The sequence below is a fragment of the Cottoperca gobio genome, chromosome 19 (assembly GCF_900634415.1).
Source record: "Cottoperca gobio chromosome 19, fCotGob3.1, whole genome shotgun sequence".
NCBI lineage: Eukaryota > Metazoa > Chordata > Actinopteri > Perciformes > Bovichtidae > Cottoperca > Cottoperca gobio.
The window spans coordinates 6,788,867-6,933,045 of record NC_041373.1 but is presented as its reverse complement, the minus strand read 5'-3'; the positions used below and the strand labels follow the sequence as shown (position 1 = coordinate 6,933,045).

The window sequence follows — 144,179 nt, the reverse complement described above, 5'->3', positions numbered from 1 at the left end:
CAATCATAAATGTCATATTTACATTGATTTCCTACATGTTTCTTCACCATTTAAGGTCGGACTAGCGCTCTTTTAATTGCGTCATCTTGTTGCGCCCTCTTCCTCTGCATTGTGTTTTCGACTGGACAATTTGCACCACCTACTGCTTACCTCAATGAACAACTCTTAAAAATTGCATAACGGTAAAGGCTGGAAACAGAACAGTAAAAGCTCATATAAATGATGTAATATAAATTCTCAGCTGTGAAATTAGTTTAAAGAATATGATAAATTACGATTATTTTTTGTTTAACCTTAACAAAATATTAAGGTAGCCCAGTGACGTGCGGTTCATGGCTGGGGAGGCACTCACTCTTTCAGAGTCAGATTTACAAATATATGAAACCAACTGAGAAGCTTATTCACCATTTTCTTGGCAGCATGAACATTGACTACTGGTTATTTTTCATATCTCATATCAGCATTCTTTATACACACACAGGTAAGGGACATATTTGGCCAAAAAAGAACGTTACATTTATAGCGGCTCAGAGAGGTACATGTATTGGGCTCACGTGCGCCCTCTTCGGTGCGGCAGAGTACTGTCTGCCTCACCTGGTGTCTTCTCACTGTGGCTTTATGTCACATCAGCAAGACTAAATATGTTACACACATACATTACATACATTAACTAGACTATGGAAAGTCACGACGCACAATAAAAGTGTCTGTAAACATTATATTGGCGACATACAGAGAGATAGCAACAGGCACGCGCCAAATGCATGCGCTCAACCTAGTTTGCGAGGGAATGCGCAATCCGAGGGGAGGCTCAGCTCGTCGCTGCTGCAGCTCTCCCTGTATCTGAACACATGATACGCAAATTCAGCGATTTCTACTATAAAAATGATCAAAATGATTGGAATCATACAGAAAATGCAGTTATTGCACAGACCAGTGAACAAATATACATTTATATTTTATTATTAGTTTTTTTACTTTTCATGATGACGGGGGAGGCTGCACGTCCCTGAGTTAGCCTATACTCGTCACTTAAGTTTTTAAATCAAATCACAATGTTGAGTATAAACTGGGCTACAGTGAAGCCATGACAATAACTCATTCAGAAAGCTCTTCTGCGAAATGACATTTTTTCTCCGTAATTATGTTTGCTGCACAAATACAGACTAAGGAAGGGCTTGTTTATGGGTGTTCCAATAGCAAACTTAACTCTACTGTGAAATCTGATTTTAATCTTATAGCTTGTTTTAAATGTCTCCTCAATTGTTTAAACATTATTTTTGTTATTAATCGCGTCTTAACATAATATTGTTAAGCTTGCTGAAACTACCTCGCCAATTGTGCGACATTGTTAGTTTTGAAAAGGTGCCATATTGTTTTTTCCAAATATTTAGGCTAATGTATTAGATTATTTATATAACGTCTATTATTATTTAATGAGCCATTTCAATGAACAAACAGTTATACAAGTACCGAGCAGTGTGTGTGTGTGTGTGTGTGTGTGTGTGTGTGTGTGTGTGTGTGTGTGTGTGTGTGTGAGTGAAACTTTGTGTTTTTGTTGGCGTCCGGCCTCTGCTCTCTGCCAGAACAACCACACACTTAATCTCTCACTCTTCTTCTGCTCACACTCTCCTTTCTTCTTCTTTTTTTTGTGTCTGCCTTGAATGCCAGCCCCTTCATCAAAGGCAAGAATGTCTCGGAGCCCTATGTAAAAGAAGCCTCATGCTCTTCAACAGCGCACAAACAAACAGGAGTTCTTGTGGTTATAGTCACTTTCTTGGCCCAAAGTCATAAAATTGCTTCTTTACTAATCAATGATTTTATTGTTTCTCGTCATGTTTACGTCTTCACTGAGGTCAAGCTTAGGGTGAAGCTTTTGATCGGCTTTTTTTATGATGAGCTCTGTTCTTGCATTTTGGCCAGCAAGTGTGCAAGTAAGGAACGCAGACAATCTTTGAAACAGTTTGTCATTTCACTCCAAGCAATGACATAGCCGACAACCAAAGCAGGATTCAAAACACAATAAATCAATGCAGATTTCATTGGGATTACGATAAGAGGGAGAGAGAAAAAAAAACAAAGCTTGATTCTCAGGCCCAGTGAGTTATGGACTGTATGGTTTCACAAAGAGCAGCGGCCTCGTTCCTGAATCTGTATAAATGATCATCTGGAAAATTAGGACTACATGAGTCTATAAGGTATCGGTCAAGGCTGTGAGCACCATATGTTCTCAAGCGATGCTGAATAGCGGCGGAGTTACGACCCGAGTCAAAATGTAAAGAAGTGTTCTTTTGACATGACGCAGCTGCAACAGATTCACAAAACAGACAAACACCTGTTAATATCTTCCGCCGGCCAGCGGAGGCTTTTCATTGCACAAAAATAGCAATAAAGGGATTCACAGCCTTGCAAAATCATGACACATGTCAAGCTGACATCTGAGTATCTGAAACATGATTGAGCCATAATTTCTTTACAGCCAGCAGAGGCTGTATAGAGGCTGTGCAGACTGTGTTCAGGCACCTTCTGCTGCTTTTCTGCAGATCCATGTGGGCTTTGTTGTGCTTCCATCTGTGTGATGGATTTGGGTACAGTACTCTATAGTGGTGATACATGCTGATCTCGCCAGGATAGAGAATATAACACTGTGAGGTAAACATTCTTTTTTTCCGAGATTTTGGTGACGAAATAGCAACAAATTTAGATCAGGGAGGTTCAAAACGTGGTGTGTTCCCAGCCGATGTTTCTTTTTCCATCTTATCTCTGCTTTTCCATCTATGAGCAATGGGTTATATGAGGGCCAGCAAACAGGGATCAGAAGCGCCGATCTTTCCAAACACTGCAAAACCAAACAAACACATCATAGCAGCAAAATAGTTTTTAATATGAGGACTCATTATATCTACAAACATCAAAATAAGAGCAATACTTTTCTCCATCAAAACAACTGTCTTAAATCCCATGAAATTCATACAAAAACAAAGCGGGTTGTGGAGAGTAAACATCAGATGTGAAGATCTTATCAGAGTACAGGACATAGTATAGTATGTTCAATACAACTGCAAACCACAAAGTATATACTATGTTTGGGACATGTATTCAATCTCAATTTTCTCCCGCTATGTTCCTCAACCTCACTAGTAGCTCCAATATGATCAACCCATATTTGACTCCTCTATTTCTCTGCATGATTACATAAACAGACAGCAATATAAGCACCCTAACACACACAGGAAATACAGGGCATCCGTTTGACAACTAATGGCCCTTAATTGTGTGCTAATAGTGAAAGCAATGCATGTTTAGGGGAAAGGAGGAGCACAGCGGGAGGGGGAAAAGGAAAATAAACAACGGCAATAGGAAGGGGAAAAGGGCAATTTGAACCAAAAAAATATTAATGTAATCAAGGTGAATTAGTAGGTTTGGGATAACATTCCTGTGGCGCGGTGTGTTTATTTTGCAACCAAATAATGGAAAGTAGGTAGAGTAGAAGGCAAGGGCATACCTAGACTCACCTACCAAACTGCCTGAAAGGCCACTATTTACTTTAGCTTCCCCTTTTATGTTTGTTGGAGCTAAACTGTAGATTATGTATGATATAATATGACAAGAAAATCCAAATGCATAACCTAGGGTGGGAAACACCCTAGGTTATGCATTTTGATTTTCTTGATTTTCTTTTCAAACCTAGGTTGACTGCTCTGGGGAGGCGGTTGGGTGTTTGGGGGGGTTGTTTCTGGGCGTGCTCTGGAAAATAACACTATGTTCATTCAGCCTAACCCAATGAAACATTCTACCAACACACCAAATTCCTTTCTTAAATTTAACACTTTAAAGTTTATTTAGCGTTTCTTAAATTTTGATCAGTTAATTTCCCCAAATATTTATCTGTAACTTTTCCAAAACCAAATGAACCACTCTTTACATCGGCATACATTCGATCCACCGCACAGCACTTATTTAAAAATAAAGCTCTCTTTTAAGCGATCGCCTGTTACTCCCATTATTTCCATTATCTAAAAAAGTGGCGAAGAACACCAGAATCAAATGGCAGGAGTTGAGTTTTCATTAGAACAAAAATGATGACTGATCTGTTAACTTCATGCCAAATGAATCCGCTCACACGAGGCTAAATTACCAGTAAGTAAGCAAAGTTACCATATGAGCAGTTGCTGACAAACAATGCAAAATTAATACAGCAGAAAAACGGCATATGCCGGTTTGCGGCTTAGAAAACAATTGTTTTGTCTTTTTTTCTTAATCGTGATTCTAAAATGAATTAAATTGTTATTTTTCAAAATATCATATCAGGGCGTAGTGTCAGGACAAACAGTAGATACACTTCATTGAGACTTGTTTAGTTACTCTGACATCTCATTCAAATTCAATAGCGTAGACTAGAGGATGGTGATCTAGCTGTCACGATGGACTGTGAGCACATCGATTACATTCATAATTTTATGTAAGTACAGTTTGGTTGACAGTATTAAAGGTGTGTGTGGGTGTGGTCTCAGTCAGCTTTATTTCTCCCCTGTTAGCAGCAGCTGAGTGATGCGCAGCGGGGAGGGAGGACTCACACATAACGCACACTTCCCCCCTCCTCAATTACATATGCACTTCTGCGCACACGTGCAAACTCACCAGTGACTCCTGTTTATTGAGTCGGATGTTAAATTGTTCTCCAGCGAGGAGCGCAGAGGTTCCCAAGTGTTGAAACATAGTGTGAAACATATCCAAACACACATCCAAGTTTGCTCTGGAGACGGTCCTATAAGAGCTTGACCAGGCCACATCACAATCCTTTCTTTAGTTCATTTCAAACTTATTCTTTTCCAAGAACTACAACCATCTGTGCACTGTGTGATGTGAAAAAAAGGCCCGCTAAAGTTCTCTATGAAATTCAGTGGATTTATATTTGTACAGAAGTCCAAAAGGCACCTGTGCGGCAGTTTTGTCCGTTTCCTAAATACTGACATATATTTATTCTGTCTTTAACATGGCTGGGTTCTGTAAATACACTTAGTTATCTTTATCTGTGGAAATACATGATTGACGAGCTGGATTTGAGCAGAAAATCTTCTTTTCTCTGTAGATAGGAGTGAAGGTGCTTCAGGTTAGAAGACTGAACATCAAGTGGAGTACGTAGTCACACAGCTCCCACTTGTGGTTAGGCAGAATACATTCCTCCCTGTGCAGATTGCAACCACTGTTTCCCCTCACCACAACACAATCCACAACAAATGACAGTGATCTAACAAAATCACAATGGCCATTACTCTTTGTAAATCGGGACAGCCTAACTCAAGAGGGAGCTCATTTGGGGAAATAAAGCTTCATAAATGTTTCACAATGTGGCCTTTCCAGTCGACAGGGGCTCGTTGTCGAACAGCATAAACAAATATGACGTAACTGGACTGGTGTAAAGCACAAAAGTAACTCGTTTATGAATAATGAGTGGTCATGGTCTCGGTGGGTTTGCCGTTAATTGGAGACAGATGTGGGAGAGAAAGCAACTCATGGGTGGCGTTATCTGGGTCAACCTCACATGGGGAGAGGCAAGCAAATGCAAACAGAGGGATCCTCTCCGCATCGCGTGACCTTGTCCTGGTGGCCGCCGACTCGCTGTGTTTCACTATGGCTGCTCCGATTGACAACAACACAGAATATTAGCTTAAAGAACACACCAAGGTCAAGACTGAGACTATATATAGACAGTTCTTTTGAGTAAAACTCTTTAGAAATGTATACATTAATAAATTGTACCTCAATCTATGGTGTGCACTGTTAATTTATGAAGTCTTTTTATTAAGGCAATATACAATCTGAAGTGGTTTCACTGTTCATTACTGTACAGGGAAAGTCAGCTCATGAGTGCCAAGAAAGAAGGACAAATACACTAAATGGTGCAGTAAAACATTTTTAAAGATGCACAGTATTTTGTGCACGGCTAATGTTAATAAATACTAAACCACTATGACGAGAAAAGAATGAAAAATGTTGTAACTTTGCACTTGACCGCCCTCCATTCTATACAGATACATGCCATACCATAAAACAGCTCTGCGTATCCTCTGGACATCTTTTATGGAGGAAGAAATAGTAATAAATAGGCTAAATAAAATAGGCCATTACAAGTTCACACTTATGATGAAACCATACCATCATAAATAATAAGGACTTTGTTTTTCTAAGATTGTTTAATATCCTGGCCAGCCATCATTGACGCACTAATAAAGCTTCACCATGACTCGTACTCTGATTATTTTCTGAATAAGACACAATGTTGTACTAACAATAGCTTTTAATATGCAACCACCTGCCGAGCAGATGTAGGTGTGGTTAATGACTGTGTAGGGTGAGTGTAGACAGATGGAATGATAATGATAGGTGATAAATGATATCTGTACACAATTAACCTTTGTGCATTATATTACCACCTCGCCTGCGTTGGTTAGACTCTCTGAATGTTACAGCATGACTTCATGTTCTCACAATGTGGTGTGCGTCATCACAAGAGAGCCTATCTTGTCTGCTTTGAACCGTGTATGGAACAATTTGTGTTGGACATTATTCACAAGAAGAAATGACTTGAAAACCACTTTGTAGTAAAGTTAGAACTCTGAATGGAAATATTGGAGTGCTGTGTACATGTGTGGCGATTAAAAAGTTGATTAGATTTGAATCCTCCACATCGCATTTGCATTCAGATTTATTCAGTGTTTCCCCAACAAAATATCTTATTCACCTAAAGTGAGAATATGTAACTGTCACACTGTCTCCTCTCCTGTAATTCACTGAGGGCGGGGCTATCTTTGGGAGCAAATAAGAATCATTCATATTTTGAGCTTGTGAAATGATGTTACCAAATATGTTCACAGTCAGCCAGTATATCACCTTATGTGTGCATATTGAAAAAAGATTGCAGGCATGCATCTGAATGTTTTGCAGCTGTAGACATATTTTGTGCATGTGTAAAACAGTTATGTTCACAAGAAAATACATTTGAACATGTGTAAAAAGGTTTTGTAGTTGTATAAATCATTTGCACATGTATAAAATGTTTTTGTAGCTGTAGACATATTTTGTGCATGTGTGAAACAGTTTTGCAGCTGTAGAAATATTTGTGTATGTGTTATTAAAATGTTGTACACAAATATATTCAACAGTGAGGTTTAACAAAGTCTAAGTTTTAAGCACAAATTTTGAACGGTGCTCACTACTCGGCCCTGGCAGCTCTGGTTTTTGTTCCCGTAGTTCCAGGGTAAGACTACCTGGTCCAAACAAGCCGAGGGGAAACATCGTTATAGGGATGTGACGATACCAGAAATGTAGTTCACGATTCCACAATTCTCGATACCAAGTTAAACAGCTCATAATTCTCTACTCTCTATTTTATACTGCTGTGAAAACATCTTTCAAACAACTGTATTTATTCAAGTTTGTCGCCGAAAATGTAATTTTACAAGACTACATTTTTACTGAATTGAGCATGAATGCACCATAGTGCAACTCTATCTATCTTTGTTGTTCACAAAGTAGCGTTATCAGGGGGGAAATAGGGTTGCATCCCCTGGACACGTCGCTAGTAAGTTTACTGCATCCAATTTCTATCGTCCCCAGGACGGCTTTAGTCTCAAGATGATAGGTGATGGTACTACTGTAGCTGCGATACTGTAGTAAAATGTGTACGGTCAAATTTTCAGAATTTTATTCCCAAAAAGTTCCAAGCTCCATTCATACTGCAAAGTTTCTCAAATAGTGATGCAGGATTACCTCTGCCAGTTTCAATTACAGTCAGCGCAAGGTTTCAGCGTCCAGCTGCGGAACAAGGGTCGGAGATCCGCTGTAGAGCTCATTTCATTTGGCCGGAAACAATTGTCAGTTGCTTTTCCTTTTTCCGTTTGCTCTCCCCTTTGCTTGAAATGCTTTTTTGGAAAACAATTCACAGGTCACTGATCATGGGGTCAGTAAAAGAAGCATTAAATGATTCTATTGGCATGGACAGCATGTCAACAGGAGTTTGGCAGAACAAGAAGCCTCGGCGCAATTCATGCTCAACCTATGAATCTACATACCCCAGGCTCCGCGGTGCACCTGACCTGCAGGAGTTTGAGGCGGAGGAGGAGAAGGAGGTCTAGGTTTAACTACTCATTTTTTCTCTTTTTGACATCCAGCCATCACTCTCGCTCCCTGCAGGGAGTAGAGAGGTCACATTGAATCCTTTATTCTGGCTCAAGTTTAGCAACACGCAGTTCTGGCCTCCAGAAGAACTCCTTCTCTCTTTGGCACATGTTAAGGCGCTCTATCATCTCTCTCATTCTTATACTCTCTCATGCTCTCTCGTCCCCATTCTCTCCTGTCAGATCTGTCTTCACAGGGGCCTGTAAAATTACCTGGCAAGAACAACTCAAAGCACTGGACAGGACCAATGTCCCCAGTGTCCCACAAACTTTTACAATCTTTTTTTGTTTCATTAAAATGAAAAGAGTTCACTGAAAAGGGGTCCACTTTTTGTGCCAAAGGGTCAATTATTACTGAAGTTGCTGTAAAGTTGCAAGTTGATTCAATATAAGTTTATCCAATTCCAAACCTTTCTTAACAATGGGTATTAAATTTAATTAACCAAACATGTTGAAGCCATTGTGGCCAAATGTGTGTTCATTTTTATTTCCTGTTCTTGGAAAAATAAGGTTTGTACGGTTGGGTAATTGTTTCCACCGTGTTCCCTGTGAAGACACAACAGGATGATAAACAGGGCCTTCATAAAAGACGTTGATGTTATTAGCGTAATGAATCTAACCGCCTGCCAATGTTAATATTCTGTTGCCTTTTTTAAGCTTATTTCAAAGAACAAAGTCAATTCCCACGTACACTTATCTCTGCATTGATTTATTAAAAAGGAGTTGACATTTCTCTCAAGACATTAACGATCATAAAGTGACACAGTGCTTAAATACAGCTCATAAGTGCATGATAGTCCCCAGTTGTGTTGGAGGTGTGTCCATGATCACAACACACACACACACACACACACACACACACACACACACACACACACACACACACACACACACACACACAAGCACACAAGCAAGAAAACCACCCACTCAAAGATTCCCTCAGGTTTCAGGAACATAACATCCATAAATGAACACACATTCAAAATCCACTACTAAAAAGCATTTTTTCAGATGGCATACTCATATAAGATGCAACCCAGCATATGTACGGCACACAGATACAAATGTCTGTCCCATAACTTCATATTCATCCATGCAAACATATAAAACCTGTATAAACCAAAAACACATCCACGGGAGGAAAGGAGGGGGGACAACAGGACAACATTATTATTCATTTAGAGTTGTGTCTCTGTCCCCCTGATGAATGCTCGTCCCATATTCACTCTCTTTTTGGTCTCTAACAATCCTGAGGGGAATATCTGCTTTTTTAGCTGCTAAATGTTCTCCAGCTAGTCTCTAACTGTGTGTGTGTGTGTGTGTGTGTGTCTGCTGTTTGGTGCTGTGATGTTAAGGGCTCGTTTACTGAAAAACTGCTGCCTGCTGTGGCCGAAAATGGCATTGTGAACTCTGGTGATGATTCTCTGTAAGTTCATCACTACAAGAGGCACCTTTCACATGTGCACATTGTTATTATAAAATATATCTTATAGCCATGTTAAGCAGCATATTTGATATTTTTATTTCTGGTTTAAATCCTCAATCTGACAGTTTAATTGTATCTGCTGGATCTAAGCAACTGCGTACTACTGTATGTAAGAGCATGGGACCAAACATCTTTAACAGCTTCTAATGCTGTATAAAGAAATGCTAATGGTTAAATTATCTCTCTGCCGTCACACACACTGTGTTCAAGGCTCTCACTTAAAAATGATCCTACAATGATGCAGAACAAAGTTAAACTGCAGTATTCTATCACAATACTGTATTTCATCACCAGATCTTTTATTTTAAGTCAGCCATTGTCAATATATTAAAAGAAAACACCATATTGTACTGAGTGAGAGCAAAGCCCAGGATGCTCTCCCACATATCACTGAAGCTCCTTCAACATAAGGTAGAGGGCAGTGTTGTATCAAACAGGCCTTAAGCAGCTTCAGATTTGTATAAGTGTGACTACAGAATTAGCCATATAGATATATACATTTTGAATATTGTCCATAGATGCTGGTGAATAGGACCACACGGAGAAAGCAGGTTGGCTATGGAACTGGAGTTATGAATGTGTTGTAAATCTGCAACACATGATCTGAAATGTTAGTTTAAGGGGATGTGAAAGTGTATCGTTAAGTGTAACATTGAGAGAAAACATTTCCATGTATTTGTCAGGGTTATAAGGTAAGTGTATACAGTTCAATGCTGATTAACTAAACAAACTCAAAGCATCATTTCAGGCATTTCAACTGGCGAGGTTATCGGACTTGAAGTACAGTATGAACAGTGACTACAGACAATCTGTTGCAGTTCTCTCTTTTTACTTGACTGCATGTTCAAAGATGAGATTCCCCTGGTGGCTTGCCTGCTTTCTCCCTCTAAATAACAGCAACACAGAAGGGAGTGACGAGCTATGATTTTAGCAGAAACTATAAACATATCAGAACATTTTAATGTCCCATTCATTCATCAGTTTGAAATGTGGCAACATTAGCTTATTCTTTTATTGTACACATACACTATGAAGCTAGCACTTTGTAAGCGTGAGGTTTTATTTAAGAGGCATCATTACAATGTCATAAAACGTACAAGTGTTTTTGCATTGTAAAATTCTCACATTTCTGCTGTAAAATTGATTTAAGAGACCTTCATGTCATTAAGTAACATTTTGAACGGCATGCTCAATGGTGAGTTGAAGAAACAAAAACAGTGAAGATGATTACCGCTAATGTCTTTGGCAGTCAGTCGCTGTAACAAGCAATGTACGCAGCGTCATATTTCCACAGTCTTGTTTGGCAGTTGTCTCTCATTTCGTGGTTGCAAAACATCGCAGAGAGCCCTCGAGGGAGGCAACGATTGGATTGGATATATGAGAGAGCCACCCAGGCTTCACCATCACATTATACAACACTCAGCGAGCAACGTCTGGTTCAGCTCAAGTCAAAGTGAAAGTGATGGGGACCCGGAGGGATGTTGTATGAAGGAGTAGGGCTGGTGGTGGCGGTGGTGTTGGTGGTGGTGGTGGTGGTGGTGGTGGTAGTAGAGGGGGGTTGATTGTGGTTAAAGCGTGGCCATGGGAAGAAGAACATAAAAACATCTTGGAGAGAAAAATAAATAAAATTCTATCTACACAGGTGATGAGCAAACTGAGCAGGACAGGATGATGATTTTTGAAATCCTCAAACTTTGATGTATGACACATGGACACACATCATTTGCAACAAACATGCACTCAAACAAAAATAAGAGTTGGTAACTCGCACATAAGTGACGGAAGAAGTATTAAGTAAAAGTAGCAACCATAAATGTAAAAATACTCCATTACAAGTGAATGTGCTGCATGTAAAGTGAATAATGTAATGTGAACATTTGATCTACATACACTGAAGTATTATCAGCTAAATATATCAAAAGTAAATGTACTCGTTATGTAGAATCTCCTTTTTCAGAGTTACATTTGTATGAAATATATTACTAACACTGGGAGTATTATTAAGGAGTATAGCTTTGAAATAGTGGTGTGTCAATCAATGGTCAATCAGTCTGTGATGATATGAACATGTTGAACATTTATGAACAGGATTCTGAGTTTAATCATAAACAATCAAGTGACAATTTGAAGTTGTTGATTTTAATGTTTTGATGAATTTAATCTGATGTCATTTATACTGAAGAGCACAGTTCGTTATATACACCAATTTGATTTGCCATATTGTGACAGGCCGAGCCTATATTGGGAATGATCATGATTTCCCATTCCTAACGTATGAACACGTGAGCAGATACTTAATGTTGGACTTGGTGAAGGTGGAACTATATCACGTGTTGCTAATCCTTAACAATGATATTTTAGACAACAATGTACTTCCAGCTTTGTAGCAGCAGTTTGTGCTTTGCACTTTCCTGTGTTGACATGACAATGCCCTCCTGCACAAAGCCAGGTCTATAAAGAAAAGGCTTTCTCAGTTTGGTTTGGAAGAACTTCCCTGGCCTGCACAGTGCCAGACATTACTATCACATATGCGTGTAATGTGTGGATTTCTATACTTTTATCCATAAAATGTTATAAATTCATCATTTGTGTTTTTAAGTCAAATCTTAATCTGCAAATTACTAGTAGCTTGAACTGTCAAATGATTGTAGTAAAGTAAAAAGTACAATATTGTCTCTTAAATGTAAAGTAGAGGTAAAAGTTGAGGTAAATGTACTTTCCACTCACATGCACTGTATGCAAGAAACACACACTCTACTTATCCAAAGAGGTACTGTCGGGACACGCTCACACATTACACAACACCGCCGGATCAGGGTACACACCTTCATCATCCTCCTCATTTCCACCCTGTCAAATTATCAGTGTGTTCTTAGGAGAGGGAGTAGTGTCGGGACGATGTTGGAGAGCTTGATTGAAGGACTTCCGAGAATTCTCTGGCTTTGTTGTGCAGCTTCCCCGGCGCAGCAGCCGGAGGTAATGGCTTTAGCAGGGGCAGGTACACAAAGCTCCAGTGGCCACAAACCGGAGCTGGACAAACTTTACTGTTGACATCTGGAATTTCTTTCCTCCCCTTCCCTTTTTTTTATTTTCTTGCTCCTCTTCTTCCTTTTTTCCCTTCTTTGATTGAGGGCTGACTCACTCGGTACAATATCCATCATCGTAAAAGCGTCAGCCAGCTAAATATAGACATTTGTTTTCTTGTGCCTTTTCTGGCACTGCATATTTTACCACATATGATCTCATGCCCTCCTCTGCTGTTGGCTTGACCGCACGCTGAACTCCTATAGGGTTCACTTTCATATGTACACACAGGGTAATTATCATAATGGAGGGTGTCACTGGTAATTACTCTCACGTCGTAGATACTCTGTGTCTTATCATACCTTCGCCTGCTGTGGCTCTGACAGGGCAGTGCATTAACCCTAACATTACTCTGACTGAAACCCCAAAAATGTTGTGCTCACACATCGTCATTATGGAGTGGATAATGCCAGTGGAAATCTATAACATGCTTTGGCTTGTGATCATAATTCACTACTTAAATCCATATTTAGAAACTGATGGTATTTCTTTTTAGCTGAAATCATGTAGACGCGTGTCCTTGCTGGAATGAAGTCTTACGTCAGGCCTTTTTGTCCTATTGTTTGTTGTCTTTCTCATGTTTCTTCGCACCCTTCACTATATACTGTATATATTCAAAAACACTTTCCTCAAACTACCAGTGAGAAGACGAGGAGCCTCCAGCTATATTAAACACGTTGAGGCTGTAGTCAAAGGTTATCTGAGTAATGTTCAAGGCTATAACTACTACAGATTGGATGTAAAGGGTTTTCAGTTAGTTGGTTGAAAGCAGTTAGTAAGTGTATCCTTGACTTGAATCTGTAAGTTAGAAGCAATGTAACAAATACTATAACTTGAGACATTATTTCTCACATAATTTGCAAGTTTTATTGTTGGTGTTGGTTGATTATTATAATCAAATGCTGCCCATAAAACTTTAAACTGGTTATCATTAATCACTTGAGGTGAGTTATAACTGCATAGTATTGAAGAGCATGATACTGTAAATTCATACTTCTGTTGTGTTTTTAAAATATGTTTTGTGCCTGGCATCCCGGAGGCCATGGGGTTTAGGATTCTGATGATGTAATCACAACGTCCCTGGTTTGAATCCAGAACTTGTCGCATGTCATCCCTCCTCTTTCCCCTCATTTCCTTTCTCCTCTATACTATTTGCGATTCAAATAAAGACTGTAAAATTAGATTCAAATAAAGGCTGCCACCTGAAAACACTTATAATCACTAACATTTCTTAATGAGCTTCGTCACCAAGACAGCAAATCCATCATAACTTCTGTTTTAAACTAAATCCATCTACCTGAAAAGGCAAATGTGGAACAGTTATTTATTGGTGCCTTTCTTCCGGTAAATATGAATAATACAGAAAAAGTCTTACCATATGTATGCAACGCACTAATAATGCAAATAATGTATGTGTCCATTCACAGACGGAGACCAACACAAGGAGAAACATGCAAACACACACAAAACCCAGAGACAGCCATATACACATATAACACAGACCTGCACATGCACAGTACTTAACCTGCAGTGTCAATCATTTCAACGCACATACGCACACAGTCACATACAATACTGTACACACATGAACAAAAACTCCTCAGGAAGGGAAACAGGATGCTGCAGTTCAGACAGGACTCCCCCTCTGTTGTCCTCCTGCTTCCCTCCTTTTACAGGAATCACATGAGGAAAGATTAAAAATATATATATAAACACAAATCACAACATCTCAACCTGGTAAAGTACATCACTGCCGCTAAAGGTAAAGGATGTGCAGGGAAATGATGTATGTGTGGCTGTCTGTACACCCATTATGTTCATGTTCCTTCTCCTTTTTTTTGTTTTATGTCTTAGGAGTTTTTTGTGTGTGTGTGTGTGTGTGTGTGTGTTTGCGTTGCATACATGTATGAAAATGTTCTTTTATATGCTTTATGTCAGGGATAAAGGGTGTAGTATAGAGCTGCAACGACAAAATAATGAAATCGATAAATTAGATTTTCAAAATAGTTGGCCACTAATTTATTTAGAGTGATAGAAAGTTGGAAAGAATGAAAGAAAGAAGGCATCAAGAAAAAACATCATTTGAAACATAATGGAGAAAACTGAAAATCATTCAGAGTATGGGCATCGCAGCAAGGTAAGTTACTACACATCTTAATTAATTAAACAAGTGTTGAACCCATGTTTTGCGTTTTGAAGTGAGGAATCGTTTATCTTATAGCTCTGGAGTTTGCTCGTGATCTAGCTTGAATGTTCTATTAAGTCCAATTTACTTCAACATTGCATGACAAGTGTATTTAACTAGCTGGCTAACGTCAGTGGTAGAGCAGAGGCAGTATAGCTAAAGGTAGTCTAGCATGATCATTGGCGTGTAGTTCACTCCTCTCCTTTCCTCCGCTCTGACTCTGACTGTAGGTGTCTGTGTGTGTGTGTGTGTGTGTGTGTGTGTGTGTGTGTGTGTGTGTGTGTGTGTGTGTGTGTGTGTGTGTGTGTGTGTGTGTGTGGGAGCGAAACAGGGAACGTGAACGCGATCGACCTTTTGGGCACCCCTGGTTTAGACCATATTTCTTATATACTGTATTTCCATACTTGGCCTTTGGGTTACTTGCCTTCACTGAAACTATGATTAACTAAAGCAAGAGGGAATATGTTTAGTTTTATGTAAATTGTGCCATTATGTATACTCATACTGTCTTTTTAATTTCAGAAAAAAAAAACTCGCCATGAGTGGCTACTTGATGGGGAATAATGCACCATTGCACCAAGTGTCCTAAACATGCTGCATTTAATTTAAAAAAACAATCAACAATCTTTTGCACATGTTGTATTGCACACATTTGGGTCTGTTATTTGTGTTAATATCCGTTTGTAATAACATTTATTTCCCCCCCCCACCCACACATTGATCATAGTTGTTAGTTGCAGTCTTAGTGTTGTGTGTTTGTGCACACGTGTTCTTGCCGTCGTCATCCTTGCGTGTGAACAGCGCTATTTCCCTGCACAGCTACAACTCTTAACATTGAGCATTTGGGAAATGGTGCCCCTGTGCCTTGGGAGAGTAAACCCCAAAGAGTCTGTACAGTGATTGAGGAAATGTTTGGCCCAGTGAGTTTGCTCCCTTTTGAGGTGTTTGTTGGCCAAGGCTGAACCTGACAACCCTCCAGAGAGCGCACTCAGTAGGCCTCTTCAAAGAGCCCCAGCTCCCAAAGCAGGAAGTCCAGCCCTGTGCTGCTTGGAAACAAGATGAGGCAGACAGGAAGGAAGGTAATCCATGAACACGCAATAGTGCTACTGTCCACACACACACACACACACACACACACACACACACACACACACACACACACACACACACACACACACACACACACACAGGCATATCCGATCAGTCCCTCCTGACACCCACAAAAAACATTGGTATTCCTTGGACCCCACAGACATTTAGCTTGATTTATCTTGTGTTTTGCGCCGTTAAATAGCCAAGGTGATCACCAGCAGCTCGGAGTAGAGGATTCTGGTTTCCTGTAGTGCAGCCTTTTGCATGTGTGCGTGCAAATACTCTTAAAAGATCGGAGCTGAAAGCAACTTCGCCGCAATAGCAGCACACAGCCATGTGGCCAGATTCTTACCTTCTAAAATAACCAGAAATTCGAATGGAATTTGGTATGCACTATCAAACATGATGGATGGAAGGTTACTGTTTGGAGCCGGATTGATTTATTTGTCTCTGGCAAAAGTACAAAAGCACATCAGCTGCACATTATTGGCAGCCAGTGAATGTATCTGATTGTTCTTCATGGCAGTTATGCTGCATCCTGCTGCTAAGCTGTTGCACACAACACCTACCTTTCAGAGAAGATTGATGACTAGCATTTTATGGTTGAATAAGACAAACAACCAGGATTTAAGGTTATAAACTTGCTTCTGTATTGAATACATTTATATGGAAATTATGAAAGCCACTAATCCAATCATTGTCTGACAGTTTGTCCTTAAGGAGATGAACTGACTCTTCAGTGAGTGAAGATTTGGGCTTATTTCAGCTGTTCCAACTGAAAACCACTAGAGAGCAGTCTTCAATTGATTTTCCATGAATGAAGTATTAGCTCATACTGTGGCCCGCAGCTGAGCGAGAATGTGGCTGGAACTAAAGTCAGATGTTGTTGCCAATGAAATCAGTAGCCTGGCTTCCACAGTGAGACCCAGCCTGGCCCTGCTGATATTATACCGTATGCGGTAATATTGTGGCAGCAGGGAAATTACTTTTTGTGGTGTCGGTGTGACCCGTGTCTGTGAGGTTAAGATTAGCTGTTTTCATTGTTGTAACCTGACTCAACATGGAAGCTGGAGAACTATAATATAAGACAAGACAACATTTTTGGGGTCAGAATTGAGAAATTTCACTTCATTCAGTGCAGTATAAAAAGTACAATTTAGTCTTAAAACCACCACATTTAGTCTGAGTTCACTCTCAATCCAAGTATTTCTCATGTGTATTTAATTTGAAACAGTTAATACCCAGCTATGTATAAAAATCAGATTATTTTTTTATTATCTTAGTGTACTACTAATTCATACTTTGCATTAACTCAGGTGAAAGCTTCACTAGCGGATAGTATCTATCTATCTTTCACTCACAATCGGTTTTACTTATGCATTTTATTTTAATTTCACTAAAATAAAACAGGGCTCAGTATGTTTCACATCTTTTCCCAAAGGTTAAGACAAAAAATGGGGTAAAAATGTGTCTCTCAAAGCCCGAGTGGCACTTTAAACAACGGTGGATTGAATCATTCTTCCCCATATACATTTGCATAGCACCGACTAAATGTGGCTATAATCAATGTTTTTATATTCACAATGGATCACACGATGTGATTGGCGTTGCTCTTGGTGATGACCCCACAGAGAATCATCACACAACTCAGCAGCTTCTCTCATATCTATGCAAAGTTTTAGTGTCTTTCAGCTCGTGGTTTTCATTTTACGGCCACTGTTACTGTTTCGGTCCACTCGCTTCTCTAACAGGTGATATTGTCATGTTGTGTTTACAGCTAGTTTCTACGTCTAAAGTGGCTAAAAAGTCAGTTATTGCAGGTTCTTCACATGAAGTGAGCCATGAGAGTGAAACACATTGCATTTCTTAGACCTCCATGCTCTCGTCTAGTGTTTACTTTTAAGAATCATCCAGAGCCCAGAATTTCAGAGAGCGATATTGTGGCATAAACTGGCTTTAACCTTTATAGGATAGACTGAAAATCGAACTGTGGAAAATTGGTAAACAACTTGACAATGGAAGATGATTAGAGGCCAAAGCCTTAGAGAGCTATAATATTCCCTCACAATAGCAAGAAACTGTTGCCAACACGTGATTCCAATCATATGTGATCATATATGATTATTAGCACCTGTGAGTGCCCCCCCTCCCTTCCAACCTCCCACGCACACACGCACACACATAAATGCTGTAATACTAGCATACGATATGTTTTTATGCACAATCTGCAGATATTTTGCAGATAATATCCCGAGTATTGGTACGAAATTGGAGGAAAAAAAATTGTTCATATGATGGATCGGTCAGTCAGTCAGACATCCGGAGATTTTATATTAATATCTGAGCCAAGTCTTTGCAACAGAACCATTAGTAAAAATGCTGAGAGCTGCAGGCTTTGCATTGCTTTAGAGAATGCTCATTATTTGTTTTTTATTTCCACCATTTGTTAATAATTAACACCAATTTCATTAGCTGGCTTGTCCAACATGTCACCTGACTTTTTCAAGCAGAGGACGTAAATGCTATTCTACTTTTATTTTGACAAGTTTTCACAGTGCTGGCAGCATGCTTCTCTTTTGGCTAAGCAGCCTCAAAACCCAGTCCATTTGTCAGACCAGCATTCCATCACTTCACCAACATCACTAATGACTTTAGGTTACACTGTTGGCAAACAAAAAAATGAAAAAACACACCCTCCATTTCACCCACATCTCTCGATGCCTGAAGCTGTTTATACAGTCTGTTGTGCGTTATAAATTGTTATTGCAACAGGTTGGGCATGAATAACCACTTCCAGCTAGTCCTCACTGTTCCTTGTTTACACTAGACCTCATGAAAGACGGTTTATAGAGAAAATAAGTATTATGGGTCACTTAAACATTACACATTTCATTGTACAATATAATTAGACATTGTAAATGATAGTTATATATTTATAATAAGACATTCTGTTGCTGAAATACACATTTACTTTGCAGACTTAAGCTTTTACTTGCCAAACCTACAATGAGCTCATAAAATATGATGCAATGAGTACAAACCATAGACTGTATAAAATATAGACGTAGTATCCGTGCCGCTTGGTATAAACTAGCCAACACTTGTAGACCATCTACAACATTGAGATGTTGAGGGTGTGAGAAACTATGAAAGGAACTGCTCCTGAGAAGGAGTACTTTGATATGTTTGTATGTAAATGCTTGTTCTTTAACAGCCAATGATTTAATGCCATGGCTTAACTGTTTGTTAAGTATCATTTATCTTCTAAGACTCTAGTAAAGGAGCTCAATGGTACTTGTTCATGCTCTGGTTGCACAGAAGCTGCTCTGATTTGATTCTTGGCTGCACCAGCCGGAGTGAAGGAAACCAGTAGTCCTGTTTATTGGCTCCTATCTGTCTGTCAGTTGGGCAGCAGATACTATCTCAGTGGCACTGATGGGTACACAAATGTGGAGTGAATTATCCAAACATGAGGCTACAAAGACCCTAGAAGGATTTCACTGAATCTTAGAAATCAAAATTAGCTTATTATGTTGCTACAAGTTAGATAAGCCTCTTTGCTTCAACTTCATTTACTCTATTCCCTCTTTTTCCCATCCCTCCTTCTCATATTCGTCCCCCGCTCCTCCCCAGGACAGTAGCACAGATAAGGTCCCACAGTCCAGTAAGACCCAGGTGAATGTGGGGTCACAGGGGGTCACGCTGTCAAACAAAAGAGACTGATGGAGGGCCCTAATCCTGCCACTGTCATGAAGATGGATCAGATGAAAACACACAACCTCACACACACATTCATTCACAAATATATTTGGAAGCCTGAATACATGCACATATAACAACAGAGAAACAGTTTTTTACAAAACGTGTGCACATATATACACTCTCTTATTCAATGTTTCTTTCTCATACTCTGGCTTTCTCTCACACACACAAACACACACACACTTACACACAGATGGTGCTAGACTGACAGAAACAGGTTGTCGGCAGGGTGAGGGGAGATGTGACTCATGTCCAGCTCATTTATCTGCAGTCCGTGGTGTGTATGACTGAGTGAGAGTTCACACACTCCTGAATTTGCAGAAAGTTACGAGAATGGAGTCAATGATAGAATTACCTGAGTGAACGTACTGTCCTGTTAGGAGAACTGTTTTCCGTCATTAACAGAACTCTGTTGAAGGAACTAAATGCCAGGGCTGGGTACAAGGCACAGTGCAGAGACAATAAAAAGGTCCGTGAGCGATTGTTGCTGGATAGCATGTTAGTTCTCCTGGCAGCTACAGTAGTTTACCAACTAGCCCAACAAGACGTCACTATGCCTCAAGAGCCAAATATTTAGCGAAATCCATAATTATTTTTCTGTGCCTTTACCCTTTAATAATCTCCAAAAACTTTCTTTCATTCACAGAAATACACATTATCTCTTTTAGTGAGACACACACTCTCACTGACGTATATATTTACTGCACGCGGACACACACACACACACACACACACTTTCTCTCTTTCTAATTTATACTGACACACAGATGGCCCCTGCTATGACCACAAATGCAGTGTAACCTCTGCTCCCTGCGGTGCAGCCAGAGCTCAGACTGCCAGTAAAAGCGAGGGATGCTTCATGGCTCAACAATTCGCTGGGTAAATGGAAAGGGTTTGGTGTGTGACCTCAAACACTCTGCTCTTTGACTCTCTTTCTCTATTTGACTTTCTCTGTTTTCTTTCATTTCGTCCACTCCTAATTTTTTAGGCTTTCACTTGATCTGAATTTTCTCTTTGCTTCTTTTCTTTCTTTCATTCACTTTCTGGGCAGTGGATGTTCAGGTTTTTGTTTCAATTATTTCTCTCTAATCTCTAGTTTTTTTTCCTCGTCACATTTTCTTGAATGATTTTTTGGAAACTGAATGCAGTGTGCGCAAAAAGGGGTCCGATTATTTTTGAAGCATCCAAAGAGCGATAGGGACATTTTGGCTCCTTTATTAGCCCATTTTTCTTTTTCTTTCTTTCTAGCTTTGAAAAAGTCATCAGCAGAGGTACAAAACTTGTTCTCTTTTTTTCTAAGTTTCACTCTTCACTCTTTTTCCCCTTCTTTCTTCTCTAACCCTATCTCCAAATCTTGCCTTCTCGCTTTCTGTCTCCTCTCAATGGAGGTCCGATCCGTCTCCCCTCCTGTCTGAGAGGTCAGGAGCAAAGTGAGGACACATGAGGAAGGCTAACCTCAGCTCACAAATATGAGCCGTATGAAGAATAACTGTGCATTTCTGTAGTGTGGTTCAGTGTGTGGTTCAGTGGGTTTATTGGGTAACAGATACACTGACATTGAGTCCAAATTTTGGTTTAGCCAAAAAGGTTTTAATGGTATTAGAGACATTACTTCATAAGGAAGTGGCTTCTATCCTGAGTAGCCTGCACAGATTAAAAATCAGTGATCAGAAAATGTAATAATCACATCTCTGTCCGTCCAAATGTGGTTCATCTACATGCGATAGCCGCCACACACAATTGCTACTGCTGCTTAATATATCAGACGTAATTAGAAGGAAGGGCTCCACACAGACTATACAAAAAGAAATAGCACAATCCCTCAGGCACAGTGTTTGCTAAGAGAAAATATTAGCTTGTGTTTCTGAAATATGGCTCTGAAATTTCATATTGTGTTACACTAAAGTGAGAAAACCTCAAGAGGTGTGAGAGCCTGCGTAGCCAATATCAAATCCAGTCCCTCTATCACCTCAAAGTTAAAGAAAGTACAGCCAGGTGGATTTGGGTGTGTAGCATTAATGTGCATACACACACAGTCATAAAAAACAGGGAAAGAAAAAAATACTTTTGAGATTGGAGAGGACAGGCGGGGATCAGGGGTGCCGAGGGAAAGGGTTAGGGTTAACTTCCCTCTAAAAGGTGTCAAAAAAGGAACTAAATTGGGTGTCAGAAAGCGCTAAGGAGCTGAAATAAGTCGGGGTCCCCAACTCTCATGTGGGTGGGTGCTCGCTTTATATTTTACAGACAATGTCCCTTTAAAAAGCCCCACGTCTGGAAAGCCCATTAGATGTGCATATAAAATTTCCCCCGTGATTAATAGTTGATGAGGCAGGGTTGGTTGGAGGGTACTACCAACATGTGGCCGGCAGGGCTCCTCCTCTGCAATCTCACGTTACACTCCATAAACTTGCCACTCTTTCCCACCTATATGTTTAAAAAGGAGGAGGGTTCACTTGTCAAGAATGCCTTAGAAGAGTTGTGAAAACAGCCAGCCCGAGAAGGGGAGTCATGCAGTTGCGGATGCAGCTCTCCCGCCGAGCCACAAGCCAGTCAGATCAGTCAGGGAGAGAGGGTGTTTGAGAGCAAGACAGAGGGAAAGTGTGTGAGTGTGTGTCAGGACCCGAGGCTCCAAAGGAAGTCACACACACTCCCAGAGAGAGAGGGAAGCACGCTGTCACAGGAAGGCGTCTATCCTCACGCGTTTTCGGCTGTGGAAGAATCTACAGCCTCTGACAGAAGTGAGTATTCCTGCGGTGGATGCAGTGAGAAGATGATGTGCATTTAGCCAGCTGAAGTGGATGTTTCTCAAGACTGACAGAGATTAAGATTTCCAGTCCTAATTTATATTCTGCGGGGGATTTCCAACTCCTCCACAAGGAAAAGACTTTCAATAAGACATTAATCAAGATTTTGTGTAGTGTTTTTGCATCACCATGGATCAGCCCGGCAGCAGCTGCATGCGGAGCGCACATCCCAGCAGCCCAATCTGGGGTTGCATGAGGAACCCTCACTCAGGGGTCCCAGGGGCCAATCTGCAGTCGCCCTACCAGCAGGCCCCTTTCTCCCTCCACCAGAAGCCTGACTTCCTGGCCTACACAGACTTCTCCAGCTCCTGCCTGGTGCCAACCGCGCCGCACGCAGCATACCCCCGCGATGACAGACTGTACCAAGAGAGCCAGGGGGGTTACCAGAGAGCAGACTGGCAGTTCAACCCCTGTGAGACGCGGGTGAGAGCGCCCGAGGCCTGCCCGGCCATCGTCGCACCTGTAGCAGTAGGTGGAAGTGGAGGGCATGAGCTGGACAGTGTGGGGGGAGACAGGCTTCCAGGGGCCTTGCCCGGGTGCCTGGATGGAGAATACTCACCCCAGAGCGTGGCGTCGGCCGACTCTGACAAGAAAAGTTCCAATAAGAGGAAGAGAGACGTCACAGGTGAGTCATTGAGATAGATGGGAGTCAGCTGGGTTTTATAGGGAAAGAAGAACTTCCAAAAACTAATCACGGGAAGCTTAGAAAGGAAAACATAGAGTAATAAAATGCACATTTGGGAGGGTTAAAAATGATAGTGCACATTCCTCTTCCTTTCCCCTGCACCCTGGTGTATATGGTCGTGGAGATCCAATGGAAAGATGAGGAGGAAACGTGAAGATGTGCCAGGGAAGCAGCAAAGAATTGTTAGTAATCCCATGATCCCAAACCTTTTTCGCCAAACCACTACACACAAATGTAAAAGAACATGCCATTGTTGCTCCATTTGAAATGTAGCAAATGGTGAGTATGTCAAGGTTAAGAATTTCTTCCCCGCCCTGTATCACAGCTGGCAGTCACACAAATGCTCTCTATTTCCTCAACAAATCAGTCTTAAAGTAGCACTCTCACCAGGTCGCTATGTGAAAGGTGAGTAGGTGACAAGACTTTTGTGTTCAAGACACACACTTAAAGTAGCAGTTGCATCCTCTTATTGTTCAAAAGGCTGAAATGATTAATGGGACATGTGAACGTTTCATTGCACTCCTGTATCCGTTGGAAATAGACCATTGTTTAATAACAGCATGGCCACTTTCAAAACGATGGTAAAAAATGACATCAGGCTTCTGTGGGGGGGGGGGGGAATAGTTTAAGGCATCACAGGTGCGTCACACTGTTTTTATTGTTATTTATTATACATTGAAGTATTATAAATGATTAAGTCTCAAAGGTTTATTATATTAGGACACAATCGTGCTGTAGTTTTGTGTGAATCAGGAATGTATTGAACTTCCTCAAACACCAGTGAGCTAAACTATATCTTCATATCACACGCTAGATCCAGCAGTTCCCTCTGCAAAAAGACCCCAGAGTATCCTTATTTATCCATATATATTCTTAAAGTTGTGTTGTAAGCATTTAAACAGTATCATTGAATGCTTCTGGATTATAGTGCAATTTATTCCCCCGATCATATTTCACAGTTGCTAAAAGGAAGCAAAAGAAACCGATATCCATGACGAACTAATTCTTAAAGTTTCACACGTAACATTTACAACGAGCGCGACAGACTTGAGTAAATGTTTATATTTAAACTGAATCTAAAAGGTGTAAAACTTTTTAATGTGCAGAATGACCGAATGAAAATAAAACCAGCGTCCAACACATCTGGAACGTTCACATTTCATCTGGGAAAAACTGAAGAAATATTTCAGCTGCTTTACTTTGTTTCCATCACAAAGATGGTGATTTATGCAGTGAGACTGGCATTTGCACCTCTACACCTAGTAGTAATAATAAGAAAGAAAAGTTAACAGTAAATACTAGACATTTGCACTTTGGTGAAATACATGTAGCCTCTAGTAAAACCTTTTGTACATATTTGAAATGAGATCTGGCTATAGGGTGGCTATAGGTAATATTCATTTTAATCCACTTACTATTTGAGTGGAGTTTTCTCCATCATACAGTAACACTTCAGATATTGGGCTCCGTTGTGATTATCTTTTTTTGTCAAAACGTAACAAACCATATCTGATTATAGAGAGCATGAATAATTATTTGGAAGAACTACATGACCAATGTCTGCAACAGCCTAATTAAAGGGGGAGGTGGGGGAGTATGGACCCCCTCCCTTTCTTACCTTATTGTAACCTCCACTCACTACACTGAAAACATGCCAGACCACGTCTGGTAAAATCACTTTGCCTGTGAGCCCACTTTTTACATTCTTATCCATTGACATTTTCCTGTCGTTAAGCCGTAACACAATCTCCCACTGAGTGCATGCAACATGTCTGACCACTACATCAGTTCTTGGTTTCAGAAAAGAGCCATTCAGTCTTGTATTGACTAGCTGGTAGAAGAGCATATATTAGGAAAATGCCCTGAAGGCTTTCACATTACAGACAGAGCTGCTATACAGTCTGCTTGTGTCTGTGTATTTATACAGATATGGAAATGTGGTGCTCTTGAAGTGCTTCCAAAACTTTAAACTCCAAGTGGTATCTGATATGACTTTAATCCAAAGTTTGACTAATAACTATGTCTATAACACAGCACAATATGTAGCAGGAACATTGATATATTCAAGCTACTTTAAGCAAAGCTAACATTATTATTATTATTATTATTATTATTAATAATAATAATAATAATTATAATAATAATATTATGATTATTATAATAATATTATTATATTTAATTGGCTAAATATGTATCTATAAATAAAAGTTCTGTTTCACTATATAATCAAACAGTAACACTTCATTTACACGGTCTACTTAACATTAGTAGAATATAAACACTAAAATAATAAAATGTTTATAACGGTCGATAATGAATATAGCAAATATAAGGACTTTATTTTTAATTCTAATTATTTTGATACATACATTTTTAAGTGTTTATTAATGTATTTGTCACTAATTACATCCGTATAACAGTACAACATAGCTGCATGATTACACATGAACAAATCCTAGCAATATATTAAAAAAAAGATTTAATAACTGTTTGTACAAATCATTCACAGGTGGGTTTAAAAGTGTTAATAAATGTGTTCAAAACTCTTATATAATTGATGTTTTCTAGAATACAAATCCCATTTATAGACATTAATAAATACTTAAAGATATCCTCCTCTGCTTACAAATACATTTAAATGTAATGCTTATGAATGATAAATAAGGAGGTTTATCAATAAAACTTAACTCATTTTGAAATCCTGGCTCCTACTTTTCACACAAACTGTGCGATCAGTCACGCGTGTAATTTCCACCTGGGGTTTTTGATTTAAAACAAACCCGTAGTTACAGCTTTAATTCAGTCCTAATGAAGACAAACTACTTTTGCACCATCCACCCAAAAAGGCACCAAATGCTGTTAGTCTTTGGGACCCTGCTGGGTGCAGAAGCCTTCTCCCTGCAAGTTTACGGTCTCTGGCTGTGCAGGATATTTATTGGGGGCCTGTTTAGTGGGAACCAGTATGTGCCCTGCCAGGTGTTCAGTCTAACGAAACCTGCTTGACACAGCTCCAGACCAGACCTGACGCAGCCAGGCAGCGTCGGCACACTCAGGGCAGCGCGTCATTAATGACACTTAAACAACAATAAGACGTTTTTTTTGGCATTACACACTGGTTCGCCAGCACACACATCAGGCGTTTGCACACATAAGCACACATGTGCCCAGTCACATCTGGCCCAGGTACAGCAGTCCATTTCCCATTCTGGCCCAATTCTCTGGCAACCACCGAGCAAAACTTCTCACTTTGACAAATTAGGACCGTTTTCTAGAGATTACATCAGCTGCGAGTGTCGCTACCAATGCACAATTATTACCCAAAATTCTTTCCCTTTAATGCACAAGAGAGGTTTTCACTGAAAGTTGAATCAACCAGCTTTCATTTATATTTATCCTGGTAAATGAGCTTTAAAATTTGACGATTTCCTAGGAAATATGAAAGCAGGGAAATCTATAAATTTTAGCAATAAACTGCGACTTTTGTCTTATGAGAGCTTGGATAATCTCTGAAACTGATGTCGGCGTGTAGTTCAAACCACATTTACTGGTCGACCCTTACAACTGACCGCCACATTCATAGAGATATCTCGGGCTTTGTCCTGATGTATTTGCTGTCATGTTGAGATGAGTTAATGTGAATCTCCCCCCAGAGTGCTCCGGAGGGAAATCTCCTGACACACACACGCACACATACACACACACACACACACACACACACGTAACAGTCAGACCTGGACACATCCGCACCTTTGTTCTTTTGTTAGAGGCTTTAACGATGTTCCGCTGCATTCCTCTTCTAACTCAGTCCCTCTGTGGCTGGTTTGGTGGGCCCTGCCCTGTGCCGATTTGCTCTCCTTGCTCTCACACACACACACACCATGAATGAATGATCAACTGCCTGAATTTGTACTTAAATGTGTAAACAAAAAATAAAAGGCAAAAGGCACGCTTGCACACTCACAGAAATATGCACTCTTACTCACTGCACACACGCTGCAGGTGAACAGGGCTCATAAGCTCAGGTCAGGGTGGTCTTTTTTTAAAGTGCTGGTTTTGGTGTTTACTATATGAGGGGCCTCCCACTAAAGGGTCTTTGGAGTTGGGGTTTGTTGGTTGGAAAGGTCCTTAAGGTCTGTTTAATAGTCAACGAGAGGCTGGTCACAAAATGACTGGAGAGCTAATTCAAATCAGATTAGCTGTGAATTAAATGAAAACAGAAGGGTGTGTTGGTCAAGTGGTAGAATCACCATGTGAGACAATCTGGGTCTCTAACCCCTTTAGAGAGAGAATAGAAGAGAACTTGTTAACTAGTATGAAAATGTACCATATCTACCTTTTTGAGAAAAGTACGTGAAACATATTAAAACGTTCCTCTAAAATAACGATAGCAATATTTTCCATTTGTCAGCATACGTGATCCACAGACCACCTCACACTGCATTGTTTTTTCTGTTCCCCTCCAGATATCCAGGATTCCAGTTTTAAGGTGGACTCCAGCTGCAAGGCCCGGAAAGAGCGCACAGCGTTCACAAAGGAGCAGCTGAGGGAGCTGGAAGCCGAGTTCACCCACCACAACTACCTGACCAGGCTCCGTCGCTACGAGATCGCCGTCAACCTGGACCTCACAGAGAGACAGGTACGCACTTATGAAATAAATATAATAATTATATTAATATCACTCCATGGTATTCATAAGTCAAATATATTAAATATGAAAGAAGTTTGTTTTTGGTTTACATTTCTTATTATAAGTATCAACGTTACTCACTTCTATAAAATATCATCTCTGATTTTGACATTTCATTTAATACAAGAATTGTCTGAATCACCCTAAAAAAATACAAAAACTTGTGGAAAGGTTTGTTACAAATACAAAAAGATATGGAAAGATATTTGCATGTAGAAGTACATATTTAAGTGCAGAATGATCAGATACCAGTTACTTGTTTTATCATAGTTTTCCTTTGGTCCAATTCCCAAAAGGTTTTAACCCAAAAAAATAGAAAAATAAAACACCTAAATAACTGAAATGGTTTTATTTCCAGGAACATAAAATACATAAATGTAAAAATAAATAAATCTTCCAACCAGGTTATCATCACTTGCTTAAAGTGGACGGTATCCACAGTATTCTAAATGTCTCTCCTTCCACTATATAATAAGAATCTAAATGCATACACATAGATGCATTTAAATTATAATGAAGCGTTTTTTTCCACAATATTTTTCATCCTGTGGTCGTAGCAGAATGACATGCAGCTTTAAAGAGTGGGCGGCAGCTCCAGACTGGATGAAATCGGGCGAACATGTGTCGATGCTGCTGGATGAAACCCCAGTCTGCCTGTCAGGCCCCAGTGTCCCAGCTCCTCCTAATGAGGCCACGGTGCCACAGTGACCACACATACTGCCGTCTGCTCCCTAAATCTATTTCCCAGACCTCTGGAACACACACACTTGGACGCACAGACAGACATACACACTCACACAGCCGGGTTCCATCTTCACTCGGAGCTCCCACTGCAACTCGTCGGCTTTTTCCAGCTCATCCTACATGCTTTGGCGTTTCGCCGTCCTTTCAATCACCCTCGATGAGCAGAAACGCTCGGAGACGAGGAGGCTGCAGCATGTGGGAACAGATTAATTCGAATCCCAGAGTTGCGGGAGGGGAGGGGTGCTGAGTGGGATGTGCCCAGGCCACCTGAAACTTCCTTGACATCTTAAAATTTGCATTTAGAGTTTAGTGTCGATGGATTTTGACATCATTTCAAGGTTGTATAAACTTAAAAGATAATGTTGGAAATATTCTTTATTGTTCCTTCATCAAAAGACCAAAACCAACAACATCCTACTAACAACCTGTTTCTGTAAAGACCGATGGATCTTATTCCTCTTTGCCACAGAGCTCCATTGAAAATATAAAAAAAACAGCTCGGCACACTTGAGTGACATGTTCCTTCACCATCTTTTTAATGAAACTATATATAAGTGACCCATTGTTAATGAACTCTTTATTAACAAATACACTGAATGCCACAGACAGATTTCGTTGGATTTGTTTTTTGGGAATTTGTTCACGATAAAAACAAAATAGAAGTATAGCACAGGCACCAGATTTAATCTGACATCGTATCGAATTAATGGATCATATTTATTTGGACAGGCTTGTCTGGGTGTCGTAAACTGCAGTTCAGGCAATCATACAATCTTGAGTGAATGTTCTCAATCACGGACTTAACAAGGTTTCTTCTGCCGTATTTCCCCTGTAATTTCAGGAAGTGTGTGTTTCTGCTGCTATTCTTGGCCGGACGGTTGAAGCATGATATCATTGTCATTTCAGAACAGTGCAATGATACAGATGAGCACTATCCACACTGTAAACTCACATCCTGTGTAGGCTGACATCCTGATAGTTGACTCTTTTGACCCACTGTCTATACGATACTCTGTGTCTGCCTTTGCCGCGATTTCTGAGCCAGAACAGAAAGCTTTGTACTGACAATTCATGCTCCTTGCAAGGCCAACGCAAACTGAGCCAGTTTTTATTCTGCGCTCGGAGCTTTGTGGGGGATTATTTGTCTATTTTTCTGCTGACCATGTTGTAAATTTTGCTAAAAATGGCAAAACAGAGAAAAGACACAGTGATCCTGTTACAGTTCAAAACCCATTCTGCACTGTGTCTGTGTGAGTTATCAAGTGTAGATACTTATTGTTTTCACTCCTTCATTTGTAGTATAAATTGTTGTATACTAGTAGGGCTCAAAATTATTATTATTTTTAATTTATTTAATAATTTGACAATTATGTTTCAATTAATCGCTTAATGTTCTGGTCTATAATTACAGACATACACGTAGTATCATTACTTAATCACATTATATATTAGTCCGGTGTACATATACTGTACCTTACTGATCACATCCAACTGCTCTCACTTTTGCCTTGTAATCCCTATCTTTAATTGTTCTTGTATATATTATATTTTTAATTCTATTATTTTAGTTTTGTTTACCTTTAATTATTACATGTATTTATTTTTGTCTTTGTGCTGCAGCAACAACAACCCAATTAAAATCCTCTGGGATCAATAAAGTGCTTTTTTATCTTGTAAAATGTCAGAAAAAAGTGGGGGGGGGGGGGGGTCAAGTTTTTTCAGAATCCAAAGTGATGTCTTTAAATTGCTTGTTTTGTCTGACCAACAGTCCCAAACCCAAATATTTATATTTTAGAAGCTAGAACCAGCAGACTTTTGGCATTTGTGCTTAAAATGTGCTTAAAATATTTACAATTATTACATTAGATTATTATTAGATACATTTTCTGTTGATCCACCGATCGATTAATCATCTACAACATTAATCTTACATCTTGAAAAGGAGAACACCTCAAGAGACATTTACCTCAACAATGTTGTCCGTGTATGCTGATGACATTAAGACCGTTAAACACAATTCTTTATCAAACATTAAGAACACACTTTTAATTCAATGCATATTCTAATGAAGCATTTTCTTTATTTCAGGTGAAAGTGTGGTTTCAGAACAGGAGGATGAAGTGGAAGAGGGTGAAGGGGGGACAGTCGTCCTCGCCCAACGACCAGGAAAATGACGACATAGACTCGGCGGCCTCGCCCAGCTCTGACTGAACAAAGGGGACGGCATTATGAAAAAGGAGATGACACAGAGAGACTGGGGGTCAACTGGACACCAATGCAGCACAATGCAACCGTCACTCATTTCTTTGGAAAGCTGCAGGAATCAAACAAGACTCTTATTAATTCCCAGGAAGAAATCACAGAGCATCTACTTTGCTGTTGTAAATAGTTGATTTATGTCCATAATGAACTGCATTTTGATACACTATTGATAAATTCTCTTGTTGCATTGACTGTTTAAATATTAGAGATGATACTTATGGTCATTGTAGATCAGTGACAAAGTCGAGACGGAAGCTTTAAGGCCATGACATGTCGGACTGTGATGTGATTGTGTTTGAGAGCATCGCCTTTGGTTCCAATAATGTAATCATGGCCTTTGACGCTTGACTACAACCACCTGGGAAAACTCAGACTGCACAAGTGTTGCCAAGCCATAAGTGCCTCAGAATCAGAACTTCTTTTTTTTTCATTTTGTCAGTTTCTTTTTTCCTACAATATAGGTTGTTTTTTTTGTTTTAAATCTGTCCAGCTTTTTTTTTTACTATTCTTTTTTTATACATGTTGAATGTTATTGATAAAACACAGATGTTGCTTTTTTCTGCAAATAAATCATCTGTTTCAAAATGGGAAATATATCTTGATAACTTCTTCTACCAGCAACAATTGAGTTGTGATTGAACAATAAGTATCTATATTCTTATCTGATGGTTTCATTACGTGTAGATGTTTTGGTCAGATAATACAATTGCTAAGAAAATAATAACTGAGGAGAAGTTTGCTCACATTCACTTGTGATGTTGGCAGTTGGCATCAAAGGTAATACATTGTGTGTGTGTGTGTGTGTGTGTGTGTGTGTGTGTGTGTGTGTGTGTGTATTTTAGAATGCTGCACGCATGACGGACATTAAAGCTGCACTAATCAATATCTTTATATGAAAGACTGTAATGTGAAAGAGGTTACTCGTAGTGAGAAACCCACAGAGTTACCACCAAATTGCAGTTCCGCAAAGCATTTTAGTGTCTTTCAGCTCAATGTTATGTTTTTCTGCGACCTGCACCTTTAATGTTTTGGTTCAGTCTCAGCTGTACAGTACACGCTCAGTACCAAACAGCAGGCCGACAATGTTAGCGACTGTCTGTTGAGCATTTAACATCTTAGAGTGCCAGATATTTCCCTCAGGAGTTGGTGAAGACCAAAACAGAGCTAAACGGGGGGGGGCATTAACATTAACATGAACATGAACATAATGTTATGCTGAATAAAGAAATGGCACTTCTGTCTAGTTAGAATGGAATAGTAAATGTAGAAAAGTGTTTTTGGCTTGCATTTGTAAAAAGGGTAAATTAAAACACATCCATATATTGAAATACTATAAAATATATATTGAAATACTTTTCCATAAAAACAATGGAACCTACTTTAAAAGGACCACCAGGTTCTCAGTGGTGAGTACTGAATCAAGGTTAAATAAATAGATACAAAATGCTGTGTGCTGAGGGAGAAAGCTGGCTTCAAAAATGTCTGCCCTTACTTCAAAAGGCTAAAAGCATGTATGTGTGTGCACCTCAGGGGCATCGGTTACATTGTCCCAGGTCACACACTTCAGTGAAATCTTCCTGTCTGGGGGTCGCAGCGACAAAATCTTTTCAGGAGGGATTATGCAGCTCTAATGTGTAATATGGGTGCTCAGTGAGAGCCCCTGCGACAGAGCAAGCTTTACACAAAATCCCTTCCGATGATGCCATGATTATCTTCATTTATATCTCACATGGAGGTCGGATATCCCTGAGGTCAGATCGGAATCAGCTCTCATCAACGCCCAACTAGATCCTGTCTGTAGCACCATAATCCTTAAGAATGTTTTCATAATGGCAAGTGGTCTCCTGCAGAACCACGTAGATCACTCCTGATTGGTCTGAAGTGACCTGACAAGCACTGACAGAGCTATAAGTGTGTGTGTGTGTGTGTGTGTGTGTGTTTGAATAGGAGCATTCATTTTTGCACACCATCACTGTCATTCCAGTCAACTCACAAAGGGCCATTAACCTGACAAGGTGGAGTCGGGCTCCAAAAGCTAAAGTATTTGGCCCCCGCACACTATTTTCAACGGAAGCATCTGGATGGGGCCAATTTGATCTCAACCTGAGTGGAACCTAGACAAACCCACGCACGGGGCCCCCAGGACCAAAAGAAGAAGAATAATAAAAAAAAAAAAAGTTTGCTGGCTGACCACTTGCGTATGATGGAAAAGGGAAATAATAGGTGGGTATGGGTGAAAAGACGGCTTCTCAAGTACAGGATGTTGTTGTAGCAGGTAGCCAGTCATCCAATTTCCTGCTTCCCAAAGAAAACAAGAGCTCGAGCATAGGAGTCCCCAGACTTACAATGGTGGGCCTATGCTCAGACTCCGGCCAACCAAACAAAGCCTTCAGAGGTTACTGCCCTTTCTGCTGGTCTGCAGGGACCGGAGTTGGCGGGAGGATGGGATGGTTGTTCCACGCACACACTCATAGTTGGGGTCAAGTGTTACTGTACGTCTGACCTCTCTGGGCCCCTGCTGCAGCTGCTGGAGGTGGAATAACTCCAAGTCGGTCCTGTGCCCGTTTCCCCCCTCGCTCAGCCTCTATTAGGGTCTATTATTGTATTAGTGGTAATAGTAGTCCAAATAAACCATGTCCAACTGTAATGATAGTATTAATATCAGCAGTGTAAACTAATGAAACTGGAATGTTGTTCTTCCACCATAGAGGTTCCTTTTAAAGGCACACGGGTGGCCAAATTTATGGATTAGATTTAATTGGTGGTATTGTGATTGTGGGATGTTCGACCATGCCAAAACACCCAAGAGAGTGTAGGTTTCCCTTTCACTTTTCTTACCCCACCAATAGCTGTGAACACCTCGTTCTATTTTTATTGATTTAGCCTGAGTGTTCATATAGCGGTTTTTTTTTCTGAGTGGCAGCGTCTCTTTTCCGTTGTTCCCAATGAGGAGAGAGCGTTTGCAGCCACATGTGGCCGCCTAGAGAAAAAAGCGTTGCAGCAAGGCTTCACTCCGACTTTCTTGTGCACCGCCGCTCTGAACGCTTCTCGTTTAAAAATCTCTAAACTTTTCTGCCAGAAGAAAAAAAACGGTATACATTGACTTAGAAATAGAAGTATAACTTGAGGTTAAACACATTTTTGTGGCAGCCACCAAAAATAAGGATGCAATCCCAGTAATATCTCCCAAACTGTAATTATAAAAGCAGATTCAGCTGCAGGAAACATTCTTGAAATAACTCCTCCTCTGTGAATACAACCTTCTCTGTGGGCAAAGAGCAATAACAAAACATTTGTCAAACTTGGAAGCAGGCGGTAACTTCACCCTCAGCACTCAACAGGAATATTCTGTATAACTTGCTTTTAGCATACGGAAGGTATTGCCACTAAAAACACAGATTACCAGAGAATTCCACCAAATGCTCAATATAGGCAAGCAGGCTCTCGTCACGTCACCGGCACAACGCTAGAAATGCTGCATTTGTGGACATTGCATGAGCAGCTGTGCTTCACCGTTTCCATTTTTAAAACATTTCCAGTTGTGAATCATTCATCTGGATAGTATTAATGATGTAGGCCTACAGTTGACAAAGCCTTCCCAAACTACTCTAGCTGACACCACAGTCTATATATATACATATACATTCATTTCACAATATATAATCCCACATCACCAAATGCACCCTTAGCACAAAAGGTTAAGTGAGTTTTACTTGCAATGTAGTATTTTTTACATATTTGTAGTCACAGTAACTTACAGTAGGAACACTCATTGTACATGTGCAACAGTTTTATATACATACATTAATGGAATATCAGTGTTTAAAGGCTTCTGTATAAGAACTACAGTAAGTTTATAGGACACTCAAGTCAAAAAGATGTGCTTGTCATAAAAAAAAAAGCAAATATGAAAGTATTTTGTCACTTTAGTTTTTTAATTTCCAACTTTTTCTAAACAGGGTTCATCATGCTTTTAATGATCGGTGCAACATCCATTAACCTGTTATGGTGGATAACAGGATAGTGTGCTCTATTTCTTTATATTTTAATGAAACTGCACCATGAAAAGTTAACGGAGCACTTTGTATTTGCATCTCTGATCAATGCATTGGAGTTAAGATTGTGAAAGTTTGACATAAAATGGGACTTTTGATGTCGATGAACAAAAAGCAGTTAAGTGGACATCCCAGCTATTGCAAGTTATTTGCTCCTTTATCAGAATGTGAGTGCATCACTTAAGCTTATACAGCTTTTACAATTTTAATTGCAACGTACTTTTATGAGTTTACTCCACAGTTTTATAAGTATTCAAACCTTAGTTTGTGCATCTTTCCTTTAAGAAGATTTTATTTCATTTTGACAAAAGATTATAAATTGACAGAACCTTTTGTACTTTTGAACTTGAAAAAATGCATCTAAATAAGTTGCTTCTAAAGTTGTGTTCCTCAACTTTTTTGTTTTCAGAGTTTGTTGAGTGAAAGAAAAAGTGAAGTGGTGACCTGCTGCAAGTATCACCAGCTTTACTTGATATTTTTACATCGTTCACCTTCACCTGCTCTCCCACCATACTTTTTATTTGAAAACCCCATGCGCTGCTTCGGCTCCGGGTTCCCTTGGCGGGAAAAGATATTGATGGATCGCCGGAGGTGTATAGGTCAGCTCTACAAGAGGCGACCGTAGAAATTAAAGCATGTCCCCCTCATACTGGGGCCCATCTGCACACTGTTATTGTGTTCGGGGACGGCAGCTCGTTGGTCACATCAAAGACTCTGACAGGCTGATATAGAAGGACACTGCTGTGAAAACTGGAGATAGGGAGAGTTAAGATAACATCATTATGGGATAATAATGTGGGGGGGAGGGGTGTGTCTGAAGGAGGAAGGGGAGGGGGCTTCTTGCTTGCGAGTCAGTGTGTGATTTTAAACATGTATGTAACGTTTAACATTTCGCTGGCTTTCAAAAATCTATTTTTTAAAACACATCCGACATGACCATGGGAATGCTCAACAGGAAAGTCTTTAGACTCTGCCTCTTGTTAATTGTCATCTTTTTAAATCTGACAGTAAGAGTCTGTCCTGAGCATGTCTGTCTCACCTCGCCATCGGCTGCAAAATCAGTCAAACGTTCGCTGGGTTTTGTCAAGTGAAATGGTCCCAGGAGCAACTTAATGTAACAAGTCTGTTCCCCTGTCTTCCTAGCCCTCTGCTCTGCCCTCCTCTCTGTGATCCTGCATCCAGTTACTGGGACACACACATCCTCTCTTTCTTTTCATCCTTATTGTTATTTTAGGCCACCTGCAAATCCATTTCTCCCTTTTAGCCGCTCTGTTTTGTGCGCCTGTTCTCATCCTCTCACACAGAGCAAGACAGAAACGTCAAAGAGAGGGAGGAGAAAATATGAAATTTCTTCCGCACATCCTCCCAAGACGGCCGTTTGTGTTGAAAGAGGCATACAAGGAACGCGTGTTTACATGTGGGCCATGTCAGAGTGAGCATGCTTGCATGTGTGTGAGCTTGCGTGTCAGTCTGTGTACCTGTGGGTGAGTAAACAAGCCCAACTGCAGTCAGTAAGAGGTCGTCAGCGCTGGACACTCATGCAGACCGCCTCTGCTCATCCCCCCCCCCCCCCCATCCAAGCCTCTCGTCTCCGGTGATTAGCGACTCCTGTAGGAGTTATAAATCTTCAATTTCCATTGCACAATCAGTCAAGACGGGCCAAAGTTGAGGAGCTGCACAACATTAAATTATCTGAGACTTCCTGCAAAGGCTCCTTTGGATGTTGCGTTTTAAGCAAAGTGGTTACCAGAACCTGAGGCCATGGGACTCTGGTCTATGGCTCCCTCTGGTTGGTACTTCTGACCTGCTGTGTCCTGCTTGGTGTGGAGCCAGGAAATCCAGCAGCAATTTGATTTTGCAAATCATCACACAGAGGACCACTCAATCACACTGTTTGCTGTGCAAAGTGAACATAGAGGGCCTTGTTCAGGAGAAAGCACACAGCAAGTACACGCAGCGTGAAAGCTGAAGAGTGAGGCTGCAGTGTCTGGTTCACAGACATCAACAAAACCAGAGAAAAACAATCATGCATCGTAGTGTGGCCACATTAGTGTTTCTGACACTGCAGTACACCTTTAGGCTTTTAGTAAAAAGTTTATCATTGACATTCCAAATAAGACCTTTACCAAATAAGACCTTTACCAAATAAGACCTTTACCAAATAAGACCTTTACCAAAGCTACTTGTTGTAGCTACTATGAGTTTTTTCTGATCTGACATTTATTTTGTTAAGTTTAGGCAACTAAAACTATTTCATAGTTTAAAATATATATATATATATATATATATATATATATATATATATATATATATATATATATATATATATTAAATGCTAATAGAACACAGGACCTGCTCTTAGGTCTAGCTAGCTAGAGCTAACGTACAGTCCGTATATTGTCTGGGGCATGGATGTATAAAGAAACTGGATTCTGAGTTCCAAGATTGCACCCAATTAATTCCCATTAAAGTGACTCACATATGTTAAAAATGTTTTTTGGCCAACTCAGAATTCAGAGGCTTTTCAAAGAAATAAATGGGGCGCCATCTTGAAATGCGGCAAAGCATTTATATGGTTGGGAGCGTGCATGTTACAGCATATATGCACTCCCCATATAGACCTTTAATTGGAATGGATCTAATTCTGATAATATAAATAGTCATTCTTGGGTGTTGATGACGCTCAGAAAAATGCATTCATTGCTTTACAGTCGTTCCTTTTGTAATGATTGTTGGCCAATGTTTGTGATGTGATACTGTAATACCAAGAGTGGCCACTGAGCCATCATCGTCTCACAGCCCAGAGCTGTTCCTCGGGGCTTGGTTCAGGGCAAATTAACATTTACTGCAAAAACACTCCAGCAGTCAAATTTTTGCAAAGATTAACAAAGCAAAATACAAACTTTACAGGGGGGGTGAATATTGATATAACTCACCCATTTAAATTACATTAAGGCTTAAAGATATGCATAATTGAGGGCGTAGCCACTTTGAGTGAAAGGTGGGTGCCGTCAAAGGTCACTTTCCGCGTCACCTAGGCCCACCTCAGCTCCACCGACGATCCACATCTTTGCCAATTTTTTTGGATTAGCCAGGATTTAGGTGGAGTCGGCACTGCCAAGATAGAAACAGCCGGAGCCGCCCATATTGAGCGCCACAACGGCTCTTCAGAAACCTATGAGTGATGTCACAGAGATTACGTCCATGTTCTATACAGTCTATGAAAAGTTTCAGAACTGCTGCTCCTATCAACAGGACATAGAAAGATCATAAACCTGATCTCCAATTTAGTCTTATCTATTATTGCCACAGTGTCACATTATTGCAAGAAAGACTTTACCATGTCAGGAATGTATAACAGTAAAAAATGTTCATAGAAAAACATCTCAATCAAACACATCAACAGCTTCTCACTCTCTCTGTTGAACAGTAGACTTTGAAGTCATGGCCTCTCCAACATACATAAAAGCTCATTCAGCCATTGTGGCCAGGTCTTCATTCACCCTCCTTCATTGCAGGTCCCCTGTCCAAACATCCCAAGCTTCAGGAGCGCTGTGGAAATGGTCCTGGAGGCACTGGCATCAGGCTACAGAGGAATCATCCATCACCACGAGGGCTCCCAGAGTGCACCGGGATCAGACTTGCTGTCATAAAGGTGTCATTGCTGCCAGACAGCCGAACCTATAGGACAACAAAGACACCCATAAGGATCCAATGCGAGTCTGGCTTCTGGTGTCTGGTTGCGCAGAGGCATCTGAAGAATAAGGCTATTGTTAGGAATACATGCAGATGCAAGACGCAGGTAAGGTTCTCCAAGTAGATCATACAAAATCTGATTTGCAGAATTATTATCCGATTCTGTTGTTTCTCTCAGCTCTACAGAGCATTTTAGTGTTGTTCAACTCATTGTTTTGGTTTTCTGTCCTTCAACTATGTCTTAGGAGGAAATAACAGAGCTAAAAGGAGAGTGAATATTGGACTTACTTTGTTGCGTTGACAGAATCACGACCCCAAATTAATTCCACTGTTTCTCTGTGTCTTATCAACTGTTTGCTCTCACTCACCAGAACAACTTAATAAGGTCACAATATGCAGTTTGTGTTTCCCGCTTGTTCCACTGCCAATTTGCAAAACAAATCAAGTAATGCAGATTTTATATCAGGATATTTCTGGAACTATTCCAATACTTATGCTCATATTGTTGCCATGGTCTTCAAAACTCTCTGTAATATTAGATAAACTGAACATAACAACAAAAAATGTCTCTCGCAGAAAGGTCTGTATAGGTTAGACTGCACATTTGCGTTTGCTTTGTGAGAAAAGTCTTTGGTTCTGTGAAAAAGTTTGAAAATAACTTCCTTAATGTTACAATATATGCCGAGCATATACAGTATGTGCATGAACAAAAAAGAGGCTTTTATATTATGTGAAGCAGGACTTGATTTCTAAAGAGCTTTTTGTGTTAACATGAAAGTGTAGAAGTTTAACACTCACAGGCTGATCAATAAATAGCAGAGTTACTGAGCATCAGCCGCACCTTTACTGCCCCTAATAAATTCCAGGGATTTGGGTTTCTGTGCAAAGTTTTAGACGCACGATGGCAGAGGATTCCAAGTGCAGGTGTTGTCATAAAAAAGATGACAAAAATCCAACAATGAGGAACCTGTATGAGGTAATGCCATCAAGCAAGGAGCATGGTAGCAGCAACACCAGCAGGTCACAGTTTGTGTTTGTACAAGGTGTTATTTGTAAGTGTTTGGGGTGAAATGTTAAAGGCTGTTCTTCTGAGTTTCCATGTCTAGTAAAGTTTAGTCATGGGAACAATTTGGTAAACCAGTTTCACACGACTGCTTTATAATGTATTAAACTATATTCACATTGTGGCCTGTTTCTTAACAAATGGCAGCGCTGGGAAGTTTTTTTCAAATGTAAATAAAAGTTCAAACTGAACTTTGGTCTTAAGTCGTAGAAAACATCTGTTAGCATCAATTACGTTTCTGACCACATGTTAATGCTAAATGCATTTTCAAATTGTGTTAAATTTCTCAACCATCTGGTTCTGGAGCACAAAAAAAAACTACAAAAATATTTGCAAATAGTATTTCATTCAGGTCTGCAGACGATTTCAGCAAATGCACATGCTGCCACACAATGAGCCCAGCTCCATTTGAAAATATACAGACTCTCCAGTTCTGTCCTCTCTGTATTTTAATGATCTGCGGGAGGACTGTGAGCCAAGAGTGTGACTATGTTCACCTGTGCCAGCACACTTAGCCTGGCCTGCATCCAAACCAGCTTTGAGCAGAACCAGAAATGGGCTAAGACCATCGTGAACCAGGATTCTTTAAATCTCCTCATCCATCCAATCCACCACCATCCATCCATCTATCCTGCTACCCATCCCTCCACCCACCCCTACACTCCAACTCCCGTTGGCCCTGAAGTCTGGGCTGTACGAGCCTGTAGCGTGACAATGTGTGTATGTGTTTGTCTACCTTGTGTGTGTGTGTACCTGCATGGATATGTGTGTGTGGGTGTGTGTGTGCCTGCATTGCGTTTCTGCAGGTACGTTTGTGTGTGTGTAGTGTACGGTGTCAAGGAGCCTGGTGTTTGTTATTCTCTCTACAGTCACACTGTCTTTCATCAGGCCCCGTCCTGCAGCCCACAGACTCTCAGTATACAGTTTCATAGTCTAGGGCCCCCGTCTGCTGTAGCACGTGGGTGGATGATTTCTAACACATGGGAACCTTGGGAGCCCACGCAATGCTGGAACAATAGAGGACCTGTCAGTATCAGGGCTCTGGAAGAGGACGAGACGGCAGGCGGTGATGATGTCAGAATCATTCACACCCACCCACGCTTCCTCCGCCCTTCTTGGCTCTCAGTTGCAGGGACGCATGCACACATACAGAAGCATCCACAAGTGCAAAAAAAAAACCATTGCATGATAGTACATAACAATCTCCCTTAATCTCATAATTGGCTCCTACTGTAAATGTGCATGAGCATGCAAATATAGAGAAAAAAACCCATGAACCTCATTCCAAGTCCCAATTATGGAACATTTTGCTTTATTAGAACTTGGGGATGGGATAGCTATATCGGCCGGTCAGTTACCACTTTATGCAGGTTGAAATATCTCAAAAACAAATGGATTAGCACAACATTTGGTATACACACCTGGCTCCCAGAAAATACATCCTGTTGACTTTGGTCATCCCTTGGTTGGCATTACTGATTTTGAGTGAAATGTGCAGACTACTATCAGAGGGATTGGCATGCAATTTTAATAAATAAAGACAACTTTAATGATCCCTCAACCTTTTAACATCTAAAAAACAACCGACATTCCCATCAGCTTCAGCTCTACTCTGTGTTTAGTGTTAGTAATGTTAGCACGTTGACACGATAAACTAAGATGGTGAACATGTTAAACGTTGATTGCCTGTGTTTCTTACCCCATCAAATGTATTTTATGTCATTTTGTTCCCATATCTCAGCAATACATTTGACTATAATGTTATTATTACAAACAGAAAAGATTTCCAAAGCTATTTAAAAAAAAATAAGTCCCATATTGTATGATGCCAAAATGTCCCTTTAATTCCAATTTTCAGGGTCTTCTCAAGTCTGCCGGCGTGATTTGTGTTTATGTCTGTATACAGGCCTAAGTGTACGGGTATGTGTGTGCACCCTGTATGTTCAAAATCCCACTCAAAGCCCTGAGGATTAGCCTTCTCAGAGCAGCCGTTCTCCAGCTGCAGACCTCTTGCACGCCTAGTGGATAGCAATCTGACTTCCTGTGACACCTACGCCTCCCTGAAAGTGAGAACCAGCACTCCAGCTTTATGTGGGCTAGTGGATAGTCTACATGTTAGCAAATTGGCATAATATCAACATGATTATGTTGGTTTTATGTTGAACATTATTTGTTGGGCTGGATGTGTGTTTGTGTAGAGTGCACGCACATGCATTGTGTATCTGCAGAAATTGAGAAGGTTTTTGTTGCACACAGAGCAAGACGATAGGCAGTTACTGGAAACCCTTCTTGTTACATCTTTCTGCTAGAGAACATAACTTAATTTCTCTTTATTGTCTGGAAGCAGATTCGGAAGAGACAACAAATTCCACAATGCCAGTGCTGAAAAAATATCATGCAACACAATATGGTAGAAAGGCGAAAAGGGAATGTGGGTAGCTTGGGTAATGAGTAGAGTTGCTGACTGTTTGGAGGTTTAGAGTCAGGGAGAGCAAAAACAGGGCAGTTCCCAGCGGTCGACTGGAGTCCGGCGAGGCCACAGCACACGCCAAGCACCGAGAGTGAGGAAAGCAATCCATCAGAGGTCCACAGGAGGAAAAGAAGTAGGGGGGGACGCAACACTGGGCCAAACCATAGCGGTATGTGTGCGTGTGTGTGTGTGTGTGTGTGTGTGTGTGTGTGTGTGTGTGTGTGTGTGTGTGTGGCCATTGTTAGCTGCTCAGGGTCATTGTGTGTTGCTGGTAGCCTCCACACCCTCTGATTTCAGTGGGAGTCAATACCTTCAGACACTCCCAAGAGGCGAGCAGGGGCGACCTGTGGGAATGTGCAGTTTTCCATTCTGCACACACAAACATGCCAAGTAATGGGAATGCCCCATTTAAAGTGAAAAGAAAAACTATGTAGTAGTAAGAATTTTATTTTTTATTTTTTACTCGCAACATCCCTGAATATCATTTTTACAAACTGATACGATTGTGTATAATCTTGAACCTAATAGCGTTTACTTTTTTCTCGCTTAGAAGAACCTGTGCTGCCTCTAACCCCACTGTCAACAAAATCGTGATCCGCCCTCTTGAAAAGTGCATAGACCTCTGTGTGTACAGTAAGTACATTGATTCATTGGTTTTCTTCATCTACTGTTAATTGATAATCTCAAATCTGTACATTTTGGAGTTCCTCAAGGGTGCATCCTGGGGCCCCTCCTCTTTCCCTCATACATTTTGAACTCATATATTATCTGATATATTGATTGATTTTGAATCCAGAAGTTTACTTTGATTTCTTTGTATGGAAAATACTATTGTTAACACGAATTATGATGTTCATTATTACTAGACCTGGATCAATCAAGTAAAGCTAGAGAAGGTGAGTTAAATAGTAACAATCTCTGACACATGATGTCATTCTTGTCTTGGTAAACCGACAGGTTGTTATATCAGTCTGCAGGCTATCTGGGCCTAATTTAACCTCTATGTTTGTTTGACTGTTTACTCTGCTGCATCACCCCCCCCCATTGACAGCAACATGAGCCATTACTGCAGACCATCTGTGGACACGGGTCAATGTTGACCTACTGCTCACTAAACACTATTCAGACCAGCAGCAACACAAATATGGCCAATAAGGAAACATGCCTGCCTGTACTGTTTAGACTTCAGTACCATCCGGACATGTAGTGCTATCAACCTATATTTGAAAATGAAATGGCATATTCTAAATTTAATTCGAAAATATATTTTTTAAAGATATATTGATAACCTCCCAGAAAACATATTATATTGGTCTTAAGAAATTATTCCATGCGCAAAACATAGTATCACCAGGAAATAAAAACTATTTTCTAACCGATTTAAAGTTGCTTAAGCTTTTTCTGCGTTCTTCCTCATATTTCAACATGTAAAATAATTATACACCTTGCAACTAGACTAGATGTCACAGCCCCAGCCAGTTCATAACTCTCACTGTCCAGCCACTCACTCCTGCTCTGTATTAACCCCTTACCCACCATTTCCATCACATAACACACTTACCCATTTCCTCAATCAGCGCTGCAGTACATATCACCACTCATTCCCTGCAAGATTGTCTAGTTTGTATTCACCCTAGCTTTCCAGCTTTTAGTGATTATCTGCCTAACTTTTCTCTGGGTATATTTGTCTGTTCTGACTGCCCTCCTGGTCTTGACCCTTAGCTGTTTCATCGACTCTAGCAAAAATTAACTTTCATTTTAAGTATGCCTTTGTGCCGCCCTTTTGGGTTGAAGTTTGCATAATGAAACCAGCCCTGTGTTAAAAAAATGAAAGGGGCTGCTTTGGTGTGGCAGGTTTTTAATGTACTGGTGAGACGATGAAATATGATCCAGGAAGTCCAGTAATCGATCCAGTGTTTTGGCTCATCAGACTCCAGAACACTGCACAGCAGTTTATAAAACTCTGACACAGGATTGTACCTCTGTGGAAAGTTATCACTGCACAAATCATTTATCTTTTGTTGCAATAATTGCCAGGTAAACAGTAATACAGCAAAGGAACCTATCAAGAGTGTGCGCTTGCACATGTAATTGGACAACGCAGCATCCTGACAGAGGTGTTGCATTGTTATGCGTCAATAGTTGAATCAAGTTCAACGCTGCGTTTTTGTCAAATCCTTCTCATTGTTGTCTGTCTGAGTGAAGCCTAAATCCACTAAGATTATTTGGCTCCTGGTCCATTTTTTTTAAGAAACCAGGCACTACACAATCATAGCTTTGAAGAAAATCTGTTGGGGACGTGAGCACTGTAAAATAAGAAATGTATCTGAGGAAGTCTTCAGGAAAGCATGTCGATTTTGTAGTTACGGCTTGGAATTAATCTCTTTAGGCCTCAACACTTCCTACTGTCAGACTGCCCGATTGTTATGGCCATTTAACACCACATCAAAAAGACTGGTAGATAAACCAAATCCACGCTACATTCGCGGGCACCAGCTGGTGTGAAACCAACTGCCAGTGTTCTTATTCCTTAATCCCATCACACAGCGGACAGGAACTCTCACAGAGACTGTCCACAACCCTCCAAAACACATGGTGAAGCCAATGGCCAAAAATGTCACCTTTCTACTATACATCATCATCACCAGCTTTCGTAACCCCATAGCCAGTCTTCATCATTCCATCCTTTCCGATCCCGGACCTGCTGCAGGTCTGCTCACAAACATTGGTGGACAGGAAAGCTACCCTTACACCGATTACATTTAGGCTTGACTGTCTGAGGGGGAAGTCTCAGCATCCACAAGTGTCGGCAGCCTTGGCTGTAAACCAATTCCTGCCAGGCTATCACCTTTCAGCCCCCCAGTCCCTGAGTTATTACAGCGCGCCTGTTTACAGCAGCGCTAGCCCAGCGTAGTCTGGTCCAGCCCCGTACTGATCTCTGCAGTCAGACCCCCCCCCCCCTCCCCGTCTCCAACCAAACACTGTGCTGAGGGCTTCCGCCGCAGGTGTCTGAAACTTTCTTCTCCTCCTCCTGTCAATCCCTCTCGTTTTGACGAGAGCTTTAATTCCCTGTCCTCTCACTGCTTCACTCCCTCCCACGCTCTTTCTCTCACTCTCTCTTTCTTTCTGGGGTAGTCGGCTCACACAGGCAGTCCAGATTGTTCTCATTTAGTCTGGTGAGTTCAGGGCTCTCTATCTCGCTGCAGACCCAGGAGCTTGCATGCTGTCCGTCTCTCTGTCACACACTCACACACACACACCTTTCTTCATCAATCCTTCTGTTGGTTTTACAAGTCTGAGCAGCTGGTTTGGCCACTAAATCTCCCGGGATTTGGGATAGTTAAAAAGATAAAGCTTGAGGAAGGTGACAGAGGGAAAGTTCAAGGCTCAACACCAAAGAAACATTACAACGGTTGGTTTTGGGGTGTATGTGTGTGGTGTTGGGTGGAGGTTTGAAGGAAAGTAAGACTTGTTACCACCTCCTATACCCTAAGTGCCCCTCTCTTACTCTCTAACACTAAATCTATGTCCACAGTAATCCAGCTCATTTTGAAAATTCTGTTTACATGTTAAATCTACATGTGTAAAGGTACTGTCCACAGTAAAATACCCAAACAGAAGATGAGCTAAATTGCGTCTTATTTATTCTAATTCTCAGCTGTTTAAAGCCATGTTTGTGTTGGAACAGCAGGGGGGTTTCAAAACATCTCGCTGACACTGGCACATTTACAGAAATGTTGATTAATGTGTGTTGTCCTTTAAAATAATTAAATGTAATTAAATTAAATGACGCAGAAAACTCAACCTGGCTCAACTGTTTTCGCAATGCAACATCATTGAGTAACACATGCTGAGAGCCAGTCAAAGACGTGCACACATTGATGATAGATTACTTTACTGAAACCAACGAAATTCTACTGTTTTCCTCACAATTGTCACTTTGAAAGATGAAATGATTGTTGCCATCAACGTCCCAGGTTTGTAAAATCCTGTGTCAGCGTATTTTACTTAAAGTGGCCTTCCTGGATCTGTTAACGCCCGGTTAACTTCTCTTCTGTTCCCCCTGCTCTCTGTTACATACTGTGTTTTATTACAGCATACTCATGATTAAGTAGTTATAATTTAGATATTTTTACCATTACTGCTGTCAAACCATTGTATAAGCATAAAATAACCATTTAATCGTAGCTTATAGATGCTAGCTATCTGGAGCTATATTATATGTTTTCTGAATAACCATTTAAGGGCCAGTGTGTCGTATTTAGGGGGATCTAATAGAAATGGAATATAATATTCATAAATATGTTTTCATTACTGTATAATCGCCTGAAACTAAGAATAGTTTTTTCGTTAACTTAGAATGAGCCGTTATATCTACATAGTGAGCAGGTCCTCTTCCTCGGCGTCCACTGGCCATCGTTGTTCGCCACTGTCCCTTTAAGTGTATGTACATTCAGTAATTAGAGTAGTTGTTATTGGTAGACACAGTATCCATCACTGTATTCAGAATCCCTACATAAAATGATCAGAGCTGTTTTAAATTAATGGAATACAAACCGAACATTTAATTTTGACGCTCGTTCACATTGAAAACGTTCAACTGGCGAAACACGGGGTAAGTTTATTGTAAAGCAAACCAAGTTGTGCTGGGTTTGTGGTGTGATTTACTTTCATGCGGGTTACTGGAGTATTATTATCACAATCTTTCCTTCGCTTTTACAAGTTTTCTCTTAGCCTAACCTTAAACATAATGTAGTTACTGTGATGTACTGCAGTGATTCAAATGTGGTCTTGCAAAATTGTCCAATACCAACCTTTTGTACAGTGTTAGGGTTAGGACATAAGCAAAGGGATTTCTTAACTGTGATTAGTAAGTCCTGCCATACTGCAATACGAAAAGGTAACAGACAGGTCAATGAAAAACTTAGAAATGTCAAATTTTATGTATGTGCAGTTTAATGCCAGTTCTTTCTTTTTTTAATTTTCTCAACACCAGCTGTGGCACTACAAATGGCCATAAAGTCACTTAAGCTCTGTGTAATTTCCCTCTGACACAATCCACAGAAAGTGAGAAAGTGAGAAGCTGTCCAACACGGTAGCACCACCTCTGCCTCAGCTGTCCCGCGGAGTGGGAGGCCATGTTGTTTGTGTTGTGTAACTACCACTGGTGAACCAAAGCACCAGTGGTAATAAAGCCCAAAAATCACAGCCACTAGTTGAATATTTACCTTAGACTAATCTGTGCATGGTTTATATCATCCGAGCTCCGTGAGTGGATGGAAGCAGACATGTCTGCAGAGGAGGAGGGGAACCTCGTCTTGACCCTTTGCGAAAACCGGTAGACACTTTTGAGGAAACCTGATCAGCAACGAAAACAAGTATGAAGTCAGATCTTTATTTAAGGTAGTCAGCAGGAGTACAGATCTGTGATATCCAGAGGAGAGGAGACAAGAGGGGGGGTTAAAGGGGGCGTGGGAGGGTGGAGTGTACCCCCTCCTCCATCCTTCTCTCCTCTGAGTTGTTTTCTGAATTCCTGCCAGGAAAGTTTAATGGCTGTGGAATTTGGACAGGAAAAAAGTGGCGCTGGAAGTTTCAGAGGAAGTGGGGATTTGTGCCTCACGAAGGCAGCACCTCTGTTTGTGTTCTCCTAGCCGGAGAGACAGACAGACAGTGAGAATGAAAGACAGAGGAAGAGCGTCAGAGAGCTTTTCCAATGAAAAGCGCAGGCAGGCCTCATGGGGGAGGCGGACCTCAGACAGGCCGTGATCATTTAACCTCACATATCCATGACCACGCATTGAACAACACAGAGACTGCCAGACACACACAAATATTTTCCCAAACCAAGATGCTGAACACATGCACATAGAAAGAATATTCAGATGCACAGACACAAACACACACACACCACTACAACCGCAAACATACACATTACACATGGCCGCATTCACCTTCACACACCATTTACATCTTCTCTTGAGTTGAAACAAGATCTGCAGTTCAACACACACTCACATCTAACCTCAGCCCAGCTGTTTCTCACTGGCACTTCAGACGGTAGTAGACAGATGCTGCACCCACAGTTTCAAGGTATTTAGACTCACAAAGGAACAACAGCAAGAGTTAAATGTAATGCTTGAGTCCCTGTTTTTAAGGGAATGATTGAATTGGAAGTTTAAAGGGTCACTTCACCCAAATAATAATGATTTCTCACTTAAACCTACAGTGGTATCTAGCCATGCACAAACAGTATGTTTGGTTGTATTTGCCCAGGTCTTCAGATAAACAGTATGTCTCTGAGATGTATGCCTCCAATGCAATGGAGGTAAATTATATATTTTCGGTTATGTTTTTGATTCGGTTGTTTCTTTGTTGGTTTGTTTCTTTGTTTATCTGTCAGGATCACAGGAAAACAACTGGCCTGAATTTTATAAAACTGGGTGGAAGGGTGTAGCATGGGCCAAGGAAGAACCCCTGGAAATGGCTGTTAAGGCCCTGACACACCAAGCCGTGTGTTGGCTTGGTGTGTCAGGGCCTCAGTGCTGCTATGTGTGGGTTCTTAACTCAGCTCTATTTTAACATGTGTAAGCAGTGTCTATGTTTTTAGAATTGCACTATAAAATAACCATCGGATTAAAGGTTTATTGCGATTTGCAAAAAGAGTGCCTTCAAACCTTTCTTCTTCTTTGAAGAACCCGTTACATTTTGCAGTGGATCGATTCCTAGGGCAGATACACACATTATTTTTCATCTATGGAAACAGCCTTGGCATAGGTGACCTTCTAGTTATGAATGAAAATATATTAAATTCAACATCTCTTTTGAGAAACAATGTGCTGTCATCTGTGGATAGCCCATACACTGTGAACACTATTGACAGAACTGACCCTTTAAACCAGCAGCAAAACCTGCCAAACTGAGTTTAAAGTAAAGTAGTCAGCCCTAATATCCATAGTCTATAGAATACATATATTAATAAAAATGTGGGGTCTTTTCTGTTTGAACGTTGTTGCCCACCAGGTTTACTAACTCTACTTAAGCCATGGTTCTGCCTTCCCACAGGTTCCCAGACCCATGTCACCACCTAATGGCTGTACATCTGCCTGGCTCCCCATCCTTCACCCCACACCTCTCGGAGCCCAGAGACACATGGGTAGACATGGGGACAGACAGGCCAGGCGCCCCCAGCCAATACAGTCCGTCCAGGAAAGAAGGCCCTGATACTGGAGACCACGGTATCTATTACAAACACACACATGCATACATGAAAAACAGTTCCTTGAGCCCACACCATTAGCTACCAGGGGATTCCTTAACACTCACATGGATGCACAGACACACACACAAACACATACTCACACATGTGCATCCACTGTACTCACATCCTCCAAACACCTATGAAGCACAGTCCGAATAGATGGAGACACATCCACCTCTCATCACTCTGAGATGACCAGGCAGTACATGTAAAGGCCTTTTATCTGCACATGTCTGTCATAAAGGTGGTTTAATGACTGTGATGTTTTCATCCAATAAAAATCAGTATTTAAAGGGGCTATCCTGCGATCTTACACATGAAGTTCAGTTTACTAATCATGGCGATACTAGTGAACCTGAGGAAACAGTTGTTTAATGTCTTCTGTGTCTCTGAGGGGAACTATATGAAGTCTGATAAAACAAATATCATCAGAGTTACAAACTGGATCTGAAGTTTGAAAGATGTAGGCAGTTAGCAGGCAGGGAAAGTGTAACACAAGATGGTTTTTGATAGAGTTGCATTGTGGGAAATGTAGGATCCAGCATTGTTGGAGACTGATCCATACTGGGGACTAAAAGTCAAGATAATACTTTCTGTATGTACTAAATCACTGGACTACACCTCTAAAGGATAGGTCTTATTCTTCCAGTACTTTTTACGACTACTACTTACTTCAGTGAGTACTATTTTATCATAACTGATAGAAATGATGGCCAAAGCCAAAAGATATGAATAAAACCCAAGTTCTAATGAACTGGGATTATCCTTTTATACAAGAAGGTTTCACATCTGCTCCCTTTGTTTGATCACATTCTCTTCTGCCATAGAATAGATACGCATATAAATGTATAATATGTAAATAATTTGCATTTAAAAACTACTAGACCTATGTTATATATTTTGTTGAGTTATGTACTTGCATCATACCAAATTTTCTAACAATTTAAAACATAGAAAATCTGTCATTTTAATCAAGGAAACAGTTCATTTCGTATTTATCCCCTTTGTGCACGTGTCAGCATTTAATATTTGTTCAATATATAAATATTGTTTTTACTTTTTATCCAATTTTCTGACAAGTGCAATTTCTAGATCTTAAATCCCAAGTTATCAGTGGCAGCTGAACAGCGTCGGAGAAACATTGATTTTTATCGCACATTTGATTTATTTGGTGTTTTTACCGGTTTTTATCACTACGTCCGTTTGTCTTGGAGAGGAGGAGACCTGTAATAATATCCCCAACGTTTAACAATGAAGGAATCCTAACAGGGAGAAGCTGACCACAATGACAGCAATAGTGGTGAAGACACCAACTCCCATGATCCCACGCTACTTCACGACACTATCATACTCTGTCCATTTGTTATTGTTGTGATTGACCTCTAGAGGCAAATCCTCAGTGGCAGAGGAGCGGCGCATTCATGTAATTACACAAATGACAGAATTGAATGTTCTCAAAAGGTGGAATAAAGCTGTTTGTCTTTCCAACTGTTTGGGTGCAGGGTGTCCCGTTCAACACTTTCAAAAACAAACACACCCAAAAGAGGAAATGCCTCTCAACAAATGGCCCCAAAAGTGAAGTGACCGCTATATATCGTGGCCCTGTCACTTCACCTGTGAAGAAGTGGACGATGGCAGGCGTTAGAGTTGTTAAATCCAGCTCAGGGTTGTAAGTGGAGAAATCTCCCCTGCCGGGTCTGGAACATAGCATTTGACACCGCAGCCTGACATTGGAAACAAACTTTTGGCAGCGGCGTCTGTTCTAAACAAACCTGAGCTCTGCTGGACACAATTGGAGGCACATCTTAATAAATAGCAGAAACAGTATACAAGTCAGGAGAAATTTGTCATGATTACAGATTATATTTGACACATGGTATTCCGAGACGTGGAAAGTATTTTGTGTTCTTGTGGTTCTGGGAGCAACTAAATAAAGCTGTTCTGAATTCCATATGCTTGCTGGCAATTATGTTGTTTTCTACCCACAAAGTAATGCCTTTGTCGTCTAGGTATCTGTTTTGATTAGCAATCCTGTCAGTGCACAGGGATCAACACATTAATCTCCAAAGCTGCTGCCAAAGAAAATCTTTGGGAGGAATCTGGTATTGCTCATGGTGGATATCTTTGCAAATAAGCAGACAATATTCATGCCCCAAAAATTCAAATGGTTTATATAAACCTCCTCATGCATTTTATGAGATTTAAAGAATATTTTTTAAGAGAAAGTACTGGTTATTTATGGTTAGTGCGTATTACTTGTAATTACCAAATTCTTTCGTCTGAATAGGAAACATATTTGTAATTGCACTAAACTTGGATTGAGAAAAGGCGTGTTTATATAACTGACTACTTGCACTGCAGGATTTTATGTTTCACTCACCTTGCACTTCACATTGTCATCAGACAAATTCTTCTTTTTTTCTTTGAGTGCTCTCTGCAGGTTTCAGGGGCCACAGTACTTTCTCATCGCATGCACTTTAAAGAACATGTAAGAAAGTCATACATCTGCAGCCACAGCATGTTTTCTCTCATGAACTGTTTGACCATAAGGAGCCAATGTGTGTGCGTGTGTGCCACACATGTTTAGGGAGAGGGGTTTTCTTAAAGTTTGAATGTGTGGATATTTCTTTCCTTCTCCCACTGACACACAGATGACTTTTTGTTGGATCTTTTACACGAGTCATGATATAGCTAGACTCTCAGTGATACGAGCAGCACAGCAAAGTTCTGTCAGATCTCGTGAGTTGCTACCTGCAGTGGGGGATCCCTGTCGACCCACCTCAGGCCCAGGATCGTGGCAGCAGGCTGGAACAGCGGCTGGGCCTGTTTACTCAGCTGTGGGGCTCCCCAGGTCCAGGGGAAAGAGAGGATGTGTTCAGGGCCTCATTAATCATGGCTGCTTCGGAAGAGATAAACAGGCAAGGCCCAGCAGGGATGCTGCAGCTCCTGACGCTGACGGGGGGGAAGGGACAGAGGAGAGGAGAGGTAGATGGCGTGGAGGGAAAGGAGGAGGTGTGGTGGGGTAGGTGGAAGGCCAGAAGGACTGTGCACGGGAAGGGGGGGTGCGATGAGAGGAGTTGGTGGACTCGCACACCAGGGGATACACCATAACACTTGCTCTTTGGTTCCACATCTGCATGGCTGCACAGGCTTGTAAATCTACATTCTTTGTCTGGCCGGATGCAAACAGATTGCAAGTGCATGAACCCAAGGCCATTTCTGTAAGCAGAGTTGTGCGTTTAAACAAATGATGCTCAGTTATGCAAGCTGTACTTATTCACTGTTTGTACTTTTACTCACGGAAAGTAATGCACTATAATTGTGTGGCAGGACAGGTGATGTAGACCGACAAACTGTTCGAGTCCCGTGTGAAAGCCGAAGTCAATGTTGACTTGTTGCGTAACCTCCGTACTTAAGTAATGCGACTTCCGTAGTTTTTAGTTTTTACCTAAACCTAACCAAGTTGTTTCGTTGTGTAAATAAGTTCAGCACTGCAGGGGCTCGTACTCCTGGACATCTGTAGTAAATCGGACGGAAAATTTCTTTTTGAAAGATATCATACAAGTTGTTGTATGAGGACACGTTGAGTTATGTGTACATTCATGAGCATGGATCAGAACATTTTGCTCTTGAGAACAAACGTGTATTCAGGCCACTATCCAAATCCTAAACGAGCAAACAGAACTAAAGGGAGAAACAATTGTGCTTCACAGAAAAACAAGAACTCACTTTAGTAATGGATCACATCCCAGCTAGGAAGAACAATTACAGCAATACATTACTCTGTCAATGTACAAATGAGCTTATTAGTACTGTTATAAGATAGACTTGAAAAAATGTGAATCTATCTATGACATTACGGCCGTAATCTGACCAGGATGCTGCAGTCCTTTTTCCATGTGTATATATATATATATATATATATATATATATATATATATATATATATATAATATATATACACACAGTATATATATATAAATATATATATATATATATATATTATATATATATACACACACAGTATATTTATATATATTTATATATATATATTTATATATATATATAAATATACTGTGTGTATATATATAAATATATATATATATATATATATATATATATAATGTATATATATATATACACATGGAAAAAGGACTGCAGCATCCTGGTCAGATGTCATACCCCTCTATCTCTTTTCCCACATTTCCAGTCTCTACACTCGACACACCTAAATAAACGTAAAAATGTCAACAAAAAAAATCACAACCACAATCTGGCAAAGTATTCCATCGGTCAGGACCATAAAAACCAAAAGCCGCATCAGCAACTTTTGATTGTCCCTCAGAAGAGCCAGAAGGTCCGAACCAGATGACCTACAGTAATATCAAAAAACAGATGTGAAGACGTTGACAGAATAGGTTCATATTTGATAAGCGGATCAGAGACGTACTGAGGAGCAAGGCTGCTCAGGGCTTTATAGACAAGAAGTAAACCTTTCTAATCAAATCTGAAACTAACCAGAAGTCAGAGCAGAGATCTCAGAGCAGGTGTGATGGGATCACATTTGTTCTTTCTTGTTAAAACTCTGGCAGCAGCATTTTAAAATGAACTTCTTTTAGATAGAACAGTGAGGAGGACGTTGCAGAAGTCTAACCCAGTATGTACAGTATGCACGTATCTGCCTCTACCTTACTAAGGGCTGGGTTATTATTTGTGTACGAATGCCAACATGATATCAGATTTTTGGTACTAAAATGATGACTTTTAATACATACAAACATCATGAACTTTATTTATTATTGACACTCAAAGGTTTTCTCTATAGCAGTGGTGGAATGTAAATAAGTACTTTTACTCTTTATTTATAGTACTTGAGTAAAGATTTGAGGTACTTGTACTTTACTTGAGTATTTTCTTTTCATGCCACTTTCCACATTTACTCCACTAGAGGGAAATATTGTACATTTTACTCCACCACAATTATTTGACAGCTTTAGTTATGGTACAAAGATTTTTACAAACAAAACAGAGCTTATAAATATGATGTTTTGTTAAAACAGTGAACACAAGTACAGCCTTTAGGATTAGTCCATTAATAGATTAGTTGAGTTGTCCACAAAGAAGTCATAGTCGTTAAATTATTATTATTCTTCTCCAGCTTCTCATTTGTGAGGATTTGCTGCTCTGTCTTTAAAAGATTTGAATCTATTTTAAATAAGTTTGAGGTTTCTGTATTGAGTAATTTTCTTTAAAGTACATTTTCCTGATTAAACTTACTCACTTTCACTTGTCGTAGCGTATTTCCCAGCGTGGCATTAGTACTTTTATTAAAGGAAAACTACTCTATAGTGAGCAGTAAATTCAGATTTCTGACGCTTATGGATCATCGTCATTTTGCAGGTGTAGTGTCGCATGACTGTCATTTTCACATCTGCAAAACTCTGGTCAGCACATACAGTGTATACGGTTCCTGTATGTATGTGGATCACAGTCGGCTTAGCAATGATTATTATGATACGTTGCAGACAAAGTATTTGGTCTGTTTTATTTATTAATAGGAAATTCTGGCTTCCAAAACTCTAACCACAAATATCAGACTTATTTTATCTGGATAAAATCTTCCCCCTGCTACCTTGACTCTGTTGGCTTGAATCCCAACAGATCTTTTCCTTGTCTGTATCCCTTTCATACTTCATGCTCACTTTCTCATTAAAAGAAAATAATGCTTGAGAGATTTGTATTCTACTGCAAGAAAAAGACAGAGAGAAATAGTATTTCTGTCAATCTGTCATGTGGACGATACACCGGGTCACAGTGCTGTGTTATTCTACACCCACACACTCAGGGAAGGGAAAAAAGAAGGACCTTGATGAAACCTGCTCCAGAAATCCCACCGTTATTACCTGCTTCTCCTCTCCGCGGCCTGAAAACCTCCCTCCATACCCCTCTCTCTCTCTAACAACCTCTGTGTGTCAGAGCAGGCAAGATTTCACTCATCTCCTGCACAATATTTCATCAGTCTGCAGGAAAAAAAAGAAATGTCTGAGAGAGGACCAATCAGTTTGAAAGACCTGACAAATGCAATAAGCCAAAGGGTTATTTCAGTGCTCCCTCCAAATGGGTTTTAAGATATTGTATTACTCTGTTTATGTAAGACTATTTCTTAATTATAGTGTGTGCGTGCGTTTCTGCGTGTGTTTATGTGTGTCTGTCTGCGCCTGTGTGCACGTGTCCTCGTGTTGTACACTAATTGGTCTTGATAGGCTCGGAAAAGTGACATCATTACCAGATTGTCTGGATTTCCCCCAGAGGTCAAACAAGTGGGCAAGATTGAAATACTGCTCCGCGATGTGGTGAAGGAAACAAAGATGTATGCTCCGCACAACCACCGGGATAACTCCATCACTGGTGAGTGTAACTGACACTGCGGAGGACTGGGGGCAATATTTATGCTTTTCACTTGTTTTAATCTTGAGTGTGTTAGATCTTTTTTCAGCAATATCTTCAAAATAAAATCTAAAACATCTGAAAGAGGAGAAATAGAGAGAGACAGCGAACCCATCGACGCAACCTCAGCTATTTGATCTTTTGCTCCGTGCTGAAAGTTCGGACATCATCTTGATATAATAACATAACAGGATATCATATAAATGCATAAAAGCACCCGGAAATGAGCTGTATTACATATTGCTGCAGCCATTTCAGAATTAAGTTAGAGGATGGTGATTGTTTAGGACTTATTATAAGCAAGATGATGTTGCACATGAGCTGCTGGCAGAGTCCTCACTAAGACCAGGGAAGTGGATCACATCGCTCCAGTGTTCAGATCTTTACACTGGCCTTGTGTGATTGTAGAGCACTACTGTTGTTTTATAAAGCTCTGGATGGTTTATGTTGCTGCTCTGCTGCTCTGCTGCTCTGCTGCTCTGCTGCTCTGCTGCTCTGCTCTGCCCCCAGAGTCTAAACTAAAGAAGCTACGCTCAGTTGTATGCACCACGTATCTAAAACAAACTCCCAGAAAACTTTACATCTGCTCCAACTGCCACTTCTTTTATTTTCTGTCTGCCACTACGTTTGATCAAATTAAATTTGGGATTCATTATTATTATTATTATTATTATTATTATTATTATTATTATTATTATTATTATTATTATTATTATTATTATAATTATTATTATTATCCTCTTTAATCTTCTACATTTAAATCATATTTATATGTCTTTTTGTATCATCTTGTGTTTGTTTTGTATTTGATCTTAATGCCTTTTATGTATTTTGTAAAACTCTTTGAGATGCCTTGTTGTTGAAAGGTGCTTTAGGTCTACAAGTAAACGTTCTCTGCCTTTATATAGGAATTATTCATCAGTGTCCTAATGATTGGAGTCATTAGGATGAATTTACGACACTCGTTGAAAATTATACACAAAAAAAAGCTAAAAAAGTTATAAGTATATATCTAACATGTTACTGTTTAATACCATCCTTTGCAGTTCTGAATTTCATTTTGTACAAGTTGACAAGTTGACAACAACATACAAAATATATTGCCTCTGTGCTTTGTTTACCTACACTAGGTGGACCCAGTGATTTTACTGTGTATTATCTTTTATAATAAACATTATGACACCTGGAATGTTACATTACTGGTTTTCCTATATTTTTCTTATTGTCTTGTTTGTAAATGTGCTGTTTTAACCCCGGCTGCCCATTTTAACAGATTATTAATAATCATGAGTTTACGTTTAGATTCATTCAGTCACTAAAACATTTACCTTGATTATGTTCACACTGCTTTTTGCTCCTTTTTTATTTATTGTTTAATATTTATTCTTTTACATTTTTTCTTTGAATTGTAACCTTTTAAATGGTTTTATAAGATTAGGCTTCATACAGTTCTTTTCTGTACTCATCCCTCTGCGCTACTCGACTGGTGGGTTTAGAGATGACTTGAAATAATATAATAGTTGGTGATTGCTGCCACCTAGTGCTGAGTCACAGCACAATGTGTGATTTAACTACACTACATTTCAGAGAAAGTATTGAACTTTGTATTTATTCAACAACTATAACTATTAGTTACTTTTATTTTGACATACAAAACAGATGATGGGCTTATTAAGTATGATGCATTATTATAGTTCAAAGGCCCTGCATACCCACACATGTTATGTGGCTGATTTGACCTGCTGACGATGGAGTTTTGCAAACCTATGTTCTGATTTACTAAAGGTCACCAATAAGAAGGATACAGTTGTAACTATAAGAAAACTAACAGGAGTGCCCGTGAAGTCCCCAAAATTATTGTTTCTCATCTAGTTGTAAAAGATAGTAACTTGTGCATTCAGGATCTTTGGGGCTCCATAACGTAACATAACTTTGGATACTATAAGTACATTTTGCTGGTAATACATATGTACTCAAGTACAATTTTGAATGCATGACTTTTACTTTACTATTTCTAAATGGTAGTACTTCTACCTTTACCCAGAGTCAGCATTTATCATTAATTACATATTGTACATCTGTGCTTTGCCTACTGTCCTACACAGATCTGCCAGCACATAACAAGAGCCACAAAGACATCTGTCATGCAGCTATAAAATGACCAACTAAAAACATACCCCAGGATTCACCATTCTTACATATTTACACACAAACAAATCTCTTTTTGTCCCGTTTTTCCTCATCTAACCCATTTACCAGCATGAGAATACCAATGACAACAAGTCTGTCCTTAAATTGTATTGTTAAAAACGTTACCTCTATTTTAGTCCTTACTTTTAGCTCCTTTCTTTTAACCGACGGTGACAATAACACATGAGCGTTGTTTGTCTTTGTTGCACAGTCACATAAGTGCAAACACAACTACATGCCGGCAGACAGCGACGTACGAGTTGGCCCTTTAGTATCTATGACTCACTCTGAATGACAGTTTTGCTCCCCACCTATATATTAATTATTTTGTTTAATAGAGGAGTTCCCAATTCTGATTCAATTTAATCGCCGCTCTGTTCACCGATTGACCTTTGATCCAAATATAAGACAAAACATTGCATCAGTATAGAGATATATAGAGATATTGTGCTGTACCAGAACTGACCTCATGGTGGCGTCTGTGACTACAACATGACCACAGAATCACATCTTCAGGTCTTTAAGCCCCTGTTTCTTTTCAAGAGATCATTACTGGAAACAGCCAGCCAACAATAACCACTATAAAACACCATAGAGGTGCTGGATACACAGTTTTCCTGCTCGCACTCCTCATTCATGAGCAGCGCCACTGAATATGACAGGCCAGTCACGCGGTTGCCACCATCCACCCTCCAAAATATTTACTCAAACCAAACACAGCACCACAATTGTATCTCCCCCACACTGTGTTGCCTGGGGACATCACCATAAACCTTATCGTCCTCTCTCCGTTCATCACCTAGGCCATCTGCTCACACTTACATTCAGCCACTCACTCAGGTAGAGACACGGTCAGGGAGGGAAGTTATCACTCTGTTGTTTTCCACTTCTCCCTCCACCTTGTCACGTTGTTATGAGCTGTGCAATAGAAGCTAACAGTTAACACAGACACACTAAATGAAAACACATGTTCTCAGAATGTGTTTTATGAGTGATACTTTTTAATAGCAAAATTGAGACTATATGTAATGAGATCCGGCATCAAGAAGAGATTTGTTTGTTTTAAAGGAATTGTTTTGGGAGAATATTCGCTTCTTGCCAAGAGTTACGTCAGATCAATATGTCTGTAAATATGAAGCTAAAGCCAGGCGAGGTTAGCTTAGCATAAAGACATCTTGTTGACACAGTCCCTGGTAAAACTTGCTGTTTTTACTCACTTATACTAAACAATGACGATATATTGTTTAAAAAATGTTTGGGTTGGAGCGCTTGCTGGAGTCAAAACGAGTTTAGTTTGAGCTGCCCTTTGGATACATGTAGATACAAAAATAACAATAAAATTGCTGGTAGGTGGATTTGATTTTTTGGGGGGGGGGGGGGCTGAGCCCAGCTAGCTGTTTCCACTCGTTATGCTAGGCTAAGCTAACCATCCAGCGGCAGTAGCAACGTATTTAACAGACATATGTGAGAGTGGTATTGATCTTCTAATACAAGTCTGGTCAAGAAAGCAAATAAACTATTTATGTGAAGTCACAATTACAAGATGATAGTACATATTATATCATACTGTAACAGAAGAACACAGGAGTCAGTGGACTCACTCAGTAATGTCAGTTACACAGCAAAATGTTGTTAAAAATAGTTTACCTGATAGAGTCACAGTGGCCCAGTTCGAAGCTGAGATGCAGCTCTTCGTTGCATGTCGTCCCTCTCTCCAATCTATCTACTGAACTATACAAAAAGCCAAAATAAGTTTGTTTTTAATAAAAAGCTAACATTGGCCTCCATAAGCCATGGTTATACCAGACCAAGTAAGATTGCATCAGCAAAAATTATGTATTCAATTGGAAGGAAGTTTTTTTATTGCTTATCATTTATAAGAAGAGAAAAACAATATGTCTTCTCTTAAAAGTGAGTCTTACTGTAAGGGGTTCTTGGGTTCTTGGGTTTGCCCAACTTTGCAAACTTTATTGCAATTAAACTCTCGTTAACTTCAATTAGGTTATATTAAGGACCACTTAAGTCTTAGAATCATTAAGCTTATTAAGCTTTTTGTCTGTTGCGTCCATTCCCATGTGAAACTGTTCTCCAAGCCAGATCAATCGGCGTGACTGTCAAAACAGGTCCTCCGAAGATCTTAAATAACAAGCGCCTCAATGACCTATTTAGAATCACTTGTGATTATGCAATGGTATGTGTAACTGAATATCACAGGGAAAATGTTTTCACTGAACCAGACCCACCCATATCAAATGTGCTTTGTGTCACAATATGGCAGTTTTGTTCTTCACATGCAAGAAAGGTCACTTAACACTAATTTATAAAGCTATCTGACCGGCCACATGGCTTTGCTTGTTGAGCCTTTTACATTTGGGAACAGGCTTCTGTATGTTTGAGCGACACATGTTCATTATTCAATGTTCTGTGTATAATGTACCATAGGTTGTATGTGTTTTAACACAGTCTACATCCATAGCTCTGTGAGGCTGTACTTGTACTTGCTTTTTTAGCTCAATGCTAACATGCTCACAATGACAATACCAAGTTGTCGGTGCAGGTATAATGTTTATCACTAGCTTAGTTTAGTGTGTTATCATGTGACACCCTTGTCTCCTGTCTATATAATTACACTCTACAACTAAACTTCTCAATTACGCTTCGAGGGAAACACATTTTCTCACAGATTAGGGTTAAACACATGGTTACCGTTGTAAATTGAAACAAAACAAAACAAAAGCAGAACAGAACTACTCGGTTATGTTTATTAGAACATCATGGTTTTTAATAGATATGTTTGTCATGTTAATTAAAATGGAGCTAAAGTAAAACAAGCCAAGATTCACCCGACTTGTAATTTTTGGAAGCCCAGGCTGCATGCTAACATTTGCTAATTAACCCTAAAAGAAAGGTGCAGGTGATGCTAGTTTTGCACGTATTAGCATATAAACCAAAATAGTGGACATAATGAAAGTTTTACCAGACAGTGGCGCTAGATGAAAAGTCAGAGGATCACCACATTTTTTACGATTCATCTTGATTGTTGATTGTTCGTACAAAGTTTCTCGGCAAACCATGGTCTAGTTGTTTCGATATTTCCTTCTGAACCAAAGCAGTGGACCAGATTTCTTTAGTTTTGTTACTCTAACAAAGCTTTACAAACATCACATTTAGAGCTCCAGTAAGACCGAGGTTGTTGAATGATCTTTCTCCTTGGCTTTATCTCCCTTTACATCTCCCACGAGAAAGTAACGTGAGGGACACATGATACACCTGCTCTTAGCTCTGGAGAATTCTCTCGTATAATATGTATATGACAGGAATGCTAAAGAAAAACCAAAGCTGTAAACAATACAACAACTATACGTGTGGATTACCTGCCAGGAAAGAAACTGGTTTGAATCTGTTCTCAATTAATTCTGACTTAAACTAATGAGATATTACATCTTCTCTGGCATATTAAAGCTAAAGGTTCAACTTGTAAACATTTTATTTCTGCATCTATGTGTGAGATCTTTGTGCATTTCTTCCCCAGTGTTGCCAGTAAGGTGATTACTGAGTATCATTTCCTCTGGCTGTGGAAACCCATTTTCTGGGTCAGTGGACCCCACCAAAGGACTGATTGAGTCTTAAATGGTGCTCCTTCAAGCATACGTTTGCTCCCCTTGTACCCGAGACAATGAGCCCAACGGCAGCAAAGCAAAGCAACAACGCCCTCGCAACATTACTGGGAAATGCTGTAGCATCAGAAGAATAGGGCGCTTAAGTCAACAACATCCATCTCACACGGGCGTTACAGTCGGAAGGTTAAACACCACCACGGTTTGTGTCCTTCACCGGTTGATTGATAATAAGGTGGAGAATTGTTGCGTAAAACAGCGCAGTGGTTAACATTATTTCATTATTAAAATAAATTAATTTAAATGAATAGATAAACACATCGAATAAATGAACAAATATTTTTTACTAGACAGGGTAACTAGTCATCTGTACCCTATTACATTTCAAAAAAATAAACTTCCCTACACTGATGTCGGCTCGTCAGTTTCGTTAAGTTACAGAACTGGTCAGATGAAGCATGTTGGGCGCCGTAAGAGTCAACAGCCATGCTAGCGGCTCTATGAGGCTGTTCTGTGGTGCTTTGAGCTAAATGCTAATGTGACATGATGACAATGCTAACATGTTGATGTTTAGCAGTTATAATCTATTGGTACCATGACTTCGTTGACTTAGTTTAGCGTGTTAGCTTGTACAGCTGATGTAAAGGTCTTTAACTTTATAATCATAAACCAAAGTATTAGACACATTTTTCTAGATAAAAACTTTGACCTGCTGCTGGCACAAGATGAAAAGTCAGTAGATCATCAAATTCATCCCCTCGGAGGATCATAAACATCTGAACAAAATGCCATGTTAATCCAATCCACTGATTCAGCAAGGTCCAGGGTGTTTCTGTGACGCAACGTCTGTAATGAGCTGTTTGTTTTGTTTATCTATTTTTTTGTTACATTCATTTCCGCTTCATCTGCTCATGATTGGCATCAGCGATGGTGAAGAAGAGGGGATGAGGAGGAAGAGAAGGAGGAGGAGGAGGAGGGGGAGGAGGAAGGGAGGGAGGGAGGGATCCGTTGCTCCCTGTGTAACGAGATTCCCAGCTAATCAGTGACTTTCCTGCCTTATCTCTGCCATCACGACACTCGGGAGGCCGAGTAACCCAGGACGAGCTGATGTCATGCTGAGATGGGTAAAGGGGGGAGGGGTGTGTGTGTGTGTGTGTGTGTGTGTGTGTGTGTGTGTGTGTGTGTGTGTGTGTGTGTGTGTGTGTGTGTGTAGTCCTGTTTGTTTGTGGGAACCAGTGTGAGTGTTTTGTTTCATGTTGTTTGTTAAAGTGTGCTCTCACAGGTGTAATGTGCCTGTGCATGGCACCTCTGTGCTCCAGTTAGGCTATGTCAATTAATACATGTGTACACTTAAGTATATGCATTCATGTTAGTGTGTGCGTGCGTGAGAGAGAGAGAGAGAGAGAGAGAGAGAGAGAGAGAGAGAGAGAGAGAGAGAGAGATGTTATGTGTGTGTAGTAGAGTACAGTCGTAAGACGAATAGGCCATCTTCGCGGTGGATGTTATTTCTTGATATATCTTTAAATCCTCTTATTTTCTGATTACGTTCTGCCAGACAAGACAGTTAGAATTCATACGATTTGCAATTTGACATTTTGGGATATGTGCTCATTTGCTTTCTTGCCGACAGCCAGATGAGAACATCGGTACAGCTTTGTGCGTTCAGTGCAGCGCTGGAGCCAGGAGGTGATGAACTTAGCTTAGCATAAAGAGTAGCAACGGTGTAACAGCTAGCCTAGCATTTTTAATAGCATAAAACAAATCAGCATAGTATAAGTCCTTACCACATTTTCCTTTTGTTTTATCGATACACAAACAGAAATTTAAAAGTTATGTTTTTATGGAGTCACTTCTTTGTGCTGGTTGCCTGGCAACCTCACGGTAAAGACACCAGGGGCGAGAATAATTATCAAAACATTTCTAAAATGTCTAACTACACTTGAAAATGCATAATAATATAAAAGGGATACCTGACTCATTTTAGGATTTTTGGAAATATTTATAAACTATTTGTCAAGAAAAGCCACAAAGAAATGATTTATTATTTATTTACTTTATCAGTTGACAAGAATCGTATAAAAAAAACAAAGAAATACATGAAAAACAACACGACGAAAAAGAAGAAGAGAAAGAAATCAGAATCTTGACTTTTTATAATGTCTGTGAGTTTCATTCGTCAGGCCTCGTACTTTGCACTTTAGGTTATTATTATGTTAATTATAAGTAAACAAGTCGAGGCATTTTGTTTGTATTGAGATGATACGTCCATAAAAATGACCAAAAGTAGAATAAATATTTATGTTCAGTTATGTTCATCATGTCTTTGGACAGAGAGACAAGCAGGCAGGCAAGTATAAAAGCAGATAGACAGGCAGGTGGACAGACAGGCAAGCAGGCAGACCAGCAACATCTCCCTGATTGCCACAAGAGGTGTCCCTTACACTGCCCCACTCTGCAGTCAATGGAAAAATGATCTCACTCCTTCAAACACCACTGACTTCATCCCCTGATGTGAGAGGGCTGACATCAGTGCAGCGCTACCTGAGCAGAGCAAATATAGCATGACACAGGGAGGGAGCGGTCGCTTAGCATTGCACACACTACGGGCCCAAGTTTTCTCAATGGAATATTGTTCTTGTTATGTCTGCATGGCGCTATACCCTCAAAACATGAGAAGAAGAGAAAAACCCTGTTTCTACTTCTACAACTGAGCTATGCTGCCTTATAAAGGAGCATTTCAGTGTATTTCTACTTAGGTCTTATTCTCTTAGTTTATGGCCATCATTTCTATCTTTGTAGTAATTGCTGAGATCTGGAAACACAACAACATTGCAACAAAGAAGTCCAATGGGCAGTAGTGGAGGAAGTATTCAGAATCAGAAGTAGTAAGTGTGTACACATACAAGGGATTTGACTCCAGTATTGTGTTACTCTCAATGTACACAGAAATAGGCATACGGCTAAAGACAGACACAACAATAGTAAACATAAGCATTTGACACATATGTACTACATTTCACTATGTAGATATATATATAAAAAGTCGCTTAAGACTCTTCAGTTGATCCAAAATGCAGCAGCACGTGTATTGACAAGAACAAGGAAACGGGATCATATTACTCCTGTATTAGCTGCTCTGCACTGGCTCCCGGTAAAATACAGAATATAATTCAAAATCCTTCTCCTGACTTACAAAGCAATTAATGGTCAGGCTCCAGCATATCTTAAAGATCTCATAGTACCTTATAAACCAACTAGAGCATTGCGCTCCCAGACTGCAGGGGTACTTGTAGTTCCTAGAGTCTCTAAGAGTACAATGGGAGCCAGAGCCTTCAGCTATCAAGCTCCTCTCCAGTGGAACCAGCTTCCAGTTTGTGTTCGGGAGGCAGACACCCTCTCCACATTTAAGAGTAGGCTAAAGACTTTCCTTTTTGATAAAGCTTATAGTTAGGGCTGGCTCAGGTTTGCCTTGGATCAGCCCCTAGTTATGCTGCTATAGGCTTAGACTGCCGGGGGACACCTCCCTGCTCTCTTCCTTCTCTCCCTCTCTTCCTCCCCTCTCTCCCTATCTGTATGCATTTATGTAAATGTATGTTACTAACTCATCATCCGGGGTATCATCCCCGGAGTGTCTGTCTCTCATGTGGCAGGTTGCCACTGATAAAGTTTACGTCAGGATCATGAATCGTGACAGCGCCTGCTGACCTGGTCCTGCTGGACACCGGGAAGCCTTTTTGACATTTTCCTGGATTCATCCATACTTCTCTTTTTCAACACAACATCATTTTCTGTCAAATGTTGTATTTGTACTATGTTGTTTATCCTGTACACACGACATCTATTGCACGTCTGTCCGTCCTGGGAGAGGGATCCCTCCTCAGTTGCTCTCCCTGAAGGTTTCTTCCATTTTTCCCCCTTTAATTTTGGGGTTTCTTTTAGGAAGTTTTTCCTTGTGCGATGCGAGGGTCTAAGGACAGAGGGTGTCGTAACCTGTACAGTCTGTAAAGCACACTGAGACAAATGTATAATTTTTGATATTGGGCTATACAAATAAATTTGATTTGATTTGATATATAAAAGTAGTATAAAAAACAAAAACACAATGACATTTGTAAACATACAATAGTGCAAAGGGTGCTGGAATAAATATGGAATTATTAATGTAACAGGTTGCTTTTTGTACATAAGGTAGGCTGACAGTATACAACATACTTATATTTATATTTGACAGTGATGATATTTAGATCCTTTACTAAAGTAAACATTATGTAAAAAAAACATTCTGTTACAAGTTATGTCCTGCATTCAAAATGTTACGCAAATAAAAGTACAATATTTCCCTCTGAATTGCAAATACGTTTGGCTAACCCGTTTTCAGCATTTCTATTAATCTGTCTGTTTCGTGCCTCTTCAGAGTTCTTGTTAAACTTTTTTTTCCACCAAAATGAGCAACTACGGTATATGCAGGTTCTTTAAACGCTGGAAACCTGCTAACAATTGGCGATAGACTCCTTTGCCAGTAGACGAGTTTGTTTCTGGTGTGTCACTTTCAACGAAAATCTGTTTTGATGAGCTTTATTTAGTTTGTTTGTGTTTTACACTCATCAGTGAGGTAAAATGACATTGGAGTCCGGTAGCTTTGAGGAGATCTTCTGAAAATAAAATTATAATTATTGTCCAAATCCCTTTTGATTTTATTTATTATATATGCTTGGTGTTGTGAGGTTCATAGATCTCAGATATCAGTTTGAGCTGTAAATACAGCGTTAAATAGAAGAATTAGGTCCCAAATTACTAGAATAAAATCTCATTAGTAATAAACCGGAATTACAATTTACTTTAAATATAAGAGGTTTGATCGCATCAGTTTGCATGTGTTGATAAATACCCAGGCTCCCCAGTCTATTTTTGGAAATCGCTTTATAAGAAGGACACCTAGGAACAAACTGTTTCATTACTCCTGAAGTGTGTTGTAAACATGTACTGTGTTCATGTTAATTGTTTAGATTAGGTGAGCACAGCATATTCCCGGTCCCAAAACCCACCCGTTCAATGCACGACAGCTCAAGACTCTCCCACTGTGAAATTGAAAGTTCGTGAGGGCTCCTTCTTGCACAGTTTCTGTAGGAGGCAATTAGCCATAATTCATAGCTTCATTGTGTTCTAAATTTAAAAACAGGCGTGATGGGGAAAGTCCAAAGTGTTAATATTGAGTTACCACGTGTTGATGTCAGACTGGTAGAATGTGTCTTTTTACTTTTGATACTTAAAGCACATTTGTTGATAATACTTACATACTTTTGCTTCAGTAAGGTGTTGAATGCAGGACTTTTACTTGTAGTGGGAGTATCTCATAGTACCTTATAAACCAACTAGAGCATTACGCTCCCAGACTGCAGGGTTACTTGTGGTTCCTAGAGTCTCTAAGAGTACAATGGGAGCCAGAGCCTTCAGCTATCAAGCTCCTCTCCAGTGGAACCAGCTTCCAGTTTGTGTTCGGGAGGCAGACACACTCTCCACATTTAAGAGTAGGCTAAAGACTTTCCTTTTTGATAAAGCTTATAGTTAGGGCTGGCTCAGGTTTGCCCTGGATCAGCCCCTAGTTATGCTGCTATAGGCTTAGACTGCCGGGGGACACCTCCATGCTCTCTTCCTTCTCTTCCTCTCTCCTCCCCTCCCTCTCTTCTTCTCCCTCTCAATCTGTATGCATTTATGTAAATGTTGTTACTAACTCACCATCCGGGGTATCATCCCCGGAGTGTCTGTCTCTCATGTGGCAGGTTGCCACTGATAAAGTTTATGTCAGGATCATGAATCGTGACAGTGCCTGCTGACCTGGTCCTGCTGGACACCGGGAAGCCTTTTTGACATTTTCCTGGATTCATCCATACTTTCTATTTCTTTTTTTCCAACACAACATCATTTCTGTCAAATGTTGTATTTGTACTATGTTGTTTATCCTGTACACACGACATCTATTGCACGTCTGTCCGTCCTGGGAGAGGGATCCCTCCTCAGTTGCTCTCCCTGAGGTTTCTTCCATTTTTCCCCCTTTAATTTTGGGGTTTCTTTTAGGAAGTTTTTCCTTGTGCGATGCGAGGGTCTAAGGACAGAGGCTGTCGTAACCTGTACAGTCTGTAAAGCACACTGAGACAAATGTATAATTTGTGATATTGGGCTATACAAATAAATTTGATTTGATTTGATTTGAGTATTAGTACTTTTACTTAAGTAAAGGATCTGCGTACTTACTCAACCGCTGGGCATAGAATAGATTTTCACACTCTCATAGTGAAAAACAAATTGTTGTTTGACTTTGGTCTAAGCTGCTGTGATGACACTTTCAAAGAACTCAAAGCTCTGCACGCGGAACGTGCTCATATCAAGGTACCGGCCTCTACTAAAAGGAACCCGCAATTACCATAAATGTAGTGCTAATATCACTGAGAGGCATCCAGTGTCTATCAAAGGATACCATTCATTAGGGCCGCATCGCAGAAACCCACTGGCATTTCTGCCCCCCCAAGGACACAGCTTATGGTAATAAGCCTTAAACCACGTCCTCATTGCCATCAGTCCCACATATAGTACACGCACCTCCATCAAGGGCGGTCATGCACATTCCTGGCCGGGTGAAGTCCCAGATGTCACAGGATGGCACGGGTGCCGGTCTCACATACTTCTCCCCCTGCTCACTTCAAAGACAGTGTGGACTGCCAGGCATCTCGTACATGTCAGGCATTAAGCTGGTCCTTACAGGTGCAGAAGGTCACCTTTTATCTTTTGATTTGCTTGTTATCGTTGTGTGTGTGTGTGTGTGTGTGTGTGTGTGTGTGTGTGTGTGTGTGTGTGTGTGTGTGTGTGTGTGTGTCTGTGTCTGTGTCTGTGTGTGTGTGTGTGTGTGTGTGGTGTTGAAGAGGGCCCTCTGTGTAGTGATAGATTTATTGCTATTGATGGTAGCTTGCTATTTAGAAACACTGGGTGTGTGCAGAATGTCCCGTGACACGCTAGTGACGACTCTCTTTGACCAATCAGCAGTCTGCAGTGTTTTAATGTCACCTCTTAGTAGCAGCTTAGTTTGCTTGGAACCTCGGCTGAGGTTCCAAGCAAACTAAGCTGATACAGCCAGCAGCAGGTTGACACTTTTGGTTTAGAGTGAAAGGTCTTGGATGGATTGTCATGAAGTGTTGTACAGATACATACATCCCAGAGGATTAATCCTAATCAGTTGGGTGATCCCCTGACTTTTCATCTTTCTCCACCAGCAGGTCAAAGTTGCACTTTAAAATATCACCACATCTTACGACTGACAGCAGATTTGGCTGAGATATTCATGGTCCCCAGAGGATGAATTGTAATAACGTAGTACTAATGTAACATTGCAGTTTGTCCAATACAATGCTCTACAAAACGGACTCTCTGTCAGCGTCAGTTGTATATTGTGTTTAGTGCTTTAGTGGTTGTTGACTCGTTTTTGGTATTGGAGGATCACAAAAGATTTCTCAATAAGAAACCGAAACAAAATAAAAAAAACATTTCTTCATAAACAACAAGAAAACAGCACATCCTCCAAGGGATTGTATAGAAACATGTTGAATTAAGTTTATCTTTAAACGTCACATCCTATTAAAAATCACCGTCATCCATGGTGGGACATCTGCGGTCAAGCTGAGAGACCTTGTGTTATCAGGTCTCCTAGTACCGGATAAACCCAAACTAAACACAACCGCCCACTTGTTCAGGCCTCCAAACACGCTTGTGTGTTGTTTTGGTGGAAAGATGTGGAGGCATTGTTTACACCACAGAGTTTACAAGGATTGAGAGTCATTACAAAGCAGGAATCCAACTAAATTAGACAGGCTCCCTTGTGAAAACACTGGGGTTGCAAAACCATGAAACCCCAGTAGAAGATGTGGAGGAGAGTTCAGAAGAGCTAAAATAACTCGCTATTAATCTGGATTTAGTTTGACGATCAACTCAATACTGAGTGTGCCTTTATGTTAAATTCAGAGACGTCTTTATCGTCAGTAAGCACCAGTCCCACCATCTACATATCCTGCCTTTGATTCGACAGAGGCAGTTTTGATGAAGCTGAGGACATGCCCCCCCGGGCGCTGGTTTTCCCCTTGTGTGGATAGATAAACCAGCTGCATCACTATAAATGACATAACATGGGATTTTTGTTCATGTCATTACCCCAAATTAGCATGGAAATGAAGTGGAAAATGGGATATAAATGGAAATGTGGGTGAAGAGGGGGCTGGTGGCAACAATAGGAGGGTTTACACAAAACTAGCATTATGTGGGCGAGTTAGACAGAGAGCGAGAGAGAAAGACATCAACAAGGCTCCTCTGTGTCTCCTTAAAGTCATCCTGCTTTCAGAACAAAACAATGTCTCCCACAACACTCTTTGGTCTCCACCATGTGCCTTTGGCGGGTAATAGAGGGCCGGTTTTATAGCGTGAAAGTGTGAATATACATGAATGTGAATACATGTATATTCACATGCGTCTTTAATAATATTTAAGTAGCAAACTCTAAAAAATGTATATAAATTGTCTTCTTTCAGACTAAAGGAAAGAAGACATCTGAAACAATTAGGTGTTTATTTTATTAACTTTCTATTTGTGTATGTAGATCTCTTCTAAATTCACCTCATTTGCACATTCAAACATAACATTTCAGAAAACGTGTAATACAAAATATTATTGTCTTAATGTAAGTAATCAACCGGGGAAGTTTCATGGTGCTATCTATTTGTTCAAATGTTTTCCCTATTCACCTGGGGTGTCTTAAGGTGTAAACGTATTCTATATTTATATTATTCTCATCAAATCCCATGAAAAGAACAAAACAAACAGTTAATCTAACCTATAACATATTAGCAAAAACTTGACATAGCTTCACTCCTCTGTGCCATAAAGCTCCATTGTTGTCCAAAAACACATCAATGAGCCACACTGTTGCGCTGTGTGACCTTCATTTCAATCAACACACACACACACACACACACACACACACACACACACACACACACACACACACACACACACACACACACACACACACACACACGTATGCCAGCCTGCTGCCATAAATACTCACTAATTCATCAAATGTAATTCTCTGTCTGGATAGGTTTTTGTTGTGTGGCGTGGACACGGGCACTCGTTTGGAGAAAACCGGCGAAAATGGAACACAGCAACGGAACCGGTGCATATGTGTCATGCTATTCCCGCTCTGCATTTTCGCATCGCACTGAATAGAAACTGCTTTAAGGCTCATTTGTCAACTGACTGTTAAAAGTTAAAGGACAAACAATAAAACATCGAGTGACCGATGCAGGACAAAATTAAAACAATAAATCTATAACGTTCTAAGCAGCATTTGTGTTTAAGTTCTGATATATTTTCTCCTGTTTCAAAGCGTTAAAGTGGGTGTTTTGCAGTTGTCTGTCTGTGTGGGGGAGAGTTTAGAGTCAGCTTTGTGTTTTATCTGGCAGCTCAGCTGGGCCGGTGCAGCTGCATGGCAGCAACTTCTCTTCAGGGCTGCCAGTCAAAAACACCCCTATAAATGCTATTGTGCTCACCTGATTGATCTTTCACAAGCCCGGAGCAGGCCAGACAGGCTGACTTTGGAGGGGAATGGCGAGGAATGGTCGGGGAACAAACAAGCAAGCCAGTGTCTGCAGCAGAGGAGGTTGGGCCACAGGTGGCTAGGAGGCACGCTTGGGTTGGCGCACTAGCCCTCTTCAGATGCCAACAGTGACATTTCCTGACTATGGCTATACACAAGCAGGCATCCCAGCAACGGTGCAGTGTCCTGGGGGAATGAGGGACAGGTCCTGGGCCGATTTACACCACACACAGGCAAAGGAGTAGGACATGTATAGGAGCGTCTGCATTAAACATGACACACTTTCTCATAAACACACTAATAAAGATCTCTTTCTTCTTACTCAGACACACACACACCTCCACTGAAGCTCATCTGTTGCGGAGAGCAGGCAGGGCTCAACTGAGGCGAGCGGAGGCTGTCTGGGGTGCCGACTGAACGTCACTGCCAGGAATTCCACAGGGGTGGTGCACGGGTGGGAAATCATCACTCGACGTGTCTCTGTGGTCTGAGGCCCGGCAGGCAGCGACAATAGCCTGCAACAGCGTCAGGAGAACAGCGCCAGGAGGTGTAAATCAAAAATCCTGGAACATCTCCGAGCTAACAACCAATCGTGTAATGACTCAGAAGTCAACTTTAAGCTTGTACGCGCGAGTTTAAATACAGTATGCTCAATTTTCAGGTGTTTTCTCATAATATGGCCCTGGTGCGTGTCTGTGCAGGGCAGCTCTCCAAGAGAAACATGATATTAAACGCCCTAAACAATGGGATCTTTCCAGGGAGGTTGCAAATTCAAATAATCAGGCTTGACCTTTTAAGGAAGTGCCCCTTGCTTATTCTATTTTTTGTTTTTTAAAGAATCAGGCAACAAACGTAGCTGGCTCTATTTTGTCTGGAGTTATTTTCAGGTATGTATTGTTTGCTGAGGAAAGTTTCTCCTGGACGTAAATCAGGCACAAGCAGGAGACAAGGCAGACCTTGGGAGGGGGTTGGGGGGGGGGGGTTGCAGATTTGGCAACGTGGCACAGTAAGGATGTGAAAGGAATCAGGAAACTTACAGGGAGTTGATATTATTTTTGGTTAACCTGAAAGAGAAACTGGAAAAGGTTTGTCTCTAGGCACAAGCAAGCTACAAGGGCATGTGAAACACACACGTACACACACAGACTCCCCTGTGTTTCACACGATGAGTGTTTGCATTAGGAATCATTTTTCAGTTGGCATGACACGTGAGAGAGGCAGCTCTTCATCGGAAGCCCGCTCCACACTCCAAACAAGAGAGTAAGTCCTGTTTGCTTTAATGCTGCTGTGATGCCCAGCGTTATTAATGAGCCCTAATGTCACTCATGTACAGTGAACGTCTCGTGTGGCAGTTTTATTGATTTTAGGAAAATCTGAATTTTCATTTTAAGCACCAACAGTGAATAAAGAGCTATATTAAGAATGGATCACATGACTACTTTTACATTAAAGGGTCTCTCATGGGGGCAGTATTTGTGCACGCTGGTGGTCTTCTTACCATGTAGGAGTAAAGACACAACTTCTTCAGCAAAACCATGCTCAACTGAAACCATCGAATTCTATTTGAAATCAGCCATCATTATTAATATGGAAATGTTCAAATAAATCAAAACAGTCTGTCGTTCTTGACCTTCTCGTCCATGTTAGTTTAACCTTTAATCCAGCGAAGGACAAGAAGTCTTTCAAGTGCTCCTCCAATTCCATGACAACCGGACACACTCCATGTGCTGATAAAGATCGTGTGATGTGATCAAAAGCTCCAGAACGACAACAAGAGTTTGCCTCACAGTGTGCTAAGCAAAATGTATAAATCCTAAAAAAAGATCTTCGTATTTTTACACATGTAATATTGAGAGTTGAAGAAGAACTTGAGCGCTATTGGACGTTTCGCTTGTGCTTCCAGTAAGTCCCTGTGTGATGCCTTTTGTTTTACCAAAGATCTTCTTTGTTTATCAGGCACCATCAGCCTTATCAGGAGCGAGGGAGGAGTAGGAGGGACGAGAGAGGAAGACGAAGCTCCACGGAGAGGAAAGACGGAGAGGTGTTGTCGACAAGCCTTCCAAACAAACACCATCCCCCGCAGTCAGACGCCACGGCCTCTGGCTCCTTCTGTCTCTCTTCTCCCCACATCCTCTTTTTCTCTCACTCTGTCTTGCTTCCTCATTCTTTCCATTCATACTTTTTAATATCTCTCTTGAAAGTATTTCACTCTCTGCGTCTACCTCCATTTCGACACATCTCACTCTGCCTCTCAATAACAGCTGAAGCTATAATAACATTTCACCCATCCATCAAGCACAGCCAGCTTTGATCAATAAGCACTCTGAGTCCACTCCACGGCACCGCATTGAACTTAAAATGTCTCCCCTCTGTCTCTGTCAGTACTTATCTCTCTGCTGACGAAGCTATATTAGACTCAGGGGTGGATGACTATTACAATATATTTCACAATGCATTTCAGCACTGCACTGTGTGTAATGTAAATGAAATACACAGAGGTGATCTATGGCAACTGCCTACGATCTTTACCATTTCAATGTCTGTGTGTAACTACATGACTGTGTCAGCACAATAGGAAATGTATCACTGTGTAGGTGTTTAACGTGGCTGTTCCTGCCCCCTTTCAAGTTTTTTCAACTTAAAGATGTCAACCTCATGTGAATTAAAAACACATGTGCTTTCCAAACACGTGCTGCAGTTCAGGAGTCAACCTTTTTTTGTATGCTGTCTGAAATCACATGTGACGGTTTTTACTTGAAGACAATTTGTCAAAAGTGACAGAAGCGTTTTCCACACAAGAACTTTTATTTCATTCAATTTCAATCTTATTTTTACATGTGAGAAGTTAATGCCACATAGAGAGAAAGAGAGATAGAGATGATTCACGAGAAGACAAAAGGACATTTTTAGATGGAAAATGGGGAAATTAGTGTCCAGAAAGCTCACATGAGTTTTCACATGCAACTTCTTTTGCAAACGCGGAAATGTGTCAATACCGTGTTGTGGTAGCAACACGGCAATGTTGAGTCAGGCTCTAATATCTGTGAGAAAATCAGCTTGTGGAAATGAAATACGGGGAATCAAATAATTCAGCAAAAAAACTCCTTCCCCCTCCTTTTATCTCCCGTTCATACAAGAAGGAGAGCGAGGCAAACATAGCGATTCTTGACCTTTCATCACAGGTTATGCCTTTCGTGTGGATATAAAATAAATTACTTTCTCTGACAGTTTCATCTTAAAAAGAATAAGAGGTCTGAAGAGGTAAAAGTATCTGGTATAAGAAACAAGTGTCTACAGCTAAGCTAGCATCTCTGTGAGGCTGTTTCATCATGCTATTGTTGCTAACATGCTCACATGTTTTAGCAAGTTTAGTGTGTCACCATTTGCTAAATGTAGTGCTGATTAATCATATGAACAGTACAGTTGAGGCTAAATATCATTAGTTTTGTATGGTTATAAAAGTTGCTAAATGAAAAGACAGTCGTTACAGTTCATCCAAAGGGGAGCATCAAGTTGTGTTTTTCATGGCAATACACCGATTAGTTATCAAGCCTCGTGATGGCGTTAGGAGGGAAGTCAGTAGCATTCGTCCCTCTGGGCTCCATGAACATCCGTACAAAACTAAATGGCAGGACATCTAGATATTTCATTCTTGACCAAAGTGGTGGACCAACAAACCAACAGACCGACGTCACCATCCCACCACTGGGGCTAAAAAATATTATTTACAGAAAAAGATCATTCACGTGCTTTGAAGTCACATGTTGGTTGTCATGACTCATGGGTAACAACAGAATCATGTCAGTCGTGCTTTAATGTCTGGGATAAAAACATGGTTAACACCGTCGGCACAAATCCATCTTTGTAGGACCTTTATTTCTAAGTGAAAGAGGGAAAACTACCCAATATTTAACTCCATCCTTTCCCCTTTAATGCTTAGATCCACTGTTAGATTGTGGTTTGGGAACCACTATTTTAGCATATATGGTTACAGGAGAGTTTATAGAGTGGCTTAAATTTAATAAAACAACTACTTAACAACCATAATGTTTACTTATGTGATATCCTCAAGCCTCTCCTGCTCAGTGCTGGGTGTACAGAGCAGGGCTGATGTAATATTTATAGCCTGTAGGGTATATCTAAATGCACATCTAAATATCATTAAGCAGGAAATCACATGTGCAGTATCACCTGTAATGGAGATTGGTATCAACAGGAGAGAGGAGGAAGAGGAATGCTCTTAAACTGCTTGTTGTGTACATCTCTGAATCTCATTTACCACTGAAACTAAAACTCAAATCCCATCAGAACTTTTGTTTCCTGTCTCCTGGCTGCCAACTCCTCTTTAAAAAACAGTCTTTGTGGCTTTACTGTGGCAGTTTAGTTTCAATAAGCAGCAAGTATTTCACCATTCTGTATACAAAGCTTTGTGAAGAGAGCTTTAAATCCTGTGGCTTTCCTGTGGTGCAGACTTAAAACCACAAGAATGCAAGAATGCATATTCCTGAACTGATATACGTCACTTTTTAATGTTCATATGTACAGGGCTCCTGCAGAGGTAGTGCCACTTCTTCCTGCCTGGCTGCTAACACTGATCTTCATAAGTAGAGGGTTGAGACATGAAATGAAATGAAGTAAACAAAGTCAGGTTCTTTGAGTTTGTCCGGGCAGGAAAAAAAACATGTCAGAACTTTCGTGCCAGGGCAGGTTTTTATGAATGGAAGTTTTTTTTATAACTTTCCCTCTCTCTTTTTGTGAATGAAAAACAACTGGAAAATCCTGTATAAAAGCCCGCAGCCTACCGGGAGATGATTGGCTGCTGTGGCGCAAGCTCCGCCCACGGTTGCTAGGAACCCGACTACCAGGCTTCTGATTGGCTCACTCGGGGGAACCGAGACTTCATTCATAAGTCAGTGTGTTCAACCGGACAAAGGCAAGAAATTCGAGCCCTTAAAAGAGGAAATGCACCAATCACGAACCTCGACTGCCGCAAACAAGAAAAGCAAGTCTCCCCAAATCATGTCTGTTACAGAAATGACAGCACAGCTGGCTCAAAAGTAGCTTCATTTCAATATAAACGTGTTCAAACTAACTCTTTCTGCATATGTAAGTTGTTTTCCGTCGAAATATAGTTTAGTGTTGTTGCGACTGAACTAAAACGCGCTACATCTGTTTCCCGTCACAGTTACAGCAGCGCTGGACTGTTTCCTAAAGAAAGTGGAGCTGGGCAGACGTGGCAAAAAGCCCGAGAAACAGTCTACTAAATAACACTCATAATTCATACACTTTTTATGACCCGTCAGACATGTTTTAAAATCAGAAAGCGCCACTTATAACACAAAGGAACCAAAGAAACTGCGTTATTCTGCAACAAAAATAAAAATGGAGAAAGCGGTGCTTGAGGTGTAAAATTAACTTTACCTTAACTTAGAGGTATGTGACGAGCTGTCTGTCACACACAGACACACACACAAATAAGAGATTTGTAAAGAGAACAGCAGCCTGCTGGGTAATCACTCGCCATCACTTCCCCTCGGCATTTTTTGTGAATGGAGCTCATTATGCATGCAGCCTCCACGCAGCTCCATTCACAAGCAGCGCTCCCTCCTCTCCCTGCAGGCTGCGTGGATCAACTCAGCCTAAATGACCACAAACGGTTAACGGATGGATTATAAGATGGATGGATATTTGGACCAGCAAGTGCCTTACACTTTAGCAAATGTACGTATGGGTATACTATTTCTGTTACTTCAATTTGTTTTGTTGCTTGCTTTTTAATGACTCTGCTACCGGGCTTTATCTCTCTCTCTCCTTGTCTCGCGTCTGCTGCACGAGTTTTGGCTGAAGCAGCTGTGTGTGCGCGCGATAGAAAACTACTTCTTATCCCGCTTCAAACTAACAAAAAATCCTCACAAACTAAAGCTTAAGTACTGCACATAGTGATGTTTGTCAGCGGGCTTCTTCTGTGGGATACTTCGGTTGGAGAACGTGTCAATGTTTGCCAAATGGTCACTTTCTTCAGACGCAAACAGCGCGTTTGTTTTTCCCAGATTGCCTCCACAACTGAGAAATGTGTTGTTTTCTGAGGAGCTTCATGTTCACGTATAGCTGCAGTATGCTCTTATTTGTAGCTCATTACACATTGTTATGTTTTGGTCAAATGTGTCCAAGTGGTTTACACATGCCACATTAAACATTTTGACACTGATGTGCCCTATTGGAGTCTGTTTCTCACTTCTCTGTTAACATCTATGGGTTTTGCAGAAGTCGCATGGAAATGGGCCCCTAAATAGACTGTTGATGGCAGCGAAAAGGAAATACATGGACACAGAATTACCCCCTCAGGAATCCGAAGGTAAAGTAATGGAATACGCATGTTGACATCATGGTCTATCAACTCCAGGCAATGTCAGTCTGAGGCTACTAGTTTATGTATTTAAATATCACGAGGATATTAGTGAGCCTAACTTATCATTCTGCAAGGTGCTGATTATTCACTCTTTCTTTTTTCTCTTTCTGTTCAGACCTCTTCCAGGATTTAAGCCAACTCCAAGAGACATGGCTCACAGAAGGTGAGATCTGCCTGCAGGCTGCTTTTCCTCATAATTTCTACTTTTCTATGATGAATTCCCCTTTAATGACAGTCAAGAGGTTTTATGATGTCTCTGGAAAGATTGGTGAACACAGAGATGAAAAATATATTCTCTTCTTTTCCATTTGATTAAACTCTTACGGTATTATACATATATGCTGCTTTCCATCGTCCATTTAAACACTCATTGCTTCCACGTTTTCTGTCAGTCCAACACAACAATGTCTTATTAATGCACTTATATTTAAATGCTTTCATGAATGCTTTGGTGAAAAAGATGACCTCCTTAGTTAAGCTGCCGTCCCAAACTGTCTGATGCAACCCACATGCTCATAAACCATACAATACCAAAAAAAAAAAAGAGAGAGAGAACACAGACGGGACATTATTAGCTTCCAGAATGTCCTATTTTGGCCATGTTGGCATGCGTGCCAGCCGGCAGCCAATGCAAACAAACGGGCTATTTGGCTTGTGCCACTCAAAGGCACATAGCGATGAAATAAGGCCCAGCCACAGGCAATTGTCAGCCAGTAGACTTAATAAGTGCAATGATGATGTAAGCCCTAATAGAGTAATTATACTGTATGTCAAGAGAGAGAAAACAACACGAGCTGTGCGTCATTGTGTCCGCGTTTTTGATGCACAACAATGTGAGGACAATGTGGGTCTAAAAGGTACTTAAAGTAAGAACTGCACCCATGAGGTGTGAATTTTAGTTGTGTCAGTTGCTTTGATGTGCTTTGATGTGGAGGTTTAAAGGGAAATGCCACTCGTTTTTGACATTTAATGTGAAACACATCAACCTGATAAATCCTGTTTAAAGTTGCTTATTGTCACTGATGTTTGCGCTTCACTGTGCAGAGTTTTACACCTGAAGGCTGTTTTACCTTTCATCTGCTGAGGAAGGAAAGTTTCTCTTTGCTCACCTGAGTTTAAAGCATGATTGTACAGGAGATCTGTGATAACTGCTGTAGTTAGGAAACCATTTACGGTCCAAAATGTAACTTTACTAGCACCATGAACGATTTGGAAAAACATATCTATGATTTTACTATTGCGATATGCGTCACGATATTCAAGGGATTGATCATTGCTGCATTATTATTCTCATTTTTATTTAACAATATTATTGAAATGATCATGGTGTGATTTCTTGTGAGGATCTGTACCAAACAAATATTGTTTTCTTAAGTCTGTAGAATAGGATTTGTAGGCTGAGACAGCTCTGCAGGACCACAATACTTCATTCAGAATATAATTCTTTCTTTAACAAATATTGCCCCCTTCCTGCAATTTCATTAGTGCAGTAGTTCTTATTGTGATTTTGATAAAATACCGATTTATTGTTCGGCCCGAACTCATACGAGTGTCTTTTCAGTGAAGTGGGAGACATCTTGTGTCTTGGAGTTATGTTGTTGATGTAGTATTAAGACATTTTAACTTTTTTTAGTGGAAAAACCATATCAGACACACCTTTCAGAGTACTTTTTAGTTGTCTGGAGGGAAAGTTATTAAAGATTGTATATTCAATATAAATGCTATTCTCATGAATGGAGTATACAGTGTATGGGTGTTGTTATGGGTAAAGCAGAATTTCAATCATGTCACTTTAAAACAGTACGAGGAGTCCCAGCCTTTAAGTCATATTATACAGCAGATCAGCAAACTAAAGGGAAGTGGACCACTATGTGTGGGAAGACCAGACATTTAAATAAAGCCCGCTCCCCGGCCAGCTACTGTTTATGGAAAACAATGCCGTGTCCACGTTAGCTTTCTCACCTTTTCTCATGCAGCGCCAACACCAGCAAGTTCGCTTCACACCAGCGTCTCAAGCAGACAAAGAGCAGAGCCAGAGACCATAAAACTGCAACAATGGGTGTCACTTCAAAGTTGGAGCCTATTTGTATTCACAGATTTCACTGTAAAGGCCACCCTTCTCTCACTTACCTTATAATGGTATAGTCTTTTGGATCATTTTGGTTTTATTTGCCCAGGCTGGATTTGAGTGTTTGAGATTTATGCCACCACATCACTACAATGGTGGCGACTAGAATTTAGTTGGTGGTGTTTGAAACTTTGAAAAAACGGATCAGAAACAACGTCCTTACTGTGAGTGTGATCTGTTTCACTGGTACTACTTTCTGTTAAAGAAATAGTCCCTTTGAAAACTCCTTTTATAGGAGTCGTATAAAGGATTTAAAATAGCGAGGACTGTCTCTGGAAAGAGGGCTTGCTGTTGTTGTTTTAAAAAATGTAATAATGTAAATTTTTGTAAACACATTCATAACCACTGATATCTAAAAACCTGAGCAAATAAAACCAAAACTCTCTACATGACTAGGTTATACCACTATAAGTTAAATGAGAAAGTATATTGTTTTGTGATGTTGGAGAACCGACCCTTTTAAAAGTAGACATTATTTTATGTACAAATTGGGTGGTTGCTTATTGTTGAGTCACAGAGGCACAAAAAAAAAAGCAGCAGGACAGAAAGATGGAAGTGTAACTTTATCAAAGTGTTATTTAACCCTAAGTACTGGCTTGTTTTCAGCTTCCCTGGCTAAGACCGTTCCTTTCCTGTTGCATTAATTAAAGACCTTATCATGACTGATTGCAGTTGTGAGGGATTCACCAAGATTGTAAAAGCTGGGTAGCTGGAGGGAGTTTTTTCTCTCTTCTTTTTTCGCCAAAGGAGAGCGGAAGCAAGAGAGAGAGAGACAGAGAGGGTGAAGTACTGAATGGCAAGAGTTCAGGAGCTTGTCACATCTTGTCTCATTTTGGCCTTTAGGTTTATATGACTGAGGCTGCTTAGTTCCTCCCAGGATCTCCCACCGAGAGAAAAAAAAGTCATTCAAGGTGCCTGGAAGCATCGGGGAGAACATGCGTCTGTGCTCGTATAAACAAACTTTCCTTCTTGTGCTGACTTGCATCTCAAAGCCCCCGACGAGGTGTTCCTGGAAACAAATCAGATACACATGCAAGCGCTCATGCACACACACACAGACAGGAAAGTGCACAGACACAAATACACACAGCAGGGTTACGATTCTGTCTGATGCTCATCATCCGCATGTCTTCTCTCCGGCCTCTTTATGAGGTCCAGCGTGTTCCGTTCTGGACATGTTGAAACTAGTGGATATGATTGATTGTTGGATCTGCAGAACTAAATATTGGCCCCTGCTCTGTCTCATTCAGCGGTTTTATTTCTCCCCCTGAGGGCGATAGACTGAAAAGTTAAAAGGGGCTAATATTATTATGGTATAGTAAGACACAGGATGTGGCGTTGTGTAAGAAATCGATGTCGTTTATCTGAACATGCTCCGAAACGCCATCATCCGGTTTCCTCTGAACAGGAAAGAGGAGTGTGACGACAAGAAAGTGGATTTGGATTTCTTATTTCCTCTTTTTGTCTCTGTTGCTCTCTCGTGAGTTTTGGTCTCTGTGTTGTGTATCGTTGTCATAATGGTGGATGAAGTGCGAGACAAGATGGCCAGATTTCGGTTGTTGGGTGAGGTTACAATCACATCCCTTGGTACAGAGTCATGGAGGATTTTGAAATGAGTACTTCTAGGGGGGGGGGGAAAGAGCAAAATCTACAAGGAAATTCTATTATTTATGATCCTTTGTGTCTTTCTAGTGGGTGAATGGTGCTAAAGTACCCGCAACATGGTACCACTTTGTTTTGTAGCCCATTACTCCCCTGATTGAGTTCATGATATTTAATGATAGCCATCAACTTTTCCCTACCAGTTAGCTTGTACCATGACGTAAGTGTGAGGCCCAAGCAATGGAAACACTTTTAAAAACCCAGAAACTTGTTGAGCTGAGGTAGTGCCAGGTTAAAAGTTTGCGAGCCCTGGTTGTGCTCTACGTTTATGTTTAGTTAATTAATTCAGGGGTAGTCCCCCATCCCGCTTAAGTGTGTGAATGTGACCTCCTCACCTCGACTAGGGTGTCGCCAGTCACATTTATTTGGGCTTTTCTGACTTGTATGTGTGACTCAATGTCCAAAGTTCCAAAAGGACAATTGTGAATGGGTTTGGATTCCTTCAAAAAAAGAGCTTTACAATAGTGTCTACGTGGCTCGCTGCTGCACCTGGCCTTAGCGTCACTCACTGTGCTTCTTCAGTTAGATCCTACATGAGATTCATTAGAAGAAAGTCTCTCATCTTTGGCCACTGAAATCTGCACCATCGCAAGTAATTATAGATCAGATCAAGATATCACACATTCCATATCACTGTATTGACTCGTCTATTTTTGCAAATCATTGTGAGCTGGCTGTACATCATCTGTGACACTTACATTCATGCATCACAGGATCGCAACCAATAAGATATATGAGCTGCAGTGTGAATATTAGTGTGGCTTTAGAAAACAAACTGATTCACTGCGGATCTAAGAAGCTTTTAACCTTAACTTGCTCTTGTTTCACTGCCTGCTCCTCTTCACTTGAGTCTGATCTCCTTGTTCTCTATCCGCTATAAAAGCGATTCCTCATCTACGCTGCAGATGAAATCCAGACTACCTTTAGATTGTTAGACAGAGTCCCGAACACTTTTGGACAAGATGAATCTGAATAGCTGGTTCGTACTGCTTTACAGATTTCCTCACTTGTTTAGCCAGAACAGCCTGTTAAGTCTGTCTGGATTTTGACAAAGGAGATAAAAAGAACCTGGTTGACAGCTGGTTGTAAAACTTGACCGTTGGTGTACAGGTGTCTGACTAGTTTGAGTTGGCATTACATGTCTGGAATAGGATGTGCTATAAGTGGGGGGGAAATTACTTTACCTATCTTGGACATTGACTTGACATAAGAACGATTTTGTGATAAAAAGCAGCAATGTGCAAGTAAATGACCTGTAATATACACTTTTATTGTGAAAAGAAGCAGGATGAAATAACATTTCTTAATAATTAGCTGAGCTTTAAAAAACATTGAATCATTTTACAATTTCATGGTTTTATTTTGGATCGTTTATTACATATTGAAAACGTTGGGTCTCCATACTTAAAGACCACTTGTGGTTATAAGTGGCAGAAATCTCTCATCTTAAGACAAGGGAAACCAGGTTGGCAGGTTATCATCATGGCATTCAGGAGCTCCATGTTCTTGTGTATTGATCTATGAGATGAGCAAAGTGCTGACATGCTGCAAAAGAAACATGAAGTGAAGGTTGCCTTGAGTGAAGCCCAGCTCTGGCTCTTGACATCAAGGCTCTGACTCAGATTTCAAGGAAGAGAAAAAGTAAGACCGAACGAGGGAGGGAAAGAGAAAGGTCAGATTTTGTCCAAAATGTAATAATAATGTCAAATTATAGTTGCTCTTTTTTTCTTCTAATTTCAGCTCAGGTTCCTGACAGCGATGAGCAGTTTGTTCCGGATTTCCACTCTGAGAACTGTGAGTAATTTCAATTTCTGTTTATTCTGACCACGTGTGTCTGTGCCAAAAATTGGATTTTCTGACCATATATTGCACCGATCAGAAGTTCATTCAATCGGGCATTGATCTGTGCAACTGTCTCAGTCATCTTTCAGATTGGCCTGCGCGTGTAATTCCAGCTAAAGTATGCATGTCATGAGAAAGTGAGGATGAAACCAGCGGTCAGATTTGGGCTGTGACACCGCCAGAGGCTTAGGTGGGGATACTGTAACTCGCTGATGTTACAGTAATCTCTTTGGCAGACAAAGCTACACAAGGCCTAATGAGCCAGTCATCATGAAGTGAATTTGGATGGCGGCATTATGTGCTGCCGTCATCTATTTGCATGCCTTTGAAAAGCTGAATGGGTACGGCCCAGGAAACCAGTAAAAATCGGAAGGTGTAAAATAGAGAAGCAAATTCCTGGGCTGCACAACTGAGAGGCTATTTGAATGAGTTTCCCTTTCTTGTTGTGTGTCCTAACAATGGCGATTCAGGATCTGGGTGGGAGTACAAACAGTTTTTTTCTGTCCCATTCAAGGCACTGCAGGCTTCTCCATCTTTAGCAATGACAGTGAAATGCTTAGCGAGAGAACTTGAAATACGTCAAGAATAATCTCATCTCCAAAGTAAAACTGACAGCTTTCAGTTCCTGTCAAAGGCACTTCCTCTCAGTGAAACCCATGTGTCCTTTGTGTGTAAACATCATGTGATTTAACCAGCTCCAAGTCACTGCTGCTCAGCCCCTCGGTGACACATGCTCTGTGCAACATTGTCGCTGTCTGTTGGCCAACAATGCGCAGCAGGAAGTGCAGATGAACCCCAGGGCACACAGGGGTCATGTCTACTTAACCCCCTGACCTGTCAGCCAATCAGCTGTCAGGCCTCTGCTAACGGTTGACCAGGGTATGATTTGCAGGGTCACAGGGGCTTCAGTTTGACGGGCAGCTCACTTATATGCAGCGGAGACACTCCCGCGTTGACAGACAGTGTCCCTGCTGGTCGCAGTCAATAGCTCAGAGTCCACGTTGAGTGTCTCTATTCAGCTTTGATTTGGGGAAAAATTGAAGCTGACAAGCGATTAGAAATATATTCATCTTTGTGTTTGTTCTACATTGTGTATGTGGTCTATTAAAAGCATAAAAATACTTTTCCCATACTGAGCTGAAAGGCATTCACAGTGTTTTTAAAAACAGGTGACTCACCTGTTTTGGAAACTCTAGCGCATAAAAAAAAGAGCATAAAGCAAAGCCCTAATCCCAGGTGACCGGAATATAATTGAGGCTTGCATTGAAACGGCGCCCTGGTAAAATTAAACATTGTTGTTTACTGAGTCAGGTTGTTACCTGCATGGGTGTGGTGTTGACGGAGAGGGGAGACACAGAAAGAGGGAGACAGATAAATGGCAAAAAGAAGAGAGGAAAAAACTCTGGGACATGTTGAAATGCTAGATTGGGGGGGGGGGGGGGGGGGCATTGTGCAATACCTGCACATCTGTTTAATCTATCTCATCTGGTCCATTCTTCCCCGGTTCACAGCTAACATGCATGCTCTGTCTGCAGGCTGCCATTGAGGGAAGGTTATGCAAACATGCAACTTGTATGTACTTTATGACCTGCCTGTGTGTGTGTGTGTGTGTGTGTGTGTGTGTGTGTGTGTGTGTGTAAAGGTAATTGAGCCATTGGTGATAACAGTGCACCATATTTTTTCCATCGAACTAATGTTGATTGGCCCTGCATGGAAGTTTGAAAAAGAAGGATGTGATTTAAACCTCACGCTCATCAAGAGGCGATGAGGATTAATGTTTCATTCTCGGGTGCTGACAGCACCTTCAGGGGTTTTCCTCGCCTGACGCTAGGCTGTCGGACTGATTCCTTTGTCTGTTCACTGCCCGCAGGGAAGAACCACATGGAGGTGTCAGTCAAACTTATGGTGCAGATACTTAATTAAAATTGTTTGAACATGTCACTACTTTAGTTTTTGTGTTAAAAAAACACTAAAAGGCCAGCGCCTGAGCGTTTAGCGAGGCACTGCCATCGTTCTTCTTTGTCCAAGTATGTTGTTTACACTTGGAGCTGCTCGAGAGATGTGACCCATTCATAAATTTTCTTCCCTGCGTGCGTAAGAGGAAGTGTGCCTCCCCCCCCCCCCTCTCTCTCTCTCTCTCTCAGTCCTCCGCTGATCTCTCCTTCGCTCTTCATTCATAAAAAAGCCCTACAGTACTACAGATCCCCCCCCTCTGACACCCCCTCCCCTCCAAGTGGATACTCCAAACCCCTCCCTCCCTTCCTGTGTCTGAACACGAATTTAAAAATCTGGACGCCCCCCCCCCCTTTTCTCTCTACCTCTCTCTGTCTCTCTCTACACACACATTGAGTGTTCCAAGATGTGAACTAATCCAGCGATTTCAGGGCTGTGTGGGACGATTGTTTAGTTTTGTGCCTTGCAGTAATTATATAGGAAGTTGTGGCTATAGAATGCCGTTACAGTGCTTTTCAGAAAGCAAGTTTAGCAAAGGAGAGAAAGCAAGAAAAGAGGGAAGAGAATGGAGGAGAGGATGTAGAGAAGAAAAAGAAAGAACTTCAAAGTCTGCCCTTTTTTTTCCTTTTTTCTATTGTATCTCATTATTACATCAATTCAATCGTTAAAATATACATTTGATCTAATCATGTATCGTCTTTGTGCTGGTTTGTTTGCAACATTTTCTTTTTTATAGTGTACGATGCAGTGGTGCTGCGCAATTCAATTTCATGATTGATCATTTGGTCCATAAAATATTATAAAATCTGGATCACATTTTCCTAAAATCCAAGGTAACATCTTCAAGTTGCTTGTTTTGTCTCAACAACTGCTCAAAACCCAATGATATTCAGTTCACCGTCACATAAGACAAAGAAAACAATTGAGAAGCTGGAACGAGGTTATGTCGAGCATTTTGGTGTAAATAAAATAAATGAAATGATTGAGCAATAATCAAAAAAGTTGCATAAAGAAAAGAAAGAAAGAACAAAACAGGGAAAGAAGAGAAAGGAAAGGTTCCAGTAACCCAGCTCGAACCAAATCCTCCCTGCAGTGTGTCTCTCTGGCTCTGTGTGTTCTGCTTTGTCATGAATTCACAGCCTTCCTCTTGTTTGGGTTGTTTTTCTGGATCAGAACTGGCCCAATCAGGCCCTATTTGGAGCATGGGGTGATGGGCGACTTGAGCCCCTCCCGCTCCAACTCCCTCTCTCCCCTAAAGAGAAACATGCAGCTCTGTGTTCTCCACTTTCCAAAATACAGCTGCTATGCAACAAAGTGCGCAAAAAAACAGCCAGGTGCCTGCCAGATATGCATGGATAGTGGTTACCGCTCGCTCGTCTTCTTCCACGTCTTTGTTTGTTGCAGTGTTTTGTTTTCCTTCTGAGTGAAATGGTTGATTTCTCTTACGTGGACAGATGATTTCTTTTGACAGCCTCTCATCCACTTACTCATGCGTACACATAAACACACTTGGCTTGGTGAACACACACACACACACAGACACGCTAACACACACTCACAAACTTCAGCCCTGCAGTTTTATGAATGGGTTGGTTGTGAAAGACTGGCTGAGGCAGCACATTGAGTTAAGGGGAGTGAACCTTCATTCATGACATTGGGGGATGTTATTCCACCACTAACAACACCTAAGAGAGGTGCAGGCCTATTTCTCTGTCAGCCTGACTACAACCATTTTTAAACATGTAAGCTTTTTTTTGTCCTCCTGTTTTATCGAATAAGCTTTTATTTACAATTCTTTCTTTGGTGTAGTTACAATCTTGCAAAGAGTTTTTATTTTTTCAGTTAGAGTCCTTAAAAAGACACTACAACACCTAAAGATTACTGTTAGTTTACAACATTATTTAGTCATCTTTAGTCCATCAAGTGCAATGAAAATAGGAATTGTAAAGGTCAGGCATGTGGAGTAATAGGCGTTTAACAGCTTCCAGTGGGGAAGTAAAAGCTGTACTTCTGCGTGTTGATTCAGAACAGCCCTGTCAAAGCCAGGGGGCCGCAGGGATTTGAGCCAGGCAGCACAGCCCGAGTGTCAGCAGCAGAGCTTTGTGAATGGACGGCAGTGTGTGTTTTATTACAGGAGAGTGAAGCGAGGTGTGTGTGTGTGCAAGAGAGAGTGTGTGTGTTCATGTGTGTGGTGGTAGGTACATCCCTGTAATGCTCATATGCAATGCCTTTGCATTTCTATGTCCGTGTTGGTGTGTTTACTCCAGCAGGACAGCTCTGCTCTCTGCAGCTGGAATGTTTTTCTCTGTCTGAAGGAGCGCAGACCAAAGAGGGGAACAGATGCTGTGAAAGAGAAGGGGCGAGGCCATAAGAATAACAGTAGTTGAACTTATACTGGGATACTGGGAGTGTGTCCAGTGTGATGAGGTCCAGTCATCACACTAATTAACCACACAAAAATGCTAAATACTCGCCTACGAATATATTATATATTTCGTGAAAAGTAAAAACGTAAGGAGTGGATCTGGTATGTGCGGCCTTTGTCAAGGTTGAAAAGGAGTAATAAAGTTTGCTTGCTTGGTGTTTTATAATCCTCGCTCTCCACACAACGTGATTGATTGATGCCTTTATTCGCAGTGCAAAAACTCATTATTACAAAAGAAATTGCGTCTTTTTTATATATATTGAAATCGCCACCGTGTATAAAGGCTGTCTAGATTGCAGCGACTTTGGTTAAAAGAAAAGTTGGGACAAGAAAGGTCAGACAGGTTGTAAACAAACCCCCCCGGGTTAGTCAAACTTGTTTGTAAGAGAAAAAAGGCTGAATTGTAAAATAATTACCCAAACTTTCCATTTCAACCATCCATCACAGTTTATAGACAGTTTTATAGCATGATGTTCATTTTGTAAATTATGGTCCTATTTAGAGTAAAATAGACGACAGCGCAGGGTATGCTACATAGGGCATTGCTACCTTGTGATTGACAAGTCGCCACCACAGCGTTGTCCAGTTTGGGTGTTGTCTTTTTCCATCTTAGAACTTAAACCCTTTCACAGTATTATCAGTTCTTCAAAGTTCATATTAACATTTTGATCGCCTGAAAATGTCTTGTTCAGCATTCGGTTTTACTTGGCTCCACCCTCTCGTATCACTTCTGGTTCCAAAAACCAAGATGGCAATGGACAAGATGCCAAACTCCACGCTTCAAAACGTTAGTCCACAAAACCATTGGCTGACTACTTCCACTTATGTACACACTATGGTTTCAACCCTAAACCTAAATCCTCCATCTGACTTTGTTGTAGCAATACCACCATGTTACGATATCTGAGCAATTACTTTAGTGAGTAACGTGTTGTCATGACCCTTAAGAATTATGGCCAAAAATATGAAAATAAAACACAAGTTCTAACAAATCTGAGTTATCGTTTAGGAGCTGTTTTTGCTCTGCTTTCTTGGCCAGCATTCATACTTGGATCTCACTCTGTTTTCCACTTTTACATGCCTGACAGTCTCCCACACACACACACACACACACGCACACGCACGCACGCACGCACACATTAAACACACACTGCACTTGAGTGGAGGAGGTGGCTGCAGAGGCTGGACCTTGTAGTAACCTGCTGACACAGACCAGTAGGTGTGTAGCTGAGAGCCAGCGTACGGCCGTATCGATCCTCGCTGATCCAGGAGAGGAGTAAGAGGAGATGGAGGGGGTTGATAGATGTCTTGATAAAGATAAAGCACAGATAAATCAGCATGAAGGCAGATAAGGGAAGGAGAGTGGTAAGAGCGAGTCAAACGTGCCGTCAAGAATTACGGTCGAGATCCTGATCAGGAAACTGAGAGAGGGTGAAAGGGAGGGTGAGGAGGAGGTTACAAGAAGCGCAGGAAGAACTGTGGATGTGGCATGTGCGCTGATCATTTCAAGCAAGGTGTCTTGGCGTTTCTGTGTGTGTGTGTGTGTGTGTGTGTGTGTGTGTGTGTGTGTGTGTGTGTGTGTGTGTGTACCAGATTTGGCCTTGAAACGCCTGCTCCAAACACACGCACAGGCATGCATTGCCACAAAGGCAAACAAATGAAACACTCGCACACACACAATCCTCTCCTCACGTCCACGATACCCTGGTGGGCAGTGGGAGCTCATTATATAATTTCAGTAACAGTGAGGGGGTGGATCGATCGCTACATTAAACATTAAGAGGGGACAGCTATATTGGGTGCAGAGGGATTGAGAGTGAGGAGTCAATATTGTACCAGATTAATTACATCCACCCCTCGCCTGTGACGGGATGTCCCTCTCGCTGCACATGTCCCGGGACAGGGATGTATTGTATCGGTCCACGAAACAGCAATGGAGAAGCAAGATTTATGACTGGTCAATGACCATTTATAAAAAGCCAACGCGGCACAATTGAAAGTGAAGTGGACAATAGGGAAAACGTGAGAGGTTGGAACATTTACCGATGAAAATTGTGATCCCATGATGCTACCAAGACCGTGGAAATGTGAAGATTAATGTAATATTTTGTGTTTTTTTCTTTCTTTTATAATGTCAGGGTTTATAAATATACTGTAACACTAAAAGTCAAACCCAAAATGAACTGTATATAATAAATGAACACCTTCGGCTATATAAAGAAGTATGTGCTGTACAAATAGGTAATAAAGACTGCTATGAAAAGAACTGTGATAGTAAGGAAAGAGAAATAAAGATGAACTGCACAAATAATAAAGATGTTTTATTATCGTTTCTGGCAACTGTATTTCCTCAAAAGTGACAATAACCAAAGTGAATATACTGTACACTCTCATTTGCTGAGTGAACATTCTCATCACTTCAGAAAAATACCTCAGTCTATTTCCAGTTGACAAAAGGGAAGTGAAACTTCGATGTTTGCAATTTCTTTTTACTTTGCTACTGCCTTTTTCATGATGGGTGTCATTCAGACCTACATCCTGTTCGCCAACACAACATCATGAACCAAAAACGTTTTTAACGGCCAATAATAAATAAATAACATAATCCCATTTGTGAGAAGTGCCGCGTTGCTTTCCCGGCCAATCATCTGTCTCGCTGATAGCATTGTACTTTCCATCAATCTCGTTAGGCTTGTTTGGCAGGTATCTGACAACCATTCTTTAAATATTCAAGGAGCCTGAACCATTATCAGATGAGAGAGGACGACCTGTAAATCAGATAGAGCAGACACTAATGGATGCAACACTCCTGGGCTCCCTGAGCACACAGATACTGAAGCCACTCTTGGGCCTGTTGGCTCTCAGAGATGAGGATGAGTTTGTCAATGCTGGCCTGGCTGCTTTTCTGTCTCTCTCTCTGTCTTCCTGATTGTGCAGTGACCTGAGAAGCACACACACATGTCCAGCACATGTTTCCATGCATCAGTGGAATGACTGGATACACTCTGCAGTCGAAACGGTCTGGATCATATTGTACCGCTTCTCTCTCTCTCTCTATTTCTCTCTCTCTCTCTCTCCTCTCTCTCTCTCTCTCTCTCTCTCTCTCTCTCTCTCTCTCTCTCTCTCTCTATATATATATATATATATATATATATATATATATATATATATATATATATATATATATATATATATATATATATATATATGTATCTCACCTTCCCCCCTCTCTCTCTCTTATCACCTTCCCCTCTCTCTCTCTCTCTATTTATCTCACTCTTTCGCTCTCTCTCTCTTGCTCTCTCACCTTCCTCTCTCTCTCTCTCTATTTATCTCACTCTTTCGCTCGCTCGCTCTCTCTCTCTCTATGTATCTCACCTTCCCCCCCTCTCTCTCTATTTATCTCACTCTCTCTATTTATCTCACCCTCTCTCTCTCTCTTTCTCTCTCTATCTCTGTATCTCACCTCCCCCCTCTCTCTCTCTATTATCTCACTCTCTCTATTTATCTCACCCTCTCTCTCTCTTTCTCTCTCTATCTCTGTATCTCACCTCCCCCTCTCTCTCTATTTATCTCACTCTCTCTATTTATCTCACCCTCTCTCTCTCTTTCTCTCTCTATCTCTGTATCTCACCTCCCCCCCCCCCCTCTCTCTCTCTCTCTCTCTCTCTCTCTCTCTCTCTCTCTCTCTCTCTCTCTCTCTCTCTCTCTCTCTCTCTCTCTTGAATATTTCCACTGAACTATAACCTGCAAAGCCTAATACTAATACATATTTGATCAAATGGAGTGAAGACATGAGTGGGACCTTTTGACATTTGTTGCACCACATGAAACAAAGAAATGTATAATGGGGTTCATTTATTTTGAACTTGTACATACACATATGTAGTCCGTGTTTACTGATTCCTTAGTTTGTATGAAGTATTCAGATCCTTTACTCAAATAAAAGTAGTCACTGTATAATAATTATTCATGCATTAATGTGTACATCACTTTAATGTTGTAGCTGGTAAAGGTGGAGCTCATTTTAATTGCTTTATATTTTAATCTATAACAATATATAGTCATTTATTAAAAAAGAAAAAAATCTATTTGAATCTGCAAAATAACTAGTAACTGGAGATGTCAAATAAATGTAAATAAAGTAGCACAAACTGTAATACTTAAGTACACTACAAGTACCTCAAAACTGTACATGAGTACAGTACTTGAGTAAATGTTCTTAGGTACATTCCACCACTGGTAATTTGTGCTCTCATAATATTGCTAACTTACTGTAACCATATGAACTGAAGTTCTAGGTTGTTGCCCCTTCTCAGTTAACTAAAACCTGTGTTTTAGTTATGAGGTGCTTAATGAGAATGTTTTCATTCTATAATATTAATACATTATAACATTCATTACATTTGTCCTTATCCACTTGACACTTTATTGTATCTTCAGGCCTACATTGCTACAGATGCTACATTTCAGCAATACTGGCCAGCTATGGTTGCAAGTAGTCAGGGGCACAAATACCACTGTGTAGTACTGCAAACTACAGTTAAATATATCAGGGCAATCTAATCGTAATCATCCACTTTGGTTTAATTCAGTTAGGTTAGATTTTGGATGGAGATTAATTTCAGATGTTGCCCAGTAGACAACGTTATCATTGACATCCCTTAGACATAATTAGGCCATGGGTCATTTATTGTAAAGCCCCACCTGCTGGCAACATAAAAAAAGTGTGGTTTTCGTGGAATTTAGAAATGAATATAATTCTGAATTAATGCATGACATAAAACAATTGGTTACTGAAACTATCCATAAATATTACAATTTAAGGCCAGTGGCTAAATGTAAAAGTTGTATTGTGTTTTCTCTTTGCTGGAGAAGCCGCTATGTGGAGACGCAATAATGTCAAGTGCCCTTTGTGTGGGAAAACAATGCGCATGCGCAAAGTGGAGTTGCAATTTGTTTGTTTGTTTAGTCGTCATTTGCTCGTAGTTGTCAGAAGGCCAACAAAAAGATAGTAATTCAAGTTACCATGAACGATGTGGATTATACATAGCCTACTGTACACATATAAAAGTCTGTTATGGAGATTTATTTGAGATTAAACACCTTGGTGCCCACTAGACGCGGGATATTGGTTTAAACCAAACCTCTGGTAAAGTGGTTCTCCAGGGGAAACGAGGCTAACTGCTAGCTTGTCAGAGAAGACTCTTTATTGTGCTTTCCGTGTGCGTCGTATTCGGATAAGGTTGAAACGTGTTCAAGAACGGGCTTTCAGGATCTCACGCATCTTTCTGTAAAGAATACCAAACATGAAAGCAGCAGGACAACGTGCTGAAATTGGACTTGTTCGGCTAAAATTACCTAAACTTGACAGCGGATACAACCGGGGGTTTGAGCAGTAACGTTGAGGAGACCAGGTATGTGCTCACGTGTGTTAACGTTGAACTGTGTGGGAAATAGCGCTTTGCATCAAAGTGTGTAATATTCTGTCTTTTTTCACTTAAAAACGCCATTGAGAAGGCTTATCGTGAAGGAAGATAACGTTAAAAGTTTCGGCAACTTATCTTGCTAAAATGTAGCTAGTAGCCTAGTTTAGCAGAGTACGTTAGCATTAACTGCTGTTAACTAGCGTTAACTGAGAAAGAGCACGCTCAAATAGTGGCAGAGGCAGTTCCGGTATAATATATCCTTATCGTCATGATTGTAACAAAAAAGACTACATAGTAATGAGTTTTCACTAACAAAGTTCCCGGCACGACAGTAAACAACAAGTATTATAATTGCATAAAGAAAACACTTCCGCAAATGTTGACTTCCGGTGTTGTAATGGCAACGTGTATACACCGGTCGTATTGGCGTCCGTTGTTGAACACTGAATGTATCAATTTGTAGTTTAATTTATTATATTGCTCTCATTGCAACGTATGCCTGTGATTTTTTGGAGTAAAAAAAATCTGACAAAAAGTCATAACATTATCTGTTCCTCAGTTATAAAATATAAAAAATATATTTTTTGTCTTCTTCATTGTGTAGTTGGCATACAGAAGTTTAGAAAATGTTATACTGTGCTGTCAGCTTTTTATTTCCATCTAAACATTTAGGCTAGTGTCCATAAAAAACAAATCAAGAAACTAACAAATAGCACCCAAACTTGGTCTGAGAAAGTCACTGCGTGCAGAACTTTAAATTTAGCATGAAAGTATAGGTTATATCCAACATATAATGCATGTGTTGACTGTCAAATACTTTTAAATTACACTGTTGCTTTTTCCTATTACGCCTCCCTCTCACCACAATGGAGCCATGTATTCAGCTAAGCAACTAATGTCATTTGCAAGCCATGTGAATCAATAGCCTCTTTTTTAACCTTTAAAACCATTGTGGCATCCTTGTTTTTATTGATCCATCACCACATAAGGGATCAATTGGCAAGAGTGGGGGAACCAGGTGTAGCTTGTTACAGCTTTCCAGCTTGCTTTTAGTGTCTACCATAGACTGTAGGTCTGTACAGCATACTGAGGCCTTGTGCCGCTTGCACTTAACATGTACAATGCATATCATGTGAGATTACAATCTCCAGATAGCCCAGAGATGGTTCTTGGAAGAGTATGGCTTGAATCTTATTTGTATGATTGGACCCATTAAGTGTGTATTTACGTTACGCTCTCAGGTTCTTCGGTTTAGCAAGATCCAGTCGCCCTATTTGACACTCGGGCTGAGGTCCAATGAGTTATTGTGAGCGAGGCTGTCATGTATTGCAGACTTCCAGAGGCTTAAGACTTGGCCATGTCGTACATAAACATCCAATGTAAGACTCTCCAGATCCACTGCTGTCTTCAGATTGGATTTCCCGACACAAGGGCCTTTAATGGTAGGAATACTCTGTCTAAAATAAGATGGGGGAGTTCATAGTGAGATCTCGTCAAACTGCTTAAAATTCACAATTAATATTAAAAGGTTTTGATTGCTATACATGAGCGTTTAATTCCCTAATGTTGTCTCTCAATACTAAACTAGGTACAAAAAAAGCTAAAAACTTCAAATTCAAATTCATAAAACACAGACGGTTTACCCCTGAATACACATTTTCCTTCTTACCTATTAGTGCTGTTTATCGATGTTAAAATACATCCTCAACAATAATATCCATTTCCAGAAAGCAGGGAGCAGTTTCATGTTGGAACTATTTTATTTCTACCAAACTACACCCGTCAACGAGTGAGCACGAGCCTCTCGTCCATGAGTAGATGCACGCTTCCTTCTGCGCGATATTACGATTGTTGGGTGTAGTTCGGTACAAAGAAATGAGTTCCTACATGAAACTGCTGACAGCAAGGTCTGTGGATTATCTTGAGTAACCAGGTCATGTATTTTTTTGGCGCTTAATGCACCACAAGGCGAGTGCCATCTAGTTCCATTATATTGGAGAGAAGGCAGACGGCCGATATCGCCGACACTCAGCAACTCGCACTAAAACAATCTAGATTGATAAATAGCTCTACAGGTGAGAGGAAATGTAGGGTTTCTTTTAGCTTGGGGTGAACTGTCCATTTTAATGTATCACCACCATCATTATTCATGTGCAAACCAAATCTTTTTGCACAGGTTGTTATAGTTTATCTCTCTGTCAGTGCTGTCTGTGTTTTTTAGGAATCTAATGTGTTTCCCGACATGTTCACATTACCTCCGTATGGCTCAGTTGAGGGGCCCATTGTGTAGAGAAGAGTATGTGTGAGTTTGTGTGTGTGTGTGGGGGTGCCATCCCTGCTCCTGCGATTTGTTTGTGGTGGGTGTCTGTTGAATGGGATCCCCCCCATGTAATGAGCCCTCTACTTCCTAAAGCACTCAACCATGACCATCACCTTTCACCCTGCATCCTCCCCCTCTAAGAGCCAACATTTACATATGTATAAGTCCATCTCCACCCTGCCTTTAGCTGGGGTTCATCTCTATACGTAGCGCTCAGAATAGGGAGTGAATGGGAGGCAGCAAAGAAGACCACAAAATAAGGACGGAGAAGATAACACAACGAAGTTTGGAGTGAGGAAGGAGCCTTTGACCTTATCAGTTTAGGAGGTGCTGGGAATATGCCACGCTCCGCCCAATGCTGAAGGAGAAAGTGCTTAGGAGCATGCACGCAGGCACTCGCTTAAATACTCGCATATACTTTACTGTACACCCTTCTGTGTTATCTCAAAATGGTCTGCTTTAAAACAGCTATTGTGTACTGTGTCTGTCTTTTTACTTCTAAACACCTTTCAGGTTTTTTACTCGCTGTGCTTAAGTTCATGAAGCGACCATTTCCCCCCTTGGCGTAGAAAAGAAACTATGAAATATGAGGATCTCACTGAAAGGGTGATGTAACATTTAACAAAGCCGTTAGAGGAGGTCATATTGCCCCAAATAAAAGCAGGAAGCGACGGGAACCTGAAGAACATAACTCCCTGGATCCGTTTACAAGACTGTCACCACCTTATAAACTGTAGCAGCAAATTTGACATCATTTGGACAAGCAGATTTACTGTGATATGCCAGATAGCTTGTAATAGTTGGTGGAGACCAGAGGTTTTCCTTTCAATTTAAGGACTGTTCTTGGAACTGGATGTGAGATTAATTCACAAATTGTCTTTTTAGCCACGCAAGTGGCCAGATGATATATTTTGATGATGTTGGTGGTGCAAAAGGAAAAGTTACAGGATCACCATGAGTTTGACGTTTGTATTTTTTTAATAGAATGTTTCAACAACTATTGGATGGATTGCAATGAAATTTGTTTCAGACTTTCATGTCGATATTGATGACAAAAGATTTGAGGTAGCACAAAAACATTTTACTCAGTCTGCAAGTCAACCTTCAGAGAGTGTACAGACATTGATTAGAGCATAATTAGATTTGTACAGAATCATGAGCGGAACAGATGATTTGAGCACGCAAGAGGATGAATTAAATTAACTTTAGTAATCCCCTGACTTTGCTCTAGCACCACCATAAGGTCACATGTTTATTTGCCAAATATACTTTGGTTTATAACCCAATACTTGCAATGACTAAGATGAACATGGTAAAAGTTCTACTTGCTAAACATCAGCATGTTAGTATTATCATTGTGAGAATGTTGTCATGATGAAGTACAACTTCAAAGAGCTGCTAGCATGGCCGTAGACTCCCAAGTCTTACATCATAAGGCAATTCAAAATGTAAGAATTTTTTTAATTTTCTCTTTAGTTCCTACTTATTCCTACTCCTGAAGCGGAACATCAACCATCTCTATCTAATTAGAAAAGCAAGCGACGCAACAGGCAACAATTACAATCGTAGGCAAATACACAAACACAAAAAAAGCTGTCTGACGCTCATTTACCAGATTAATTAATATCCAGAAAGGTCACACACAAATAGGCCAAACACACACACGCATACATACAGACCCCTCCACACACAGCTGACGCTGTTCCCAGGCAGGACTGTTTGAAATGGAACATCCTCATAAACCGAGAGCCACATCAAGGGAGATATTCCTGCCAATCGCATTAGTGGCTCTACTTGGCTGCACTGTGAGTGTACACTCTCTGAGGATTGTTTGCAGTTCATGACCATGGCAGAGAAAGGGGGGGAAATGTCAATAGACAAACACACTAGTATTATTAGAGAGGCAGTCATGTGCCACCCTCTGTGTACTCGCAGACGAGCTGTCGGAGACTTAGAGGAGACTGGAATCCCATCGCATATGTCTGGGAAATCTGGGTAAATGCTCTTTAATCCTGTTGATCCTCCGCTAAAGCCAACACTTCCTCACCTGCCTGCCTGCCATGGGAGAGTGAGTACAGACTAAAAATAGGAAGGTTATGATGATGAGTGGCGCTGTTTTCATTGTTCCACTCACTTTGTAATTGTATGCATGTATTTTAAGTCAAAGTGGAATGAGAATCAAACGGTGAGATAAACACTTGAATAGCCACAGAAAAGGTTTTGTTCTTTTTAAAGCAGAAATGATATCTGAAAACCTTTTATCACAAAGGATTATGTAGGTGTTCATGAAAGATAACCTACCTAAGCTGTTTGATCCCATTGTCATCACTACGTACTCGGTGTCATTTTGAATAACAATTAAAAATCAACTGTGCTTGTACATGTAAAAAAAAAAAAAGTGAAACCAGAGCAGTTACTAATTATTACTGTTGAGTCTAGAAATGATCAGAAAATACAGTAAAATGGCCATTCAAATTCCCCAGAACCCAAAGTGTTTTTCTCTCAACTTATTCCATTTACAATTAATTACAAAGCAAATCTTTGTATCTGAGAAGCAGGAATCAGGTCAATGCATTTTGACCTTTTTATAAATAAAACGATTAATAGATTAATGTCATAATTATGTTCACGTCAGCACTAAAATTAACCCTTTAAAATCTTTTTATTCTAGTTTTAAACAACTAATTTAACCCAACTTCATCAATTTTGGGAGTTGAGGAAACAGCAGATCCTCAAGGCTGGTTCTGGTTTATGTCACTATAATCTCTTCTCACTTTTTGTTCACTCTATTTTTCCTCTTTCGCGTTTCACTTTCTATCTCTCTCCTTGGTGTAGCAGTCATCTCCGGCCTTATTCAGTCAGCCAGACATTTTTTCACCTCCTTTTTTGTGAATGAACGGCAGTATGTAATTACCTGGGCTGAGCTTTCAGTGTGGCCTGCTCCGTCAGCTCCACACCCACTGCACACAGATACACATTTAAGCACACACATTCACAAGCGCGCACATAGATGCAGACTAGTCGAGATTGCTAATACACACACACACACACACGCACAAACGCAAACTCAAGCACGCACATAAATACAGGCCTCCCCAGCTGGAAGTGCACAGCTGCTGCTGTTTACCCTGTCGGGACCAGAAAAACATCCTGTACAGTTCTCCGGGTGAAAACCTCCCCTCACATAATAAACACAAGCCTTCGGCACAGTTTGAAGCTCCACTTTGGGTGGTTTTTGTGGCCATCAAGGCAAAGGTCCCCTCCTGCAGTCCAGCTTGATAGACAGTTTGGTGTGCTGGAGATTGAATGGATGCCTTTGGGGGGAATTAAAGTTGCGAAAATGTTGCCTAATATTTTGGACTTTGAGGGTAAACGTGGCATTAGGTTATGCAATCTTTACTTGTAAGCAAAAAGAAAAGCTTACGAGCGCTGGCTAACATCTGGATACCAATAGGAAAGAATGCAGACACACAGAATCTGTGTATATGCTGTTCTAACAGAGGTGTGACATTGACTTTCATCAGTCCACAGACATCTCTCTGGCCCGTAGAGTTGTTTAGCTCTAAGCTTGACTTTGACAGAGGAAGTTTTGGCTGCTGTTGTGTCTGGAAAAGTGAAAAAAAGTGGGCGAGGACACTTTGGGCTTCCAAATGACTGCTGGAATGCGGTCGTGTGTGAGCGTGTGTGTTTTTGTGTTCTCCTCAGTGTGTATGTAAAGTGTGTGTTTATACGTGTCTGTCTGCTGCACTGTGTTTTGCTGCTGACAGTCACTTAAGCATTTTGGCTGGCACGTAAAAGAGATTCCTGTGCAGACAGAAGTATTTGCTTTTGTATTTGAGCTTAACAACCATAGTATCGGGGCAGGGCTGAATGAGAAAAGAATATACAAAAACCCGCTGTGTGTGTGTGTGTGTGTGTGTGTGTGTGCCAACTCTCATCTCTGTTTACTGTCTCTTGTAGCGGTGGCATTTCACAGCCCTCCAGTCACTATCAAGAAGGAACCGCAGAGCCCAGGATCCGACCCCAGCCAGTCCTGTAGCCACAAGCAGAGCTTCAGCTACCCCAGTGGAGAGCAGTGCCTTTATGCCAGGTACCGCCAGGTTCTCCTAATAGAAGTGAAATACACGTTGTTTGTTATATGTTTTCCCTAAACCTTTTATGTGTTTTACAGGGCAAGTGCACTCAAATTACAAAACAAAAAACGCATTTTCATACTATGGATTTTCTTTTTGTCGATCCAGATAATTACCAATACCATTAATATAACTAATAAGTTCACATATTTGTATTTTAAAAAGAAGTTCACAACCTGTAGTGTATGCACACCTGAGGGAAAGAAACTCTGAGGTGTAATGAGCAAAGATGGATCATTTAAAACCCATAGTTCTGACCCTCACCAAATCTAACTGACATCACTTTGGTGAACAACAAAACAGTTTAAATCAAATGTATTTATACAGCCCAATATCACACATTACACATTTGTCTCAGTGAGCTTTACAGGCTGTACAGGTTACGACACCTTCTGTCCTGAGACCCTCGCACCACACAAGGAAACACTTTCTGACTCTTCACATGTTAGTACATCAACAAACTTGCTTTTCAAATTGCAATCGTGTTGTCTTCTTCTGAAACACGTCCACAGTGTCTAGTCAGCATGCTGTGCTTGTTGTTGTTGTTGTCGTTGTTGTTCTTCTCTGTTTATTGGCAGGCTGAAATGAAATCAATTTATATATATATCTTTAAAGACAACAAGTATGGGAATTCATACTTTGCATTACTATTTTTCTTCACATACAGTCTTTGGTTTCTCATCCTTTCTCTCAGTTTTGGTTTGTAGATAAGAGCAAATAAGAGGCCTGTCATTTCCTCCCCTAATTCTTGTCTTTACCAGGCTTCCTTTAAAGCTTCCTTTTTTATAGCTCTTACTTGGAACATTTATTTTTATTTTATTAAGACACTGATACATGAGCTGACTTATAGTCTGTCTGCATATTTACTGACATCCTTTGTTACCAAAAGCAGAACAAATTAAACTATAATTACTTTATTTTACCGTTCGCAATAACAACAGTTATCCTTGGATCCAATGGCCCAGCACCGGTCAGCTGTCGTGCATTAGTCAGCACAGCTAAAACACTGACCACATGTTATTGACCACCAAACCCCCACCAAAGAACTCCCATTAGTGCTGCTTGTTGTATTGACCCTCCCCAGTGTGACCCTGCTGTAACATGTGCATTTATGCCTGTACTCATGAGTGTGTTTGGGTTTTTCAGTGCCTATGAGCAGAAAAGGGCTGCAGGAGGAGCCAAGAGCTCCTGCCCAGGGACTCCCATGTCTCCTATGCAACAGCATTACTCCCCGAAACCTGCCACGGCCGGACGGCCCGATGCTGGCTACATGAATCCTGCTGCCACCTCCCAGCCACTGCCCAGCAACAGTTACCCCATCAACGCCAGGTGACACACCGCATAAGTCTCGGCAGCAGCTGTGATTGACATTTGGTCACATGCATGATATTTTACCATAGTTTTTAAAGAAATGATATTATTGACCAGATCAGCAAGTGGTTTGTAAATACTGGGCAGATGGGTATTTGTTGTTGGTGATTAACCGGAGACATGAAGATTGAAGATTTTCCAAAACTCCGTTTTCAGTGTTTAATTGTTATTTTTAAATAATTAAATAATTATTATCATTTGATCAAAAAAATGCATTTGTAGCTGTAAAAATCTGTTGTATATTTCTGTTCACAACACACACACACACACACACACACACACACACACACACACACACACACACACACACACACACACACACACACACACACACACACACACACACGTGTGTATATATATATATATGTGAGAACCTGAAATGAGCTGCTGTGTCTCATTTCATCTCCAGATATCAGGGCCCTTCAGGAGAACCCATGTGCCCCCAGTTCCCACCACAACCCGGCCAGGCCTTTCAGCGCATGCCATCTGCCCCGGCGGGACATGGCAGCAGTGGAGCTGGTGGAGGGCCGGGGGGCGGCGGGGGTGGAGGTGGAGGTTATCATCGCCAGCACTCTGACCCCTGCATGCCCTACCTGCAGCAGAGCTTTAAGCAAGAATACCTAGACCCGTCGTACGAGAGGGCCGCTCACATGGCAGGGCCTGTGCACGGGAGCGGACCGGGACACGGACCTCACCCTCACCCTCACCCTCATCCCCACCCACATCCACATCCACACTCACACCCCCACCCACACAGGTTCCCACCAGCCCACATGATGGTTAAGCAGGAGCCCACAGACTACACCTACGAACCTGGTGAGTGTACATTGCCGCTACAGTTTATTTTAAAATGATGATACAGGGGAAGCTTGTATGTCTGCAAAATTAACTTCTTTGTCCACCGGCCAAAAGGCTAGTGAATGTTCCAGTTTTACCATCCACTCAATAGATTACCATTGTTATTTTGGCTGGTGAGTGATACAAATATACTCATCACTTGCATATTTTGCCAGCATTTGGCTGGTAAATGGTGCTAATTTTGCCCCCTGCTTCCAGGCCCGAGGTGACCGGTTGAAGGATAAAAAACGTTTGTTTTCTTCCAAACAACAGTCCAAAACATAAAGACGTAACTAACAATAGTTTGAAACAGAACATTTCCCCTTTTAGGGGCTGAAACAAACAAATGTTTGGCAGTTGTTGTTTACGATTAATCGATTAGTTTTCAATACATTTTCTGTAGATGGATAAAAATCAATTTTTATTAACTAATTGTTTAAGCACTAAGGGGTGGGGGGGGGGGGGGGTACATTTGCAAGGTTACCGAAGGTCTTGCACTACAAAAAAAACCTCATGGCAATTAGTGTGTTTTGTTTTGTATTGTAGAGAGAAATAAGAACAATGATCCGTTTAATCTCATTTATGTACATAAAATCCTTTTTAAGAGTTTTCACCTGTGAACAGAAACTCCAATCTTGACAAAGGTTGAGATTATTTCTAAGAATTATTTGGCATCGCAATCTGCTTTAAAAAAGAGCCTTTGAAGACAAACCCTCCCCTGTGTGCAAAGCTAACTCAAGAACAAAATGTCCAAAAGGCAAACAAACTTCTTCACTGTATCTAGACTCCTACCCGACTCCCTCCCTGCCTCCAAGACTCCTCCTTTCAACTCTCTGACACTTTGCAAAGAAAAGAAAAAAAAGTATTTTTTTTCTGCTGCAGCTACACTCCTCCCTCGTTCCTTACCCCTCTCCCTCCCCCAGCTCTCTCTGAGAGAGAGGCAGAGGAATTTCATTGAGAAAATGGAGGGCACTGGAAAGACTAGAGTCCCTGGTGGAGTGCTCCAGGGTCTCAGGTTGCACCAGCGGCTTCCTTTTTCTGCAGGCAGATGAACTCATAATGGAAAAATGAGCATGGCCGCAGTAACCCGAACCTCTCACTGGCTGGGCTTTGGGAACGGGTGAGGGGAGGGAGGGAGGGGTGATGGGGGGGGGGGGGGGGGGTACAGGGTGGGGTAGCCAGCGCAGGCGCTTTAAAAACAAGCCCTGCCACTGGAGAGCACAGAAAGCAGCTCCTCTGCTTGCCTCTCTGAATTTAAAACAACAAGGAGTGAGAAATATAACACTGGCCATGCATTGTGTCCTCATTCACCGCTACTAAAGCTGCTGTCGGACTTAGAGCAGAAAAGCTTTTGTTGAGATCCCCACAGGGCTACAACACATGCCTTCCAGCGCTGAAACCAGCATACTTTATGCTTAAAGCGATTCTTTTTACTCTCTATTTCTTTTACCCTTGCACCTTTTTTACAGGAGGACCGGATAGCACTGAGCAGTAATCACATGACCTCGAGAAAGAAAGATCGAGAGAGTACAAAAGGATGTTTTTTCTGTAGATAACTACTGGGAGGACGAGAAAGTACAATTTGGTGGGGTTTCCTCAGAAGTGTCTCTGATATGACTTTGACCAATCAGACGTAAAAGATCAGAGTTTATCGTTACTTTGTAGACAGTTATACAATACACCACACTTTGCATGAGATAATAGCCTGAACTGGAGTTAGAGTTGCCAAATTAATCTGTCAATTCTCAACCCTCAATGAACCGTGCACAGAGTTTTGTGTATGTAATTAGATAAAAAGAGTAATTCATGGGATTATAGGTAGTACCAATTAAAAACATTAGTATGAAAAGGAAATCTTAATCTGCCATCATTATAATGGAGTAGTGTAAATTTAATTTAAAAAATGCTTCTCAGGCTTTATTGGATCATTTGTGTGTAAGTGCATCCTGCAAACAAAACATTACTATGGTTCATAAAGACATGAATGATGATTGTTTATTTGCCTCTGATTTATAATGTCATCTATGTTCATGAAATGGAAAGAAAACCTGTCACAAACTGTTAAGTCATGGACATAATGGGAAAACAGGCCAGCAGCGTACAAAAGAAGCGTGTTAACGTAGATGGCGTGCAAAGACAACAACACCAGTGTTTTCTTTTCACGTGTACAATGCGAACAATGAAAGCCAAAAGCCACAACAAGTTTACGGTCTCATTTTAAAAGCAGGCTTGAGAATGAGACTAGTATAGTTACACATAAAAATTGGCATTCCTTTGCCTAATCACCGCTATTGTGTCGCGTGAAAGACACAAAATGGTCATGCAACTCGGTACACAATTAACCCCGCTGCTCTCACACCCAATCTGCCGATCACTCCCTGGTGGGAGCCTGCCATCGCTAGCAGACATATTATTTACAGTATGATCGAGTGCTTCTGCCCCAGAATGGAGGCTTTGATTTTCCCCAGTGGCATCTTATCACAGTCGCAGTGCTGCAGCTGCATTCCCCAGGAGTGAGTCACGGCCAGAGCCAGCGGCAAAGGGCTGCACCTTTTCAATCTTTATGCTCGAGCTCGTCTCGTTCATACAGTTGACAGACGGCATAAAAGCAAACAAACACGTATAATAATAAGTGTCGCACCTATATTCTTATGAACTAAAGAAACAGTTACAAATACCCACAAAGGTTAGCGGAGCAGTCGCAGGATACGGAGAACAAAAGTCTTCATTATAAGAACTCATTATGACATGAAATATGCGTTCCAACTTGCAGAGAGTTTTGCTTAAAGGTTTATGAGCAGGAATATAAAATCCATTTTGGTAAATGCACCTATATTTGAGTCAGTCAATAGTGCCCAGATAAAGTGCAGACACTGTATACTGTACCACTGTTCTGGTCTGGTGAAGGTGCTTGCTCATGGCCTAAAAATACCACCAGAGACAAGAGAACTGATATGATAAATGCAGCGTTTGTCCTTGCAATGCTCGGGGTGATCACACAAAATATCCATATAATACAAGCTCTTATTGGCTAGTGAGTTCGGCTTATCATTCACTCAAACCTTTTGGATTTACTTAATGTGATTATTCTTCAACAATTAACCCCTTGTATGCAATTTCCATTTAACTGATGATTGATACAATCTAATCTAATTTTCTGTTTCTGGGAAAATTGTGACCGTTTATTCAGAGAATGGATGAATGGGATAGATGGTTGGACACTTATCCTACTGTTGTCCTTCGGGTTAAAGTGATGAAATGAACAAAGATTTGACCTGTAGCTATTGATGTTTCTGTTACAGATGTGCCTGGATGCCCCTCGATGTACCACCACAATGAGAGCTACCCAAACCCGCAGCACAGCAATGAAGGTAATACCACTTTTATTATGAGAACGTTCATATTTGGCTCTTGTTTAGAGACCTCTCACAAACATGTTTTTGTTCTTAATGCTGCACCAGGAGTTTCCTCTGGGACATTAAAGTTTACTGAATTGAATTCTGGTTGTTTTTCAGTATAAGGAATCATAGTGATGTCGATATTTAACAGCGACGCCAGCACTGTCAGCAAGCCCTCTCTTAATGCTCCCTGACCCAATTTGGCGTCACAAAGCTTTACAGGAGTGTAGTTGACATCAAAATGAAGGCTGATTTGGAGGATGGGTGTGCTCCGAACAAGGGTGCCGGAAGTAGGGGGGTAGGAAGTGGCTATTGCGCCCCCCCCCCCCCATTTAACGCCCCTCGCCCGATTTGGCGTCATTGCTGGTGTGATCCCATCACAAGATGGTCTCTATTGCACGTATCCAATCTCCTCTCCAATGTTTTATCTACATTGAGCCTTCGCTGGTTAGAGCTCTGCGGTCATTGGCTAACCAGTGTAGAGTGTCCGTGTTTCCATTGGCAGAGGCTCTCGCCTCACCCCTGCCTCAAGAATCCCTGAATAAACATAACTCCTGGAAAAAGCACAGTATTTCCCCAGCAAAAAAGGAAAACAATATTTCCCTTCACTCTCGTTGTTTGTTACACCATTTTGGGTAATTCAAATTTTTATTCATCAATTGTGTTCAGCAGGTAAAAGATGTAGACCGACTCGACTAAAGGTCCACAAGATGTTACAATGAGCTGACAGAGTCTCTTTCCAATGTTTCCAATAGGAAATCCTCTCCCTGGCACTGAAATGCTAGATTCTACTTTTGTAAAAGAGTGCACATTTATTGTGTTAGGGTTATTCATGCGCGAGTGGATCCTTGTATTTTGTTAGGATGGTATTTAAAGCTTGGCACGGATCCAAAACGAACAACCTAGTCGTGCTGAGATCAAGGCCTCTTGAAACTCTAACACAGTTGTCCCTTTGTCTCCCAGGTTATCTGTTTGAGAATGACTCCCGTGTGGTTCCAGAGAAGTTCGAAGGTGAGCATGCTGTACTTGTAATCACCCTGCATTCACACAAAATGTCATCTGCACGCCGCAATCCACTTGGCGAGGTGTTAGTTGGATGACAGCCGGTATTGGAGAGAAACTCTATATACCTGACACAGATGTATCATCTTATATCGACGCCAGGGATCCTTGTGTTAGAGCTACATGGGTCTTTGTGCGCTCAGAAGCTTAGTTAGTGGCTTTGTGTTTCACACGGTGAGAAGAGAGACGAGCAGATTCCCATGGTGTTGTTGCTGATTGACGCTAAAGGAGATTGAGTGGAGAGCCTGAGGGTGTCAGCACTGGTTGAACCAGTGAAGTGTGCAAGTTCTCTGAGAGACACCAGCAGTAACTTAGCTGAGCTTCTCATGTTGCAACACTTGTGTACAACATATCCAGTAGCAACCAAGAACTAATCAGTGTCCGTTTACCTACATGTTGCTGCACCCATTATTAGTAATCGTGTGTTTTAAGTGTTTTGCCACAAGTAGTTTGCATCTTCTTGTTGCTTTTTAATATTACTTTCAGTTTTCCTTCTCAGAGCTCTACAAATGTTCCGTCTCAACTAAATACACTGCTGCCCTTTTTAGTGGTCAGTTTGATAAGCCTCAGTTAATATGCGTTTGATTCAGTTTACGTCAGTATGCAAACATGAAACATCAAGATTACATGACCTAATGATGTCCTGGCTCCACTAGAATTCAGAGACTTCCCAGCTGTTTAGCTCGTCAAAATGTCCTTGTTTGTACATGTAATGTAAGAACTATTTTAAACCCAGTTTAAATGATTGAATGTTAATGGTCTGATGCAGATTAATGTGCCGAAAATGTATCAAATTAACTTGGCTGGGTGTAAGCAACAAAGATGTTTGAGTTGCATCATAAGATTTTAGTGTGTGTGTGTGTGTGTGTGTGTGTGTGTGTGAGAGATCATAGCCCACAAACACGCTGACCTCCCGTCTCTGTTCTCTTCGTTCCAGGTGAGGTGAAGCAGGAGGGGGGCGGTGTTTTTCGCGAGGGCACACCTTACCAGCGCCGTGGCTCTTTGCAGCTCTGGCAGTTCCTGGTGGCCCTGCTGGACGACCCGGGCAATGCCCACTTTATCGCCTGGACCGGCCGCGGCATGGAATTCAAACTCATCGAACCCGAAGAGGTACGCCTGAACCCATCTTTCCTTTAATAGAAAAGATGTTTTCTTTTGAGACAACATTAACGGCAAATTCATTGAGTTTAATTAAGATTTTCTTAGAGAGAAGTTGAAACCTTTGTTATTCTACTTAATTACAGTCCAAGTGTTGTTTTGATAGCCAGCGTCGAGCAGCATTAATGGTACAGGATGTATTTGGGTCAGGTTGTGGTGGCTGCTGGGTGTGAATCCATACAATAAATTGAAGGTATGTTTATTGGAAAATAAAATGATTTTCTTGTCCAGTGTTGTCGAACAGTATGAGAGCAACTCCAGCCACAACCTCTTTCTATTAAAACTGTAATAATATCATGACCTAAAATGTTTGATCATGCATCGCCACTGTTTCTAGTTTGTATTACTGTACGGCCTTATTATCCACAGATAGTGGAGAAGTGTTGATAGAGATCACGATGTTATTATAAATCTGATAAGGACAGCACAGGAGTTATTCTCGGAATGAATTTATGTTAGCAGGGTTTTAAGGCGCTACCTAGATTAGAGCGATTAGAAGTGAGATTTGGCAGCTTTCCTCATAGGTCTACTCCGATCCATCTTCCATTAGTCCCCCATTCATTATTCAACACATGAAACGCTGCATTGATAAATGAAGGACAAGCGCTATCACAGAATCATCCAACACCCCCCTCTCTCACCTCCTCACATTTCTTTAGTCGGGACATTTTTTCACGATGTTTAAGTCTGCAATTTGATTGGACGTAGCAGACGGCGTCCATTTAAGTGGGTCCTAATACGGATAGGTCTATACTGTGTTTTCCATTATCTTTTTACTGTACATTAAAAATGAATGGGGTAGGAGTTTTAGAAGAGCAATTAGGGCTGAGAGCGCACTCAGAGATCAAACAGAGCTGCTGGCGGGATGGCCACTGTGGGATACAACCTGTCTCTTCCTGAGTCATGAATCTCAGTCTCCCCTCCCCCTCCCTCCAGCTTTACACTTTCCTCCACTATCTCAGATGTTTGTCAACATTAAGATCATGCACTGTTGTGAAATGATTTGATTTGCTTCCCCTTGCCTGTGTGGGGTTGTGAGACACTAATTTTCTATCAGTTGAGTGATCCCTCGTCAGCTGAGAGTTCAGTTTTGGGTTGCGAGTGTATTTCATGGCCTGCCTCTGACAACCAGCCATGACTCTTGTTTCACTGCGTACACTGTGGGACTCTGGTTGCATTCAAGTGGTAATGGGTTACATAAAAAGGAAGTGAATCCACATGTGGGGACTCGCCCTGGTCTTGGCATGTTGACGCCGTTGAGTTAAAGAGCAGAGAGGACTTTAGTTTATCAGCGAGGACCCCTAGTGGTGTTTGTGTGGAAATACTGTGTCAAATTAGGATTTAGGGAATATGAAAATCAGTGGGGGAAAATGCTGACATAAACAATTCTCTTCTGTTGACGTGTCATTTGAGGAAGGATATATTCTGAAGCCCTTGAAAAATAATAACCATGAACCAAGTGTAACCACAGCCACGTTGTCTCCTCAGGTCGCCAGGCTGTGGGGCATGCAGAAGAACCGTCCAGCCATGAATTATGACAAGCTCAGTCGCTCTCTGCGCTATTACTATGAGAAGGGAATCATGCAGAAGGTACGAAACACACCCTTTAAAAAAAACTGACATCACTTTACTGTAGTGCCGCCTTTAAAACCAGGAATATGCCTTATTTACGATATTGATACAATATCTATATATTGCTCAGTCTGCAATATGTAGTATATTATGACATACTAAGTATGCCGTAAACATTTTATTATGCCATAAAAAGTGATCGTATATATTAGCACCTGCACCTATAAGACTCAAATAGACATGGGACACTTTTGTACACCTGGGGGGGAAAAACAGAGCGTTAAATGTGTTTCTTTGTCTACATTCCCACATGACTGGAGCTGTTCCTTCTCTTTCTCCAGGTGGCAGGGGAGCGCTATGTTTACAAGTTTGTGTGTGAGCCCGAGGCCCTCATCTCCCTGGCCTTCCCCGACAATCAGCGGCCCAGCCTGAAGGCCGAGTTTGAGCGCTACGTCAACGAGGAGGACACTGTGCCCCTGTCCCACCTGGATGAGGGAGTGCCCTACGCCACAGAACAAGCACCCCAAAACATGGGCCCGCAGCCCTACTCCAAAGGCTACATGTACTAAAGCCAGCCAGACCCCACCCTCCTTTGTCCCACCTTCAGAAATCTTCCTGTTGTACCGACGCATCATCATACACATCCTGAAACCCCACGCACCTCTTGCACATGCCCACCCCATCCACTTGTATATAATAAGGCTATGGTGTTTTTGTTTTAAATTAATCTCATTAGGGATTTTTTTTTGTTTTCTTTCTAAGAGCTACATTCCTCTCACATCTGAGGCCTATTCAATCCATAAACATGATTGCGGTTGAAGAAATTGCTTAATAAATACCCATAATAATACCCAAACTGAAGTCCAGACTCTTCTTTCCTGCGTTATGTTATGAGGCGCATGTGGTATTCTGTAACTTGTTAACGTCCTGTTTTCCCCTTTTATTGTATTATTGTAAGCAAAAACAAACTGATCGTAGTAAAGTGATTCAGCTTGTTAAGCCGTTTAAAGATATGGTTTGTCTTTTTGGGAAATATGCTTATTTGTTTTCTTACTGAGAGTTAAATGAGAAGATTGATACCTCGTGCCTGTGCAGTAAATAAAAAGCTGCTGCCGGTTAGCTTAGCTTAGCATAAAGACTGAACAACTCGCCCGGCTCACTGGATTCTGTTACCTTTTGGACAGAGCCGTGCTAGCCGTTTCAAATCTTGGTGCTAATCAGCAGCTTCATATTTACTGTACAGACGCAAAGAAGCATATTCCCAAACTTGTATTGAATAAATATTCCATAAACACGTTGACAAAACAGTAACTAAGATGCAGCAGCAGCGTTTATCTGCAGACACAAAACAAACCAAGATTGCAATTTTAAAATATAATGTGAATCACATATGTTAAAGATTTCATAGAAAATACAAAACAGGAAATGTTGTTCAACTTGGGACGACAGCCTTCAATGGAAAATCATTGTTACTGAAGTAATTGAAATTGGGGAAAAACTTTCCAATAATATAATTAAATCAAGGTTGAATTCCCATTTGCTGAAAGTGAAGTAAATGAAAATGAAATATCTTTCTCAGTCAGTAATCAATGCACAGTTTGTCCACTGTGCGTGAGACACAGGATGTCTTCAGCGTCGTCTGAAGGCGCGGGAGATCCTCCACGCGTTGGGTTCCTCGTAGCGGTTGTAGAGAGGTTCCAGTTTCTGCTGCTTCTTCTGCCGGCTGAGGCGCGTGGGGTCCCCAACTCTGTAGAATGCCGGCGCAAACTCCACCAGCCAGCGAGGGTCGATGGTGGTCACCTCCCGCATGTACTCCTTAGTGGTCAGCACCAACTCATGGTACACAAGCCTGCAGGAAGTATAATGAGGACAGAAATACAGTTAATAGTGTGTAGGGCTACAAGTAATTATTTAGAATAAATCACTAAAGAGCTGAAACAATGCATCTTTCAAATAATCGGCAATTGTATTTAATCATTTCAAGCAAAGTGACAAACTGCTTGAAGCTTTTGTTTGTGATACTGAATATAATTTTGGGGTTTGGAGATTTACAGGTTAAATTAATAATAAAAACAATCATTAGTTGTGATCTTAAAAAGTAGTGAAACACATCACAGTACAAAACACAAACATTTTCAATAATATAAAAAACATCAAATAGGCAAAATAGGGAACATTTTGCAATTTTACTTAAATTAATTCAATTTATAAATAAATATCCTTTCAGCAATAATAATGATTAATCCATACAAGTTATACTTTCTCACATCGGCCCTGCAGTATCACAGCAGTCAGGACTCACCATTCTGGCTGGCGGTTGAACAGAGTGCTGGAGGGGTGGAGGTACACCACCTGCTGGTCAATTAGGGTACGGTACCCATCATGGGGGTGCTTCCTGGCAGAGTTCCTGAAGTACCCGCTGCAGATTGCTTTCTGGACCCGCATTGTAGCTTTTCCACAAGATACCACGTCCAACTTGTGTCTGAGGAGTATTTAGTGTTAATATTTGTGCAACATACATTTAAAATATGTTCTCTGTATTCACCAGACATCATGCAAAGATTATGTTTAGGTTAGATACTGTGTGACACAAAACTGTTTCGATAAATTGATTCATAATTAAAGTTGTTCATGCAAAAATGGCAATTTCTCTGTTTTATGTCATATTAAACTGAATATCTTTGGGTTTTGATCCGACACAACTGATGAAGACATTTAAAGACATCACCTTGGACTTTGAGAAACTGTTAACTGACATTTTATAAAGCAATAGATTAATCGATAATGAAAGTAATCGTTAGCTGCCGCCCTCGTTGAAACACAGCTGAAGTGCAAGCGTAGACTACCTGTCCATGATGCTCAGCATCTGCTTGCGGATGTCCTGAGCTCTCTTTAGGGAGCGGGCTTGGATGAAGTTCTCGAAACACCAGGGGTTGGAGAACTTGTTGTTCTTCCAGGAGTTGTAGACAGCCAGCAGGGTCAGGTGATCTCCCTCGAGCTGGAAGAACTTTGTCTTTTTCTGGTCAGCCTGGGCCTGTTTGTCCTGAAAGGGAATGATTGAATTTTGTTCATTGTGTCTTTTGATGAAGCGTCCGATACATGTTATTTTTTACAATTGTTGTGAGCAGCTTGTTGCCTTGAAAATTCTTCAATTATGTTTCCCATCAACAATTTGGAGAGAAAACAATGTTTACGAGCATGTTATAGAAGTACCACACTGTACGCACTGTACGGTCCCTGCACTCAACAGGCCTGTATTTAGTACAGTATTTAGTACAGTATTTAGTGCAGTATTTAGTGCAGTATTTAGTACAGTATTTAGTGCAGTATTTAGTACAGTATTTAGTGCAGTATTTAGTGCAGTATTTAGTACAGTATTTAGTACAGTATTTAGTGCAGTATTTAGTACAGTATTTAGTACAGTATTTAGTGCAGTATTTAGTATAGTATTTAGTACAGTATTTAGTACAGTATTTAGTACAGTAATTAGTGCAGTATTTAGTACAGTATTTAGTACAGTATTTAGTACAGTATTTAGTGCAGTATTTAGTATAGTATTTAGTATAGTATTTAGTACAGTATTTAGTACAGTATTTAGTACAGTATTTAGTATAGTATTTAGTACAGTATTTAGTACAGTATTTAGTGCAGTATTTAGTATAGTATTTAGTATAGTATTTAGTACAGTATTTAGTATAGTATTTAGTACAGTATGTAGTGCAGTATTTAGTGCAGTATTTAGTATAGTATTTAGTGCAGTATTTAGTATAGTATTTAGTATAGTATTTAGTATAGTATTTAGTACAGTATTTAGTGCAGTATTTAGTATAGTATTTAGTACAGTATTTAGTATAGTATTTAGTGCAGTATTTAGTATAGTATTTAGTATAGTATTTAGTGCAGTATTTAGTATAGTATAGTATTTAGTACAGTATTTAGTATAGTATTTAGTACAGTATGTAGTGCAGTATTTAGTGCAGTATTTAGTATAGTATTTAGTGCAGTATTTAGTGCAGTATTTAGTGCAGTATTTAGTACAGTATTTAGTATAGTATTTATTATAGTATTTAGTACAGTATTTAGTACAGTATTTAGTGCAGTATTTAGTATAGTATTTAGTACAGTATTTAGTATAGTATTTAGTGCAGTATTTAGTATAGTATTTAGTATAGTATTTAGTGCAGTATTTAGTATAGTATAGTATTTTAGTATTTAGTACAGTATTTAGTATAGTATTTAGTACAGTATGTAGTGCAGTATTTAGTGCAGTATTTAGTATAGTATTTAGTGCAGTATTTAGTATAGTATTTAGTGCAGTATTTAGTACAGTATTTAGTACAGTATTTAGTACAGTATTTAGTACAGTATTTAGTATAGTATTTAGTGCAGTATTTAGTATAGTATTTAGTATAGTATTTTAGTATTTAGTACAGTATTTAGTATAGTATTTAGTACAGTATGTAGTGCAGTATTTAGTGCAGTATTTAGTATTTAGTGCAGTATTTAGTATAGTATTTAGTACAGTATTTAGTGCAGTATTTAGTGCAGTATTTAGTACAGTATTTAGTACAGTATTTAGTGCAGTATTTAGTGCAGTATTTAGTGCAGTATTTAGTGCAGTATTTAGTATAGTATTTAGTACAGTATTTAGTACAGTATTTAGTATAGTATTTAGTATAGTATTTATTATAGTATTTAGTGCAGTATTTAGTACAGTATTTAGTGCAGTATTTAGTATAGTATTTAGTATAGTATTTAGTGCAGTATTTAGTATAGTATTTAGTATAGTATTTAGTGCAGTATTTAGTATAGTATAGTATTTAGTACAGTATTTAGTATAGTATTTAGTACAGTATGTAGTGCAGTATTTAGTGCAGTATTTAGTATAGTATTTAGTGCAGTATTTAGTATAGTATTTAGTATAGTATTTAGTACAGTATTTAGTACAGTATTTAGTACAGTATTTAGTATAGTATTTAGTACAGTATTTAGTATAGTATTTAGTACAGTATGTAGTGCAGTATTTAGTGCAGTATTTAGTATTTAGTGCAGTATTTAGTATAGTATTTAGTACAGTATTTAGTGCAGTATTTAGTATAGTATTTAGTACAGTATTTAGTACAGTATTTAGTACAGTATTTAGTACAGTATTTAGTATAGTATTTAGTACAGTATTTAGTACAGCATTTGGTACAGCATTTGGTACAGTATTTAGTACAGTATTTAGTATTTAGTGCAGTATTTAGTGCAGTATTTAGTGCAGTATTTAGTATAGTATTTAGTACAGTATTTAGTACAGTATTTAGTATAGTATTTAGTATAGTATTTAGTGCAGTATTTAGTACAGTATTTAGTGCAGTATTTAGTATAGTATTTAGTACAGTATTTAGTACAGTATTTAGTGCAGTATTAGTATAGTATTTAGTATAGTATTTTAGTATTTAGTACAGTATTTAGTATAGTATTTAGTACAGTATGTAGTGCAGTATTTAGTGCAGTATTTAGTATTTAGTGCAGTATTTAGTATAGTATTTAGTACAGTATTTAGTGCAGTATTTAGTATAGTATTTAGTGCAGTATTTAGTACAGTATTTAGTATTTAGTGCAGTATTTAGTGCAGTATTTAGTATAGTATTTAGTACAGTATTTAGTATAGTATTTATTATAGTATTTAGTGCAGTATTTAGTACAGTATTTAGTGCAGTATTTAGTATAGTATTTAGTACAGTATTTAGTATAGTATTTAGTGCAGTATTTAGTATAGTATTTAGTATAGTATTTAGTGCAGTATTTAGTATAGTATAGTATTTAGTACAGTATTTAGTATAGTATTTAGTACAGTATGTAGTGCAGTATTTAGTGCAGTATTTAGTATAGTATTTAGTGCAGTATTTAGTATAGTATTTAGTGCAGTATTTAGTACAGTATTTAGTACAGTATTTAGTATAGTATTTAGTACAGTATTTAGTACAGTATTTAGTGCAGTATTTAGTATAGTATTTAGTATAGTATTTTAGTATTTAGTACAGTATTTAGTATAGTATTTAGTACAGTATGTAGTGCAGTATTTAGTGCAGTATTTAGTATTTAGTGCAGTATTTAGTATAGTATTTAGTACAGTATTTAGTGCAGTATTTAGTATAGTATTTAGTACAGTATTTAGTACAGTATTTAGTACAGTATTTAGTATAGTATTTAGTACAGTATTTAGTGCAGTATTTAGTACAGTATTTAGTATAGTATTTAGTATAGTATTTAGTACAGTATTTAGTACAGCATTTGGTACAGCATTTGGTATTTAGTGCAGTATTTAGTGCAGTATTTAGTGCAGTATTTAGTATAGTATTTAGTACAGTATTTAGTACAGTATTTAGTATAGTATTTAGTATAGTATTTAGTGCAGTATTTAGTATAGTATTTAGTACAGTATTTAGTATAGTATTTAGTGCAGTATTTAGTATAGTATTTAGTATAGTATTTAGTGCAGTATTTAGTATAGTATAGTATTTTAGTATTTAGTACAGTATTTAGTATAGTATTTAGTACAGTATGTAGTGCAGTATTTAGTGCAGTATTTAGTATAGTATTTAGTGCAGTATTTAGTATAGTATTTAGTACAGTATTTAGTACAGTATTTAGTACAGTATTTAGTATAGTATTTAGTACAGTATTTAGTACAGTATTTAGTACAGTATTTAGTATAGTATTTAGTGCAGTATTTTAGTATTTAGTACAGTATTTAGTATAGTATTTAGTACAGCATTTGGTACAGTATTTAGTACAGTATTTAGTATTTAGTGCAGTATTTAGTGCAGTATTTAGTGCAGTATTTAGTATAGTATTTAGTATAGTATTTAGTACAGTATTTAGTATAGTATTTAGTATAGTATTTAGTGCAGTATTTAGTATAGTATTTAGTACAGTATTAGTATAGTATTTAGTGCAGTATTTAGTATAGTATTTAGTATAGTATTTAGTGCAGTATTTAGTATAGTATTTAGTATAGTATTTAGTGCAGTATTTAGTATAGTATTTAGTACAGTATTTAGTATAGTATTTAGTGCAGTATTTAGTATAGTATTTAGTATAGTATTTAGTGCAGTATTTAGTATAGTATAGTATTTTAGTATTTAGTACAGTATTTAGTATAGTATTTAGTACAGTATGTAGTGCAGTATTTAGTGCAGTATTTAGTATAGTATTTAGTATAGTATAGTATTTAGTACAGTATTTAGTACAGTATTTAGTATAGTATTTAGTACAGTATTTAGTATAGTATTTAGTGCAGTATTTAGTATAGTATTTAGTATAGTATTTTAGTATTTAGTACAGTATTTAGTACAGTATTTAGTATAGTATTTAGTACAGTATGTAGTGCAGTATTTAGTGCAGTATTTAGTATAGTATTTAGTACAGTATTTAGTGCAGTATTTAGTATAGTATTTAGTGCAGTATTTAGTACAGTATTTAGTACAGTATTTAGTATAGTATTTAGTATAGTATTTAGTACAGCATTTGGTACAGTATTTAGTACAGTATTTAGTACAGTATTTAGTACAGTATTTAGTACAGTATTTAGTATAGTATTTAGTACAGTATTTAGTACAGTATTTAGTACAGTATTTAGTATAGTATTTAGTACAGTATTTGGTACAGGCCTTTAATTCCTTTTGAACTAAACTATTGCTCAGCAAAGATGGGAAATACTATCAAATTGTCATTTAAACCAGTATGAATATTACTTGTAAAATAAATAAAAATGTGTCCATTGATGTGTCAAAACTGACTGTGTCGACTGACTCAATTGAAGTTTTATGTTAAGTCTAGTCCAGTCGTTGTGTGTAAGCCGAATACCTTAGGTCTGTAGAAGATGTTCTGCACAGACAGCATGGACACGATGGTGAGCATCTCTTCACTGCAGCCCAGATGGACGGACATGATCAACATCTTACACAGCATGGGCTCCAGAGGAAACTCCGCCATCTGAACCACAGAGACAGGTGTAAAACAAACAGACAGTATGCCTAACGAACACACCTCTTCAAGATCAAACCAAACTGTGTGGACAAACCTGTTCGAACTAGCTCCTTGCACAGATTATACGAGTAAATAATATAATGACTGCACATTTGAAGGTCATGATGTAACAATGGGACTCAGTAAATACAGTAAATGTTCCTCCTCACCCTTCGTCCCAGCCGTGTGAGTAAACCTTCATCATCCAGAGAGCCCAGAGTGTAGAGCTGCTCCATGGCTATGATCAGAGTCTCCATGGGAGGAGCGTCCATGAAGTCAAAAGCCATGAGGTCGTTGATGCCCATGGCCTGGTGGAGGAGAGGACACAACAAACCAATTAATAAAGAGATAAATGACACTGACAGTAATACCTGAAGGAAAATATTAATAACTGGGCAACATAGTCATGATTAATGTTCAGTCAACACTTTCTATGGGCTGCATCATAAGTGATACTATTCATAACAAAGACCTATGATTTTAAATGTATTGCACTTTATTTAGACGCCAACAATGAAACGTTATGATGAAGCATCATTATTATAGATACATCAATATGTACTTGCAGTATCATAAGTTATTGTATGGGTGGACTATGATTCCTTACGATTGTCCAGCTGTGTATAGGCGAGTATGGAAACACTAGTTTGAAAGTGCTTTCATTTTGAATAAAATGGTTGAAGATGCTTGAAATTGTAATTGCATTACTTTCATAATACAAAAATACAAAAACGCAACATTACAGACATAAAAGAAGTAAACTTTATGCACCTTGAAAGGTGCTTGAATGTGTAGGAACCCTGCATAATGTCGCAAAATGATTCATGTCAAAAGTCAGTCCATCACCTTCAGAGACAGCACAGTGCTGGCCAGGCTGGTTCTCTGGATCTCGGGCACGTTGGTGGTCAGCATCTCGTCCCTGTAGGCTCTCTCAGTGTAGAGCCTGTAACACTTCCCTGGGCCCGTCCTGCCGGCTCGACCCGCCCTCTGCTTGGCTTGGGCCTGAACACAGATCCGGTGAGTTTTTAAAAGGATTATGTAGTTAAAGAGATCTATCAAATTATTACAAATGTTTAGGTTTTCAGCATAGTTTAAAAAACACGGACACAGATATACAATGTTTACTTCCAAATGTTAAGGGTTGTGTTAAAATGGATGGACCTGTGATATGGGAGTCACCACCAGCTGGTCGATGCCCGTCTTGGAGTTATACACGATCTGCTTAACAAAGCCGGGGTCCACCACGTAGTAGACTCCATGAATAGTGAGAGACGTCTCAGCAATGTTAGTGGCAATGATGACCTTGTGGGAAACAGAAAGAGAAATTAAAGGATCAGAAATCAATTAGCGATGTATGATTTGTCGTGTGCTGAACTTTAGATTCAAATTGAAAGCCACCAAAACAAATAAGGTAAATATAATTAAAAATCAAAGAAAGACATCAGCACAGAAATTAAAATGATTTTAAAAATCACATAATAAAATGTACTCTAATTCAGCAAAGACAAATATTCTCAAAGTACAATTTTGAAACTACAATAAGAAGTAAAAGATTCACTCTTTTAAAATGCCCTTCAACGCACAGCTGTAAACTTATCCAGCACAGTCTGGTACCTTTCTGCTGCCTGGGGGTGCCGGGTCAAAGATCCTGGTCTGCATTTCACTGGGCAGGGCAGAATAAACTGGCAGAATAATCAGTTCAGGAACATTCGGCCCCAGAGACTTCATTCTCTCGTACAGGATCTCACAAGCTGTGTCGATCTCTTCCTGTCCCGTCAGAAACACCAGGACGTCACCTATAAAGAACAGGGAGAAAAGGGATGTCGGTTTGTTTTTTTTACATAAAACGCTTATTTAAGTAAGTGTAAGGAAACCTGTTTCTGACACAAACGTACCTGGGGGCTCAGTTAGATGGATCTGCATGACGGTGATGAGACTGGCGTCCAGGTAGTCAGTCTCAGGCTCTTTGCAGTAGAGAACCTCCACTGGGTAAGTTCTTCCTGGGATGGTGAAGATGGGAGCTTCATAGAAATACTGAGAGAACTTGACAGCATCCAGTGTAGCAGAGGAGACGATCAGCTTCATGTCTTTGCGTTTCTGTATCGTCTAAAAGAGACCGGGGAAGTTATTGTTGGTGTGGATTTATTATTCCTTTAAAAACATTGTATGGTTTGTAGAATGTAAAATACCTTCTTGAGAAGGCCAAAGAGCACGTCGGTGTGGATTGTTCTCTCATGGGCCTCATCTAGCATAATGAGGGAATACAGACTCATGTCTGGGTCCAGCAGACATTCCCTTTGCAGCATACCGTGGGTCATGTACTTGATTACCGTCTCAGTACTGGTGCAGTCCTCAAATCGAATGGTGTAACCCACCTAGAATCAAAGGAAAAACTAAACGAGAGGCTCTCACTAAGAATTTCTTGCTCTGATTAAAGGGACAGTTACTGATAGTTTTGGTGAGTGTTGGAGATATCGCTGGCCTTCTCTACAATATAATGGAACTATATGCACTCGGCTTGTGGTGCTCCAAAAGACATACATTAGAAAAACTCAATATGTCTATTTCTAGAAATCCTGACCTGGTTACTCAGGTAACGGTTACACACCTTGCTGTGAGCAGTTTCATGTAGGAACTATTTTCTTTCTACCGAACTACACCCGCCAACCACATCACCGCGCAGCAGGAAGCACGCATCTACTCATGGATGAGTAAACATTGAAACTGCCCGGTGATGTGGTTGGAGGGTGTAGTTTGCTAGAGAGAAAATTGTTGCTGTAGTTTATCCGGGTCATGATTTCTGGAAAGAGACATCGCTGTTGAGTTTTTCAAATTAGTTTTTTTGGTGCTTTGAGAACCACAAGTCGAGTGTCATCTAGTTCCATTATATTGAGAGAAGGTCGACATCTCTAGAGCAGATATCTCCAACACTGTGCAACGCACACCAAAACAATCTAGATTGATAAATCGGCCCACAGGTGAGAGGAGAAGCATGTATTTTTGAGTTTGGGCTGACCTGTCCCTTTAAGAAGATCACTCACCTCTTGGCCTAGACGGCAACCGTACTCCTCAGAGACTCTCTTGGCCACCGACATGGCGGCAACACGACGAGGCTGCGTACAGCCAATCTTCCCCCGCGAGGTGTAGCCTGCCTCCGCCAGGTACTGAGTGATCTGCGTCGTCTTACCGGAGCCAGTTTCTCCAACTACAATCAAGATCTGATTGTCATGAACAGCCTGTGAGAGAAATATTTAATTGGTAAGGCATTAAATTAATATTGAAGTGCGTTAATAGGCTTAGTGGGTACATGTGCATGTTGTAATGTGGGCTCAGGTCTTTTAGACATCTTTCAAAAGCATAACTTTCTCATTCGCGTTTCCTCTCAGTTCCCTTTAATCTCTCCACTGCTCGTACCTGAACAAGCTCTTCCTTTAGCTTGAAAATAGGAAGACACTCTCTCTGCTGCAGGATGGAAAGTTCTGTCTTCTGGCCATACGAAACCTGGTTCCCCCCGAAGGCATATCTTTTCCACTCTGGAAGATCGGCAGGCATAGCGCCGATGCCTCTCATGTTGGCAGCAATCTGCCTTCCTTCATCTGTGTAGGAGAGGAAAAGGGTCTAATGTAAAGTTCCGGCAAGATCCCACTATATTGTTTAATCAAGATGAACTGCAATGATAAAGAACTTCCTAATAAGCTCTTTTTGTATTAAACGATGAGTCAGAGGTAGTGACCAGGGCTGGAAGGAACTTGTAAAGCCGACATTCCCTCAGGCTGTGGAAGACAGAGTCTCAGTGCATTACGACTCTGTGTGCCAGCGTAAACTCATGGGGAAGCAAGATAATCATCTCCAGCCATGGCATGGTAACAATGTAATGTGGAATAGGCCTGGCAAGACAGATTGTTAAATTTCATCTTCTAAATATTAAATCTCTGACACAGCAAAGATCGATTTTGTCCGGTTCGAAGTGTGTTCCACTGATGCTTGAAGATCCCACGGTCAGTGCAGGACACATTTAAAGCTGCAGACTCGTTTATCACAAATGTGTAGTCCTTACAGTCAGGCATTGGGTCGATCCAGTTCTTGTGGAGACCGGTAGGGATGGAGTCCAACTCTGCTGCGCGGGCCACCTGCTTCAGCTCTCTCCTCTCCTTCGCTAGAGCGCTCTGCATCATGGCTGCCTGGGAGAGGGAGCCGTCTGGATTCTAACGGACAAAAGGAGAACAGTTGTTGGTGCGATGATTGTGAAACCAATAAATCAAACTGCATCAGTAGAAGTATACAAATCCTGAAGTACTTCCAGGTACTATACTTAACATAAATCATTAACATCATCCAACTGCAGAGCTGCAGTGCCTCCAGTCAAACCTTTGCAGCCTACTGTCATGGAAAGTATCAGCAGCAGCACATTAGCACTGCAGATGGGCAATGACACGGGTTGTTTTCAAAGATGTAATTATTTTCAGGGGGATGCTTTTCTTTGAAGTATGGGATATGTCAATGATTAGCAACATTGACTTTGATGCATTGCATCAAAACACATAATACAGCAGCAACGCCCCAAGTGGAAACCAGGGACAAGTACTTTCCCCAAAGGACTGAAGGCTTAATCCAGCGGAAAATAGTAGCAGACACTCAGGCCAGCCGGGAATCAAACCATTTTATTGAAATAAATATTCAGTAAGATCTGCATAGATCTCCCCCCACCATAAGAACCCTTCTAGACTCTGGATATATACCTTCACTATTTTGACGGGGCTCAAGTTTGTGCTCCATTTAGTCTGTCCCCTCAGGAACGGTGGTTCCTCCTCAACCAGATCGATCTCCAATTCTTGATCTGTGGAGGGAGTTGTAGTTAGTTAGAGACAATATCATGCAGTATAACTTTAATTTAGCGAAACCTTAAGAATAAAGTGTAGAGTTTTACCTTCATCGTCATCCATCTTGGGAAGGATTCCCGTCTCCTCGTCAAATTCTGGGAACTCTTCTTTAGGAAGTACGTTTGCGGCAATCATCTCAAATGGGAAAAATATATTTTTTAACTGAAGGGTTACAAAAACAGGCGAGGAAGACTTCGCCCCTGAAGAAGTATTTAACACTTAAAGAATCCCTTCTACATTAAAGTGTTGGATGAATACCTGTTTAATTTCCCATTTTTCCAGGTCCGTTATCTTGGCGAGCCGTTTGCGCTCCGTTGGGTTTTCCTCCATGTCCAGCATGCTGGCTTCAACGGGGCGGTCGGGGTTCCTCAAGGCTTCGTCTCCGAGTCCAGTGTCCAGGTTTCTTCTCCGGTTGGGGTTCAGGTCCTCCCCCGTCTCCTGGTTGACATCCTGGCAACATGTAAAACAATTATTAACTCTTGCTAGCCCAACCCATTATTATACTGTTTTTGCAAATAAATGTACATATATGGAATAGTTTATCAAATACATAAAGTATGTTAGGCTTTGAAACCTGCAGGTCAGTTTTCACTTGATCAGAAGAAGTCATATTGTCTAATTAAAACTTTTATGACCGTAGTAAAGTGTAACACATTCGCATTTCATGTCATTGTCAAAGTGGCGGGAAATGTTTGAGTAAAACATTTTATAAAAAGGTGGGTATGAAGTGTATCCTTGAATATTTGTTAATCAACGGGTTACTCTTACAGCTGTTGGGGATCAAAACGTTGACAGGATAGTGTGAGGGAGTTGCATCTTCACACATCTCATTTTCTAAATGTTTCCATCATGGCAAATGGATTTCTCTCGACTCCTCACGGCGTAGTGTACCAACCATCTTCTCTTTCTACAATTTTACGCACGACTCACCTTCATGCTGAGGCTGGCTTTGGTTCCCGTGAAGGACAGCACTTTGACCTTCACCTTTTGGCCTTTGGTGACCACGTCAGCCACATTGGCTATACGTCCTTCTTTACGCAGCTCTGAGATGTGCACCAGACCCTCCCAGCGTTTCCTGCAGACAGTTACACACTACAGGTTAGGATCAAGGCGCAGACACTAAAAGAACATTACAGGCAGATGCTGGCAAAAACCAATCTGAGTGCATCATAACATGCAGTCTAGTGGAATGTTTTTGTTTTGTTAACTAAAGTGCCTTATGGTACCATCAGGGCACATTTATGTCACAGAAAATGCAATAAAAACAGGGATTTCCTGAATTGGTCAAACAAAAAGGGAGATACAACAAAATGTTAAATAACAAATATTATTCAAATGCCAGTCTATATAGGGGTGTTTTTAAAGTGTATTGCTTAAACTTATAGCATATTAAAGTAAGTCCCCCCCCCCCCCCCCTCACACACACATACACACAAGATCTATGTCGCTGTTGAAAATGTAATTTCATGTATTTTCGCTGCCCTTTACTTTATCGTATGTATTCTTGCTGTCTGTGTTATTGCCAGGATGCTGAAGATTTTTTTTTTATAACTTTTATAAACATTTGAGTCTCGGATCTGAGCGGTCTCGGAACAGAATAAGGGGTTAAGAGTTCAGAAATGTAAAGCGGAGCCAAACCATGTAGGATTTAAAAAGTAATCAATATAGTAGTAGTAGTAGTAGTAGTAATAATAATAATACTAATAATAATAATATGCACGTGTGAAAAATGGAGAAATATAAATAATATAATTTAGAAGTAGGTGACAGGACGACCAAGCAGCAATGCAAAACCAAAAAACTGAAACTAAATATCAAAGAGGAAGTGAGACATTTCTCGGACTGACCTGAGGCCCTCTAGCTGCACAAAACAGCCAAACTGCATAATACTGCTGATTTTGCCATTGTAGACGTCGCCCACAACAGGCTCCTCTGGCGGAGGCCGATCCACAGGTGTATCGCGCCAGCGGTCAGAGTCTCTGTCATCCTTCTTGTTGTTGTCATCGTCTCTGCGGGGGCTCGGAGGATGGTCACTCCAGCGAGACACTCGTTTCCTTTTACACTTTGGTTTTGTTTCTCCGTCAGGAGAACGACTTCGCTGACGTCTGATTTGTCCCTCTGTGTCTCGACTCCTGTCTGACCTGAGGAGCAAAGGAGCAAAAGAGAAGTACAACTTTTACTCCATATGTGGTTAAAAAGAAGCAGTTCAATGTTTTATTTAGAAGATTATTTTCCACTCTTTTGTACCCATTATCAGAGCTTGTTCCACAGAAGTTAGGCATGAGCATCTCCAGCTCCTTCATGGCTGCTGCTGCAATCTGCTCATCACCTTCATCTGTGTGACGTGGTGGAATCTGAACGAGAGGCAACAACAGCTCCATAAATACTACAACCTTTAAGTTTTCCCACTGACAAACAGTTGTATTTTACTTAGATGTTTGCCAGAAGATACAGAGGTTTAAATGAAAATGAGAGCATGATGCTTTATTGTCTGTCATGCTTTACCATCCACACAGGATCATCTGGTTTACATAAAGCAGGATATTTCTCTTTCAGCTTGTCCTTCTCACTCGGCGGCTGGTGATCTTGAGTCATACACAACAGAAGAGACAATTTAACAGTAGACACATGGCTGTAAAACAGGAGGTATTATCATGTAAGATACATTTAAAAGGTCTCTGTACCTTTACTTGTAGATGGTGCGGACCGCATAGTATGAATAAGTCTAAGTAAATTACCAACAAACGTATCCTGAAAAAGAGAAATAGATGTAAGAAATTACAAAGCAAAAATATATTTAACGAAATAGTTTAACTGCACACTTACTGTGAAGTCTGCTCCATTTTCACACAGAACTGCTTTGAATTCCTCAAATGTTGTGTGTTTTTCGGCGAGACTGATGATGAATTCAGCTGCAAAACATCAACTGTTGTTTAGCTATTCATGCTAACTTAGACATTACCTGATTCTTATAATGCAATTGCAAGCTAACGTTAGCTCTGTATATGAGAAAATAACGCTGTCATGTAGCGTAACGTTACCTAGATCTTTCTCGCATATTCCCAGATGATTCTCCAACTCCGTGCACACCTTTGACACCAAAGATAAATATTCCAGACGTTTTATTTCGTCTGAAGCAGCCATTTCTCATGTTTATTTAGACCTAAACAGGAAGTGGTTCTTCTTCTTTAGTTTGAGCTCCAACGAAAGCTGCTGCCCCCTATCGGCCAAGGCCGATTACAGTATGTACAGTTTACACAAAGTACTGTAGCCTACTTAAAATGAGGTACTTGTACTTTACCTGAGTATTTTTCATTGTATACTACTTTATACTTATACTCCACTACATATATTTGATTATTGACAAGTTACTTTGTACATTCAGATTATTAAAACACTTCAACCAACGAATATATGTGGGATGATGTACTATTGTGGATTAAGATATACAGAAGTATATTAAAATAAAAATGATATGCACCTTTGCATCGCTAATTATATTCAATTAATATATCGATGCTAATGGTCATTCTGCATTACACTTTTAATTTAGCTACTTTAAGTATATTTGACGCTAATACTTTTATATATTTGATAAATATCTTTCTTCCACCCCTGCACCTTCTACTTAACTGCAATTTTTAGTTATTCATACTTTACTCAAGTACATGCCACTTTAGACTTGTACTTTGCTAAATTTCATAGGCTAATATTGTATTTTTACTCAACTAATTTCAGGGCTAGTTATAATATATTATATTATATATTAATTTTCTTTGCAAATGAAGGGTTTTATATATAAAACATAACTTAAATACAATGTTTCTGTAAATAATACAATCCAAAATGTATTCTTATTTAACCATAAGAGGGGAGGGGGTATGTAAAAGTTAAAAGACCACCAGTTAAACATTTTATATTAACCATTAAGTCCAAAAGAGTGTTTTGAGCGGTTATCTTTTATTTACTTTTTTGTTTGGCTTGTTCAACAGACAACACCCCACTCTCCGAACAAGAACACATCTCTGTATGTCCTGTACCTTTCCATCTACTTACGATTCACAAAATCCAACAGGGTTGAAAAATGTTAGTATTTAATGAAGGACCCGTTCAAAGTTACAATGGCAAGTGTAGCAAAGCGACAGTCTCAGATACACAGGCAAGAGAGTTAAGTACAAAATCTATCAAACATATACGCTGCTCAATCCTTATGGTCTGACAAGTATTGAGTGGTGAAATATAAAGACTCCATCACGATTCTATCAGGTCGTATTCAGGCATAACATTACGCTATTACAATTTACAGAGTCAAAATAAATAGTCCACCGTTTTGAAGAATCTCCTCACAGAAGATTAACTTTTAAACCGCTTTCTAACGGGACAGTAATGGAAGCGTTCTTTTTCTTCCTGTAATAGTGCTATGAAAAGAAAATAGCTCCGACTTTCCTAAAATAATGAAATTCCCACCCAACCAGGTTAATGTAGGAACTTCTGTGTACACATTTTTAAAAAAGGGGGAGTGAACAGTATGAAGTACTGGTGATAAAAACTTCCACCACCAGGGACTGATCCCATGTTGGTGCTGGTCCTCATCGAAACATTTCTGTTCTTCATTTGTGATGTCACGCATATCAACGGCGCCTGAAGGCTCGAGAGATTCTCCAAGCGTTGGGTTCCTCGTATCGGTTGTACAGAGGCTCGAGGCGCTGTTGTTTCTTCTGCTTGCTGAGGCGCGTGGGGTCCGACACTTTGAAGAAGGCGGGTGAAAACTCCACCAGCCAGCGAGGGTCGATGGTGGTCACCTCCCGCATGTACTCCTTTGTGGTCAGCACCAACTCATGGTACACAACCCTGAGGATGAGAGAGGCAGGACGTCAACTAGGCTGTTTTACATTCTGGAAATTGCAATTAAATACTATTATAAAAATAAATGTATCTCTTGTTTGACTGCGAAAAAGCTGAACTGATGTGTTGTCTTACCACTCAGGCTGGCGGTTGAACAGAGCACTGGAGGGATGGATATATACAACTTGCTGGTCTATAAGGGTGCGGTAACCCTCCTGGGGATCCTTTTTGGCTGCATTCCTGAAGAAGCCACTGCAGATGGCTTTCTGGACCCGTACTGTGGCCTTTCCACAAGATACCACATCCAGTTTATGTCTAAAGAGAAGAGAGAGCAAGTTGGAGGTTCATGAGAAACAAGACATATTAAAAAGGGATAGATCAGGTTGTTTGAAGTGGGGTTGTACTTATCAGTAGTCAGTGTATTACCTACAGTATATGGGGGTCGGCATGCAGAATCTTGCAGAACACGGAAGCTGCTGCGCTACGGCTGCCTCGACCAGTTCATTTGCACGCTGCGTGTTATGTTATTGTGTCATTTTGGTATTTTTAAAGGATTAGTTCGGATTCACCAAAGTCACTCAACACAAACAAACTAATTGATGGAGGCAGCTGTACACCAGAAACTTCTGTGTTCTGTGCGGCAAAATTACTGTTTGTGTCAATGGGGTCTGGTGGCTTTGAAGAGAACATAGATTAAAAATAAATAACAGCTTCAGTTCCCCGTCAGAAATGGCTGTCTCACGGCAATGTAAAGCAATGAAATCATTTTAGGTGGCGTAGATACATTGTGCTGCTGCCCCCGTCCACAGCAGTACATTGCTTCACTTCCTAGCTGGTACTCCTGTCCGTCTCTCCAAACTGGGGGCCTGCCGCAAACTTCAGAAGAGTCCCAACTATCCCTTTAATGTTATTTCAGATGAAGTTGCTAACAGGCATTGTGGTTCTGCATGTTGTTGTTTTTGTGTACCTGTCCATGATACCCAGCATCTGTTTGCGGATGTCCTGGGCTCTGCGCAGGGAGCGAGCCTGGATGAAGTTCTCATAACACCAGGGGTTGGAGAACTTGTTGTTCTTCCAGGAGTTGTAGACAGCCAGCAGGGTCAGGTGATCTCCCTCAGGTTGGTGAAACTTTGCCTTCTTCTGGTCGGCCAAGGCCTGCTTGTCCTGTAACACAAGAAGAAAAAGAAATGAACAAATGAAGGGGAAAGAGATTTACCATTAGGACTGTATGATTGCATCTTTTAAATTAAGATTAAATGTTGAGTGGACAAACTGTCGTCACAGGCGATAAATAAACTCATGCAGACTTTTTTAAAATGCAAGGAAAGGGAAATTCAAAACTGCCTGGGCATATATTTTTTTTTACGGGTTCTGTGCACGCTTGAGTGCAAAAGCCAGAGACAGCGAATATTAACAACTAGAAGAATTATTTTTTGGTCCACTAACAAAACAACCAAAGGCATATATATATATATGTTTTACTTTATGCATAGCAACATAGCTAATAATAACCCTTTATTAGTTTCATAGACTGACAAGCAAAGCAATGTATTATCCCTAAATCAACAATAATAAAAACACTCCCCATGATCATAATGAGTTTTGACCTGGGTCTGTATTTATATTAGAAACCTGCCACTTTTATTTAGGCATACCTTCGGTCTGTAGAAGACGTTCTGCACAGACAGCATGGACACGATGGTGAGCATCTCTTCACTGCAGCCCAGATGGACGGACATGATCAACATCTTACACAGCATGGGCTCCAGAGGAAACTCCGCCATCTACACGACAGATGCAGAGAGATGAAAAGCTCAAATTAAATGAAGCAATACTAAAGATGAATAAGGCATAATATAAAAATTTATTTAAAAACAAGCAACCGCACACTGATGCATTATTTGTTTATTCAAACTACAAAGTGTAAGACTGTGATTTGATGTAGATTTATTCTCTTCATCTTTGCAGCTGAAGGGGAAAGCATTCCTCACCCTTCGTCCCAGCCGTGTGAGTAAACCTTCATCATCCAGAGCCCCCAGAGTGTAGAGCTGCTCCATGGCTGTGATCAGAGTCTCCATGGGAGGAGCGTCCATGAAGTCAAAAGACAGAAGGTCGTTGATGCCCATGGCCTGGTGGAGGAAACATAAATATAAAAAGATCAATACCAATGTATTATGTTAATGGTTTATATTAAAACCTTAACTTCAAGGCCTGAGAAACTTTGGCTGCAACTTTTGGTCTTTAGAAGTAGAAGTAAGCCTAGCATGCTGTCTGCAGACTGTTTACCTTCAGAGACAGCACAGTGCTGGCCAAATTGGTTCTCTGGATCTCGGGCACGTTGGTGGTCAGCATCTCATCCCTGTAGGCTCTCTCAGTGTAGAGCCTGTAACACTTCCCTGGGCCCGTCCTGCCGGCTCGACCCGCCCTCTGCTTGGCTTGGGCCTAATGTTGAAAACGGATCGTTTAAAACAATTGCTTCAATTACATATGCTGAAATATCAAAAAAAACATTTGCCGTTCTTCTCCTGCAATATCAAGTACGTCATAAATATATTGTACCTGTGAGATGGGAGTCACCACCAGCTGGTCGATGCCAGTCTTTGAGTTGTACACTTTTTGCTTGACAAAGCCAGGATCCACCACATAATAGATTCCATCGATGGTCAGAGATGTTTCTGCAATGTTTGTGGCAATGACCACCTGAGGGGAGAACAATAAACATTAATCTACATTGTGAGAACATTATATGAAAGCATCATGGCCTAATCGTGTTACATTTAACCACATTGTATAAGCTTATGCAAGGTTATAAGAAGTACAAAATAATAAAATATTTCCATGTTTGAAAGATTATTGTCAAATATAGGCACCTTTCTGCTGCCTGGGGGTGCAGGGTCAAAGATCCTGGTCTGCATTTCACTGGGCAGGGCAGAATAAACTGGCAGAATAATCAGTTCAGGAACATCAGGCCCCAGAGACTTCATTCTCTCGTACAGGATCTCACAAGCTGTGTCGATCTCTTCCTGTCCCGTCAGAAACACCAGGACGTCACCTGGAGAAGGGAACATTTGACTTTGACATGGACTGATGTTTGGGGCTGCTGGTGAAAAGAACATGCTTTTAAGATTATTAAAATCATACCTGGAGGTTCGGTCAGGTGGATCTGCATGACGGTGATGAGACTGGCGTCCAGGTAGTCAGTCTCAGGCTCTTTGGTGTAGAGAACCTCCACTGGGTAAGTTCTTCCTGGGATGGTGAAGATGGGAGCTTCATAGAAATACTGAGAGAACTTCACGGCGTCCAGCGTGGCTGAAGTTACAATCAGCTTCATGTCTGTGCGTTTCTGGACAGTCTGAGATGGACAAAAAAGAAATACTCAGCGTCTCTTTGACTTATCACAAGTGACTCAACTGTTCCCCCCGAATGTATGAAAACAAAAGCCTCTGCTCACTTACCTTCTTTAGCAAACCAAAGAGAACATCTGTGTGGATTGTCCTCTCGTGAGCTTCATCCAACATGATAATGGCGTACTGGCCCAATTCAGAGTCGATCAGACACTCTCTCAACAGCATACCGTCCGTCATGTACTTGATCACCGTCTCCGGGCTGGTGCAGTCCTCAAAACGGATGGTGTAACCCACCTAGAGGGCGAAGAAATTATATTAGCCCTTAAAAACTAAGCGATTATAAAACATAGGGCTGTACAGCATTTTTCTTTCTTTTTTAACATTCAAAATATTGTTTTTGAAACGCCAACAAACACGGAGGGAATGGGGATCATGTGTTAGATAAAACATTTCGTGATTTTTGGATTACACCCCCCTTATATGATGTTGATTTAGAATTTGAATGTCAATGTTATGAATCAAGCTTCAAACTATTTCGGTACAGCCCTAAGAAAATATAAATGTCGTAATTGTACCATCACTATGAGAACACAGTACATGATGGATCACTCACCTCTTGGCCTAGACAGCAACCGTACTCCTCAGAGACTCTCTTGGCCACTGACATGGCGGCAACACGACGGGGCTGCGTACAGCCAATCTTCCCCCGGGTGGTGTAGCCTGCCTCCGCCAGGTACTGAGTGATCTGCGTCGTCTTACCGGAGCCCGTCTCTCCAATCACAATCAGGATCTGATTGTCATGAACAGCCTGTGACAGATTAAGACAGAGAGCAAATGTTGAATGGCAGCACTTCCCACTGTCGCATTTATCTTTGTTTGGAAAAGAACAAAGCTAATATGGATTAAAAATATTTAAAAAGTAATGATACTAGAGATGCAACCACCTGCACTGTGTGGCAATGGTACTGTATTTGTTCTTTAGCCACATTTCCGTAGAGGGTTGTTTGAGATCATAACTCAGCAGCAGAGAAAAGCAAATTAAACAAAATTGAAAATATCTGCTTATTTGCATTTGGCAGATGTTTCCATTCCGCATTGCTCACAGTATCAATGTACTTAAGCATCAACATCTGCTTGCTAAATGATAATCACATTATCAACAGACTCAATTATAAACTCCAATGTGAAGCAGCCATCTAAATCTGTGAAAAGTCTCCCTTTGGGTTTCCTTTTTAAACTGTGACGCACCTGAATGAGCTGCTCCTTCAGCTTGTAGATGGGCAGGCTCTCCCTCTGCTCCAGGATGGAGAGCTGGGTCTTCTTTCCATAAGAGGCCTTGTTGCCTCCAAAAGCATGCTTCTTCCACTCTGGGATGTCATTAGGCATCATGCCAATGCCTCTCATGTTAGCTGCAATCTGCCTACCATCGACTGTAAAAGAGAAGTAGTGTGCAAAATTATATTTTGTATGTCAATTACGCTAAACAGCGCTCCGTTACGAGGAAGTGTTTTAAATAGTAAGGTCTTAGCAAAATAAATGCATGCGTTTGTGAAGTAGTGAGCATACGACTGGATGAATGAGACTTATACTGCACGAGTTATGAGAGTTTGTAAACTGATGGTTTTAAATAGTTTTGTTGTTGTTGTTAAACGTGGCCACCATTCACTTCAATTCACCAAGACTTTTTGGATTCTCTGTCGACTGTGGAGGCAAGCGAGAAAGACGCTTTCTTCAGAATTCAAGGTAACACAGGGCGAGTAGTCGATATAGAAATGGTCATATTGGGAGCGAAGTATTCCTATAATCCCATCAGTAGCTACGTCACTGAGATCTGCATGGTAATGGCAGGATAATGCCCACACTTGGAAACTGTCTAGACATTTAGGGCCATGGAGGAGATACGAAAACACTGAACCATGGCAAGACTGTTCCATCCGGCCAGATATGGGGCTGTAGGAAGCGAGATATCCATCTCCAGTACTGGAAAGCCTGAAGGCTGCTGCCTGCCATCATGAGGCATGTCTCATGTCTGACACACACTGCGCTGTGGTCTTAATAAAGAGGCAAACAGGATTTTTGCACAAAAAAAAGGCAAAGAACATTTCTGTTTTATCTTTGCTTTTGGCACAATCAGATTAGTTCATAAATCTAACGACAGAGGTTAAGCTCATCAATATGCTAATTTCAAGTTGGCAGATGTTTTTATTGCACACACAAGGATTTGATGAATCACACTTCAGCATCGACATCTGTGAGGTAGAAATCACTTAATGTGCACATCTAATGGATTTCTTACCGTCTGGCAGCGGGTCGACCCAGTGTTTATTCAGCCCCATGGGAATGGAGTCCATCTCTGCCTCTCGCGCCGCCTGCTTCAGCTCTCGTCTCTCCTTAGCCAGAGCGCTCTGCATCATGGCTGCCTGGGACAGAGAGCCATCTGGATTCTATGGGGGGGGAACACAATTCAATTTCATAAGGCCATCGATGCTGTAGAAATTTACAGTCACTGAAAATGTGTGTTGAACAGCCCGTAAATCAGTTACAAATTATTTTTGTGTTAGACGAATATTCTGCTCTTTTGTAAAAATTGTTCAGCTAAATATGTCAGTATCCTCCCCAAATAATCAGTTGACAAGGACATATCAGAGGAAATGTGACAGCAAGTCTAAACGTGTCTCCCCTGTGTGTAAAGCAATATATTTGATAACATGTTCAGACGTATGCCGTACCTTCACAATCTTGACAGGGCTCATGTCCATGCTTTGTTTGGTGTGTCCCCTCAGGAACGGGGGTTCCTCTTCAACCAACTCAATTTCCAAATCTTCATCTAAATGCAAGAGAACAAGATCAATGAGCAAGCAGTCCACTCGTATACAAGTCGTCGTTCAGGAAGAAAGAAACAGGACTAAGAGTCTGCAGACATGCCAGTGTCTCTGTGAGGCTGTACTTCGGCACAGCGGTGCTTTGAATTAAATGCTAACATGCTGATGTTGAGCAAGTATGATTTTCACTTAGCTTTAGTGCGTTAGCATGCGAACACAAAGTACAGCCGAGGCTCATGGGAATGTCATTAGTTTTGCAGACATTTGGTCATAAACCAAAGTATTGGGCAGATAAACAGGTTGACCTGATGGTAGGGCTACATGAAAAGTGGGATCACTAGTTATTACAATTCACTTTCTGGGTAACAAATGTCTCTCCCAAGAGTTGTTGAGATATTTCAGTCCTACCAAACTGGTGGACAGACACTGCTAACGGCAAAGACATGGGTTCTGCGATGGGTGAAAATATTTTTTTTTCTTACCCTCTTCATCATCAACTTTAGGAAGAATCCCTGTCTCGTCGTCAAAATCAGGGAACTCTTCTTTGGACAAGACGTTGGCAGCAATCATCTAAATGCAGACGCAGAGCATGAGTATTAGCATGAGATAAAAATAAGTGCACAAAAGGGATTCAAGATTTTCCTCAAAAACAGCTACTTACACCTTAAATGTGTACAAAAGAAATCCACACCTGTTTGATCTCCCACTTCTCTGGGTCAGAAATTTTGGTGAGCCTCTTGCGCTCCAGGGTATCATCCTGCTCCAGCTCGGGGGCGTGTCCCAGGTTCATGTTGCTCGGCCGGTCGGGGTTCCTCATGGAGATCTCGTCCCCTCCGTCAGGGCCGACATTCCTCCTTCTGTTGGGGTTCAGGTCTTCTCCCGTCTCCTGTTCTACATCCTGGAAAAGGAGATAAAAAGTAGGCCATTTACATGCTGACATCATCATCAAGAGAAGATCCCTTGATAATAAAACAGTGTTTCCAAAAGTCCATAGATCTCATGAGAAATTCAAAAGGAGCTTAATTACTAATTTAGTTGATAATGACTCACTGGCTCAAACAATTACCTGCTCAGATATAAAAGGGAATATCAGATTAAATTAAACACACAATTAAAAATCAAATAAGCACCAATGTTGCATCAAGATCTACATTTTCCAATCTGAGTCACACAAATAAATCTGAAAATCTTATTTCTGTATTTTTCACACACAAATTTCAATCTATTTATTCTTCTTGCAACTGTGACTAACGTCTCAGAAATCCGTTTAATAAGCAGTCTGCTCTTCTTACCTTCATGCTGAGGCTGGTCTTGGAGCCGGTGAAGGAGAGCACCTTGATCTTGACTCTTTGGCCTTTGCTGACAACATCAGCCACGTTGGCCACACGGCCCTCTCTACGCAGCTCGGAGATGTGGACCAAACCCTCCCATCGTTTCCTACATACAGAGAACAACATGGTTGACTTAAATAGCAGAATTAACACAATAATAAAAAAAAGTTTATTCCTGGTAACTTTTGCTCCGTGGATGCACCACACATTATCAGAATGCACATGCAAACAGACCTGAACAGTTCCATTCAATTTACAGAATTGATGATTGGGACAAAAAGCTAAAACGTTTCAGTCGTAAGCAGGAGGCTGATCTGCCATCCTGAAGTAAAGTTAATGTTGTGTTTATAGCACTTTGGTGACTTAATACTGACCTTAATCCCTCCAGCTGAACAAAGCATCCAAACTGCATGATACTGGTGACTTTGCCGTTGTATATGTCACCAACAGATGGCTCTTCAGGTGGCGGGCGGTCCACATGTTTGTCCTTCCAGCGGTCAGAGTCTTTTTCTTGGTCTTTTTTGGGGCTAGGTGAGCGCTCAGCCCAGCGGGAAGATTTATCTCTTCTTTTGCCGCGATCTCTGTCTCGTTCTCCATCTCTTTCTCTGTGCCGATCACGGTCTCTGGAGCGAGACCTGGACCTTGAGCGATGCCGTCTCTTCCTGTCCTTCTCCCGATCTCGGTCCCTGTGTCTGTCCTTTTCTCTGCTTCTGCTGCGACTTCGGCTGTGGCGTCTGCCCTTTTCTGACCTGTGAGAAAAAGTGAGAAAAGTACAATAAAGTAAACATCACAAGCCACTGTTATTACATAAAGTTAAATTCACACAAACTTCATGGTATAAGTGCATATTGCTGGTTGTGGTATTTTTGTTTCCTAGATTTAACAAAGAAATATCACTTCATCTTACCTGCTCTTGCTGCTTTTAGAGTCCGGCCCACTGACACTGGGCATAAACATCTCCAGCTCTTTCATGGCATCAGCTGCTACTTTCACATCATCTTCATCTAGAAGCTTCCGAGAAAGTTAATTAAACAAATCAATTAGCAGCAAAGTACCATTAAACTTTCACCGGTTTACACCTTTGTTTAGTTCTCATTAAATTCATGTTTGGAACACTGCATTATGCTACAGGCATGTTGGTCTTCACAGGTAAATTAATCCTTTTTCTTGAGAATACACTAAACTGCAAGACGCCGACTAGTGCGCTTCAGTCCATCAAAATTAAAAACATGACTCACAGCTCTTCTTTAAATCACCCTACTTTATTCCCCAGACATTTTCAGCCAATTATGGACAACCACATTAAGTCCTCTCTTCCAAATAACCTACAGGCAGCCGCAGTTATAATATTGATTGGGAAGAGGAGAGTCAAGACCAGCTTCTATGAGTAAACTAAGCTTGTGTTGGATGTATAGAGATGCAATGTGCAAGTTCAGAGCAGGCAGACGTGAATAAAAACTGCACCACAGATATAGCACAAAGAGTACACATTAACCATCAATCCATGTGTGAAGATTGCATTAATGGTAATAGTGGGATTACAAGTCAAAGTAATACCACCTACAAATAACGTGTTAAAGTAACGTACCTTTGGTGCGGGATCATTTGCTCTACACAGTGCAGGAAACAACTCCTTGATTTTTTCCTTTTCTGTCTTCGGCTTGACCAAAGCCTCAGCAGCTGAACATGGACAGTTATTCATTAATTGTAGTTTTGATTATTGATTATTGATATGTAAAATTTACACAGTACAAATTAGAGATGACAAACAAGTAAACAATCCAGAGGGAAAGTCTCTTTAGGTAAAATATGCTTTTTTGTTCTAAATAGAGTTTGTCCAATAAAGTACCCTATCCCGTTTTTAATAGTTACAAAGCTCAAATAAAATGTATCACTATTTATCAGATAAACTAGTACCCTAAACACACTATTTGATTATCTTTTCTGTACTAGTATGTTGACTAAAATGTTACTTTTATGAGAACAAGTTGATATATCTTACTCAAAGACACTGTCTCTGAATTGTATATAATGTTAATTGTATGTATATTAATTCAACTAATGTCAACATAATGTGTAATGTATTGCATGTCAGGTGTGGACCTCAGGAAGATTTTGGGATCCTTTGAAACAAGCCAATAACAACAAACAGATTACATTAACGTACCTTTACTCGCTGATACCTGGGGTGGAGGTCGCATAGTCTGAATGAGCCTGAGCAAATTACCGATGAGAGAATCCTTCAATGAACACAACAAAACGACAACCACGATTAGTGACCAAGTGAGCGTTATCTAGCGTTACGTTAGCTTACACCACGTACTGACTGTTAGCCTGATGCAGCGGATGACGTTATACTTACAGTGAATTCTGCTCCATTTTGGAGCAAAAGAGCTTTGAATCCCTCAAAGGCCGGCTGCTTTTCAGCAAGGTCAATAACAAATTCAGCTGCGAAACAATGAAACAACAAATTACAAATGAACAGCCAAAATAGCCAACTCCGCCGAAAAACGTTTCAAATATATTATTGCCGTGTTGAGACGTTACTACAAGCTCCCTTCACGTTACGCTTTACATGGCAACACTCCGGGGAAAAACCCTTCTGTTGGGAAACATGCCAGTTTACAATGTTAACAGATAACACTGTGGCTAGCTAACAACCGCTAGCTAGCATAAGCTAGTTAGCAGGGATTGTGTTTGTTTGGAGCACAAAATACTCACCTAAATCTTTGTCACTTATTCCCAGATGGTTGTCAAGCTCTGTGCAGACCTTGGACACCAAAGACAAATATTCAAGCTGCGATAGCTCGTCAACTCCACCGTCTGCCATTCTCCACGAGTCTTGTTTTGTTCAGGTGAAGACGACGCCAGCAGACATGTTGAATGCGAGCAACTTCCACTTCCGTCTGCTCTTACGTCAAGTACGTAGCATGGATGTAGGGGTTGCAGGTCTTGCATACTGGTCGCACGATGGCGCTAAAATTCCTAACATAAAATGTACATGTCTCCACATGTGTGGTGTTTACTGTGAAATATCAATTTGTCATTTGGGTTTGAGAGGCAGACTGTAAACATCTGTATTTTATAAAAGTGATCCTTCAAATCAAATGCATCTCTGATGTATAGATAAACTGAAACTGAAACATATACAGCCTGTATAATGTTCTCATTATTATGTTCCTGGACCGTGTATTCTGAATTCTACATTGCTTGTTTAATGCACACAACTTAACTCATAAAAATAAAATAAAAAGGTTTATGTTTTGTGTTCTGGAGGCTTACATATCCAGCTATGGCCCTTGGGATGCATAGCATGAGCTACATTATGCCTGTCGTAGCCTTGTTGCCTAAATAATTTGTTACAGTGCAATGAAGAATTTATTAACACTGATGGGTTTAAGACATTTTAGACGTAGAAAAAGCATGTTGCTCAGATGGGACGCAAGTAAACCCCACTATAGGGCCATGAGTATGAGGACAGGTGTAGTTTGGGTCCTGTGCCGATTTTCATGGTTTGGGCAAGTGAAAGTGAATAAACCTTAATGCTACAGCACAGTTGTGGGACACAATCATTGTTTTGGAAGTCTAAAGTAAGTCTCAAGTCTTTGCACTTTTCATATTGCAATTATTTTCTGACCACCGCACAGGTTTTGAGCGGTTAGCTGAAGTCAAGAGTCATCTGTGTTAAAATCCAAGTCGAGTTGCAAGTGTTTTTTGATTTTGTCAAGTCGAGTCTAAAGTTATTACATTTGCGGCTCAAGTCCAAGTCATGAGACTCGAGTCGACACCACTGCTACAGTATACACAGATATTTTAGACCATACTTTGTGGCCACTTCTTTGGGAAGACCCCTTCCTGTCTCAATATGAAGATGCCCCATGTTCAAAAAGAGGTCCATAAAGAAGTGTGTGATTTTATCCAGCCAGACTGTCCTGAGCGGGACCCTGACCTCAACACCTCTTGGATGAATTGTACCTCAATTGTCCCCGACCACACAAATCATCGCAACCAGGCTCCAAATTCTTCCCAGAAACGTGAAAGCTGCAATAGCACCAAACTGTATTAATGCCCATGGTTTTGGAATGAAATGTTCAAAAATAAATGAATTATTAAGACATATGGACTCTACTGTGCACCGTTTATAGCTATTAATCACACCATGCAATCTGGAACTCTTCGCTCAGGCTTCCACCACAAATTTATCTCTGTTTCTATCTTGGCCGGTACACAAAGTGTCACAGCGTACAGTCATGATTCATGGTTTTGCACTCACTAAGAGGTTTTTGACTCATGGAGACTTGGAAGTCTTTTACTGTGGGAGAAGTGTGGACCAGCACATCATTACTGCATATTGTACCACTTTGTATATGCTGTTAGGGTCATTGTAATGTATTGGGTAAGGTGTATGGTGTTTATGTTCGGAGTACACGTTGGTATGCAGGACAGAACCTGGAAGACATCCTTCCTGCAATCATCCTGGGATGACCCTTCATATACTGTAGCTCCCAGCACATCCTCGTCTCCTTGATCCAATCTTACGACGCGCGCTGTCCTCTGTCTGTTGCCTCTACATATTACCCTCTGTCTGTGTCAAGTTGGCACTCTCTTCTCAGACCCCCTAGCTCTAATCTCCTTTTTCAAATGTAATCCTCATTACCCAGCCATTAACATGTCACTTATAGTGTTTACTGTAGCAGACTACTGCTTAATTCCTGATCTAGAAAAATGTCATAAATTCTTACATGACTTCATGCTCACACAACCTCCAAATAAGTAGTTAACCTTTGCGCTGATGTCTGTATGCGTCATGCTACAGTATGTTGAACTAGATAAGAACTGAACGTCTGTGATCTTTGGTAATTACTTTAGCTTTTCTCGCTTGTCATTTCTCACATTCTCTCCTGCTTCTTTAAAAGCACATTCTACATTGTTACGTCTTCGTATGTTGTCTCAGGCAGTAATCGATTCTCTTCATCCCACGAGGAAGCTTTCCTCAGAAGTGCCACATGATCTTTTCCAAGTAAACGCATATTTAATTTTCCAAGTATTTCCTCCCACCTGTACTGTCAAACATACACCCTGGAATTTATTTCACGGTTCGTGTTCTGTCTACGAGTAAAGAAAAACACATTAGATTCCTATAAATCTGGAAAGCAACTAAGTATATTTACATTTAAGTACTGTACTTAGGTACAATTCTATACCTTTTTCCATTTGCCTTTTGTCTGACAACTTTAGTTAGTAGTTACTTTGCAAATTCAGATTATTAATACAAAATATACACTCAATGATGATATTTTATTATAGATTAAGCTACCCAGAACTATAAAGTAATTAAATTCAGCTCCCCCTTTAACAGCTATAACGTTAAAGTGATGAACACATTAATGCAGCAATATTTATAATCCATGATATACAGTTTAATACTCTAAAATGGGCCATTCTGCATAATGAGTACTTTTACTTTTGGTACTTTTAGTACAAATGTTGCTAATACTTTTATACTTTTACCTTTAGTGAAATACTCTATTATCCACAGAGTAACAGAGCATGTTTACAGTGTAGTATTACAACTTTTACTTAAGCAAACAATCTGGATATATCTTCTACCACTGTATTAAAGTACAGGCAAACATTCAGAGCGTATACACACATGACCAAAAATATGTCGACAACATTACACTCATATATGATGAGAGAGACCGTGGACGTTAACGTGCGGCTATAACAGCCTCCACTACAAGGTGTTGGAACCTGCTGCAGGGATTTGCTCCCGTTCAGCCACAAGAGCATCAGTGAGGTGCAACAGTGTAGCTGGTGATCAGGTCTGCCTCACTGTTGTGTTCCAGTTCATCTTAAAGCTGTTGCATGGGGTTGAGCTGAGGACTGGGTGCAGGTCAGTCAAGTTCTTCCACACCTAAACATTTCTTCGGAACCTGGCTTTGTGCTTTGTGCACAATACATGCTTCTAGTGTTGCAGTGGTAATAACAACAGGTGAAATCTGACGCTCAACTATTGTGTATTTTTAAACATTGGAGAGAGCGAGGCTAGTTGTTTACCCCTGCTTTCAGTCTTTACGCTAAGCTAAAGCAAGTACCCTTTTAAATTGGAATTAAGGGGCCTGGACTCAACCCTGAACATCAGCACAGCTGTGTCCTTATACTTATGGCCATGCAGTGTATTTGAACAAAATGTCCACTTAATAACATCAGGTATTCAGCCCCAACAGAAGCATGATGTTGAAACAGGTGGTGCCGTGCTGCTACATTACATCAGGGCTTTTATGATTCATATAGAATGTATTTATTTTCTCTCTCTCTCTCTCTCTCTCTCTCTCTCTCTCTCTCTCTCTCTCTCTCTCTCTCTCTCTCTCTCTCTCTCTCTCTCACATGTACGCACGTTGCTACGGATCCAGCCAATGTTTATGAGAAAAGTTCCTCCCCCGCCTTGTTTCCTTCTGCCTCCCCTGTGTGGTGTAGGCTTCCAGGTTCATGTATACATTTTCACCGACGGGGCTGTTTGAGGACAGTCCCCTCACTGTGCCGTCCTCACCTGACCTGATTTGAGGCAAGCAAATGTATGGGCAACGGGAAGGGGAGGGGAGCAGGCTCACACTTACATAAGCGGCCTCTAATGCATACAGAGCACATGCTACATGTCCTGTCCTTGATGTTTTGTGGGAGCGGTGATGAAACAAAAGAGGGGAAGACTGTGAGGATTAGACCGACTGATAAATAGACATGAGAAAAGGAAAACGAGTGCTAGTGCTGGAGCTGACCCATGTAGAAAGACAGTGTGTACAAGAGAGTGAAAGAGACAGAGGGGGGAGACAGGGGGAGATGTATTAGTAGGCCGTCCTGTCTCCCTTGGGCCCCAGTACTAGGATTTGCATTCTTCTGCTCCAGTGTCCTGGTAAACACACATGTTCATGTTTGCGTGAAGTTCTTTTTCGTTTGCAAAGAATAGAGTATAAAATGAATATTATAAAATGAAGCTGCTGGCAGGCAAAAATGTGCTTTTGTGTGCATGCGTGTAGCTGAGCGTGTGAGGAAAGCCAGGGTTGGAAGAAAAAAGGGTGTCTTCAAACAGTCCTAGAGATTCGAGCTTATACTGAAATTGACAGCACAGCTGGCTGCAATGTTCTCCTGCTGCTGAGTGGAAAATTCCTGCCATGACGGAGCATGAAGAGTGTGCATGACACACATGAGGGAGGGAGGGAGGGGGGGAGGAAAAGAGGAGGGTGATCCGAGGGGGATGGGCTATCGTCCAGACAGCTAGCGAGGGATTGGTTGGCGGAAAAGCTGCCTTTGTGAGATCACAGCCCCCACAACAGCTTCCACCCACATGGCGGACTTCATATGAACAGAGCCAGCCTGCCCACACAAAGTTAATAAAAAACCAACCTGTGTTCTTCAGGAAGTGCCACTTTAAAGTCATTCACATCACCTGCTGCACTGCAATAAACCCAATTACACTTCTCTTTATGAGTCAGAGTGGACACTGGTGAACTGCACCTGGTATCCCTTATATACTGTATGGCAATGTAGCCTGAATCTCCTTCATACACATGCAGTTAAAAGTACTTTACACACAGAAAGTGATGATTTATATCAGATCCTCACCCCGTGTTACCTTGAATTCTTGAAGAAAACTTTGTTTTTCTCGCAAGCCTCTACAGTGAATGAAGAATCCAAAAAAGGATAAAGTAAGTCTTGATGAATTGAAGTAAATGGAGGCCGCGTTTAACAACAGCAAAACTATATAAAAACATCTGTTAAAAAACTCACACAACTCGTGCAGTGTAATCCAAGTCTCATTTTTCCAGTTGTATGCTCACTGCTTCACACACGTGCATTTTCGCAACCCACAGCCGACTATTTAGCAACTAAAGAGGCAGATATTTCCCTCAGGAGTTGAGTGAATCTTAGGTTAACATTTGTCAGGTGGCCAGAAACACAACTCTAAATGAATGTTATTGTTGCTCTGTGTCTGCTGCATATGTTGGAAAGCAATTGTTTGCTAAAACATTTGCCATAATAGTTTTGCGGTATAATAACTTTGCAAGAAAAAGTGTTTTTTGCATGATGGATGTTTCATTTTGGGTGTTCCAAAAATGGATTTAAAAATGATTATTATAAATATTCTTATTGTTTTTATATATAGCTTTAAATAGAATGTATGGGTCAGGTCTGGGACAATTCTTTTTCATATACTTCATTTACAATTGACATTATGTTTGCCATGTATAAGTATTTTGCATATATTAAATGTTTCATTTATGATCTTATACTCTACTCGCACAAGTATTGAACAAAGCTGTTTGTGTTCAGTTACTAAAAGCTCATATTTGACTCTCTTTATCCTTTCACCACCAGATGGTGATACACTGTCAGACTGCACACATCACCCTTCAGTGACCCTTTCCAACCCCATGGTTCACTGCAGACCTTTACTCCACATTGTCATTTACGTTGTCTTGTGTCAGATCAGACTTCAACCTGGATCCTTGTTTGCACAAGAAACCAATAACTGAAAACTCTTCAAGCATAAATCCCATTTTACCTGCTACATTTTCTACCTCATTAGGTTTTTTGGAAAGACATATTTCTCCATCTTTGTGCAGTATTATCTTAAGGTGTTACAAGGGAGCTGATGACAGGCTTTCCACAAATTTGCTGCACTGCTTGGTTGCTAATCCAAATTGTCCCAACTTGCAGAAAAAGCATGGATCATACTCCCATGACATGAGGATTTACAAGGTAGGTGTAATGATGTGGATTTCTTTCTTTTTTTCCCCCATTTCAGCGGATCAGAACAGGATGGAGCTCACTGAGGGGCGACAACACATCAGCAGCAGGGAGACGCTGATTTTTTACGGGCCAACAGCCTTCCTATCTGTGACGACAAATCATTCTGGATTGAAGAACTAGCAGCAGTCGTGGCCTCGCGACCAGCTCTTTCTCACTGGGAAACCTCACAGCACTGAGAGACATCTGATTGTATCTGTCAATAAGTCAGACAGGATGTGCTGATGAACTGAGCAGTGCTGCCAGCTCCCAGCTTTCCACGCTGACACTGATGTGACCAGACAAATCTTGTTTACTCCTCATTTAGCCATTTTTTTCCGCCCAGCGAGTTTACATCCCTCTGCTGCGTGACATTGTAAAGAACATTGTTTTTCAAATTATGCAAATATTTGTCTCCAAATGGAGGTGCTCGCATACCGCTGGCAAACATAGCTGTCCCCAATCTAAGTAGGATTAAGTACTCATCTTGGATTACACAGGGGACATTTACATTTACATCTATTATTACTGAAACCTGCGTCAGGACTGTTTCAAAGTGTTGATGCAGTAATGATGTACTTTGCATCATTTATATTGGCCAAATGATCCAGTCAGAGTCTTTTATGCGAGGACAATAAACATTGCTATGATGCATTTGTCCGGAATCAGGAATATATTCTGCTATTATCTTCAATTTTACCAATCTGGAATGCAGATATAATACAGTCATGATTTAGACATTTCTTATTTATTCCCATGTGCAGTGACAAAAAAACTATATACAACTGCATATAACAGACACAATGAGGTGATAACAACAAAAAGGTTTTTTTGTGGGTTTAATTTATTAGTCCATTAATGAAAACCCTCCAGCACATGACGTAGCTGGCTGGAGAACTGAGAGCCAATAACAGCCCAAAGAGCCAGTGAGATGTAATTTAGTCACATATTTATTACATAAATATATAGTAAAATAGACCAGCGACAATTACCATAAAAATATCTTCCTTTAAAACCCTGACCATAAACAAAGATTTGAAAATCACAC

At 40.4% G+C, this 144,179-nt stretch overlaps 4 protein-coding genes across 5 annotated transcripts; 2 read left to right on the top strand and 2 right to left on the bottom strand.

Annotated features, from left to right (window-relative positions):
• Positions 1 to 22,273: 22,273 nt before the first annotated feature.
• On the top strand, positions 22,274 to 31,512 carry meox1 (mesenchyme homeobox 1). The gene is made up of 3 exons (XM_029457131.1): positions 22,274 to 23,218; positions 27,742 to 27,914; positions 30,798 to 31,512. The coding sequence occupies exons 1-3, from the start codon at positions 22,723 to 22,725 to the stop codon at positions 30,918 to 30,920; spliced, it is 792 nt and encodes a 263-aa protein (XP_029312991.1). The 5' UTR covers positions 22,274 to 22,722; the 3' UTR covers positions 30,921 to 31,512.
• A 45,332-nt stretch (positions 31,513 to 76,844) lies between these two features.
• etv4 (ETS variant transcription factor 4) lies at positions 76,845 to 109,953 on the top strand. 2 transcript variants are annotated; one of them, XM_029457128.1, is made up of 12 exons: positions 76,845 to 77,125; positions 77,669 to 77,759; positions 77,929 to 77,976; positions 83,344 to 83,397; positions 99,533 to 99,662; positions 100,852 to 101,034; positions 101,486 to 101,892; positions 105,216 to 105,284; positions 106,275 to 106,322; positions 107,311 to 107,483; positions 109,020 to 109,121; positions 109,445 to 109,953. In XM_029457128.1, exons 1-12 carry the CDS (start codon positions 77,069 to 77,071, stop codon positions 109,670 to 109,672), a joined length of 1,590 nt encoding a protein of 529 aa, XP_029312988.1. In that variant the 5' UTR covers positions 76,845 to 77,068; the 3' UTR covers positions 109,673 to 109,953. The 2 variants fall into 2 exon arrangements, with proteins under 2 accessions (XP_029312988.1, XP_029312989.1); XM_029457129.1 differs by lacking the exons at positions 76,845 to 77,125; positions 77,669 to 77,759; positions 77,929 to 77,976; positions 83,344 to 83,397 and adding an exon at positions 92,783 to 93,240.
• A 404-nt stretch (positions 109,954 to 110,357) lies between these two features.
• On the bottom strand, positions 110,358 to 125,200 carry LOC115025077 (ATP-dependent RNA helicase DHX8-like). Its single transcript, XM_029457127.1, has 23 exons — positions 125,041 to 125,200; positions 124,826 to 124,911; positions 124,684 to 124,750; positions 124,505 to 124,584; positions 124,247 to 124,353; positions 123,847 to 124,140; positions 122,930 to 123,074; positions 122,258 to 122,449; positions 122,047 to 122,134; positions 121,859 to 121,956; positions 121,177 to 121,324; positions 120,534 to 120,715; positions 120,161 to 120,355; positions 119,309 to 119,494; positions 119,015 to 119,225; positions 118,734 to 118,915; positions 118,281 to 118,421; positions 117,966 to 118,121; positions 117,290 to 117,427; positions 116,958 to 117,086; positions 111,950 to 112,146; positions 111,406 to 111,585; positions 110,358 to 110,952 (listed from the first exon to the last, which is right to left on the bottom strand). The coding sequence occupies exons 1-23, from the start codon at positions 125,141 to 125,143 to the stop codon at positions 110,733 to 110,735; spliced, it is 3,525 nt and encodes a 1,174-aa protein (XP_029312987.1). The 5' UTR covers positions 125,144 to 125,200; the 3' UTR covers positions 110,358 to 110,732.
• Positions 125,201 to 126,076: 876 nt separating this feature from the next.
• LOC115025076 (ATP-dependent RNA helicase DHX8) lies at positions 126,077 to 137,262 on the bottom strand. The gene is made up of 23 exons (XM_029457126.1): positions 137,066 to 137,262; positions 136,707 to 136,792; positions 136,512 to 136,584; positions 135,933 to 136,024; positions 135,252 to 135,355; positions 134,719 to 135,093; positions 134,306 to 134,450; positions 133,705 to 133,911; positions 133,496 to 133,583; positions 132,921 to 133,018; positions 132,488 to 132,635; positions 131,440 to 131,621; positions 130,805 to 130,999; positions 130,300 to 130,485; positions 129,986 to 130,196; positions 129,715 to 129,896; positions 129,404 to 129,544; positions 129,131 to 129,286; positions 128,836 to 128,973; positions 128,500 to 128,628; positions 127,812 to 128,008; positions 126,980 to 127,159; positions 126,077 to 126,850 (listed from the first exon to the last, which is right to left on the bottom strand). Exons 1-23 carry the CDS (start codon positions 137,172 to 137,174, stop codon positions 126,631 to 126,633), a joined length of 3,642 nt encoding a protein of 1,213 aa, XP_029312986.1. The 5' UTR covers positions 137,175 to 137,262; the 3' UTR covers positions 126,077 to 126,630.
• Positions 137,263 to 144,179: the final 6,917 nt, after the last annotated feature.

Coding starts and splice junctions, on each gene's coding strand:
- meox1 (XM_029457131.1), top strand. CDS start 22,723: ATGGATCAGCCCGGCAGCAGCTGCATGCGGAGCGCACATCCCAGCAGC. Junction 23,219..27,741: donor GAGGAAGAGAGACGTCACAG/GTGAGTCATTGA, acceptor GTTCCCCTCCAG/ATATCCAGGATTCCAGTTTT. Junction 27,915..30,797: donor TGGACCTCACAGAGAGACAG/GTACGCACTTAT, acceptor TCTTTATTTCAG/GTGAAAGTGTGGTTTCAGAA.
- etv4 (XM_029457128.1), top strand. CDS start 77,069: ATGGATTATAAGATGGATGGATATTTGGACCAGCAAGTGCCTTACACT. Junction 77,977..83,343: donor AGAGACATGGCTCACAGAAG/GTGAGATCTGCC, acceptor TTCTAATTTCAG/CTCAGGTTCCTGACAGCGAT. Junction 109,122..109,444: donor AGAAGGGAATCATGCAGAAG/GTACGAAACACA, acceptor CTCTTTCTCCAG/GTGGCAGGGGAGCGCTATGT.
- LOC115025077 (XM_029457127.1), bottom strand. CDS start 125,143: ATGGCTGCTTCAGACGAAATAAAACGTCTGGAATATTTATCTTTGGTG. Junction 124,585..124,683: donor CGCACCATCTACAAGTAAAG/GTACAGAGACCT, acceptor GTATGACTCAAG/ATCACCAGCCGCCGAGTGAG. Junction 110,953..111,405: donor TTCAACCGCCAGCCAGAATG/GTGAGTCCTGAC, acceptor TACTTCCTGCAG/GCTTGTGTACCATGAGTTGG.
- LOC115025076 (XM_029457126.1), bottom strand. CDS start 137,174: ATGGCAGACGGTGGAGTTGACGAGCTATCGCAGCTTGAATATTTGTCT. Junction 134,451..134,718: donor GTTCAGCTGGAGGGATTAAG/GTCAGTATTAAG, acceptor CTCTGTATGTAG/GAAACGATGGGAGGGTTTGG. Junction 133,584..133,704: donor AGAAGTGGGAGATCAAACAG/GTGTGGATTTCT, acceptor GTCTGCATTTAG/ATGATTGCTGCCAACGTCTT.